Source organism: Xyrauchen texanus, chromosome 35 (genome assembly GCF_025860055.1).
Source record: "Xyrauchen texanus isolate HMW12.3.18 chromosome 35, RBS_HiC_50CHRs, whole genome shotgun sequence".
Lineage (NCBI taxonomy): Eukaryota > Metazoa > Chordata > Actinopteri > Cypriniformes > Catostomidae > Xyrauchen > Xyrauchen texanus.
The window spans coordinates 33,330,429-33,474,607 of NC_068310.1; the positions used below are offsets into that span (position 1 = coordinate 33,330,429).

The window sequence follows — 144,179 nt, forward strand, 5'->3', positions numbered from 1 at the left end:
AATGTGTCTGGTATTTCGCACCACACTTTGCAGGGCTTTGGTTTTAATGGAGCAAAGGGTGATTGTCGAGAAATAAGAGAGACTATTAGTGGTAGAACATTTGTATGCTGGTGTCAACAGACTTCTAAACTAGTTGAACCAATAGGATGTTCTTGGGCTACTGGGTTCATCAGAAAGACCATGCTAGTCGACTAGCTTTACTGAGGTGTGCTATTCTCAATAAGCAGATTTAAGATTTTTGTCTTACAGACGGAATGAAAAAAAAAATATATAAAATCCCATGGAAGGACACAAGCCATATCTAGAGATCAGCAGCAGCCGGATTCACAAAACTTTAAAAATGTTTAACTTATCCTCTAACTTAAGACAAAAGTAAAAAATATTTTGTGTTCCTGAAAAGACTTCTTAAGAATGATCTCACAAAATCTCACATTCCGCTTCGGATTAAAGGTCAGGTATGGTGAACTCTGACCTGCGAATTTGGATGATGAGAAGATGTGTGACCAATAGATCGAAAGTTCACACACACTGTCTTCTTGGCTCAATACAAATACATTTTTCAAATCTGTGTTTTTACTGTTGCAGGAAAGTGGATGGTATATTTAAAAAAAATCTAATATCATTTTATTTGTTATTTGAGATACTTTATGACTGTGGCATTGTGGCTTGTCAATTCTGTGCCCTAAATAATTATTTTTACAAGCAAGCAACCTCTCATAACACACTACCAACCACATAGCAACACTCTATAAACAACTTATAACATCTTAGCAACAACCATATAATAATGCCCTAGCAACCGCCCATATCACCCTAACATTTTGGTGACAAGTTTTGTGTTGGCACACATCAATCACATTTTCTTCTGAAAATTTTTACACTCGTTCAGTTGTATTTATACAACATTTCTTTCATGAGAAATTAGGGCTAGGTGATGAAACGATATCTATCTATCTATCTATCTATCTATCTATCTATCTATCTATCTATCTATCTATCTATCTATCTATCTATCTATCTATCTATCTATCTATCTATCTATCTATCTATCTATCTATCCAACCGGCCCTGCTCGCCCGGCTCTGAACGGGACTCAAACCGGTGGCTCCAGCGTGGGAGGCGGGGTCGCTAACAAGGAGGCTAAAGGCTACAGCCTCTAGCGTCAGTCACTAGTTCACCTCTTGAGGTCAGGAGAGTGAGGTTCACACATTGCACAGCTCTCTACCAGTTGGTTCCTGTTACATTCTATATATATATATATACATATATATAAATCCTCGATATCGATGATACACTTTAGAGTAATTTACTAATTTAGCCTATGTTCTACATCTAAATTATCGGATCAGGCGCGTCACAAAAAACACAAGCAGTTCGGCAAAGTGCACCCAACTAGTTAATTGAATCCCATTCATGAAATCAACTGGTTAGGAAGTGGTGCTGCCATATGGTAGTCACTAGCTAGCCATCCAGCTAATATAATGTCATTGTGCACCAAACAAAACAGCCCAGAAAATACAACACAGCTATCGACTGGACACAACAGTAATTCCAACATCAACACTGCTGTTTAGTTATGTACTATTAAATGAACCGTTTCTTCATGATCCAAAGAGCTGTAACACCCGCTAACCATTTGACACAGGCAAGAAAGTATTTATTTTTCTTGTGATGTATATTGGTGGTTGGAAAACAGTTTATAGTGCATTACCACCACCCACTGAGATGTAGTGTAGAGCAGGGGCAGACTGGTCATTGAGAGCACCAGGCATTTTCCTGGTGGGACGCTGGATAATTTGGGCCGACCAGTTGTTGCGCAAGTACCTGCCCACCCTACAGGCCATATAGGTGGAAGCCCTGAGTTTCAACATGCACCCGCAAATCCCATTTCAGAGTGATTCTTCAAAACATTCTGTAAAATAACATCAATACATTGACTATTATTTTGAAAAACTGAAGTGAATTTTATTTTGTTTGTGTTTAATACATAACTCACGTGGACCTCATCATTTGACATACAAATCACAAAAATGGTGACAATCAAATTCAACAATTTAAGTATAAAATTAGCTCTAAATAATCACAAAATGACAATTAACTGCAATTTACAACAAATTCAATAACAGCAGCGTATATAAAATCTGAAAACAGTAAATCTATGAGCAGTACATAGTCATTTGCATAATTGATTCATACCAAAAAGAAGTTCTGGGTCTCAAGTGTGGCTTGCTCACGCCTGATAAAAATGCAGAAAATAAGTCATGAAAAATATGACTTTGTGGCTAATTGAGTCTTTGTATAAAGGACAGCAGAAACAGCGATTGTCAAAGCATTGGGTTTTTCACATTTTCATTTACATGGCAGTCAACTAATAATACCAATTGACATTTTAAAAACACATCCATGCACGAAAGCCAGAACCAATGATTTAAATTTTGCTTGCAATAAGTTGTTTCGTCATGGTACACGGTTACTTTTCAAAACTTGATCCGAAACTGAATGCCCAAGCAGCCTAATTTACACCTGCCATGACAATACAAAAATAACTTACCAATTTGCTTTGAGTGAAAATCAGCTCTCATTTCCTGTTTAGTTAATCAATCACACGACCATGCAGAACATATCAGGTTTTTAAATCATTTTGGATCTCTTTCTCAATGGCAATAACAGCAGTGATGACAGCTGAGTCACGGGCACCAATGGTCGAGCCGGTGACTTGAGGGGAACCGGCTGATCAGAGGAGGAAGGAGTGGGAAGATGGGTGGGAACGGCAGAGATGAGGAGACTTGGAAACTGGATGGGATCAGTGGTGACTGGAGACTCATGGGACAGATTATTTCTAAAACAGCAGAAAGACACATGGTGAAAACAGCAGAAAGATAAGGTAAATGGTCTGCAGTTATATAGCACCTTTTTTAATCTTAGAGGTTACCAAAGCACTTTACACTGTGTCCCAATCACCCATTCACACACCAATGCAAGGCGCTAGCCTGCCATTGGGAGCAACTTGGGGTTCAGTGTCTTGCCCAAGGACACTTCGGCATGTGGAGTCGTGTGGGTCAGGAATCGAACCACCAACTCTGCGATTAGCGGCCAACCCGCTCTACCACCTAAGTATGTGGGAGGACAATTGTAAGCACTCCCTCTATCTGTCTGTATAACTTATACGTAACCTATAGATTTTCATGTAATATGTTGTTTCAGGATGCAAAAGTTTATTTATTCATGTATTTTTAATTGATTTTATTCATAACATAACCTTTTTGAATATTGCAAGCTATACTGTAGTCTGTGTCCCTACTGTTAAAATACTTAATCCTGCATAGCTGTTTATTTGAATAAACAAATACTAAAAATATACATAAACCATAGAAACAATGGAGTTTTTCCAAGAAGCTCACAATTTATTGCTTTGTAGGCAATCTAAGTGCTCCCTACTTTCAATAAAATGCCCATCATACTGCAGCGAAATGCTTCATTGGATGAATTTGTCTTCTGAATGCTCAAAATAATCAGTGACTCATCTGTAAAAGGAAAATTAGACTATTCCCACCTTGTATTCTGCAGCAGTTTACAACAAATATCATGAACAATAGACACATATGTGTTTGGGCAACACATGAATTCAGAAAAGAGACAGGAACAGAAAATCTATGTCTGAAATATTCCTTTGATTCAGCCAATCTTTGTAAGTCCTAGAACAACATTTATCATTGAAAATGTTGGTCATTATTTACTCACCCTCATGTAATTGTAAACCAGTATGACTTGCTTTCTTCTGTGGAACACAAAAGTAGATGTTTGGCAGAATGGTAAAGACATAATGTCACCATTCACTGTCATTGTATATTTTTTCCATTCAAAACTTTGGTTTCAGTTTAACATCTGGTGTGTTCAAGAGTCGTACATAGTCAGCACTTTGAGAAAATTGTGATTTAGCACATTTCTTTGCAAAGTTTGTGTATCAAGTTACTTTAATGAAAATTCTCCTCTTTCTTTTGAATTTATCAGTCAATTTTGAAAGCAATTTTTTACAATTCTAAATAAAACTTTACAGATTACCTTTACTTAAACATAAGTATAATTACACCTCGGACCTGAAGCCTTTTCCTAATCCTAATTCTAAAATCATATCCTACTTGGGACAGTATCATAGAGACAAAGGAGCAAAATCTGAACAAAAATTTCAGCAAACCTTTTTCAATGTCATAAAAACCAATTGTAAGAGGTGATAAAAACAGAAGAAAGTGAGATCTTATCTCTTGTGTCAAATTCACATGGTGATCCATCATTGGAGAAAAACGGACAGAAGTTCTTTGGCAGGTGGACACTTTATTTAAAAGGAGTTGGGAAAAGGACTGTCCTCACAGGTTTGGAGACTACGCTTCTGATTGCTCTGCTGTTTTTCTACAAACGATCGACGTGTAACAGGCCGATATCACTCTGTCCCTGTCTTCGGTTCATGGTTTGGAAACTATGCAACTGTTTTTTCTACCGTTCCTGTCAAGATCTGCGGTGAAGGACGCGCACAAGGGTGATACCACCTGATTCCTGTCTTTTGTTTATCCATCCATGGTAGGATTGAGCGTCTTCTAACTCTGGATTATAAGTGGAAGCTGATAATGCTATCCTTGTTAACTCTCTTGGTTTGTTTGACTCTCCCTGCTAATCAATGTCAACTTCAATCGTATCATTCCTTCGATATGGCTTTATACTATTCATCATCTGACTTGCTACGTTTAAAATCCTCGCCTCGCTTGCCAGCCGGAGTTTATAATCGATGTGCTGCCCTGGGAATTACGCGCCGACCACGGTATGTGCATCGTGGATCACGCCGCTGTTATAGCAGTTTTCAGATGGCTTCCTCTGACAGTCATATTCCAGTCATTTGGTCTTCTCACCGCCATCAACTGAATGATCGAAATGACGAAAAACGGGGAGTTAATGTAAACAATCTTAGCGTGTTAAAATATACTGCCAGCGTCCCGTTGGAAAAGACAGAAATCACCTCCATAAAAATGGGTCTTTTACATGCACGTTCTGTATCAAACAAGGCTTTTGTTTTGAATGATTTTATAATGTCACGTTCGTTGGACTTTCTGTTTATTACTGAGACCTGGTTGAATCCTGGCGATCAGATGGCTCTGGGTGAGCTGACACCACCAGGCTGTGACTTTTTGAACTCTCCGCGGACCTCAGGACGAGGCGGTGGGCTTGCCACTGTTTTCCGAGACACTTTTACATGCAGACTACTATCCACACAAACATATCCGAGTTTCGAGGCACAGTTACTGAAGATTGATACTGTGGATTCATTTTTCTGTGCTTTGGTATATAGACCTCCCAAACTAAATAAGGATTTCATCCAGCAATTCTCTGATTTTCTCTCTGGTTTGGTGTCTCGCTGTGATAAACTTCTGGTCCTTGGGGATTTTAATATTCATTTATGCTGCCCGTCAAAGCCATTGGTTAATGAATTTCTTTCTATTATTGAATCTTTTAATTTCATACAACATGTTACTGGTCCTACTCATAAGAAAGGTCATACATTAGATCTTGTGTTATCATTTGGTATTTCTGTATCAAACCTGGAAGTTTCAGATGTGGGCATTTCTGACCATTATTCAGTGGTATTTGATGCTGTTTGTTCCTATATCCATCCAATCTCTTCTCAGCCTTTACACTATGCTAGGTCCATTAATTCTATAACTGCAAATCTTTTTTCAGAATTGTATTTATTGCATGTTACAGACAAAGCCTTTGGAGAGGATACTGAAGTGCAGGTTGAGGGTTTTACAAAGTCATGTACTTCTATTTTAGATTGTGTTGCCCCTCTTAAACTAAAGAAACACAAGGGAACCTCTCAACCTTGGCTAAATAATGTAACTCGCACTCTTAGACAAGAATGTAGAAAAGCTGAACGGAAGTGGAAGAAAGATAAACTTCAAGTCTCCTCTGAGATATTAAAAAATGCTTTGGCTAACTATCAGAAAGTAGTAAAAGAGGAAAAAATTAAATTTTACTCTAAGGTAATTTCAGATAATGCAAATCGGCCAAAAGTACTATTTGACACAATTGATTCTATTTTAAACCCCTCAAGGAATGTTATGAGAGATGCCACACAAGAGACCTGTGAAGATTTTTTATTGTTTTTTACTCAAAAAATTGAGAAGATCAGAAGTGAAATAGTACCTGTACATTCCTGCTCATTAATTAATCCTGCACTGTCTAATATTTTTTCTAACTTTGAACCAGTTTCACCAGCGCAGTTGGCAGATATTGTCTCTAAAATGAACGGAGGTAGCTGCAGACTGGATGTTCTACCTACCCATCTTTTTAAAGATGTTTTTCCTACTGTGAGTTCTAGCCTAACAGCTATAATTAACAGTTCTCTAATGAACGGAGTGGTACCTAATAGTTTTAAACATGCAATTCTTCATCCCTTGTTAAAAAACCTAACTTGGATCATACAGTATATCACAACTATAGGCCAATTTCTAAATTGTCTTTTATTTCGAAAATTTTAGAGAAAGTGGTCTATTCACAGTTATATTCACATCTGAATACTTATAATATTTTAGATATATTCCAGTCAGGCTTTAGGACCTGTCATAGTACAGAATCGGCACTGCTCAAGGTCACTAATGATGTATTATTATCGTTGGATTCTGGATCACATGTTGTTCTGGTTTTATTGGATCTGAGCTGCCTTCGATACAATAGATCATGAAATTCTTCTCAGTCGTCTGGAGTGTTGGGTTGGTGTGCAGGGTATAGCTCTTCAGTGGTTTGCTTCGTACTTAAAAGGCAGGACAGTTGCTGTGAATCTGGGAGACTTCTCTTCCACATTGGCCCCTTTAGTTTGTGGTGTCCCTCAGGGGTCGATTTTGGGACCGTTGCTGTTTTCGCTCTACATGCTTCCTTTAAGCAGTGTTTTTCGAAAGTATAGCATTTCATATCATTGCTATGCAGACGATCTCCAATTTTACTTTCCTGTGAGGCTAGATAATACCTGTTCGTTGGACAAAGTACAGGAATGTTACAGTGACATTAAACTCTGGCTATCCAGCAGCTTTCTCCAATTGAATGAGAGTAAAACTGAGGTTTTGATTGTAGGCTCTCCGTCTTATCTTGCTTTCCTGATCATTTGGGATCTTTATCCCTAAAGACTGAGAATCATGTAAAGAGTTTAGGGGTAATCATGGACTCATCACTTAACTTTAAGAAACAGATTGGTGCTGTTGTCAAAGGAAGCTTTTTAACCTGAGATCAATTGCTAAAGTAAAGCATTTTTTATCTAGTGAGGATTTAGAAATTGTAGTTCATTCTTTTATTACATCTAAGCTTGACTACTGCAATTCTTTATATATCGGTCTCCCCAGACTCTGCTTGTCCACCTACAGTTAGTGCAGAATGCAGCGGCAAGGCTTTTAACGGGGTCGCGAAAGAGAACATATTACTCGGTACTGCAATCCCTACATTGGCTTCGGTCAAATTTAGGATTGATTTTAAAATTCTCTTGTTTGTTTACAAGGCATTGTCAGGCCTTGCCCCCAGTACATCAGAGATCTTATAGTTCCTTACTCTCCTTTTAGAGTTCTCAGGTCCTCCGATCAACGACTTTTAAAGGTACCTCGTTGTAATTTAAAATCAAAAGGAGATCGTGCTTTTTCCGTGGTAGGTCCCAAACTTTGGAATGGTCTCCCATTCCATGTGAGATCAGCTCCATCGATTACAACTTTTAAGTCTTATTTAAAAACGTATTTATTTTCTTTAGCTTTTGAATAATGTATGTCTGTTTTTGTTGTATGACTTTCATGTTATTATTCTGTAAAGCACTTTGGGGCAACGTCTATTGTTTAAAAATGTGCTATATAAATAAATTTGCTTGCTTTATATGTTGCTCTTTAATGATCTTTAATGACTTTTATGCCCCATTCAGGGACAAATGTCCATAACGTTTTACTCTTTTGGGACACGTTTGGGAAAGTGAGAGAATGAAAATGTGCCAGTTCAAGCATGCTGGAACAGAAGAGATGCAAACAAAAAGCAGACATTTGTGTGTCCTCTGACCTTTAGCATTGATGTGATGGCCACATGGTAAAAAACATGAAGTAATATTACTAATATTAAATCAGAATATCGGAAACATAAAGATACACCAGATTCATTCATGTATATTTCTGGAGGAACTTTTATTTTGACACCGTAATGCATCCTAAAGATTTGGCTGACGATTATAGAATTTTGGTCAAATACATGCTATTTTCTCTGTGTTAAATACAGATAAGCATCAAATAGTTTCTGATATAAGGGTGGCTGTGGCCACTAATCGCAGGATTGGTGGTTCGAATCCTGGCCCACAGGACTCCACATGCCGAAGTGTCCTTGGGCAAGATACTGAACCCCAAGTTGCTCCCAATGGCAGGCTAGCGTCTAGCATTGCAGATCTGCTGCCATTGGTGTGTGAATGGGTGATTGTGTCACAGTGTAAAGCGCTTTGAATACCGTTAAAGTTAAAAAAGCGCTATATAAGTGCAGACCATTTACCATATATGTACATTTGTTTAACTGAAAAGGCAAGCGATAATGTGGTAGCTGCATTAAGAATATTTCATAAAACCATCATTCACCATTGAAACTGTACTCTCGTCCACCATGTTGAATGTTTATGTCTTCTCCCACTTGAGGGGCTGTTCATGTATAATGTCCGATTAGGAATCACGTATTTACTTCCGATAACACATGAAGGCAGTGTAACGAGCATATAATTAAATAGTATGACTTAGTGATTCCACTTGTCATGACCATATATAGACTTCCTCTTATTCTGTGGAGTCTACGTAGACTAAGAGGAGTCTGCGCACTCTGCTGCTTCCCAGTTTGCGTGAACTCTCACAGAGAGAGTGATGTATGTGCTGCAGAGGTGCTCAAAGATTGTTCATGTGTTTGAACAGGCATTAAAAGAAGACAAAAGACAACAATTTCTGAGTCTGAAGTTTATTTTATATAACAACAAAACAATGCAGATTAAACACCGCTACAGCAGCATACGTTTTTTAAGAAATTATACGAAAATGTTAAACCAACATACTCAATTTTATCCTGGAAAATACTAATTCTTTTTGAGACTTTGGTTTTTAGACTTTTCTTCATTCTCATGAGGTTTATTCAAGTCATTGTCTGTATGATAAATTGCATTTGTATGTGTTTTTGAACAAATTAATATCATGTCATTGGCCCTTGTAAGAGCGAAATTGGGACTTAGCTGTTTTCTTTAAACCTGTTATTCTTTCAAAAGGAAACAAAAATTACAAAATGGAGAAAAGAAATCACCAACAATCCCAAAAAAGAAAAATGACTATGGAAGAGCAAACAAACATAAATAAAGGTTTAAATTTGACATCCTTTGACCTGCGGCAAAGTATTTTATATATATTAATTTCTCTTTCTTTCATACATATCATCCAACCAATAATGAGGAGAAAAAGCATCCCTTGCAATCCAGGGCAACAGTATCAAGGTGATAAGTGATACAGTAAATACAGTGATACAGTACAGCCTTGCTCTGTTGCCCCTGAAAATCGCTGAGGTATTAGTTTGGAATGGGACAGATTTACTACAGTAGGTCGGAATTCTGTCGGACAGTAAACCTCACCCTTATCTTAATGTCTAAATCTTAAAGACTTTTTCCACAGACAAAGTGTAACCTCAAAACAAAACAATATAATAAATAAGTGTATATGAGTACAGTCAATTACATATAGTGTCCATGTAGCTGATTATAATCATTATGAATGGACAGGGTTGGGGAGTAACGGAAAACATGTAACGGGATTACGTATATATACAATACAAAATATAAGTAACTGGATTCCTCTACAGTTACAAATTAAATAATTGGTAATTAGAATACAGTTACATTCAAAAAGTATTTTGATTACTCAAGAGATTACTTTGCATTTTATTGTCATTTGTTTCATTTTATATTTAGTCCTTTCAGATGGAAAACATTTATACATATAAATGATGCGATCCAAAGTGCATTTGAACAGCGGTGAAACACTATCTTATGATGCATTACTGACCTTTAGTAATCTAAATGAATATGTTACAAATTACATTTTACAGCATGTATTCTGTAATCTGTAGAGGAATACATTTGAAAAGTAACCCTCCCAACACTGTTAATGGATTAGCAATGTGGTGCATGTCTATGGCTATGTTTGGAATGAAATACAAGCTTACTACATATTACTTAATAATTACTAGCACTGTAATTATTATAAAAATATAGTAAATGAAACAATAGGCACAATAAACATTTCAAATCATAATATGCTTCATTGTTGTCACTTAACCTTATGATGTTTCACATTTTTAATCCAATTCTGTGTAAAAATATCTTAGTGCTTGCCAATCTGATCAAATAATTAATCAAATGGATTAAAAAAAAGATGTAAAAAAATTATCTAACTGTAATTAGCAGTTAATTTGAGTACAATAAAATTGATAGGAATTGAGCAACTCAAACTTAAGTTAAACTTAAGATGTAGCCAACTGGAGAAATTTAATGTAATCTAACTCTAGTCATAAACCGGATGTGGCCCTTTTAAGACGAGAGATTTGCGACACCGGAGTTTTGCAGTACCCACTTTCCGGCACTCTCTCGTGTTAGAGATGTGAAAACAAACATTGTGCAAGACAGCTCCCAGTTTTGTTCATCGTTTGAGATTTCTTTGGGTAAATATAGTATTTCACACAAAATGCTTATCAATGGCATTAAATATGTGTAGAGCAGTTGTATGTTAAAACTGAGTGTTTGTTATGGATCATTTTTGAAGTATGCATGTGGATTGCATGTGTGGAGTTTGACCACGTTTTGGTGCACATGAGACGACACTGGATGTGTTTTCCAGTTTAGTGAATAAATGTAATGAGCGTTATTGTTAAATTGCAATACATATCCTTAAAGCCTGGTTAAAAATGCATAAAATGCTTTGAGTGATTTAAGCATGTGTTAAATGCATTAAATGCTCTGAGTGATTTAAGCATGTGTTAAATGCATAAAATGCTTTGAGTGATTTAAGCATGTGTTAAATGCATAAAATGCATTGAGTGATTCAAGCACGTGTTAAATGTATAAAATGCTTTGAATGATTTAAGCATGTGTTAAATCACTTAAATGCATAAAATGCTTTGAGTGATTTAAGCATGTGTTAAATGCATAAAATGCTTTGAGTGATTTAAGCATGTGTTAAATGCATAAAATGCATTGAGTGATTAAAGCACGTGTTAAATGTATAAAATGCTTTGAGTGATTTAAGCATGTGTTAAATCACTTAAATGCATAAAATGCTTTGAGTGATTAAAGCACGTGTTAAATGCATAAAATGCTTTGAGTGATTTAAGCATGTGTTAAATGCATAAAATTCTTTGAGTGATTAAAGCACGTGTTAAATGCATAAAATGCTTTGAGTGATTTAAGCATGTGTTAAATGCATAAAATGCTTTGAGTGATTAAAGCACGTGTTAAATGCATAAAATGCTTTGAGTGATTAAAGCACGTGTTAAATCACTTAAATGCATAAAATGCTTTGAGTGATTTAAGCATGTGTTAAATCACTTAAATGCATAAAATGCTTTGAGTGATTAAAGCACGTGTTAAATGCATAAAATACTTTGAGTGATTTAAGCATGTGTTAAATGCATAAAATGCTTTGAGTGATTAAAGCACGTGTTAAATGCATAAAATGCTTTGAGTGATTAAAGCATGTGTTAAATGCATAAAATGCTTTGAGTGATTTAAGCATGTGTTAAATGTATAAAATGCTTTGAGTAATTAAAGCACGTGTTAAAAGCATAAAATGCTTTAAATAAAATATCTATAGTAGATATTGTGTAATTTGTCATGATTACATTCTGCATTCATGGCACTAATGCGCTATCTTGCAGCCATAAAACGTTAATGGGCAGAAAACAGTCAAAAGAATGATAATAAGAGAGGTATATCTTACTTTGGGCAGATGTGTGAAGGGCTTTTGTCTCCAGAAGGCGCATGAGTGATGCAGCATATTAAACAAGAAAGTGAATAAGCACTTATAGTACATTTGAGTAGATTTGATTCCTTTTGCAGACTAATTAAAAAAAAATGCATGACATGTTTTTGGAAAATTTATCATCATTCAGATGAAGGTAAGTTTGCACCAGCTTGCTAGTACGCTGGTGTGTTGATGACAAATGACAAATTATCAATTGCATATACAGTAAATTCATTTAAATAATTATCGAGTAGTTATAACAGCATCTAATGTATCTATAAACACTGATTATGAAGAGATGATAATTAGCATGTGATTAAATTATCCATAAAATTATTGGCAGAGAGCTGTCATACAGCATGTGGGGAAAAGGCATTTAGTGTAACCTGTTAAGTGTAGAAAAACAGTTATCAAGTTTTCAAATTGAGAGCAAGCAGTGAAAGCATGAGCTGCACTTCAGATCAGCATTTGCAGATGTTTAACCAAGCTCAAAACTGAGATCTCACATAGCCTTATTTAGAGCTTATTTAATTCTAGGAGAGTTAACACTGGCCTTGTTATGTGAGGAAAAATTAAGCTGAAGTCAAATCTGAAGTGTCCCTAAGGCTAAGCTGTCTGTGAGTGCATACCATCATGTTGAGAGAGAGGTTTTTATTTTTAAAGAACTGTATCTTGTAATATAAGCATTGTCAAATTATATTAGAGCAGTGTCAATTGAAATACACACGTCAGATGTGCACTCTTACATTATATGGTGAATAATCAGTGTACAAATAATGATTTATGAGCATATAATTAATTTCAAGAGCTGTGGAAAGAAAATTTTACTCTGAATGTCGTATTTCTAAACTAAAATGTTCAAACATTTTTGACTTAAGTTTGGAATTTTCTTTCTTTCTTTCTTTCTTAGTATGATTCAGTTGACTAAACTGTAATGTAGAACAGTCTTGCAATTAAATTCAGATGTTATTGACTTTTTCCCATTGAAATTATGAACAACTTGCTCAAGTGATTCCTGCAGGGTAAATCTCTGGAAGAGGCTACATTTTTTCATACATGCTGTGATATTGAAATGAAATACATGTTCATTAATTTGATTGCTGGTTTACTACTGTTAGAATTTCAAGAAACAAACTCCTGAAAACTTTCCTTATGATAGAACTATGAGAAAGCATAAAAATAACACAGTGGGGTCCAAAAGTCTGAGATGACTTGTGAAAATTGCATTCTTTTGAAAAGTAAAATCAATAATTTTATCAACAATTTGGGTGAAAAATGAAAATGGAAAAAAAGAAAAGATAAGTAAAATTGGTCAGTGTAACACTTAACAAAAAAATAGTGCATAATCTTATATATTTCTTCTTTGCTCTGCACACCCGGCAGGGGTGGGTTAATGACTGAGGAGGAGGTCGCGTGTAGGTGTTCCTCGGACTCGTCAGAACCGGCCGGCCGGGGGGCAGCCGTCGTGGGTCCGGAGGCGGGCGGCCTGCGTCCGGGGTGCCAGGACTGCTGAAGTGTGGCACCATGCTGCCATGAGGACGGCATTGGCAGGCCAGGTGACCCAGGGAGAGAGGAAATTGCTCTATTATTGAGAATGTTGGAACCGCAGCCTGAAGGGGGTGCGGAAAAGAAAATACCTTTAACTGAAGGCTCTCCTCCCGGCCCTCTACCGCGGGACGGAGTGGTCTGCTTACCAGCTCCAGAGCAGAAGTCTAGTTCCCTGGGTCGTCCGTCTCAGGAACGCATGGGAGCCTTCTGGGTCCTCGAGGATGTTCGGGAGACGGGGGGAGTGCGCTTCCTGCAGGGCACTCAACGTCGGGGCTGAGAGCTGGTCCCAGGTTGAAGCGGAGCTGCCTGAAGTTCGCAAGCCGCAGGGGGATGCCCTCGGCGAGCAGACAGGGCATGGCCCGCGCTGGTACAGTGGTGGGGCATGATATGACCCGCTGAGAACAACTGGGTGAAGTCGTCAATGGTGTCGGCGAATAGACCGAGCTGGGAGACTGGGGTGTTGAGAAAGTATACTTTGTCTACCTCCCGTATCTCAACCAGATCCAACCATAGATGACGCTCCTGGACCACGAGGGTGGCCATCGCCCATCCGAGTGCCGGCGCTGTGAGCCTCGTGGCTCAGGGGGGCACGATCCAGGGAGCCCTGACCCAGGGAACCAAACGTCTAGCCATTACGGCGGTCCGGGCAAGCATAGCGGACATCTGCACGTCAGGCTCAGACTGGACGAGCCTGGGGATTTACCCAGTGAAACCGAGCACACTGTACGCCCCAAATCTCCTTCATCGCCAGCCGCACCGGCCCCAATCCCGTAGGAAGGAGGCGCGCGGTGGGGAGTGGCTGAAGTGGCTTTCTCTCGTGAAGAAAGAAAGCCGTGACTGCAACGTTGCCATGGCTATGTTCTCGCACATTCATAAAACGCTGCCTGCGTGTGATCGCAGCCCAGGCACACAAAGCAGCTCTTATGTTCGTCAGAAGTGGAGAGAAATTTGACTGCATCCAGGAACTACACAGCGTCGGAAAGACATCTTTAAATAGACGCATCCTGAAAAGGACGTTCAACGCCAGCTGTGTATTGCTCTTTTAGAGAAAATAAGCTCTTTTAGAAGTGCTGTCGAAGCACCCAGGGGCAAAGCTGCACTGTTGTGCAGAGGAGAAAACTGCTGATATGCACCGTAGATCCAACAGCATACGCTCTGTAGAGATGAAGTGAACTATCAGTGAATACAGCTGATCACACAACCGCTCGGCTCCGAAGGAAAAATCTGAATGGACAGATATATTTCCCTCCCTTTATACCCGTATGTCCGGGGACAGGACATGCAAATTTTGTCTGCCAATTTCTCATTGGCCTTTTCTCAAGTTTAGAGATGTGCGAGGCTCTCAAGAGAGACCCCTAGTGTCACTTCTTTGACACAACGTTGAAGTGAGCGACAGACGGGGAACAGCTAATTTTTCTAAAGGTGTGCCGTAAGTCCTGTTGTACCCTAACTCATTTTTAAACGTTATCACAAAAGTAAATGCATCTCTGCCTCTTTCATGTTGTTACATTATGGATAATAACTTCTACAGTGCAAAAACCTACAAGATATTTAGACTTTGCTGAATTTTTTGTGATAATACTGTGATAATCTTCTCAGTGCTTTGATATTTTTTTAAATATGAAAATATTTCAAACTGATATCATCCACGTTTCCACTTTTCATGAGTCAGCGTAAAATGCGGTTTTGTGATAATTTCCTCTCTAATTGTGCAGAGCTCTCTCCACAAACCAGCGAACAGAGCAATTATTTATTTCAGATTTTTATTTGATTATTGTAATCAGCTCAATCAGTTCAAGTACGTAGACTTTACTGAGAAGAAGCCCTTCAGCACACTCCATTGACACTCAACTAATGAAGGCCCTGCTCTCTTGAGTTCTCACCTCTGGGACACTCACGACTCTTAGCCTCTGCTCGTGTTAGGCTTTGTTTGAAATGCATAGAAATAAGTTCAGAGTTCAGAGTTGGATAGTAACACGCTGGACGTCACAGAGCTTTCATTCGGCACACATATACAATGAATTGTGATGGTTTATGGAGGACAGTTTAAAATAGAAGTTTAAAAAGAGGTCATATATATTTTGTATTATTTATTTTTTCCAAAAGGTTTTGGTCAGGTCATATAACCTGTCATAATTAAGTTTTTAATGACCATATTCCACTCTCTTTCTGACCATTTGAATGAAACAGAGTGTTTTTGTGCATGATGTGCTGTTTAGACTTCAATATAAATGCCTCTTTGTATGTAAAATAAGAAACAGTCCTGTGTTGCAGTTTTACTTACACGCTGCAGGTTTGTTCTTGAGTCCAATATAATTTTTACCTCCTCATCCTTCAAGAAGCCTCTTTGCAATGTCTGCATTACGCTGAGACAAGTTCACAAGACTATCCGCACAGAAATGTGCCACTCAAATAGTTCATATTAGACTGAAGTGATCAGGGAGCTTGATACAAATTTACTTTAGTCACTAGTTTCTAATGTTGGGATCAGGGGCAGAACTTGCCTTTTAGTATGTAGGTACAAATGAGACAAGTTCTAGAAACCAATACAGCATTTTCAAAAAGTCTGCTCAGTTGGCTGTGGGTACGCAGCATGGAATATTATTTATTTTGGGGCTTAAGTAACGGAAATCTTCTAAGGAAAGCAATTTAGAAAGTTCTTGGGATAAATCATGAGAATTTTGTAAGAAGGTATCTAGCAAACAATCTCCAATACACAGTTGGTTCTGGTCAGTTGAAACCAGAGTGTACTCGATCACAAAAACTCTAAAATTACACTTTCACTCCATGCACTGACACTTAAGTTTAGGGTTTGGGTTTGGGTTAAGGCATATAGTTTATAAAATATTCATCCCTTTTGACCGGATTACATAATTTACAACTAAAAAATACAACTTGCTTTTGGTGCCACCCTGTGGACATTTCACCTCAACAACACTTCCAGTTTCTGCCACTGGGGGCAGTGGTTCGAATTTCGGTAAGCACAGGCCAATTTAAGCAGCAAAACTTTCAACCTCCTGTCGCAGAATTCACAGTGTGATCAGTCTGAGCTATAAACATTGGCAGTTTAGGAAAAAACTAAAAGAACAATCTCAAGAAGTCTTTTCAGGAATACAAAAAATATTTTTTCTGCATTCAAAAATTTGAAGAATTTTAATCTTAATGTTTCATGAATCCAGCCTCTGGTGTTTAGGAATAATACTTTCAGAACTTAAAACTCTCTTCTCAGTGACACACTACACTGCAAAAACAGCATCTATCATGCTTTCTCTTTATTACCTTGCCATGACTGAATGGACCAAGTGTATGAATCCTGAATAGGCACTGTTGGCATGTAAATGTGGGATGTTATGTTCGCAAATGTATTAATCTGTCTGACATTAAAAGTTGTATGGAAAAGTATGTAACAAGCTGTTTTTGCAGTGTAGTGTGTCACTGAGAAGAGAGTTTTAAGTTCTGAAAGTTTTTGTGGTACAATGAACTCTTTTCTCTCTATAGATCAAGGAATATTTCAGATTTCCTTTAAGGTTCTCTTAGGGAGAACAGCAACAGGATGACATATTTACATAAGTGCCAGTGAAAGGACAAGACAAAGTCCTAAGACAGTATAACCATTGAAAGGGCATAATGCACGTTCACATGCATGTCTACAACAGTGCTTTTGGTCATCATACAATAGACATTACCTGAAATAAAAATAAATAAATAAATGCCACTACCATCTAACTCTATATACTGTATATTACCAGAAGGATTCTGCTCTTTTCCCTCAGATATCGCAAGATTGTTTGACATTAAGAGCATTATTGAAATGTTACTTCATCTTAAGATCTCTATCTGTCATTCTCTGTTATGTCACTGAGTTAATTCAGAAAGAACAAACTGTCTTCCCTCAGTTCTTTATTAAAGCAGTCAAGCAGATGAAATATTTAATGAAGAGAAACATATCTGGTTGATAAAGACATATTTTCGTCTTTACTAAGGTACAGCAGTTCTGTAAGGTGTCATAAAACATAAAATCAGAGAACTGCTGACTCATTCAGCCCAAAATAACGGTGAAGGTCAGTGTCAGATGCTCTTCAAATATGTCAAAACAGTGACAAGTGATGGAATATATTATCAGACAGCTGAAGAGTATGAGGTCAGCATTTTCGAAAGACTTTCCACTCACATACGGATTTGCAATTTGTATTATGTGTGTTATATACTATTCTTAGCATTAAAATGGTCATGACATGCCTTTTTTATTTAATGTGTTCCTTGAGATTCATTTATGATATTAGTAAAGTTTGTTATTTTTTGCAAAAAACTCATATATATTTGTAAAACGTGATAATTTTCCACCCTCATTCTGACCCTCTGACAGAAATGCTCAGTTTTGGTGCTGCTTCTCCTTTAAGATTTGACAGTAAACGTCCACAGTTCTGATTGGCTCTCTGCTCTTGTCTGACCTGCTCTCTCCTCTTGCCTTCTCACTGCTCACCGTTACTGTGTGGGGTTACTGAAGTGAAAAGGTAAAGTAGGCGTTGATTAATTGTTGTGGAGGCGGTCAGATGCAAATGTCTGCCACAGTGTGACATCACAATGTGGAGGAAGTAGAGAACGAGTTGTTTTGGCAGCTTGGTTTCCACAAATGCTCTTTTTGCTGTGAGAAGGAAGTTTTGAGTTCTGAAACTTACAGCATGTTTTTATAGTTCAATGACCTCTTATGTCAAAAAATCAAGAAAAATGTTATTCCTCAAGTCATGACCCCTTTAAGTGAATGCATATAATTTAACTTGCATTCATTTCATTGTCCAAACAACAAACAAAATATGTCTACACGGGCAACAAATTTACACTCGTCAAGCCATTACAGGTTGCATTTGATTTTGGTTTATGAATTTAGCAAAAGCCATTATGAAGACCTGTGTCCAGGGCTGGACTGGGAAGAGAAATCGGCCTGGGATTTTACATGGCAGCTGGCTCAAACGTTGTTGAGGGTGGGTGTTCGCTGTCCTTTTCTTCATATCGTGGTGCCGTTTTGTGGTCCGTTCTGCATAATGCGCCGGCTCATTTTAGCTTATCGCGGCCCATTCGGCACGTTTCGCGGCTGACCCACCAGCCCGCTAGGTTCTCCCGATGGCCAGTCCGCCCCTGATCGGCCCCAAAGTGCGTCAGCCCACCGGGAAAATGCCCGGTATGCCAGATTACCAGTCCAGCCCTGCCTGTGTCTGTCATTTACTGAAAATTCAGAATCCAGCTGAGCTATGATATTGTGTGTCAAATAAGGGAAATCATTTAACTGCATTCAATAAAACCAATTTTGACAAACACATTGAATTAGTTTCATAAATTAATGTGTTATCTCTGGTAGCCCTAATAATATTTTAAGAAATAAGTAGAAGAATTAGCTTTTGCAACATGTGACAAATGTATTCCCTAAGTCTCAGAGTTTTAAGTTTTCATTGTAATGACTCTCTAAATTGTCTGAATTTTCATGCTTGGCAAGCAGCTGTCCAAGACTGCTGTTTGCGTTTGTGTTTCTGGGCCAAACAAAGACAAATTGCTGCTTGGCATGGCTCGTGCATCTGTGATTCGGAACAGGTGTTAACAAACCTGAAGGTGCATTTTTATTCAACATCAATGGCACAAAAACAGACTGTGCAGGGTTTCTGCTGCCGACTAATGTAAATTAATGACCATGTGGTGTGGAAATTATTCTCATTCCATTTTTCATAAAGCATTAGTTTAAATACACAAGGTGTGATGTTAACTATATTTTTACATCTACATTCTGAAACACATCAACTAGTCTTTCAAGATCAGTCAGGAGGTGTCATTTGAGTCTCAAAAAACATGTCAGTGTCACTTTCCAATCCGAAAATCAAAATTAATATATAAAGAAATATATTATGCTCATAGAAAATGAAGCCTAAAGCCAATTTTCAGGCTAATAACATTTTAATTGTCATTAAATTAATGTTACAATGCAAAAATCACAATAGTCCTGAAATTGTCTTTGCAATGGTCTTTATTTTTTTATGGAAAATCATAATGATGACTTGGGGGATGTGTGCTTATTTGTAATATAATTATATATAACACACACACACACACACACACTATAAATTACATTTAAATCAGCATAAATTAAACTATGTACAACAAATACTACAATGAGGTTTAAACAACCTTGTCACATTACAGTAATGCTTTTTTTCTTGCATTAGTGTAATGAGAACTAGGAGGTAATATGCTTAATTTTCTTAAAATAAGCCTTGTTTAATTTATGCACTTGCCAAACCCTCAGATGCATGAGACTAGAGCGGTTGTCATAATAAAAAAAAGATTGTGTTGCTATGCCTTGAGGATCCCAGCTCAATATTAGTCAGTATTTACATTTCATTTCCATGTTCTTACATTTTGAGTGCAGGGCCAGGTTAATCCCACTGAGTATTTGGGAATGATCCTCAAACAAGAAACCGGGTAGTGTGAAAGGTACACTATACATTTTTTTTTTAAAAATCCTGTTGCTTTAAAAAAACTGGCAGCTGTGGTTGCCAGAATAATTAATGTTAAAAATGTTAACAACTTTACAGAACAACCTGTGCATTTTACAGTTACAATTTACAGTAAAAAAAAACATCATAAACTATTAAACTTTCTGAAACTGTAAAAATCTGCTTTTTACTTTATAAGGTATAAGTAGAGCACATGATGACATGAAGATCATCAATAGTGGCTCTTACAGGTGTAATGACCAATAAACATGTAGAGACAACGCTCAGTTGCACTCACACAACAAACAATAAACAACATTAGGGTAACACATGCGAAATGTAAATAATGCAGTAAACATGAACATAACATAGAAAACAGAACACCCTAATATTCGTAACTGATATTAAAAATAAGAGGCAACATAACTATTCCCATAAAATATAATGAAATATGATGGGCCATGCAAGGAATTGTGGGTATGATTGTTTTGTTTTTTGCTGTAATTTAAACAATAATTTACTGTAAAAAGTACATGTACTCTCTTGTTAAACATAATGTCAATGTTTTACCATTAATTATACAGGAAACTCGTACTTTTTACATCTAAAAAAATACAATGTTTACAACATTTTATTGTAAAAACTATGTATTGTCTTACTGCATATTTTCTAGTTGATATTCGTTAATCAATTAACTTTTATTTCTGTAGAAGTTTTACTGACTTTTACCATTAAAATTACAGACATTTCTTACAGTGTAAGGAGAGTGTTTTTCCCTGGCCAGGATAGTTTTTTGCCCTCCAAAATCTCTCATTGCAATGAGCACTCCTTCCAGACGCAGGTCCCTGTGGAGCCCAAGCTACGTTGCTGAGGAAGGCTAAGACAGAGAGATAGAGGGACTGAGCAGAAAACTAATAATATACTGAGGCTTAGTTCACCTACGCCGAGACACAAGGCACTTTTCCTGCCTGGGCAAATGAGCTTTCCATTTCCCTTTCAGAAATCACTGCTCGTCATGCTGCCGGTGAATGTACTGCATGCTAAACTGCCTCCTGATGTCTCACTCTGCCACCACTCAAACATACTGTCGCTTTCAGACTTAGCATTTAATAACGCTTGTGTGCTGGCATAAAGCAATGTTGGCATGAGTAGTGCAGTATAATCTTTATTAATATTTCTTAAACAGATAAAGAGTTGAACAATTTAGTTTTAAAATATTGCTTGGATTTGAAAACCATTGGTCCACCAAATCAAAGTAATTTGGTGTAACCAACATGTAGGCTGTTATTCACAAAAAAAAAAAAAAAAGGCACATTTTGTTCAGGTCATATAGAAGTTTATACCCTCGATTCAAAAAAATCATTAAATTGATAAAAATATTTTTACCTTGAAAAATGCGTTTGAAAATGATTGGCATTAATGATTAATGAAAGATAACATAGGCTACACCAATTTTTCAAAGTGCAAGGAACATATTTTAATGCCTTTCAATTGATGGTTACACCACTTAACATTTATAAAGTCATTAAATAATAATTTTGTTTTTTGGTAGAAAATGCTATAAAAGCTTTTCAAAAATGTATGAAACTAAGTAGACCAAAAGATAAAAATTCTACAAACTAGACACGTGTTTTAAACTAGATTTTTTTTTAAAGATTTCATATGATTATACATTTAACATATATGCATTTGGCAGACACTTTTATCCAAAGAGACTTACAGTGCATTTATTACAGGGACAATCCCTCTTGAGCAACCTGGAGTTAAGTGCCTTGCTCAAGGACACAATGGTGGTTGCTGTGGGAATCGAACCAGCAACCTTCTGCTTACCATTCCACTACGCCACCACCACTCCATATTTACCACCACAGAGAACCTTATTTGTCAATGATGAATACATCAGAAATTGTACGAGTTGTAGAGTGTATTCATCACATTAGCTGAAAGTCATTTCATAGGTGGAGCAAATAAATTCATTTTGATAAAGTTAACAAAAAAAAGTTTTTTTTCTATGGAATGATGCACTAACTAATTATGCATAATAAAAATTTACTTTTAGATAGTAAATAAGGTTAATTTTGATTTCATGTTGACTTTAAGCTTGCAGTTTAAATAAATGAAATGTCTATTTGCCCCTCTGAGTAAATAGTATCTGCCACACAGTGCAGCTATTTGCACCCCAATATTCTGTTGGAACCACAGAAATATGTGACACACTGAACAATAGATGTTGCTGCTGTGGTGCGGGGTGTAAAGATGGTGTGTCAATGTGTAATGTTGTCCTAGTGACCACGGTTCGTATCTGTGTTATGTCCCACTCTTTTTCCCATCCGCTTTCTTGTTTTCACTCTTAATATTTCCTTTAATACTACTTAAAATAATGGATAAAAATGTATCTAAATGTTGATTTCATCACTGATCCGGAGGTGGAGTCTGTCGATACAGACAGATACTTGAGCGTACATTGCATCACTGTATTACTAATGAAGTAACCATGTTTTTTGGCAGAAACCATAGATTTAATGCAATAAACAATGGTGTTAGTACAGTTATATGGTGGTAATATAGTAACCATGTGTAACATTGAGGCAGGCAAAAGACAGGAATTGCAGACGATAGTGACTGCTTTATAAAGCTTCGAAACCTTTACGAATCAATTGTTTCGAACCAATGCTTTGGAGTGTGGCAGAGGGAGGAATTATGCCCAAGACAAAAAAATGACCAAAACACCAATTGCGAATGGGGTGGCCAAATTTCGGTCCATGGAGGTCATAGCTACCTCCTACCTCCGCCACAGCCAGTGAAGTGTTGCAGGACGAGTAACGTTAAAAGTCTGTAAACACTCGTTTTCAAAATATTGACTGAGTACAATGACTCTCGCGAGCCGTCAGACTTTCGTGATCTTACAACAGAAAAATCTTGAGGAAAAACAAAATGATAAATGACCTCCGTCTGCCACCGTAGTACCGATTTCTTGCTGTGACAGCTTTACCTGGTTGATACACTGAGTGCTTCTGAAGATCTAGTCATTGGATTTGTTAGAGTTTTCCAGGGTAGTGGCAACAAATCTTTAAAAGATACACAGAATTAAGTTTGTGGCCCTTATTAGCAAGTTTTTAGCAGTGGCGAGTCTGGCTTACTTGGTGCCCTAGGCGAGATCTGATATAGCGCCACTCTTAATATCAACAACAACATAAGGAGCAGATCAATATTTAAGTCTTTTAAATACTCTAAATCTCCACTTTCACATCTGAAAGTCACATTTGATGCCTGTTTTGTTTCACTTTCACGTCTGAAAGTTTAAGCGGAGATTTAGAGTAAAAAGGGACTTAAATATGAATCTGTTTCTCACTCACATCAATCATGTCGCTTCTGAATTCATAGATTTAACCACTGGAGACTTATGGATTACTTTTAAGCTGCCTTTATGTGCTTTTTGGAGTTTCAAAGTTCTAGCCAACATTCACTTGCATTTTATGGACCTAGAGAGCGCAAATATTCTTCTAAAAATATTCATTTGAATTCTTCAAAAGAAAGAAAGCCATGTTTTTGGAACACACACACACACACACACACACACACACATATATGTATATAATACTGTTGATCATGATTATGTTATGTTTTTTCAGAAAGTAAGAATACATTATGAACGTTCATAATTTTTAACCATATAGAGCCTTTAAGGCTGAGTAACTTGTCAGGAACAACTCGGGGCACCAGTCCCCATCGTGATCTTGCGAGCTCTCTGTGGGGGAGGGGTGGCTCGATTTGGGGCACCTTTCTCACATCGCAAGCCAGGGGCGGGCGGCACAGTTCGAGGTACCCTTTCGTGCCACCCCAGAGAGCGTTACCGCTCTAGGCAGCTGCCTATTTTGCCTTTGCCGGGATCCACTACTGGTTAAAAGGATAGTTCACCCATAAATTATTGAAAATTCATAAAAAAATGATGATGAAATGTACTAACATTTTTGTTCTGCTAACATGTTCGTCTGGTGATGTTTCACGTGTTTGCGCATATCCCTGAAATTCTTGTTCAAGGAAAACTTGGCTAGTCAAGTAGGTATAGCTGCAGGCCGGAGACCTCCAAATGGGGTCGGAATCTCCAAAAGAGGGCGAAGTTAGACCAAAAGGGGGCGTGGATACTTCAAAAGGGGGTTGCACCAACTCCAAAAGGGTTGTCAATTCCAGTCATGGATAAGAGTAGGGAAAGGGTTAGGTAAGGGGCTCCCAATATCCCCAATATATTGGTGGTTTGGAGCGACTGCCCCTTTTTGGAGCAATACCTGCAGCTACAGTATACCTGTCTCTGGCTAGTCTCTAAACTAAGTGTAGTTCTCCTGTTCCACACCTCTAAGACAACTGCGGCATAATAATTTGTATGTTGTTAGCAGGAAACTGTTCTTATACACTGTGAACATTTGAGAATAAACTATGGCTCACCCTAGGTGACATATTAGCCAGTTGCCAAGATCCAAGACATCATTAGAGCCTTGAGGTTCTGCTTAGTACATAATCTCAAGTAGCTCCATCATGCTAGCATTATTTGCACAGATCCACACAACCTGAATACACAACTACCAGAGGTAAGGGTTCATAGAAACTTGCCTGTGGAAGCACTTCAGCGACTGCAGCCCGAGCACCTGATACCATGACAACAGCTGCTGTCGGGCAGAGTCTCGAAAGTTGTCACACATCCATGGTGAATTAAGAGCCCTCCTGCCCCGTGAAGTGTTCGGCATGTCTCTCAGGGTGGATGACGTGCTACGTGACTCTGGTTTCAAGTGGATTTTCAAAGAGAATAAAAACAGGTTCACTTTTAATGGGTGAAATGACTCACACTGAGTTCAAAATATAAGACTTTGCATTTGCATTACCTTGCCACTTCATGTCCAGTTTTAGTTTTTTCTCCCATCCAAAAAATCGAGAGTTGGCATAAATTTCCTGCAAACTTGTTACAAATTCGCACATTTTCATATGCAAATGAGCATTGCAGCAAATTCTTGGCAAACATTTGCTGCGCATAGCATGTTCAGTTGCATGTGAAATTAATGAGTGGTGAATTTGTCTGCAGCAATTTTACCAGAACTCTAGATTTGCAATAAAAAATATATTTACAATCTGCACATGCAAGCGTTAACCATAATGAAGATTGTTTTTATTGATGGCAAATAATGGAATTGGTTTGTAGGTTTGATTTCAGTTGATTGTATGCTACTCTAAATATTAAATTAATTCAGTGTTCTTTTTGTTCTCCATTTTCTTCAGAATGAACCGTAAACTGCTTAGACCATTTTGAGAGAGCTAACTCTTTTGACTGATAAGCTGGAAAGAAACTGATTAAAAAAAGTGTATTCATTTACACAATTACTTTGCTGAAATATTGCCATGAAAAATGTATAGTCAATGATACCATGCTACAGAAACAACAAACAAACAAACAAACAAAAAACATCTTAAACCAACCTAAGATAATTTGCTGGTCTTATCTGGTTTAAAATGGTTTTAGCTGGTTTAAGCCTGTCTTCCAGCCTGGCCAAACTGGTGCTCAGCTGGTTTAGATAGTATGGCTAGCTTGTCTCCCAGGATGACCAGCTGAAAAGTAACCAAATCATGATAAAACCACTCAACAGACCAACTGATCAGGTCGAGACAACAGCTAAAGTACAGACTGCTCACATTGCTATTGAGAATTGTAGCTAAATTATCTTAATTACTTATAGCAACGCTACTAACTAACACTGCAGGTAGGGGGTTTGAGTGGGTAAAAGATTAGTATTAACACCCCAAAGAGCTACATTCTACTTAGAAGTGACTTGTGAATTCTTAAAACCTCCCAAGTCTCAATCTAAGCTAAGAAAAGAAAGCATTCATATGCTGTGCTAAATTTGTTAAGCATCCTTTAAACACCTTGATCTGATTCATCTCAAGGGTATGTCAAAAATGCAAACTGGATTATTGTTAATAATAATTAGTGTCATTCGTTCAATAAATAGAGGACATTTTGTTCTTAGTAATCGCCATATGCACAGCTCCTGTCAAGGGAAGGAATGTCAATATAGCAATGTAATGGAGCGTTATTGTCACCATGAAAAATTCCTTGTGTGTGTAAGCATACTTGGTAATAAAGCTCATTCTGATTCTGATTGTTAGATTAAATCATTTAGTATTTCCTCAAAGAAATTAATCTGATAAATTAAACATTCTTTCACATTGCTCTATGTTCTCTGACAAAGTGCCTTAGAGCATTAACTCAAATGAATGCAATATATAATTGAATGTAATACAGCTGAAAACTGCCCAAATGAGAAAGTATTGTGCTTAACAAAAAAGCCTGTTAGCATTCAACTCATACTCGAAAGATATGTAAAATGTGGTATATGTACATGATGTGCTAAGAATAGTTTCCATCATGCATGTGTGTTTCTTCCACTTTTGGCACTTTGAGCACTGTGGATTTCTAGAAAGTAAAGTCTAATATTTATACATACATTGTTAGTAGACAAAAAATACATAATATATATATATATATATATATATATATATATATATATATATATATATATATATATATATATATAATTTTTTTTTTCATTTGTCTACTAACAATGTCCAACAGCCATTTACATGCATCACAGGACATTTATGTCTTTATAAATTTAATATAGATACAGTATACCATCAGTACTCGGACGCTTAACTGTGTGTGTATCACTCAGCTTGTGTTCATGCTGTTCTAAACTAAAGTGTAAGAGTAGTGCATATGTGTTAAGAGTTACTGTATAAGTGTCTCTTACATGTATTTTTTATTAATTTTTTTGACATTACATATGTTAGCCAGCAGGTGGTGGCAAAAGATTGTTTTGTGTGTAATATGAGCCAGTTGGTGATGTGAAGTGAATCCGTCAATCATTGTTTATATATAACAGCGCTCCAGGCTCGCTCGTATTACTACTACTACACAACTACAGCTAGAAAATAGCTTTAAATGACTTCAGCATTACGGGTCATCAAAGCTGAGACACACACACAAATTAATTACACAACTCATTACTTACCTCCTACTGGAGTTTCCACATAGGAGAAAAAGTACTGTTCAAAATGGCGGAGGACATTGCAATAACTATAGTGAAAGACTCTTTCACCGGATAAGGCGAAATAGGGAGAAATACCCCCGCTTGGACGGCTATTTTTCCACTGAGAAAACTGATCTCCAGAAAGCTGACAGCATCTCTGCTTGGCTGTGGCAACAGGTGCTCTCACACACACACTCTCTCTCTCTCTCTCTCTCACACACACACACACACACTCATATCTATCCTTGTTTATCCAATAACATGTTCGAAACAGCACAAGCTGTGATACTATTTCTGAAGTAACATTTTTGAATCAATAACGGAGGCTTGAACGCATCAAATCTGCATATGTAAAAGGCATGTGAGAAGTACCAAAAATAAATGATTAAGGCCAAGTAAAAACTTTCCAACGCAGTTTAATGAAATATAATGAAAAAGTTGAAATCTAGTAGTTTTAATAAAAATCAACCCCTGGGACATGAAGGTGCCCTAAGTTGAAGAAACACCTGCAAATGGCAGACATTTTTATACAAAGCGACTTGCAGTGCATAGGCCTACATTTAAGTATACATTTACAACACAAGACATAAGAATTCATAGCGCCATGCTTTATAAGCAACAGGAATTAGCTACAGGTTTTCAGTATGCAAGTGTCTCTGCTAAATTTCCAAAATGTTCAACAAAAGTTCAGGTACATCCCATAATGCAATATTTTATATTATGCATTATAGTATATTTTAGTTATAAAAATAAAAACAAAATGGTGGACATCCTGGCCAACAAGAGCTGCAATACAGTTAGCAAGCTAGTCATTCAGATTCCAATGGATAAATCTTACAAAGTGACAATTGATAGCCTTGAAGGTGGAGTCCTGTTGTTTCTACTTTCTACAAGATTCTACTTTCGTTTTTGCTCAAGTGACATTGCCCGTGGCTAATACGCTAAACAAATGTAAATGAATGCTTTTTAGCAGAGAATGCACTCTGGTGTCAAGGATTTTGAATCTTGCTGAGCAGATAATTGTCTGCATACAAGCAACAAATCGTATAAACAATAGGGGAAAAACACCTATGTTCCAGCTGCGAGGGAGAATATGCTAGATATTTCTTAAATCATCTGTTTTCTGAAATGTCAGTCATGTCAAAGTTTCTCAATGTTTACATCTGTCTTGGGTGATCCAATCACAAGTACTAAAAATTCTAACTAATAAAGCTATAAAATTAATGTAGATAGCATAGCCAGATAATTTAGTCTTGGAAGAATTTGACGAGAAATATTTATTCCATATTGAAAGCACAGACTTCTTGGGAAATCTACGCACAATTGGAGACATTGGGTGCTTCTCATTTTCAAAATTGTACATCCTTGTTTCTTCGTTCCTCCATCCTCGAGTCTGTGAACCTGGAAACCAATCAAAGTCTGCCATTTATTAATGATGTTTAGATTCTGTAAATTCTCTAAATGTACCGCAAGGACCAAGAACGGAGAAAGCTTGCCGAGGACACTTGAGCAAGGAAGCACGGTAGCACCCTATGCAGACAACTACGTATTTTGGTTATTCACTTGACGCATGCATAATTCTCCTCCCCCTTCACATATTACACAACAGTTCTCTTACGAGAGGTTCTCTCGTATTGCGTAAGCTATCTTACGCTACAGGAAAGATTAATCTTTTCTGAGATATGGAAGCCAAAAAATTATCCTTAATTTTGTATCATTTGTCAACGCAGTGCAGCAACTGCAGACCTTGAGCGGGCTAGCTAGCGAGCTCATTGGTTGCTCTGCGGCAACTGCTGCAGCCTATAGACGAACTTGGGCGAACTCGCGTCCAATGAGAGGTGTCTGCGCGCTTACTGCATCAAAGCCCGCCAAAATGGGCGTGGCTAGAGTGCATATAAGCGTAGTTCGTAGGCTGGAACCCTGATTTTCATCTCTTCCAAGAAGCTCTTCGCATCTCTGAACTGGAAGCCGCGTTGCTGTTCGAGGGGCATCTAGCAAGCTTGGACAGCGCTCGAAGAAGCCGGCCGTCTCCGCCAACTTCAGCCATCCTGCGAGCTACGCCATCCGGTGACGTATCCTTTTTTAGAGCAAGCTAGTTCTTAACGAACTTCACAAAAGAGTAACAAGCGTCTTTTTTAAGATGCCTCGCACCACTTGCGCTTCATGCCGCGCCCCTCTCAGCGCCGGAGACCGCCACATCATCTGCGCTCTCTGCCTGGGACTGGGGCATGCAGAGCTCGCCCTCGCTGAAGGCGGATGCGACCTCTGCGAGGAGCTTCCGATGTCGACCCTGCGGGCTCGACTCGAAGAGCTCAGAACCGAAGCTGCCGCGCCGCATGCCGTTCCGCCGCGCAGGAAAAAGCGCCGCTCCCAAAGGCTGCCAGAACTGGTGATAGAAGCGACTGCCTCGCCGGAGCCTCTCCCTCGAGCATCGCTCTCACCTCCCCGCCCCCCTGGGACGCGCAGTTGCCGCCCAGCGGCCGCACTGCGGCCATCTCGGAGGACGAGGCGGAGGATAAGGGCTGTTTCATCATGGCTTGGAGTGGTCAGGCTCCCACGCCTCCTCCACGGCCCAGGAATCCAGCAGGACCCACGCCGGAGTCGAAGGGGAACTAACACGCCTCCTCACACAGGCCGTCGACCGCCTCGGGCTCGAGTGGTCACCGCCCCTGAGCAGGCTCCCAACAGACTCGACGGCTGCTTTCTTCAGAGCCGTCGCCAGCGCAACACCAGCGGCCGGGCCGCTCCCTTCCTGCCGGAACTCCACACTGAGCTTGGAAAGTGCGTGGAACGTGCCTTTCTTGGCCAGGATCCGTTCCCACGTCTCCACCCCTCTCGCTTCGGTGGACGGCGCCACTGAGAAGGGCTACTCCTCCATCCCCCCGGTCGAGGATTCGGTAGCAGCACACCTTTGCCCGCCCTCCGCGAGATGGCGGTCTAAGCCAGTGCTCCCGTCTAAGGCCTGCAGAGCGGCTTCCGCCTATGTTGGCCGCGCCTATTCTGCCACCGGCCAAGCCGCATCTGCTTTGCACTCCATGGCCATCTTACAGATCCTCCAAGTGGACCTTCTTCGGGAGTGGGATGAGAAAGGCAGGCACCCAGAGGCTGTTACAGATCTAAGAAGCGCGACGGACCTCGCCCTTCATGCCACCAAAGCTGCAGCCCAAGCTCTAGGGAAGTGCATGGCCTCGCTGACTGTGACCGAGAGACACCTGTGGCTAACGCTAGCTGACATGGGAGAAGCAGAGCGCTCCACGTTCCTCAACGCACTGCTCTCTCCGACCAGTCTCTTCGGCTCCGCGGTGAGTGGCATTGTTGACCGCTTTTCAGAAGTCCAGAAAGCCACCCAAGCCATGAACCTCTTCCTGCCGCGTCACGCTAGCTTCTCTGCAGGCTGCCCACGTGACCAGCCTCCTGCACGAGTCTCTTCACAGCGCCCAGCTCAACAAAGTCAGACTTCTCAGCGTCGACAGGGCGGCCGCCCTCGATCGCGCTCAGACAGCCGCCGCAGACCGCCGCCCCCCTGCGGGCCTCGGTCTAAGGTTGCGCTGAAACCTGAGCAACCGAAGTCCTCCTAGCCTTGTTGAAAAACGACTGCTCAGTCCCACCGTCAAAGCTTCGCCCCCTGTCAGTCCCCCTCTCTCAGGCTACTACAGTGGTGGATTCAGCAGCCAACAAGCCGGTGATACTGCCCGCTTGCCTGCACTCAAACGCCGTTTTCACGGCAACCCAAATAAATCTTGTAAAGAGCAAACATGCCTTATGTGTAGAAAATGTGCCCACAATCCAGTGTTCACCCCTACACACAAGCATTACACTTCCCGTGTTCCTATCAGAGCCCACTCACAGAAAGTGGGCACAGCCCGCTCGAGTGTTAGAGTCAATAAACGCGCCCACGAATCTGTGCGCGCGCCCCTTCTCTGGCCGCTCTGTCACACGACCAGCCTTATGTGTAGAAAATGTGCCCACAATCCAGTGTTCACCTCTACACACAAGCATTACACTTCCCGTGTCCCGATCAGAGCCCACTCACATAAAGCGGACACAGCCCGCTCGAGTGTTAGAGTCAGTAAACGCGCTCACGAATACGTGCGCGTGCCCATTCTCTGCCCGCTCTGTCACACGGCCAGCAAACACTTCTCTGTATGTAAGTCCCGTGCCCGTGACTATGCTCGTGCATCACTTAACAGATGTGACTCTTTCCCCATTCACCTCAATCGGGAAGTCACTCACAGAACAGCCTGTCTCTGCTGTCTGCGAGCAGTCATGCATAAGCACAGTATGCGCGCTCACACATTCTGTTCAGCGCGCTGTGTGCAGCAATCAGGGTGATTTGGCCATTCACCCTCTAGTGTTACACTTCAAAGCGTGGGAAGCTATCCCAGGGATATCCAAATGGGTGTTAAGTACAATAAAACAGGGCTATTTGCTACAGTTCGATCGCCGCCCTCCCCGCTTCAGAGCGCAGCTCGAAACTATTGTGAACACGGAAGCAGCCTGCATGCTTCGTTCAGAAATAGCAAACCTTCTGTGCAAAAGGGCCATAGAGAAAGTGCCGCCTTCGCTGAGCGAGTCAGGGTTTTACAGCCATTATTTTCTTGTTCCCAAGAAAGACGGCGGCCTCAGACCAATATTAGATCTCAGGGGTTTGAACAAGGTGCTTGCAAAAAGACCGTTCAAAATGCTTACAATCAGGAAACTCCTCGCGCATACGCGCCAGAGGGACTGGTTTATCTCTCTCGATCTGAAAGATGCCTACTTTCAGATTCAGATAAATCCCCGTCACAGGCCATTCTTGAGATTCGCCTTCAACGGCCAGGTTTATCAATACACCGTCTTTCCGTTCGGCCTGTCTTTAGCACCCCATACTTTCACGAAGTTGCATGGATGCGGCGCTCGCACCCCTGCGGAGTCAGGGCTTGCGAATTCTGAACGATTTGGACGACTGGCTGATTATGGCACAGTCACATACGGAGCTTCTGTGTCACAGAACAGTTCTCCTCAGCCATCTGAACAGTTTGGGTCTTGCAGTCAATTGGACCAAGAGCTCACTACAGCCCAGTCAGGCAATTTCCTTCCTTGGAATAGAACTAGACTCCGTGGCAATGACGGCTCGCTTATCTACACAGCGCGCGCGCCGTGTTCAGCGACTAGCCGCATCTTTTCAGATGAACAGCTCACGCCTCTGAAAAAATTTCAGAGAGTGCTAGGTTACATGGCCTCAGCCGCAGCAGCACTTCACCTGGGTTTACTGCGCATGTGCCCGATTCAGCATTGGCTAAACACTCACACGTCTCGCCGGGCTTGGGCCACAGGCCGCCAGCCGATCAAGGTGACTCAGACCTGTATTTCAGCTCTGCAGCCCTGGACAGTGGCCGAATGGTATCAGCGGGGAGTGACGATGGGAGCTGTATCTCGCCGAAAAGTCATCTCGACAGACGCGTCCAACACGGGTTGGGGCGCGGTCTGCCGAGGGTTCTCGGGTTTTGGCCTATGGTCAGTTCAGGAAAAGCTCCTTCACATAAATTGTCTGGAAATGATAGCGGTCGAGTGCGCGCATGCGCTTTCTCCCGGTCATTCAGGGTCACCACGTCCTGGTCCGTTCGGACAACAGATCTGTGGTATCCTACCTAAACCGTCAGGGCGGTGTCAGATCCAGGAACCTCTTCCATCTGACCGAAATGCATACTGAGTTGGTCCCAGTGCCACCTGCGCTCACTGAGGGCGATGCACGTGCCAGGCCACCTGAACGACGGCCCAGACAGACTGTCCAGAGACAATATTCCTCCAGGGGAATGGTCCCTGCACGCTCAAACAGTCCAGAAGTTATGGCGCATATTCGGCAGAGCAGAGATAGACCTCTTTAGCGTCAGAAGAGAACTCTCACTGCCCAATATTTTTCTCGAAAAGCGAGGACGCGCTGGCCCAGGACTGGCCCAACCGCCCACTTTACGCCTTCCCTCCCGTCTCGCTATTGCCACAGGTAATGCAGACGATCAGGGAAACGCGTCACTCGGTGCTCCTCATAGCATATTTTCTGACTGCCCTGTCATCAGTCAAACGTGTGGGAGACCTTCACGCGCTGTCTGTCAGCGCTGCGTGTCTTGAGTTCAGACCAAGTGACTCCAAGGTCATTTTAAAGCCTAGACACGGCTATGTTCCCAAGGTGATCGGTACTCCTTTCAGAGCACAGGTCATTTCCCTATCGGCGCTGCCAGCATCCGATATTCGAAAGCGATGCCAATCTCCTTTGCCCAGTCAGAGCACTGAGATTGTATACTGCCCGCTCCGCCTCTTTCAGACGCTCTGAGCAGTTTTCGTTTCGTTTGGAGGTGCACCAAAGGTCTCGCCGCCTCGAAACAGACACTGTCTAGATGGATAGTGGACGCTATTGCTGCCGCATACGCGTAAAAAGACCTGCCATGCCCGTTGGGCATTAGGGCTCACTCCACTAGAGGCATGGCCTCATCGTGGGCATGGTCCAGCGGGATTTCCATTCACGACATATGTGTGGCAGCGGGCTGGGCTTCCCCCTCCACCTTTGTCAGATTTTACAATCTGAAACTACTAGCGGTTTAATACGCTACAGCTCCCCTGGTGAGCTGCACTGATGGGACTCATTCCACACAGACCGGCACCGCCGCTCTGTCGTTCCCTTCCCACTATGTGCTTATGTATCACACACACACTGGCCCGCACTCTTGCCGGCCAAATATTATTTCCCCACTCACAAGGGCTCCCCCGGGTCCCCCCACCCCCGGGGCTCATGCAGTGGATGCTTGAGCGCGACGGCGTTAACAATGGATTCCTGTAGCGTAAGCTAGCTTACGTAATACTGAGAGAATCTCTCGTAAGAGAACGAATCGGTTACCTAACGTAACCTCGGTTCTCTCTAGATGAGGGAACGAGTATTGCGTAGCCGGCCGTGCTCGCGCCACGCGGCGACTTTCGCTTCATTCAATGAAAACCAGGGTTCCAGCCTCACGAACTACGCTTATATGCACTCTAGCCACGGCCATTTTGGCAGGCTTTGATGCAGTAAGCGCGCGGATGCCTCTCATTGGACGCGAGTTCGCCCAAGTTCGTCTATAGGCTGCAGCAGTTGCCGCAGAGCAACCAATGAGCTCGCTAGCTATCCCGCTCAAGGTCTGCAGTTGCTGCACTGCGTTGACAAATGATACAAAATTAAGGATAATTTTTTGGCTTCAATATCTCAGAAAAGATGAATCTTTCCCGTAGCGTAAGCTAGCTTACGCAATACTCGTTCCCTCATCTAGAGAGAACCGAGGTTACGTTAGGTAACCGATTCGTTTTAATTCACGTTTCAACTTGGTGGTTTAAATCAACCATATTTATTGTTTAATAAACCAAAATAGTTTTATTATGGAAAGGCAATTGAGCCAAGGCAATGTTTGAAGTGACACTTGAGGACACAGGGCTCATTTTGCAAATCTGCCTTGCTTCGATTCTTCCATCCTATGCGCTTTTCCAAATTTTCAATCAAGTTCAAAATCAAAACTTTTGATAGCAAGTTCCTAGTTCAGCTACTCAACCATTTGACAGCATGATAAGCCACACCACATGACTCTACATTCACATAAGCTTGGAAATGAATTCCAGAATCTGTGTATGGCTGAGCTGTAAGCTGTGCTTATTTGTTGGTTTCAACTCAACCATGAATGTTATCTGATCCATTTTGAACACTAATCACAGTATCACATTTTTAAGTTGTCTGGATTCTTCTCTATGAGGCACATGTGTCAAATGTCATTGTTTTATATCAGATTTGAAAATGCCTCTGAGGCAATGCCTCTTAAATTATTTCAACTAGTGACCTGAATGTGACTTTGTAGTGTCTTCGAAGCTGTTCTGCTGACTGCGGACATGCTATTTAATTTTTTCTTCTGAAATCGCAAACTATAGCGATCCTTATATTATGATTACAGTTTTCTGTGGAATATTTGTTTCCACATAAATTCTGATGTGATAACTGGTAAAATACTCAAAACTGGAAGTGACACTAGATAACAGGAACACAAAAACTGCACATAGTTGACATACTTTGTCGAAAAGTTTACATGTTCTGTGGTGTGACATGCTATACTCAATCATCGAAAGCTATTTTAAACAGAATTCTGCTAAACACTTCATAATTGTATAACATGCAGCTTTTATGACCATATATTGTAATACTAGAGGAGCACCAAAGGAGCATTTAAAATGAATTAGTGAAAGCAAAATGGTGAAGAAAAAAATGCCACTCAGTTACAAACTAACATATGCAGCAAATCAATAATTTTCTAAATCCAGATGTTTGCCTTGTTTCCAGTAAACATATCTAAAACTCTTTAAAACAAGAGATATGTACTTGTTTTCAAAGAATATATCTTGAATTAAATGTGGAGTGCTGGTGGCGTAGTGGCTAAAGCACAGGGCTGTTAATCAGAGGGTCCCTGGTTCGAACCCCACTGCCACCACCATTGTGCCCTTGAGCAAGGCACTTAACTCCAGGTTGTTCCGGGGGGATTGTCCCTGTAATAATTGCACTGTAAGTCGCTTTGGATAAAAGCGTCTGCCAAATGCATAAATGTAAATGTAAATAAATGTAAATGCATTTTCCTACCTTCCTGGCTATTAATTGTTCTTGTTTTAAGCATAAATCTGATTCTTTTTTTTTTTTTTTTTTTGAGGTTTAAACATACAAGACAAAAAATTTTTTAACTGTGCATTTTCTCTTAAACATTTCAAATAGGCCTACATATAAATATTAAACTGAAGTCTTGGTGTTGATAAAAAATAAAATAAAAAGTCCACGGACATATTATGCTACGAACGTGCACTATATGAAAAATCTGATCTAGGCTAAGTACACTGCAATATGCTCCTGGTGTGTACTGATAGCTTTAATGAGATTTAAACATTTTAATATATACTTTATCCAGAGAAAACAACACTAGCCAATGTATTCTCATTTCATGACACTGATATTGCATTCAGCTTGCAACCCTCAAATTCACATTGAATGTGAGCAGAACTTTGAAAATTATTTGGCATTCCTTACCTGCCTTGCACTCAGCTGTGTGTGTGTGTGTGTGTGTGTGTGTGTGTGTGTGTGTGTGTGTGTGTGCATACTTGTGTGTGTGTGTGTGTGTGTGTGTGAGTGTACATGTTTATACTACATTGTGGGAACCAAATATCCCCACAAGGATAGTAAAACCTGCGATCACCCACCTTGTGGGGCCCATCCAGCGGTCCCCATGAGGGAAATGGCTTATTAAACATACTAAAACATGTTTTTTGGAAAATGTTAAAAAGCAAAAAGGTTTCTGTGAGGGTTAGGTTTAGAGGTAGGGTTAGTGGATAGAAAGTATATCTGTATAAAATCCATAAAATGCTTGGAAGTCAATGGAGAGTCCCCACAATTATATAAAAACTAGTGTGTGTGTATGTGTTGATTTCTGTGTTCCCCCTCAAACCCCTGGGGTGTGATCATTAAAAAGAACTGCACTTTCACCATCTCTCATTTTCCCTTTATCTCTTTGCTTTAATGTCTGCTAAAAGATTATATATATATATATATATATATATATATATATATATATATATATATATATATATATATATATATATAAAGTGGCCTATTTATAATAAGTCCTTTTTATATATATACCGATACTGTCAAGTAAATGTATTATTAGATTCATTTTATTCAATGTTTGAATTAAGAATTCGCATTGATGTATTTACACACTGTAAACTGATAAATAACCTTGCTGGTTTTCAAGTGTAGAGGAACTTAACTGATTAATTAAATATGTATGTTTCAAAATGATATCAAGTCTCTGTAGAATCTTCTTAATAGCTACCACTCTATAAAATGCATAGTCACACATCTTATTACCTGCCAATTATTCAGCATTAACACTGTGATGTTATCAGCCCTGACATTGTTGTGTCCCTTCCTCATATGTGCATATGCATGATTTGAAGTCATAATGTGCAATTTAGACAATAGATTTAAAAGCCATCCTAATGCATGGTGTCAATAATAATACTAAAGGCTAATACCCATCAGAGTGGTTAAAAGTGGGCTCGGTGGCATTATGAGGCATAAGGCAGAGATGTCATTAGGGGATTCATCACCTTCTGGACTGAATTTCTGATGAGATCTGAGCGGGTGGCTGATGTCTGGGCTCTGTCTAGTTGTGCATCTCCATCCACACTGAAAACTCTAATAAGTGGACTACTCTATTGATTGAGGAAACTAATTCCCTCAATTTAACTGACTAATGGCATCTCCAAAACTTGTGATAAGTTCACTTAACTTGATGATCATAAAGAACTGACTTCTATGAATTATAAATATTAATTGACTCTATCATTTAACTTACTTTTTAATCTCAAATATATACAGGTGCATCACAAAAAAATTGAAAATCGTAGAAAAGTTAAATGTGGCGTGGCATGGAGGCAATCAGCCTGTGGCACTGCTGAGGTGTTATGGAAGCCCGGGTTGCTTTGTTAGTGGCCTTCGGCTTATCTGTATTGTTGGGTCTGGTGTCTCTCATTTTCCTCTTGACAATACCCAAACGATTCTCTATGGGGTTCAGGTCAGGCGAGTTGGCTGGCAAAATTAAGCACAGTAATACCATGGTCAGCAAACTGTTATAAGTAGTTTTGGCACTGTTGGCAGGTACCAAGTCCTGCTGGAAAAGGAAATCATCATCTCCATAAAGCTTGTCAGCAGAAGCATGCTCTAAAATCTCCTGGTTGAGGGCTGCATTGACTCTCGACTTGAGAAAACCAAAACCAGCAGATGACATGGCACCCCAAATCATCACTGACTGTGGTAACTTCACACTGGAATTCAAGCAACTTGGATTCTGTGCCTCTCCACTCTTCCTCCAGACAGTGGGACCTTGATTTGAGTACAGGTGAACTAGCTTGAATTCCCGTGAAGCAATGGGTTTAAAATTTTCAATAAAATGTAAAAGTAGCTTAAAGTTTGCATAATGCTTTTACACCTCAATGTCTATTCACATTACTATTCAGTTTTTAGATTTCAGATTAGACAACTCTGCGCCAGGCGTGCGTCATCACGGCCTGGCCACGCCCTCCTCCTCATCACACCAATTGCCTATGATGGTGATCCCAGAGCAAGCATGCAGACGTGATTTTTGGAGTGAGTTTGCAGTCTTGATAGTGTAGGGATGGATTTAGTTTAAATTTGGCTTTGTTCAGACATGCAGCAAATACCTGAAATTTTTGTAGCACCAAAAACAATCCATATGTGATATGAAATCTGATTAAAATCAGATTTGTTTTGTAGTGCATCTTAGTCTGAATGGTTAGATAAGATATCACTTTGTTTTTTTTTTTGTAATTTAGATTTGTGTGCAGTGTGAATAAAGTCAGTGACATATACTATATGTTTCTGTATTGTTGCAAAGTTATTAAAAAGTTAACATTGTTAACACATTTTAGAGATGCTTTTCCATTCGTATTACATTGATCCTGGCCAGTTTAGAAACCAAGGTAACAGAGGGTGTTTCATTATGGACTGCAGTTACAGTAAAGCCCAGTTTGTAGAACAGCGAATTAGCTGTGCTCTGCGGAGAGCTGGTTTCTACGACCACACTTGAAAGGCCCTGCTCTTTACAAAACTCTATGGCTGTCTCTGCCAGTTGGGTTCCCAGACCTTTGCGCCTATGGGAAAAGGGCACAATTAATTGAAACACCTCCTCCGCACTCTCCTCTAGAGATGCCACATCCTCTGTGGCAGCAATATATCCATCACTCCTGTCGCTCTGTACTATGCCCACGATGCCAACTATAGCCAGGAGCCCGGCTAACTTTGACTTCCCATTCACCTCCATCTCAGCCACCCAGAAATTATTCATCGGGTTATCCAGGAAGTTGGCCTGAATGTCAGCCATTTCCACATCCAGCTTTCTTTTGAGGTAGCCGTCATAAATTTCATGGCAGCAATAGTAAACCAAACTGGCCCATGCTCCTCCGAAGAGCAAGGCCTGGAAGTAGGAGCTTCCTCAGAGCACGTAGCCAGCCACAGAAATGCTGAGGGTCACGCCGATGTGGTCTGGGTGGCTCATGGCTTTGAAAAAGGCTGGGTAGACATTTTCCAGAATCCCAGTGCGGAAGAGAGAGATGACTGCAGCCTTATCTGTGGGGTTGTATGGCCTGATTACACACTGCACTATAAGAGAGATGGGAGAGAACGAAAATCAGTTCAATATTGACATAATATGTTGAGTTTAGAAAATCCTGTAGAACTGGTTTTAGAAGGAACGAAATGTGGAGGGAAGGGAGGAAGTGCAGAAGGAAGGAATAAAATGAAGGATGGAAGATGCATGGCAGGAAGGAAGGAAAGAAGGGAGGAAAAAGGTCAAGCAGAAGGAAGAAAATGTTGAAGGAATGAAGGTTAGAAGGAAGGAAGAAAGGAAGGGCAGAAAACAGGAAGTGCTAAAGGAAGACAGAAAGGATGGATGAAAAGAATGAAGGAAAGGTGGAAGAAAGGATGTGCGGCAGGGAGGAAGGGTGGAGAAAGGAAAGAAGTGTGGACAGAGGGAATTGTGGGAGGAAGTGCAGAAGGAAGACAGAAAGAAAGGATGCAAATAATGAAAGAAGCGTAGAAAGAAGGATGTGCTGCAGGAAGAAAAGGAAGGGAGTAGAAAAGAGGAAGGAACTTAGGTTGACATCATGAAGGGTGGATGGAAGAAAGAAAGTACGTTTAGAAGGAGGGAAGAAACGGATTGAGGAAACGTGTGGAAGGGCAGAAGGAAAAAAGAAAGAAAGAAAATATGAAAAGAATGAAGGAAGGGTGGAAGAGAGAATGTAAGTTTAGAGGGAAGGAAGAAGGAAGTGTGGAAGGAAGGAAGGGCAGAAGGAAGAAAGTGCAAAATGAAGAGAGAAAGAAAAGAATGAAGGAATGGTGAAAGAAAGGATGTGCGGTATGAAGGAAGGAATGGCAGAAAAAGAGGATGAAAGGATATGTTGGAGTTATGTTGGGTGGAAGGAAAGAAGTTTTAAAGAAAGGAAATGTGGTAGGAAGGAATGAAGTTCAGAAGAAGAGAAGACAGGGAACATTACAAAAAAACAGAATCGTATGTGTGCATGTGGAAGCATGATAGATTCATGCATGTTCATTATGTTTAAAGACATTATCAAATAAACATATGTGAAACATTGGGTGCCCATGTGCCCTTTTTCATAAAAGTATCAGAAATAAAGCTATCTCCATTGAAAACATGCCATTTCATCTCACTACAACACAACTAATTGGATTAAATGAATTGAAATTTTGTAAACATGACATTCAGTTTGAACCCAAGAAAACCTTACAATAAAGTTGCTAATTAACCATAACTATCAGTACATGTATAATATACACAAACAATTAGAAAATTACATATTGTGCCAAAATGAACAGCATTTTTAGCAATTTACTAAAGCACAAGCTATTCCATTCCATGCATGCTAATTTCATTAGCAGCAACACACACCTGGCACATTGAGACACCTTCCTCAACACATTTCCACAGAGAAAATGTTGACTTACAGTTACTTTTCCCTGCCATCGCTGCCTTTTCCTTCTTTATAACTAGATGCGCTCTCCCTCTCCTTACCTTCACTCTCTGGGAACTTTAGCCACAGTGTGGGACAAATACCCTCACACAGAGCCGCTTATTTAAAGTAATGGGGCATACACACACACGTTCAAGGTCTCATCTGTATTTCATCAAATCAGCTCTAATCTTTGACTGACTGTGTAATGAGGTCTTCATATGCATTGCTTGATCGACATGGGCCAGCATATCTCAATGACTATAGGGCTGGACTTGTTTGCCATTTGCGAATGTGACCTGGGTTGCAATTTTGAGATATGAGATTGGTGTAACTGTGTCATTTCATTGATATGAGGTTTATCACTGCCAGGTCTACATGCTAAAACTGCTAACTGCAAACACCTTTTAATAGTTGGCCAAACTATTCATGTAACAACTGATTGATTGTTTGAAAGACGCTTAAAGTTTAAAGTTTGACTTTTTGTCAACATTTATGAGCTCTACATGGCCTCAAAGCTAACAGTCTAACTCCAGTTTTGATTTCATTGGCTCTTTAAGTCATGTTAAATACTAAAATGTAAGCGTCCCACTTTACCTGGATTCACACTGTAGCATGTCACACCACAGGGCATGTCAACTTTCCTTATTTTTTGTGCATGACGGCAGTAAAACACATTGTTCTGGCATATGTCAATCTAACACAAACCTCTTCTTCACAAACCTAATGGGTCTTTGATTAGCTCTCTGTTTGAAATCCCACTTTTATAAGATTCATTTAATGTGTTCTCACACCTGGGAGGTGTAATACCTGCACAGTAAATATTAGCTCAATTTCTATTGTTCCTTAGATACTATACAGTGGGCCTGCCCACCCCAGTGCTAAAAGATCTTACACGACATTTTACCATAAAATGCTCTCAGATCTCAAAATCCTGCTGGAATAAATACAAGCAAATGCTATTAAGTGCTGATGGCATTTCACAAACCCACATGTTTTTTGACAGTATATTTAAGTCCAGAATTATGATGTCTTATTTATAAGGACACACAATTTAAAGCAGAACAAGCCCAGAGTTTCAAACACAAGAACAATGTTGTTATTCACAGTCTGCTGCAGTTGTAGCTCCTCATTTATGGTACGGATGCACAGTACTGATACACAGTAGGTGAATCATTTAGATTGCATCGTATTTTATCCCTGGTCTTTAAAGGGATAGTTGACAACAAAATGACATTTCTGTCAACACTGAATCACCCTCGTGTTGTTCCAAACCTGAATGACTTTCTTCTGTGGAACACAAAAGGAGATTTTCAGTCACCATTCACTTGGATCTCCCATTCTTTTTTCTGTTCTTGACACTTGAATGAAGTTCTGATCAAAAAGCAAACAAACCCTAAATGCATCCTTTTCCCTCTGTGTCTCCTTTTCTTTGAGTCTAGCAAGAAAAATTAAAAGCAACTGCTGTACTAATTAATAGCTGTCTTTTCCTGAAATGCACTGAAATGTAACTCATTAATAAAAAAATATATATATCCAGAGTATTATATAAATCTTTCTTATAAAGCCCAAAAGGGCTTTATTTATCCCATTGCCATGTAGTAGTAAGTATTATAGTATTATACATGCAGATGAATTGCAACAACATGATTTGAATCTGGGATTTACCCAATCTTAATTCTGGAATTCCACAACATCATAAATGGAAAGATGTTGGTGCCAGTGAGTCGCACATCTGGCCAATAATGCTAACATAGAGCCTTGTCTAGATCCCATATGACTTGAAAACCTCTGCAAAGAAGCCCCAAGTTCAAAGGTTGAAGCAATAAAAGACAGAACACACACTCTTGGAGTTCCCGATAGACTCGGGACACACAAGATTCTGTCCTCCGATATAAACCAGTTTGCTACACTTACTCATCAGATCACCACATCGTGATCATTGTTCAGCAAACAGCATCTTAAAAAGGGCATTTCATCTTAATCCAGGAACATTTTACACAAAGTCACAGTCCTTTACCGACTTAACCTTCTAAAATATACAGAATGCGTTTAAATCCATGATTTATACAATACCTAGGCTCGCTAGGTAATGCTGAAAATTGCTTTGAACTGTGGTAACTTGTATAACTGACAAATTAATGATTATAGCCTGATGTACCTCTTTAAAATGTGTGTAATGTTTTATCCATGTTGTATAACCAAGTAATTAACCAGTATGATTTGTATCCAGGGATTTTCATGTTTTGTTACATACACGTACAAATATTAATGAAAGAATGTCTTATTGGACATTCATTAAAGCTACTTCCTTACAGTAGAAATTGTGAGTGGATACAACGAAACGTTGTTTCACGATTTTAATGGTGGAGAATTTATTCAGACAAATAATCTAGATGTTTGTCATTTATCTAATTTATAATGGTTGTCGAACGCGACTAATTCCACTATACATTTCATTACCGAATAATGTACAATAAGGACAGTTTAATTTAGTCCATAGTTCACATATTTAAGACCCTAAATTCCCTTCTAAATTCATCACTACCAAATATCCTTACATATAATGGTGTGAGAATGAGGGCACTTTAGTGGTATCTTTCTGAGTGTTCAAATGAAATCAAATGAAACAGAAGTCCTGCTTTAGTGCAGTAATATATATAGCATATACTGTATATGACTTGATGAGGACTTGAAGTAATTTGTAAGTGCTTACATACCTTTTGGGCCCACTTTAGCTACCAAATGTACAATGAAGTTCTTATATTTGTATTCGGATGGTATAAGACAAAGGAATGTAGAATTATGTCATTTGTTTTGATATGTGAACTGCAAGGGTTGTTGTGACAATGTCTGAAGCAATAAATCCGTGGATGTCAGACCAGATTCAATATTACTCTGACTGTGAAACATATGTGTTATTTTTATGTTTTAATATATTTCATATTTTTTGATTATAACTTGTACTTGCCATGATATAGCCCTTGTTGCTGATATGGCAATAAATACCAACAACAACAGACAAGATTCAATTTCCTCTGCAGTGAAACTGCTCCTTACAGCCGCTTAAATGAATAAAAGCCCCTCATGTATCGCAGAGGAAGGTGAGGGTCAAGGGGACTCTTTAAGTTTCCAGAGTAATTTAATGCATGTCTGTGAATTTAGAATATCACACCGGTGACCCACTTTATCCTGGTAACCTTTAATCAGATCATGACCAAATCAAATTGGTTGTGTTTGTGTGAGGGTTGTGGTAGCTTCCTATTTGATTAAAGAAGACCTGGATTAACCCACTGGAGTTGTATGGATTACTTTTATACTGCCTTTATGTGGTTTTTAAAGCTTCAAAATGTTGTTCACCATTCACTTGCATGGATCTACAGAGCTGAAATATTCTTCTTAAAATCTTATTTTGTGTTCTGCAGAAGAATGAAAGACAAACACATCTGGGATGGCATAAGGGTGAGTAAATGATGAGAGGATTTGTATTTATTTAGTTTTTTTTTTTTATATAGTAAATATTTAGTAAATAACTTTTAGGAACAAATTTGATGCAATCCTTGCAAATAAATAAATAAATTCAGGCTAGAGCATATAATCGAATCCTTGAAAATGCATTATTATTAAAATGTAATCTCTCTTTCCCAACGCAAACTTGTTATTGAGCAAAACGGCAAAGTTATTATAAATTATTCAGAAAACTACCTTTAATAACTGCATTATACAGTACATTGGCCATTAGTTCTGGTCATGTCACGGTCTCATTTCATTTGGAAAAAATACTCACTTCTGCCTTCTGAGTTAAAGTCAAATCACAATACAGTGAGATATTGAAAAAATCAGACTTATATAATTGTAAGTTTCCATATACGTATTACACCACAAAGCAGTAACAAAGTTTTCAAGTCAGCTATAAGTTTGCCACCATGAATTTGATTTCCAAGAAAAGTGTAAGTACTGTGTCTCTGTGGTTATATCAAACATTCCTGTTTGTTTGTCCATCCATCCAGCCCATCAAAGCAACATTGGCTCGACCAGTGGTGTGAATTTGAGGCAGGACTATCTGCTGTATCATGTTGTATTCGGGGAAAAGCGGTTGGAAAACATGGTTTATTTTTGCAATTTTTGCAACCTTAGTGGTTCAGAAATTTCACATTTCAGCTGTAACAAAGAATCATGGTGTTAAATAGTAAAAGGTATTAAAATACTTTCCTTGCACCTTGTGTACACAACTTTATCATAAAAGGAATATTCAGCATTTGTGGCATAATGTTGACTTCCACAAAAATTGATCAAATCTTTTACTAACCTTTTCTATGTAAAGTTATATGCAAATGTACAACTTAGCTGCCATGACAACGTAACGCTGTAAACATTAAAACCCTGAAACAACCATAAAGATGACAATTTAAAACATTTTAAAGCTCAAATAATGCACATGTTTTAAAAGAAGAATTAATGTACAGTTAGTGCATTTTCTGAAATTATAAGCTTCATTTCTGCCTTTAAACCATCCAAAAATTGGCTCCATTCACTTCCATTGTAAGTGCCTTACTTTTTAAAGAAAAGAGATAAGTTGAAAATATTTTTTATGGAAATCAACAGTATGCCACAAATGCTGTCGATTGAGCTTAACTTAAACTGAACCCTGGATATTCCTTACAATTTCAAAAAATTATTTCAAAAAGATTTATTTGTATTTATATATATACGTATATATTCATATTTTTTTCTATTTTTTTTTTCTTACATATCATTCATTTTTGAGTCTGGAATATTAATAACTTTCACAGGGTTCAATTTACCTTTTCATAAAATTGTCCCAAAAAAAATAAAACTGATTTTTTTTTTTTTACACATTTTTTGGAATTTTATTCATAAGGTTTTTCAAATCTTAATAATATTGTAAAAAATAATTGTTTCGCTGCTTATTTTTAATAAATAATAATAAAAGATTATTCTGCCCTACTCATTAAATTATTCCTTTTATTTCAAGAATTGCAGCTTTTAAAGAGACTTTTATTTATTTTATTTTATTTGTCCCTGTCTCTGAAATTTAAACCTCATGACATTTTTTTATGTATTTTTTTAATAACTTAATAGATCCGCCCTGACAAAAAACTAAATTGCTTCACAATTGACACTTATATGCCCTTAAGAGGTCTCAAGTAGACCTCAACCATAAGATCAAGACTCCGACTCGATTGGGTACATCGCAAATGTTTTCTATTTAATCCAGCCAAACTAAAACTTGCGCAAATTAGTGCCATGCTATCCATTGAAGCAGCGTAGAAAGTGCAGGTAGCATATTACTGAGAACATGTCTCATTTAGTTGAGTAACGCTGAGTAAAGCAAACAAATAATAGAGAAATGCTGCTTTTCCGAAAGCATTCTTCTTCAATAATGGCTAGAATCAAGGCCATTGGGTGGAAAACCAATAAAAGTGTGACAAAATTCAGTCGCCGTAGATTGAGGGGAAACAAAAGGTAGCTGTAAGCTCTGTTTTGAAATTCGATGCTGGTCTCTTCCTCTTTGGGAGAATAGGGACACGATACGGGCAGGCAAGCAGGTCTACACCACACTCTATCTATCACACTTAAAGTAAAGCCACGCACCTATGCCTGCTCAACAACATGCAGGGATATTCGGAGGTTTACGGAGATGGACACAAAGGGCCAAACCTGTCAGCACTACAGCAATCTTTCTGATGGAGAGTGTGCAAGTGCAGTACCATTTGCCCAGTTTTCATTAGGAGGAGACTGTTGTGTAAGTGTAATTGTCGACCGGGGGACGCTGATTTGGTGTGCTGGTTTTGTGCACAGAGACCTCAGGTGCTGCTGTATTAATAAATGATGGTGGAGAAAGTGCACTCTGTGGTTCACAGAAGATTGTGTGTTCCACCACAGAGTTGGAGTGGATGTTTCTCTGTAAAACAACAAACCCGATGTTAAGCTAATGAATTAGGCTCTCTTCATACTGTATATGTCTTAAAACAGATTTATTAAAAGTATGTAATCAATGAGTAAGCAATCACTGAGATTACTTAAATGTTCAGTGGCATCACATTTATTCAACTCAATTAAAACATTTACCTAATTTAACATAACAGTTTTAGTGTCATTACTCAGCTCATTTCAAAGGATTCCATCACATTAAACAACCAAGGCTTAACTTAAAAATGTTGAAATGAATACAATACTGTAATCGTTTAGTCATTACTTAAGAATTTTTATTTTGTTCGCCATGGGACATAAAAAGTCATCCATTTTATATGTGTAAAAAATACATATGCATACAGTATGTATTTATTTATATATATATAAGAGTGTGAGATCTTGCTGATAAGTCGGCTGTCATCACTGCCTCATCACCATTGAGAAAGAGATCCTTATGGATTTGAAAACCTGAGGTGTCCTGCATGATCATGCGACTGATTATTTAAACAGGAAAGGAGAACTGATTTTCACTTCAAGGTGCTTTTTGCATTGTTGTAACAACATCAGGAGTTTTCTAGGTGTAAATTAGGCTGCTGGAGCATTCAGTGTCAGATCAAGTTTTGAAAAGTAACCGTGTACCCTGACGAAACAAAATTTATTGCAAGCAAAAATTAAATCGCAAATATTATCAGAAAGCTTTTTCTTGGTTTTAGACCTCCTTGGTTCTGGCTTTCGAGTGTGGACGTGTTTTTAAAATGTCAATTGGTATTATTAGTTGACTGCCACATAATGTATGATACATACGGTGTCTTATTCGTTGTGAAACTGTGTTTTCTTAATGGCATGAATTGCCCTGAATGCCTAGACTTAAAATGCATGGGCCATGGCTCCCTTCATTCAGACCCTTCATTATAACACTTGAAATTTAGCTCAGGTGCATCCCAGTTCTCTGGATCATCTTTGAGATGTTTCTAGACTTTGATTGGAGTCCACCAGTGGAAATTGGACATGATTTGGAAAGGCTATTTAAGGTCTCACATCTGAAAATGCATATCAGAGCAAAAACTAAGCGATGAGGTCAAAGAAACTGCCTGCAGAGCTCAGAGAAAGGATTGTGTCGAGTCACAGATCTGGGGAAGGCTAAAAAAACTTTTAGCTGCATTGGAGGTTCCCAAGAGCACAGTGGCCTCCATAATTCTTAAATGGAAGAAGTTTGGAACAACTAGGACTCTTCCTAGAGCTGGCTGCCTGGCCAAACTGAGCAATCAGGAAGAAGGGCCTAAGAGAGGTGGCCAAGAACCTGATGGTCACTCTGTTTGATCTCCAGAGATCATGTGTGGAGATGTGAAAAACTTGCAGAAGGACAACTAGCACTGCAACACTCCACCGATCTGGACATTATGGCAGAGTGGCCAGACGGAAGCCTCTCCTCAGTGCAAGAAACAAAAAAAGGAACTAAAGGACTCTCAGACTGTGAGAAACAAGATTCTCTGGTCTGATAAACCAGAGAAAACCAGGCACAAGCCCCAATGGTGAAGTTTGGTGGTAGATTTCAACCCAATCGAACATCTGCTGAAGAGACCTGAAAATGGTCGACCGACAGTGCCCATCCAACCAAACAGAGCTTGAGAGGATCTGCAGAGATGAATGGCAGAAAATCCCCAAATCCAGGTGTGCAAAATTTGTCACATCATTCCCAAAACGACTTGAGGCTGTAATCGCTGCCAAAGGTGCTTCAACTAAGAACTGAGTTAAGGGTCTGATTACTTATGTCAATGTTATATTTCAGTTATTTTATTTGTAATAAATTTGCAAGTTATCAAAAAAGGTTTTTTTGCTTTGTCATTATGGGGTATAGAGTGTAGATTGATGTGAAAAAAATACAGTATATATAATTACATTTATGCATTTGGCGGACGGTTTTATCCAAAGTGATTTACAGTGTACTTATTACAGGGACAATCTCCCCGGAGCAACCTGGAGTTAAGTGCCTTGCTCAAGGACACAATGGTGGTGGCTGTGGGGATCAAACCGGCAACCTTCTGATTAACAGTTATGTGCTTTATTCCACTACACCACCACCACTCCATATATATATATGGTCACACGTCACTGTTCTCAAAACAATTAACACAGACATCTGAACACTTAGTAATTGTCCTAAACAAACTGTACATTTTGGTTGATTTTCAATCTCAACAAAAAAGAAGAGGGAGAAATGGCATTGGTCTGCACGCCAAAATCAGTGGAGGAGTGGTGGTGGCGTAGTGGGCTAAAGCACATAACTGTTAATCAGAAGGTCGCTGGTAAAAGTGTCTGCCAAATGCATAAATGTAAATGTAAAATCAATTTCCACAATTACAGAACAGCACCATAATCTTTTTGAAAATGTAAAAATGCAGAAAGTTTTATGTGAGGTTTAGGTTTAGGGGATAGAATCTATAGTTTGTACAGTATAAAAATCATTATATCTATGGAGAGTACTCATAAGGACAGCCGCACTAACATGTAAGTGTGTGTGTGTGTGTACATGTTTATACAACATTGTGGGAACCAAATGTCCCCACAAGGATAGTAAAACCTGAGATCACCTACCTTGGGGCCCAGCCAGCAGTCCCCACGAGGGAAATGGCTTATTAACCATACTAAATGATGTTTTTTGAAAATGTTAAAATGCAAAAAGGTTTCTGTGAGGGTTAGGTTTAGAGGTAGGTTTAGGGGATAGAAATTATCATTAGATCTGTATAAAATTCATAAAACGCATGGAAGTCTATGGAGAGTCCCCACAATGATAAAAAAAACAAGTTTGTGTGTGTGTATGTGTGCGTGTGGAGGCACTGAGTTTGTAAATAGTGTGTTTGAAGGTTATTAAATGATATCTATTCTTTTTATACGCAATGTGCACACCAATGCAAAATCATCCCAACCAACCCCACTCACAGTCTTTTTGTAAATGTTTGCCAGCTAGCAGCTTATTACAGGCTTGCAACATCCATCCATCCATCCATCTTCAACCGCTTATCCGAAGTCGGGTCGCAGGGGCAGCTGCTCCAGCAGAGGGCCCCAAACTTCCCTATCCTGAGCCACATTAACCAACTCTGACTGGGGGACCCCGAGGCGTTCCCAGGCCAGTGTGGAGATGTAATCTCTCCACCTAGTCCTGGGTCTTCCCCGAGGCCTCCTCCCAGCTGGACGTGCCTGAAACACCTCCCTAGGGAGGCGGCCAGGGGGCATCCTTACCAGATGCCCAAACCACCTCAACTGACTCCTTTCAACGCAAAGGAGCAGCGGCTCTACTCCGAGCTCCTCACGGATGACTGAGCTCCTCATCCTATCTCTAAGGGAGAAGCCCGCCACCCTTCTGAGGAAGCCCATTACGGCCGCTTGTACTCGTGACCTAGTTCTTTCGGTCATGACCCAACCTTCATGACCATAGGTGAGGGTAGGAACAAAAATTGACCGGTAGATCGAGAGCTTTGCCTTTCGGCTCAGCTCTCTTTTCGTGACAACGGTGCGATAGAGCGAGTGCAATACCGCCCCCGCTGCCCCGATTCTCCGGCCAATCTCCCGCTCCATTGTTTCCTCACTCGTGAACAAGACCCCGATGTACTTGAACTCCTTCACTTGGGGCAAAACCTCATTCCCTACCTGGAGTACGCACTCCATCGGTTTCCTGCTGAGAACCATGGCCTCATGATTCAGCAGGAAACCGATGGCTTGCAACATTTATATCAAAATATAACTAATGCCCATCAATATGAACTAAAATGGATATATTTAAAAAATATATATATTTTTTAATATTCTATTACATTTAAAAAATGGTAGATTCCAAAATGAACAGAAATGTACTCTGTGCCAACCAATCCCAGTCTGCCGTATAATTGTGTATTGAACAGCCTGATCTCATGAACATGACTTAAGCGTTTTTAAGCCCGAAGTGTCTAAGGGATTCATAAATATTTGTACATTTCTAAAGCTGTAAATATGTATTTATTGATTTATTTATGTACTGTAAAAGAATGTGGGTTATTATGACCTGTGATTATGTACTTTGAAGATTTTAAGGAGAGAAAATTATGATTTTTGCCTTGGAAAAGGAGTAGCATTCAGTATAGTATAGTATATAAGTATAGTAATAAAGTTAAATTACTCATAGTTCATATTTATGCATGTGACAGATGTTTTTATCAAAAGTGACTTACAGTGCATTTAAGCTATACATTTTATCAGTACATGTATTACCTGGGAATCAAACATAAGACCTTGCCCTTGCTAGTACCATGCTTTACCAACTGAGAAATGGGAACACTATGTGCTTAATGCCTATTTGTAAAGATCTCTTTTTCAGTTTGTGTAGATAAATGTGACCTCTGTACATGTCACGAACCCCGCTCCTCTGCCCCATCCCCGCTTCGTCGCACACACACTCACTCCCTCGACCTCACTCCCTCACTCCGCCCCCTCGAGCTTTTCACGCTCATTTTGCTCGCTCGAGCCCTCACGCCCACTTTGCTCCTACTCGCTCACATGCTCGTAGGTTATCTCCCGTCCTCTAGTTTCTCACGCGTTTCCAATCCCCCAGAACATTATGACCACCTGCACTCGCGTCATCTGCACTCCTGCACATTAGTTTCACCTGCACTCGTCTCATCACCTGTCATGGTTTACACCTGCACCTTCCCCTATATATATCACTACCCTTTCATCTCACAGTGGTTGGTTATTGTATTTAGTTTCCCGTGTCCTTGCCCCCCGCTAGTCTCGCCTAGTTCTGATACTCCTCTTGTTACCCCTTAGCTTGCCAGCTCCCCTTGTTCCCCTGTCGTTGATCCCGCTAGTCCCGTCTTGTTCTATGCCATAGTTTTTAACTGTTTTCCCGGCTTCGACCTCCCGCTCTCGTTGACCTCTCTCTCCCGGATTTGCCCCTTCCTTCCTCTTGATTCCCTGGCTCCGACATGACGCTCCCCTTTGACGCCTCTTCACTGGATTTGCCCTTTTTTGTACTTTGCACGCTTTGTGTTTAATAAAGCTGTTTTGTATTCGACATTGTGACTGTCTCTTCTTGTGCGGGTTACAGTACACTATGCCCTGTTTTCCCATATTACCTGTACATACACAATCTTGATTACGTATGAAGTATATTATGGTCAAATTTAATTTTGAGTTCTGACGTCTTTAAAAATAACACTGGCAGTGAACCTCTTTGGATGCTAATCTACAAATGTCCGATCTCTGCAGCCCTTGAAATTGTCGAAATAATTTCCTAGATTCATAATTTTTTCTGTTCCCTAATAACCCAGAACAGGTATATACTGAAAATGAATAATCACTACAAACTAGCAATCATTTGAGTAAAAAAACAACAAAACAAAGCAATTGCATTTTTGAATGAATGAATTATGAACGTGTTTTCTAGGGGAATAAGGCTCAAAATGTTTAGTTCTATCCGTGTTTAGCAAATGCTTTGCTCAAAGTACCTTCTTATGTTAACGCACTCAATGGGAGGTCTGTGAACAAGAGAGAGATGCTATGTTGACAAGAGCTCTAACATTAAAAACAAAAAACTAACATTACCACCCACAACTAATGGCAGACAGGTCTGGGTGTGAGGCATAGAGACTTACAAAGAGGTCAAACCTGAGAGCCTGTTCATATGCTTGCTTTATTTTCAATTGCTTTGTTTCTAAATAGCACAGAATGCTTTTAAAGCCCTGAGAGCTGAAACACATTAATTTAAACAAAAGCAATTTGTAATTTGCATTCCTTGAACACAGACCACCCATATAATATGGTTTAGATTTGCTTTTTAGGGATATATCAGTGGTTAAAGTATTCTGGTATTTGTTTTAGCCTAGTCCTATATATGTATAAAATTGTAAACAAAAAGGAGTGATTTGTAAATTATATTCACCCTTTGCTATATTGAAAGCACTACAAGTAATCATTATGTATTTCCCTTGTGGATTTCATTTCATATTTTTTTAAATGTCCAGTCATTTCAAATCAGGTGATTGTAACACTCCAAAAAAGTTGAGACAGGGGCAATTTAAGACAAATAACAAGTTTATGAGTGTGATGTGAAACATGAGATGTTAAACAGGTGAGGCAATCATGTCATAGTATAAAAGGAGCCTCCAAAAACAACCTAGTCCTTCAAGAGCAAGGCTCATTCAAGACTTGTCAATTTGCAGCAGATGCTTCAGAAAATAATCCAGCACATTGAGAACAATGTTCCCCAAAGAGAAATTGGATGGACTTGGGGTATTTCACCCTCTACAATGCACAATATATTTAAAAGATTCATGGAATCTGGTCAAATCTTGGTGCGTAAAGGGCAAGACGAAAACCACTTCTGAATGCGCGTGATCTCTGATCCCTCAGACGTCACTGTCTTAAAAGGAATGTCATTCGTCTGCAAAGGATATCATGAACATGGGCTTGGGATTACTTTAGTAAACCTCTCTTAGTTAACACCACTCGCCGCTGCATCCACAGATGCAAGTTAAGACTTTACTATGCAAAGGAGAAGCCGTACATCAACACTGTCCAGAAGCGCTGCTGACTTCTCTGGGCTCTGTCTCATCTTAGATGGAAAGTAGAACAGTGGAACTGTGTTTTTTGGTCTGAAGAGTCCACATTTCAAATAGTTTTTCAGAAAGACAGCCATTGTATTCTCCGGGCCAAAGAGGAAAAGGACCATTCAAGCTGTTATTAGCCAAAGCAAAAACTGGCCAGTGTCCGTATGGGCCCGGGGTGTGTCAGTGCCCATGGCATGGGTAACAAGCACATCTGTGAGGGCAACATTAATGCAGACAGATATGTAAAAATTTTGTATTAACTTGATGGAGTGGTGGTGGTGTAGTGGTCTAAAGCACATAACTGGTAAACTGGTAATCAGAAAGTTGCTGGTTTGATCCCCAGCAAGGCACTTAACTCCAGGTTGCTCTGGGGGGATTGTCCCTGTAATAAGGGCTCTGTAAGTCGCTTTGGATAAAAGTGTCTGCCAAATGCATAAATGTAAATGTAAACTACTGCCATCCAGCACTGTCATTTCCAAGGACGTTCTGGCATTTCCCTGGAAGACAACTTCAAACCACATGCTGGCCGAACAAGCAGAGAGTGCGGGTGCAAAATTGGCCTGCCTGCTGTCCTGACCATCTCTAATTGAGAATATGTGGTGCATTATGAAGCGCACAATACGGCAACAAAGACCCCATACAATTACGCAGTTGAAGACCAACATAAATTAATACATTTGTTTTAAATTAATAAACTTGTGTCTTCATTGCTCAAATGCTTAATAATTGATATTAGAAGAAATGGTGATGCTGTGTGGTGGTGGTGGTGGGCTAAAGCACATAATTGTTAATCAGAAGGTCGCTGGTTCGATCCCCACGGACACCACCATTGTGTCCTTGAGCAAGGCACTTAACTCCAGGTTGCTCCGGGGGGGATTGTCCCTGTAATAAGTGCACTGTAAGTCGCTTTGGATAAAAACGTCTGCCAAATCCGTAAATGTAAATGTTTCATAGTGGTAAACACTGGACTGTCCAAACTTTTCTGGAATGAGTTGCAATCATCTGATTTGAAATTACTGTACCTTTTTCTTTGAAGGTAAAGCATCATACAATGTTTAGTTGTATGTAGTGCTTTCAATATAGCAAAGGGTGAATATAATTCCCAAATCACTTCTTTTTGTTTTTATTAGAATTTTTCATACTGTCCCAACTTTTTCGGAATTAGTGGTTGTATTCTCTTATCAACTAAATCAACAAAAATGAAAGAAATTCCAAGCTTTTACATCTAATCAAGTTGGAAATGTATTACCTGTGGAGATTTTAAGGGAGAAGTAGACTTTTCTCTGCATGCAAGTCATTTGTTTTTCCATTAAGAGTCTGCAGTCCATGCAGAAGAAAAGAAAGTGGCGTTTTAAATGGATTCTCTTAAATGCACAGCACCATTTGTTGGAAAGGATTCAATCAGTTCTGTCATAAATGTCTTTGGGTGGGCAATATTTAAAGGAACAGTTCACCCCAAAATGAAAATTTTGGTGGTAGAGCGAGTCGGCTGCCAATCGCAGGGTTGGCGGTTCAATTCCCAGCCCACATGACTCCACATGTCTAAGTGTCCTTGGGCAAGACACTAAACCCCAAGTTGCTCCCAATGGCAGGTTAGCACCTTGCATGGCAGCTCTGCCGCCAGTGGTATATGAGTGTGTGTGTGTGAATGTGTGTGTAAATGGGTGATTGAGACACAGTGTAAAGTGCTTTGGTAACCTCTAAGGTTAAAAAAAGCACTATATAAGTGCAGACCATTTTCCATTTGATTTCACGCCACTGGCTACCTGTAGCTGCATCAAATTGTGTCTCATTTGTGAGTCGCTTTGGATAAAAGCATCTGCTAAATGACTAAATGTAAATGTTCTCTCTTCCTTGGAACACAAAAGGAAAATTATGAATAATTTTCCATGCAATTACAAAATATGGGGACTAAGGCTAGTTTAAAACTTAAAAAGATGCAAAAGCACTACAAGAAGATCATAAAAGTGGTCCGTATGACTCGTGCCCACTATTCCAAGTATTCTGAAGCCCTACAATTGCTTTGTGTAAAGAATGGACCAAAATTTATATAATTATTCAATGAAAATATTGACATCCTTCGTAGCTGTCTGTGACGTTCAGTAGAGAAATTGTGTTGTCTGATTCGTAAACAAAATGTTCTTTTAAGTAAAACCTTTTAATTAATTGGTTTGTGTAGTTCACAAAACTGATGTAAATGATTTCGTTTAGCTTCTTTGAAATGAGGCTTCAGCGATGTGTGGGGGTGGACATGTAAGTGCTGTCGATTGATGGCTCATGCCTAGAGTCTGGTCCAGATCTGTCAAAAGCCACCATTTAACCTAGAAAAGGCAACGTGCCTAAGGTTTTATCAATGCCCGGTGGTGTTCCCCCACCGGTGAGGGTATTGCATACCTATGTTGAGTGCACCTATCAGTTTAGGCAGACGGATCAGCTCTTTATTTGTTATGGAGAATGCACAAAATGAATGTCCGTCTCCAAACAAAGGCTCTCCCACTGGACCGTTGATGCGATCGCTCTCGCTTATGAATCACAGGTCACGAACTGCACTATTGCTGTCAAAGCGCATTCAACCAGAGTCATGGCCTAATCATGGGTGTGGATAAACGGTGTGTCCTTACAGGACATATGTTTGGCAGCAGGATGGTCCTCACAAAACACGTCTTCTCCTCACAAGTCCTCACTGTATAGAGTGCTTCTTACATTCAAGCGGGTGAGCCCAAGCTCTTATTACGGGTGGGCTACCGACTATAATCAACACAGCCACCTAATTATATGCTGTTGAGTACTCCAATAAGAAACAAAACCTACTTTTCCAACCATGTTGTGAGAGGGTTAATAAACCATACTGTGTACTGTATGTCTATATGGTTCATATAGATCCCAGACTACATTAATTTCATCTGGCGTCTGCCATATGGGACTATACATATACACTTTAATATGACATAAGTCATCGGCCTGTGACTCCTTATGAAAATCTCTGTTTAGTGTTATAACTCTGGGAGTGTAATGTCACATAGTGCGGTGTGAGGGGATATAGTTTCCCATAGTGCTTACAGCAATGTCAAGTGAACTGAATTGAAAGGGAACGTCTCCGGTTACACATGTAACCTCAGTTCCCTGAGATGAAGGCCAACTGCGTGCCTGAGGGGCGGGGCTCAGACACCATTGCCAATCAGAGGATTGCCGTGATTGTATAAGGGCTTCAACAAGGTCATCTAAGAATGACTCCCCATAGTGTTACAGCAATGTCTCATTCCCTTCATCTCAGGGAACCGAGGTTATATGTGTAAACGGAGACGTTTACCAATTTTCAAGTTCCAAACAATTCTTACAGCTTCTGGATTCAGTGTTTCTGTAAATGGGAGCTAAACTTTTGATGCAATCACAAAGAAAATATACCACTCTATATATGGCTATGTCTGTTGTTGAGAAATGCAGAGGAAGTATGAAGTTTTACTGTTGTAGGTTTGATGTGGCAAGACTGGATAAGTTTGCAGAATGGAAGTCTGCAAACTTAATAAGTTTATGCAAGGAGAATGACAAAGTGAAATGCCATGCAGAATCATAATTATCTGTGACTGCAATCAGAACATCTTGGATATCTGCCCTTTGAGGAAAGAGAGGGGGATAATGGAGCTTGCAAATGGAAACTGGAAACACCTAAAACAATGCTGATAATAATGTGGACTGTAGACTCAGTGATGAGGAAAGACAAAGCCGCTATAATATAACAGAAACATAAAATACATAAATTGTCGGTTTTATACTAGTTTTAGATTGATTGGTATGCCAGCAGTCTGTTCACTGACCATCTGATGTACATTTAAAAAATAATTGCTGTATTTACAAGGTACCGGGTTGATAACAATTATTGATTTTGAGTGAGAACTACCTGCATTTTCCAAAGTTTGCCAGGTTAGTGACATAAAATCTTTGAAAATACAATTTAGTAGGTAAAAAAAGGTGTGAGTAAAATTGATATTTTACAGTATTAAAATCAAAACATTCTTAAAACAAGATAATGTTACTTGAGAAGATGGAAAACAAAATGGTTATTGTTGTTTTCATAGAAATGTAGCTAAATGTAGTGAGGTTTATGCTTAAAACAAGAAAAATAAATAAAACAATTATATATATATATATATATATATATATATATATATATATATATATATATATATATATATATATATATATATATATATATATATATATATATATATATATATATATATATATATATATATCACCTAATTTTAAGCATAAACACCACTAAGTTTTGTTTGATTTTTATAAAGACGAGACAGAATTTTCTTTAGGAGATAACTACATTCAGAATTATGAACTAAACATTAAATACATTTTCTGATTTTTTTCTTCTTCTTAACAGAGACTACAGCACCTTTATTTCAATTCACTTTTACTTCACCTGTCTATTAATAGGTATCATTTATTTCAGATAAATCACCTTTAAACAGCATGCCAAATAAAACAAACTGTTGTTTTATTTGGCAATACAATAGAAAACCTCATAGAAATTCTAATGGTTTTCATAGCTGCAAAGGGATTTGTATTGGACTTAATAAAGTTATCTCTACTGTTAATGTGTTGGATTCTATTGGTGGCATGTTATGTCAATTGGATACCATTATGGACCAGTACATACAGTACAGTGTTTGTAATGGAAAGGAACACAAATAATGGCATCTTAACTGAACATGGCCCAAAAAACACTTTTTCAAATTTCTATTGATTTTTGTTTGTTTTTTGTTTTTTTTGTTTTTGTTTATTTTAGCAGGGATCTTGCTCAAACTCTCTAAGTGGTCGGTTCTTGGCCAGTTTGCAGGTTACAAAGTGGACCAGACATCATAATATGAGATAAAAGTCTGGCTGTGCAAGACTTCACATTAAAACTAACCTCCCTTTCCTAAAGGCAATGACAGACTAGTGATAATGACAGGTATTGCCTACTAATACTCCTACTATGCACTGAAATGCAGACTGTTTCAAAGACTTTGTTCCCTGCAAAGTTCAAACATAAATTAATATGACTTCATTCAGCAAGCCCTCAGTATCCTAGCAGTGTATCCCGAGCTGCAGTGATTGAAATGCAATTATTGCCAAATTAATTCATCTCAGAGTGCCTGCCAGTGATTGCTTCCTCATTGCAAGTCCATCTGGGCCAACGAAAACTCTATTCACGCTGAATCCTCAATGAGTTCCCGTACACAGCCCACGCCACATGTCATATCATGCACCCATGAGCTCTTTTCCATGCCACTTCCAGCAGTGGGTGTTTTCGGGCAAGGATTATAATCTGCCACAAATCCCCAAGTGTTACTGTACACGCCTGGCTGTCATAATCTCTTCTACATGAGCTGTCAAGTGAAGGGTCTTGTTCCCCATCCAGTGCACAGGGACTGTTAGATTTGGTGCTTTGCAGTCTGTGTTGCAGTCAGTTTAAATATGCAACATATCAAACATTCATTGAAAAGCCTTCTTTGCACAGCGAAAGAGACTTTCATTCCTGCTGTGTATTTTTTTTTTTTACCAATTGCTTTGGCTATTTGGCTACATTTGTTTTAAAAAAGCTAGTTTTATACACGCATTTAAAAATGTCAAGTGGTGTAACCTTCAATTAAATGCTATTAAAATACTTTTCTTGCTCCTTGAATACACGTAAGTGTACACTTAAAAATTTACTTTACTCAATTGATTGAGTAATCGTGTCTCCAAAACTCCAAAGTTAAGTTCACTTAACTTGGTGTTCATATAAAATGAAATTAACTATTCAAATTAAACTAACTAGATGCTAGTAGCATTAACTCAGATTTGCTATTTGAACATGGTTTCTAATTACTAATTTTAGATGAGTTGACTAAAATTTATAACATACAATAACAGCGTAAATATTAAAGATGAGTACTGATGGCAGGTCAGTCATTAAATACATTTAATTATCCAAAGAAATGCATATATATGTATATATTTGTAGTTTTATTTGTATGACCTGAAATGGAACAGGGTCCAACTTGACCCTGGTGACACAGAACACCCAAATGGTGACATCACACAAAACAACTATTTGCATAAATAAACAACAACATAATTAAAACTACAAAAGTGCTAAAACCTCCATGAATTCTTAGTAACAACTATTTAAATGCCTCCATATGTTTCCTTTGACCAAGGAAACATAATTAAATAATCAAGTGAAAGGGGTTATGGGTATTCCACATAGCCTTTCTTTCTCCATCAAAACTGAATTTAAGATTTTTAGGATTTCATTTCAGGCCTCCTCCTTTAAACAATGGAAGTGAATGTACTCCATTTTTGATGGTCTAAAATGCATATTTAGGGTGCATAAAAATAATCCACATAGTCAACATAATCCAGTTGACAAATAAAGTTCTTCTGAACCCAAACGATTGATTATTTTTAGAAACAAAACAATACTTATATACCTTTTACTACAAATGTAAATTTCTTCTTGGATGGTAAATTATCAGCAAATATTCATTTTTGAGTTATGAGTCCAAAACTTTTGACATTTCATGTCATGTTTAATTTGGAAAACTTGACGGCCCGGGGAGGTCCTGGGCTTTAAGGTTGCACAATCCAGTTTGGCGATCACCCCCGCTTGAAAACCCATCAACAGTGAAAACGAAATGGGGTCCAGTATCACCTATGGTAGGCTGTCATCCGCACAACCTTATGGCGCAACCGAAGCAAAGCGGGCGTGTTTATTCGTGCGATTCACCGAAAGTGAAGCGCTGCCTGAATTGTGTGGCTTGCACACACTGCGTAGTCTCATCACACTTTAAATTTTTGTTTAGCTTAACATACTGCTCAACAAAACGCAGCGAGGGACTTTATACACATCAAATAGTCTACTCATCTCTTGCTGTTGCTTGCATGCCTGTTATTACCCCTAGGCCTACGCATGCCAATGTTGGTACGCTTGCCGTAGGTTGACGACCCCTGAATTAGACTGTCTTGAAATAGTCTGTCTTTAAAGGTGATGTAAGGGATTTGAGCCATTCTGGAACTTCCACCATTTACATTTACATTTATGCATTTGGCAGACGCTTTTATCCAAAGCGACATACAGTGAACTTATTACAGGGACAATCCCCCCGTAGCAACTCTGGCAAGAACGGAGAGTAAAATGCGATTATTTTGTCAATCTGAAACAAGATGCAGTTTTGGTGAAAAGAAAGTTGAGGCAGCATTTTCCTAGCATCTTTCTTCTCTCTGCTGGTTATGTAAAGTTTGTGGAGGCGTTTCAGATGGCGGCCAGGACTGTCCATGTCAGCGCCTGATTTCATTCATTCTGCCAGTGCAACAGTGTGTGATTAAACGATGGCATAATGCGATAAACGGTAAAACTATATGCAATCAAAACTAATGAATTTATGAAAATCGTAATTAATGATTAGGCCTATATGTCGACATTTATTGCCAGCCTGTAATATAAGCAGCATAATATGGTATTTTTGCATAGCTAAAATAGCTGGAAGTGATCCACATTCAGTTTTTCTAATGGCAGCACCCTTGTTTTGCTGAAAAATAAGGTGGATATGGCTAGAGATTATGATATGGCATGTCGAAAACAGTCACGAGACACTTAAGAGCAAATGAGCATTCACATCAATGCTGTATAACCACTGGACGTGATGCTTGAGGCGGCCATTTTTTAATTTTGAAAACAAACCTAACGCGGGTTAACGGTTACAGCGGGCGCGACGGTGCTGCGACTAATGAAGACGGAGATAGTTTAATAAAAGTTTGCATTTGGGTCTGTTCTTCACAGAAAACGGTCTGAAGATTTGGATTAAAGCTAACGAATGTATGGATTCATTTTATAATTTTTTTGTGGTTGTTTTTTTTTTGCCAAATTCTGTAAACTGCTTTTGTGTCCCATGGCAAACAGAAATAAATGTACCTCCTTAATAAACGATTACAGAGTTTTTATTCATTTAAACATTTTAAAGTTTAGTCTTGGTTAAAGTGATATAATCCTTTAAAACATTGTATAGAGCAGCAGAAATCACACAGAACTGAATTAAACCATTAAAATGTCATATTATTATGTAATATGACATCGCATTAAACAAGATGGGCTATTTGCACTTAGTGTAAATAGAAACTCTGTTAAATAAATGTGATGGAATTTAACTAATCTCATTGAATATAAATTAAATGTAATTAACTGATTAATTCTATTTATTCAATGTTAATCATTTCAAACAGTACAAGTAAACATTAGTTCATTTCTATAGGTGTTAATACGTAAAATGATGATGTTTAGATTCTGTCAATATTGTACGTTTAGGTGTTTATGCAAATGCAAAAGAAAGTATGTTTGCTAAAACCAAACTTTACAGAACACGAATCCTCATGAGATCACATTGGCGAAACAGTGCGGATTCCAAAAATTCCAAAGACACTGGGATGAATCAAAATCCCCACCACTCATGCACTCCCCAGAGGAAGAGAGAATAAAGAGAATCAGACCTTCTACCATGGTTGACACAATGTTCTATGCATGTGGTCTACCATCTGTTTTGTAAGCTCTGCACCGTGATCATAAATGTATAAACATGACACGTGTTTTTTTTTTTTATCAGTTTGTTAGTGTGAGATTCAATCAGAAATCTTGATTTGGTGGCAGTGACCTTCGATGCGCTGTCTGATTATCAGGAGTTTAAAAGCGATGTTGTGTCTGGAAAGGAATTGCTTGAGAGACACCTAGTGGAGAGATTGTAGAAGGGTATTGCTAACCAACACATTTACCCCAATGGCTCTCTTACTTTTTCAGCAGAATGTCTAATATACAAAAGTTTAGTTCAGCTCTGTGCATTAGTTTCAAATACTGCCCCATTAACAGTTAAGATTTTGCACAAAGTAAAAGCATTTTAAGTGGTGGTCTCAGACATTTGTGCATTTTAGATAAGAATACATAAAAAAATTAAAGAGAAATAAAAAAATAATAATCTTTAACATAAATAGAAATTCATGTCAATTTTATTTTACACTGAAATTATTAAGATGATAATATAATTTGTAATAAAGCATAACATTTGTAATGAATGCAAAGTAAAAAGAAAGAGCATTTTCACATGTGGTCTCAAACAAACAGAAAGAGACAAGAAGCAAGAAAGAAATAAAGAGACAAAAAGAGAGAGGGATAAAGAAAGAAAGAGACAAAGAATGTAAGAAAGAGACAAGATGGAAGAAAAAACAAGGAAGAATGAAATAAAGAAAGAGACAAAAAGAATGAAAGAAAGAGACTACAAGGAAGAAATAAAGAGACAAGAAGAAATTAGATGAGAAAGATGACGAGAAGGAAGAAAGAAAGGAATAAAAGAGAAAAAAGAAAGAAAGGGACCAGATGGAAGAAAAAACAAGGAAGAAAGAAATAAAGAGACAAAAAGAATGAAAGAAAGAGACTAGAAGGAAGAAATAAAAAGACAAGAAAGAGAGAATGAAAGGTGACGATAAGGAAGAAAGAATGAAAGCGACAAGATGGAAGAAATAAAGAAAGGAGATGAGAAGAAAGAAAGACAAAAAGAGAGACAATATGGAAGAAATAAAGATACAAGGAAAAAAGAAAGAGAAAGAAAGGTGACGAGAAGGAAGAAAGAGACAAGATGGAAGAAACAAGAAGGAAGAAAGAAAGAGAGAAAGACAGAGACAAAAAGAAAGAGAGAAAGAAAGGTGACGAGAAGGAAGAAAGAGACAAGATGGAAGAAATACAGATACAAGAAAGAAGAAACAAGAAGGAAGAAAGAGAGAAAGACAGAGACAAAAAGAAAGAGAGAAAGAAAGGTGATGAGAAGGAAGAAAGAGACAAGATGGAAGAAACAAGAAGGAAGAAAGAGAGAAAGACAGAGACAAAAAGAAAGAGAGAAAGAAAGGTGATGAGAAGGAAGAAAGAGACAATATGGAAGAAACAAAAGAAAGAAAGAAAGAAACAAAAAGAAAGAGAGAAAGGAGATGAGAAGGAAGAAAGAAAGAGACAAAGACAGAAAGAAAGAGACAAAAAGAAAGAGAGAAAGAAAGGTGACGAGAAGGAAGAAAGAGACAAGATGGAAGAAACAAGAAGGAAGAAAGAGAGAAAGACAGAAAGACAGACAAAAAGAAAGAGAAAGAAAGGTGACGAGAAGGAAGAAAGAGACAAGATGGAAGAAACAAGAAGCAAGAAAGAAAGAGAGAAAGACAGACAAAAAGAAAGAGAGAAAGGAGACGAGAAGGAAGATACAAAAAGAAAAAAAGAGACAAAGACAGAAATAAAGAGACAAAAAGAAAGGAAGAGACGAGGAAGAAATAAAGAGAAAGATACAAAAAAGAAAATAAGACAAATAAACAAGAGAAAATAAAATATAAAGAAAAAGGAAGTGTGGGGAAATGAGAGCTCTCATGTCCCAGTGCTCCTTAAGAGTCAGACAGAATATAAACTAGAATGAGAGTGGGTGGAGCAGCTCTTCGTGCAGAGAAAGGATGCCCATGGGTTGGAAGAACTTGTTAACTGAGATCTTGTTCCTCCAGAGGTCGCCCACCAGAGCCTGTAACTCTATTTATTTATCTGATATTTTATTAGCTGCAACAGACCACACTCACAGACTTTAATTAGGCCAGTACACTCGTTCGCAGTCAGTGGGGACAAGACAGATGCTTGGATGATACAGATTCAGAAATCACAACAGCTTGAATGTAACATTTCACTTCTATAGACCAATTAGCACATTGTGGAGCTCTTTCACAATGTTTCAATGTTATTTAATAATGATGCAATTAGTGAGGATAACTGTACTATATACGTACTATATGAACTACATATAAGTTATAATTATATATTATTATTATATTTAATAATAACCCCCAAACATAGCTTGATAGCCCATGGTCCCCATCCACTTTCATTGTGTGCAAAAGAGCAGTTTGAACATTCTTTAAAACTTCTCCGTACCAGATAAGTAGGTAATATGGGTTTGAAACAACATGCGGTGAGTACATAATGACCGAATTTTCATTTTTGGGTAAACTATGACTTTAAAAGTCTTGACAAAAAGGCACAATGTTAATAGTCTATATGTGAAAGTTAATCATTTTAACTAGTCCCATGAAGTCATGCCAATGAGATCAACTCAAAACTGAATATAAATGTAAAATATGAAACTGAAGGAAACAATGTAACCGTTTTGTATTTTATTTATTCATCAGTGCCTCTCGTCGTCTTTCCTAGCGTTTCATCTACCTGGCCCAACGCCACTTGCATACAACAGCTTGGAAAATTCACTAAACAAAATGATATGTACAATGGAAAACAAAACCAGTAGAGTAAACAAGTCAAAAACTGGTTGTTAGTATAGAAATGTCCTGTTGCAGTCTGTCAGGGGTCCACATGCTTGAGGTTTCAGCTCTCCTCTGTCTCTAGATTGATGTTGTTTCCAAACTTGGCATATAATTGAACCTTCAGATCTCCAAGAACTTCCTGTATGAATGAGACACTGTTCTCCCGAGCCTTGATCTCCTCCTGCAGAGCTTCCTGTGAATGCCAGAAGATCAGTAGGCAGATACTGAGTACAACACTATTTAAATAGTGACATGATTTGCATATGAATCATGCATTTGAATATTAATAAAAGAATAATGACTTATTACTGTTGATGGCATTATATTTATGCAAGTTATTTTTCCATTTAATGGTAACAAATGGATTTTTAAACCATGTCAAACTGCTATGCGTTCACATTTGAACAATGATGAATGAACTGAAAAAATGAAGATGATCTCACCATTTATTTACTCATGCCTTCCTCAGATGCGTATGACGTTCTTTCTTCTGCTGAACACAAATTACGATTCAGCTCTGTTGGTCCATACAATGCAAGTGAATCAGAACTTTGAAGCTCCAAAAAGCACATAAGTAATCCATAAGACTCCAGTGGTTAAATCCACGTCTTCAGAAGCAATATGATAGGTGTGTGGACCTAAAGAGCTGAGATGTTGTTTTTTTTAATCTTTGTTTCAGCTCTGCTGAATAAAGAAAGTCAAACATCTGAGATGGCATGAGGATGAGTAAATAAGAGCGGTTTAATTTGTTTGATGAAAAGAGTGAACAATTGTAAAAACTAAACTTTTTGTTCAGGGTTAGAGTAAGGATCAGGCTGCCGGCTATGTCACCTTTGCTGCCTCCAGCATTTCCTGTGTTTCTTCTTGAGAGTGACTGATGAAGACTTCTCCGATCTGATACGGCATAAGCATAGCATCATCCTCACACATCATGATGTCATCGCTGGCATCCTCTAGATTCTGTAAGGATTTCTGAACAAGAAAAAGGTTTGATCAGCGATGACCTGAGAAAGAACGCAGCTGAGTTTATATACCAGACACACATTTCTGTTCACCTTTTTGGCCTCAATTTCATCCTTTATTTCAGACATCCGATTTGTATTTCTCGCAAACCTATTGATCTTCTGCTGGTCCTCAAATGTTACATTGACATCTTCAGCTGCCTGTCAGGATTGAGAAGATACTTTTTAGTTAAAACTATGAATTAAAAAAACATTTATTGCAGTATAAAAAGGTCACTTTCCAACCTACCCATCACACCTTTCCTTTCTATCTATCTCGCCTTTCTATCTACCTTTCACTCCTTTTCTTATTATCTATCTATCTATCTATCACTCCCTTTCTTTCTATCTATCTTCCCTTTCCATCTACCTATCACTCCTTTTCTACCTATCTACCTGTCACTCCTTTCTTTTCTATCTATCCACCTGTCACTCCCTTCTTTTCTATCTATCCACCTGTCACTCCCTTCTTTTCTATCTATCCACCTGTCACTCCCATCTTTTCTATCTATCCTTCACTCCCTTCTTTCTATCTATCTATCTATCTATCTACCCTTCACTCCCTTCTTTCTTTCTATCTATCTACCCTTCACTCCCTTCTTTTCTTTCTATCTATCTATCTACCCTTCACTCCCTTCTTTTCTATCTACCCTTCACTCCCTTCTTTTCTATCTACCCTTCACTCCCTTCTTTTCTATCTATACTTCACTCCCTTCTTTTCTTTCTATCTATCTATCTACCCTTCACTCCCTTCTTTTCTATCTACCCTTCACTCCCTTCTTTTCTATCTACCCTTCACTCCCTTCTTTTCTTTCCATCTATCCCTTCTATCGACCCGCCACTCCCTTCTATCCACCCGTCACTCCTTTCTATCTATCTACCTGTCACTCCTTTCTATCTATCCCTTCTACCTGTCACTCCCTTATTTCTATCTATCCCTTCTACCTGTCACTCCCTTATTTCTATCTATCCCTTCTACCTGTCACTCCCTTATTTCTATCTATCCCTTCTACCTGTCACTCCCTTATTTCTATCTATCCCTTCTACCTGTCACTCCCTTATTTCTATCTATCCCTTCTACCTGTCACTCCCTTATTTCTATCTATCCCTTCTACCTGTCACTCCCTTATTTCTATCTATCCCTTCTACCTGTCACTCCCTTCTTTTCTATCTATCCGTCCATCTACCTTTCACTCCCTTCTTTTCTATCTATCCATCCATCTACCTTTCACTCCCTTCTTTTCTATCTATCCATCCATCTACCTTTCACTCCCTTCTTTTCTATCTATCCATCCATCTACCTTTCACTCCCTTCTTTTCTATCTATCCATCCATCTACCTTTCACTCCCTTCTTTTCTATCTATCCATCCATCTACCTTTCACTCCCTTCTTTTCTATCTATCCATCCATCTACCTTTCACTCCCTTCTTTTCTATCTATCCATTTACCTTTCACTCCCTTCTTTTCTATCTATCCATCCATTTACCTTTCACTCCCTTCTTTTCTATCTATCTATATAATCTGAGTCAGTGGCGCTTATATGGATAGACTTGCAGGCACATGAGCTTGAGCAAAATGGCATCAGTTAATTTAATTAGAATGACAAGAGTAACAGTAAATTACACAAAGCACAATTGTCTTTAATAATGCGACATTAGACAGTTTTTCTAGCTGCCTTCTCAGCACGAAAATAAATAATCTCCAAGGTTCTCTCGTCATCAGCTCTAGCAGTGTGTAAGATATTTCGACAACGTTAAATTGCGCGCAGCACAATCAAGTATGTGCGTTAAATCTCGATAGAATAGCGTTCATGTGAAAACATACCACTCCTTTCTTCATGGTGGCCGCCATGTTGAACCAGAGACTGCGTGCACGCGCGTGAACTGCGAGAGGTCGGAGCACGTGCGTATCGATGATGTATGTCGCGTGTTTTTGATGCCATTTTAAAAAAATATGATTTTAAGAATGGAAATCAAATGTAATTTTGTACAGTAATAAGTGACTCAAGTAATCGTTTGAATAAAATAATTATTTCATTTTATTATTATTATTATTATTATTATTATTATTATTATTATTATTATTATTATTTGTATTTAATTTTTTTGCAAGTTTCCACATTTGTCTATGTGGTAGTGATTTTCAGGGCGATTACTGCCATCTGCTGGGCATGAGTACAAATAAATAATACGAGACAATAAAATAAAATACATTGGAAAACAATCACCAAAATATATTTTTTTTACATTTTGTAACATAATAGGCATGGTATACCTTTATGTTGTATTTCTACAACATTATTGAAAAGTATTGTGAAAATGTATAGGCAACATATTCAATATTTTCAACTCAATAAGGACAGATTCCTATAAGAATCAGACTTTTTAAATGCTAACATATTAATTGATGTTGTTGTGGGGATTTTTGTGGGTTGTATTTTGAGTAATTGTAAAATGGGTGACTTCAAATGTATTGATTTATTTTGTGATAACCTAACTGATGAACACTCGAGGGTGAGTAAATGAGAGAATTTTCCGCTTTGGGCGAACTATACCTTTAATCTTTTCTGCTATATTTGCTTCAGCACAATTTTCTTTTCTTCTGCAGTTTCTTCATCAATTCAATCTTGTATTGCAAAGAATCAAAAGTAAACTCAAATGTTCAATGTTCTTCTAAAGCCCCGGGACCCAGCTGTTAGTTTACATAATGATATTGGACACAACCTGACTACACAAACTCGATGTGGTTGCTAATGCTTGAGGTACTTAAACATCCTCTTTGTAAACAGAGCAACACCCAAAGACAAATATTAAGCTGTGCTAATGTTTTCCCTTAATTTTTCACTAAATCACTAAAATTATTATTACATGAATAGCCTTCACATCACATTGCTCAAGGGAATTGTTAACGGCTGCTTAGTATACCACAATACTCCAGTCTCTGAATGAAACATACCAAATATGCTATCAAATAGCTTTCAATATTATTCATATGTGTACATTTATATTGATCAGACCTATAGTATACAAAATAAATTATTATAATTTCAACATACAAAACACATTTTGTTAATCATACCACATTTGGAGAATTCAACAGTTTTATGGAATGCTTTCAAGGCTGTCTGAGGTTTTTCACTGCCCCTTTTATGTCAGCAGCTATCAAGTTCACAGTGACCACAGAGGAATTCTCTTTTCGCCCCTAGTGTGTACATTTACAATGTGACTCTGTATCCATGAACAGTGCTAACATGACAAAATCTCACCGTGCTCATCTGTTATCTAAGGATTCATAGGTTCCTGTCATCGTGCTTTCTGTCGAAGGCAGTGTTCTGTTTGAGGTTTAATTTAATTCAAAATATATTAAAAAGTTTACAGTACACTTTGGCAAGCAAGTGGATTCCTCAGATCAAACAACTGTGAACTCATCCATTTGTGAATCAGATAGTTGCATTTACTCCCAGAGGACGGCCGGACATTAGGGAATGGTTTGAATTCCCTGCCTGGGCATGTGGGAAACCAAACTTAGAATAATTATTGGATTTATCCTATGGAATGACCTGTTTTATGCCGACACAATTATTATTGTTAATTCTGCAAAGATTTCACATTAAAAATGTGCAGTAAAATATGAAGGTAGCTATTTTGGAAATAATTTTACATGGTCTTTTACTTCCAGAAGAGCATGGAAACTTTCATCAGATGGCATTATGAGATTAAATAGTTGCTAAACAAAAATGTAATTAGAAACAGGAAGGCAAAAGGGTTCATATAAGAGGTCTTGGGGCCCCTCATAGTCACAGGGCCCTGTCAAGGGGGCCTTGAATAAGCTGTGGGACCCACATATTTAAGCATATACAAACAATAGTTTTCAAAGTTGATGGGTCACAAGACCTTGCAGGGATTGTCACGCTATCCAAAAAATGCAACAAAAATACATTGTATAAAATGATGATCTGAAATTGATCAGTTTAACAGACTGTAGACAACAGATGATCCAATCAACGATCCTAAATATTCTGAAATTAAGAAGACAGCCCACATTCTCTAGCTTAAAGACTGAACCACAATGTAAGCCACATTCATTGTATGGGGAAAAACAAAACAAAACAAAACAAAAAAACATGATATACAAGTTCTGATAGATTTTTCATTGTTGGATGAGCTATGCCTTTAAATGCATTTCCTGTTCCTTCCCATGTTTTCAGCTAGTGAGGAACCATTAAATAAATAAAGACTTAGGTTGGTATCATGTACCTGGATGAGAGTCATAAAGAGCAAATAAACTTTGAGAAATGAATATCCTTTACACACATCCTGTTTGGGTCCAACCACACCTACAAAACAGAGTGGCCCTTGAGAGCTGTTCTCAGAGCAGTTTGGCACTTTCCCTGGTTCAGTGATAGTTTTATGCCATTTTCACAAAGTTATGCTAGCTGTGTGTGATCAAATGTAAGAAAGCTCGTCACTTTGTACATAGAATAGCTCATCAGTGAAAAAACAATTGAACTTGATCAAGAGCACATCATTAACACATTGTCTCATGTAACTAATAACGATAACTAATAACTAATTTGGAGCCCCACCCACTCTGAGGACAGGTATATGTGTACACATATACCTGTCCTCAGAGTGGGTGGGTATATGTGTACACATGGGCTTGACAGATGGCAGAGCGCTGGTGATTACTTTAATCGAGGTTGGGAAACTACTCGGATTCTAATCAAATTGCCTGTTTGGGGCACAACATACTGGGAAGGTAATACAAATATTGTTAAGTGTTTATAAGCTGTATAATTACCAGAAGAGATATTTAAAGGGGTAGTTTACTCAAAAATGAAAATTCTGTCATCATTTAATTATCCTTAAGTTGTTTCAAACCTGTTTGACTTTCTTTAATCTGTGGAACACAAAAGGAGATGTTACACAGAATGTTAGCCTCAGTCACCATTCACTTTCATGGAAAAAGATACAATGGAATTGAATGGTGACTGAAGCTAACGGTCTGCTTAGCATCATTTTTATTAAAATTTTTGGTAAACTGTCCTCTTAACATTTAATCATTTGTCTGCCATGATTGGGGTCCAAACCAACAACCTTTACAGCAACTAACCTATGGGGGACTCCACTATGCAATACATTTTAATGTTTTGGGTTGAATCTGTAATTTAATTATTTGGTTGATTTCAACTCTTGTAATAGACTTTGGAACAATTATTTTGAGGGGTCTAAAATACATAAAGTGTAGATGTCACTCATAGATGTCACTTGTAATAGATGCTTTTTTTGAGTGTGTGTGTGTGTGTGTGTGTGTGTGTTTTTATTGTGTGAGTGTGTGTGTTTATATGTGTGTGTGTGTGTGTGTGTGTGTGTGTGTGTGTGTGTGTGTGTGTTTTTATTGTGTGAGTGTGTGTGTTTATATGTGTGTGTGTGTGTGTGTGTGTGTGTGTGTGTGTGTGTGTGTGTGTGTGTGTGTGAGTGTGTGTGTGTGTGTGTTTTTGCATGAGAGAGTGATGTTTTTGAAAGTAAAAAAAAAACAGATTTTGGAGTACTCTTTGCAGTACAAATTGCAGGAAGGGCCTTGTTTTATTGTTTGAGTGTTGTACACTCAAAAAATTATTTAGCAAATAGTTTTGCAAAATGTTTAGAACAAAATTCATCAAATTCAATGTGTATATTAAAACAAATATTGATTTGAATATTTTATTTTGTTAAAGAGTATGATTTTTTTTATGAAATTTAAGTTCGAAAATGCGTTAGAAATTTAAGTGTGTGTGTGTGTGTGCACCAAAAGAAGAGTTTTTTTTTTTTATATTCATTGACTGTTCTTAAATTCGTTTCCAATTTCAATGAAGATTTTCAGTTGCTGACCTGAAGTCAAGATGGGAAACGAGCAGTCAACTGAGAAGAAACTGCAAAAGGTGAAATGTTGAAAGATTCCAAAAAGTTATATTTGAGTTACTGCGAATTTTATTAGCAAATCATGTGAAAAAATCAAACCAAAGGCAATCATGTGAAAGTGTTATGTTTATGCAGACATCAAAGAAAATATTAACACAGCTACCATGCCAAATTATCTCCAATAACAATGTTAAAACATAACATGAAACTAACCAAAATCATTTACCAGGCAAATGCTGTTGAGAAAAAGATCCAAAATGGAGAAATGAATGGACATGCAGTCCCACCTCCAGACTTACCTGGTATGTACATGATATGCTATGCATTTACTCTATTATGTTGTTTACTTGCATACAAGTATTATTTTTTAGCATCATAATCTTAAAATAAGGAAACTGCAGGGAAAACATCAGGGAAAACATCAGGCTAAACTCTCTTGCTGGAATGCACATTGTATGGATTAAGTGAGCAAGTAAACCAACAATCGAGAACATGACTCAAAGCTCTATATAAACTTTGGGTGTTGTAGCTGGGCACATGGTGGATAAAGTGGTTTTTCATTTGTGTATACACTACCAGTCAAAGCTATGGATACACTTGATTGAATAAGTTTTTCATGATCTTTAAAACCTTTTGATCTAAAGTGTGCTTGGATTTAGTTGACCATAAATATGGCCAAATATATATAATTTTTTTATATATATAATCTTACTTACATATGCCGCATGAAGCACATTGTTTTTCACTTACACAGTCTAATATACTGTATGTCGCATATGTTTAAAATTGCTACCAAAAATTTAAGTTTTCATAAATTCAGCATATTAATTGTAAAGTTACGCACAAATATAATAAAGTTACAATGACGAGCAGAACTATAATTCCCATTTCAGCACTGTCGCGTGGACAGCGACTCTCTATTGTAGCACATAAAGCGCATCCTTGCACGTTCATGTTAAGTACAGTTTTGGGAAACATTTTTAAAATCGCTTAAGTAAAATGCTCTTAGCCGCTAAGATAGATCGTTATCGGGAAACCAGGCCCTGGCCATTCTCCATTGACCTCTCATTTCAACAATGTGTGTCTGTCCGCAGAACTGCCGCTCACTGGATGTTTTTTTTTTGTTTTTGGAATAATCACGCCACAGTCAAAATCACTGAGATCACATACTTTTCCCCATTCCGATGGTCGATTTGAACATTAACTGAAGCTGCTTCCCCGTATCTGCATGATTTTAAGCACTGCACTGCTGCCACACGATTGGCTGATTAGATAATCACATGAATAATTAGGTGTAGAGTTAATAAAGTGCTCGGTGAGTGTATATACAAATATGTGACATTTCTTTCAGGGATAACATACATGAACAAACATACTGAATATGTATTTTATATGTATTTCCATAAATCATATTTCCATATGAGATCTCTTTACATGGACGATTTGTTGTATTTTCTTTTGTCCAGTGGTTAGCAAAGAAGTTGTGCAAATAAAGTGTGAAATCCCTCCAGTGACTGACATAAAAGACCCAAAACCATCACAAGGTAAAATGGAGGTGGACAGTAATAAAGCCAATGGAGCTGCACATGTGGTAAATACCCCTGAAAAGGAAACAGTTGCCGCAACTGGTGCAGAACCCAAAAAAGAGGCACCAAAGTCCACAGAAAAAGAGGTGACCAACATCTTCGGTAAAATGTTAAAAAAGAAGAGTGAGCCGGAGAAACCTGCTGCTGCACAGAGCAACGATGCAGTTGATGGACAGGTCACAGTGGGGGATTTGAAAATTGACCTGCAGCCTGTGAGTAGAAGTTGCTAAACTTATAAATGATTTAACAGTTTTGTTACAATTCTTTCCCTTTTTACCTTTCAGAAATGATTCAGATTCTGACTTGTAAAAGTATTCAGCTCTTCAAGTTGTGTTCAAGTTGTAAACTCTGAATTCCATGAATGCACAGACTTGACTGAGACTGTTTTAGAGTAATGCACGTTGCCATGGAAACAAACAGTTTCTCAGTCCGAGGACACGAAGAGTTCAGAGTAAAATCGACGAGTTTTATCTCGTAATGACAGTAATTCTGACATGACGTCAAAGCACCATAATGCCATCGTTTTTCAAAGTATGCGGTACTAAAAGGGTTTTCAAAAGTCTGTTTTTGGTGTTGGAAAAAGGCATTCTAGTGTGTACAAGAGGTGTAAATCTAGCAAAATCAAGCTAGTGTGGACATGGCCTGAGTTTGTAAATCAGTGTTGTGCTGGTAGCCCCACCCACTGTGTAGTCATTGGTCCAAAAATCCTGATCCACGTGACTGTATATTAAATATAAAATATGTTTTGATTGGCTGTGATTTTGTCGTGTTGTGCAGCCCTTTCGTTTTCAGTATGGAGAGAAAAATAGCTTCACATTTGAATCTTGGCACGTAATGCCTAGTTAGGACACAGTGTCCGACTTTATTCCCCATTATATATTTGTAGCATACAGTATCTGGAAGCACATTCACCACAAAAACAATGCTTTAGTGTGTTAAACGTTGCATGTATCAAATGTTGCTATCAAATTTAGCTTAAGCTGGTTAGTTTTGTCAACCCGTTCAAATGCAAGACACCTGAAATGTTCTCCCAAGCATCTTCGAGGTAACAGCACATCCTTTGAATTGATATATATGCATTGCAACCTGAGCCTACATTAATAGAGTACAAGAGGAGATTCTTGAGAAAGTTTTGGAGAAGTTCAAATTGCAATCGACTAAATCCATCCAAGATGAATCCATATCCGAAGAGCAAACAGATTCAAGCTTGTTGACCAAAAACATCTCTCTGGAGTTATCAAGCACTGATGCTGAAGCTGTAACCTGCTTTAAGGTCCTCCCAGTTGGGTACGATAAACAGGAACCAGTAGCTGTTGCTGAAGAGCCACCGACATTATTTGAGGAATCTGCTGTTGTATCTGAAGTGACAGTGATTGAACTGAAGAATCTGAGATGCATGTATGTAGAACATCAAAAGGCTGTAGAAGAAGAATCAGCAGTTGAAGCTAAGGTGCCCGTATCATTTAAATATGAAGAACCCAAGGCTACCGATGCTGAACAAACCTTGATCTAAGATAAGGAACTGATAAAAATGTTTTAAGTTATCATAGCAGACACAGAGCAACTATTGACAACTGAGAATGTGTCTGAATCAGCTCCATTGATTTCAATGGGACGGAGTCTCTTACCAGTGAAGCTGTTTCTGAAAAATTTATGAAAGTAACTGATGAAATAGATAGTGTTACTGTACATGTCATACTATCTTCAGATTCAGCAGTTGATATTGTAGAGGTCTTGTCTCATGTTGAGGAACCAGTCCTTGGAAATGAGGAGCCACTGCTAGTCGCTGATTAAATCTTGCAGATTACCGAGTACCAAATTTTAGGTGTTGAAGCATCAGAAACTGGGATGGAAGAACTTGGTATGATCACTCAAGTGCAATTAAATATTCTTGAAGAAACAATGGGGCAAATAAATGAAGCAAAGGAACCGGCACTGATTGTTGAAGAACAAATTATTCCTGTTGCTGTCCGATCCATCTCACTTGCTAATGGAACAGCAGCTGTAGATGAAGAAAGTTGGGTGATTATCGATGCTGATGTCAGGGTGATCCCGGGTGTATAAAAGAACCTAAGCCTTCACAGACAGAAAATGATTTAGCAGAACCTAAAAAATTGCTTTCTCAACTGAGATCTGTGGCCACTAAGGCTTTAGAAGATGCTTCATACAAGCAGGTCAGTGTAGATATCTGTGCTTTTGAATGTACCATCCATATCACAACTGAGGTTTGCCTGACTGATAAGGATGAGTTCAGATGTGCAAATAAGGTCAGTGACAACAGTGATGTTGTTACAGAAGAGGAGAATGATTTTGATTTTACCCATAAGATCCAAGAGGACTTTTTCCCCTGCAGTAATATACATTTTTGTGTGACTCATCACTTTAATTTCTCTAAACCCTATTGCCCAAACAGAAAAAAATAGCAAAATATAACAAACAAACCACATATGGTACATATTATAATATAAATATAACACATTTTTTAGCAAAAGCACGCACAGACTTTAAGTCCAGCACATTGCTGAATATCAATGAGTGAGAGGGGTACACAGGCGTTAATAAAAGAATGATTGTTGCTGCTGGTCTGAGTAGGCAGAGGCAAGGATGGAATTGTGCCCGTATGTGAATGCAGCTATTGCACATCAGCTGTAGTGTTGAAACACTAATTCTCTGGATTTGTCTTTAGAAAACAGTGGACATTAAGACAAGCACAGAGCCTGAGCCAGAGGATAAAGCTCTCGAATCCATTCTTGTGGAAGTTGCCGAAGACATTTTACCATCAGAGGACGTTAAAGAAGCAGAAAAAACAGTTATGAACTTTTTCAAAACACTTGTAAGTACAATTTGCCATTATTTTAATTTGCCATTAAAAGCCTTGCATGATTTGGAGGCATAAGTGTTAACTTATTCTCTTTGAGGCAACATTTACACTTTACAGTGCCATTCATTTCATCAGTTTATGTTGAAATATATGAAACTGAAAATCGCATGAAGAAAATAGTACTTGTAAAATTTGTGTTAGAGCAACATGAAATGAAGTGTGCAGTGATTATGGAATATAACCTAGAGAGAATAACAGGGAGTATTTTTGTATATTTGACTAAAATATAAACAGTTGAAATTTCTGCACCAGCAAGTAGTATTTGTTAAACTGGTATCTGCTCAACTATCCCTGGCACACTGCTAAATCATATGTCTTTGGACATGTCAGAATGTGGCAGCCTTTTGTTTGCTGCATAATGTGATCTTACAAGGGAGGACTGTGCATTTGGAGTTGTGATGTGCTTTGATAAAGCATGGGTAGGCCTACGCCATCTCCAGAGGACAATGGCTGACTCAATACGAGAAACATGTTCAGAACGGTCCCTGCTAGGAACCCCTTTGTGTGCCTGTGGTAAAGCGAGTCAGTCAAAACTGCATCTCAGTTTGACAGGCATTATCTTCACAAGAGATATGTTCTTGGTGTCTCCATCTTGATACCTTCACCTCCATGCAGCTATCTAACATGGAGTACCTGAAGGAGCAATATACACTTCAACATGCCACTCTGATGCTTTTTCACAGTCACTGTAATGTTTCCGTGTCTCCATTCTCTTTTCTGCATGTGAAGGTCACTCCGACCAAAACAAGCAAAGAAGGCAAAGCTACTCCTGATGCTTCAAAAGACCAGGTAATACAACTAGACACTCACAAAACTATTTATATGATATGATACAATACATACTATATCATACTATATTACATTATATTATAAAGATCTCACTTTCTGTTTAAGAGATTTATTACTACATAAGACTGTTATGCATACTCTTTATAGGGATGACAAAAGTTAAAAAAAAGGCTCTAAATACTGCTAATCAGACCCATTTTCATTAGTCTTCAGGTCTGCTGCATGCAATGACATACTGTTATAAAATTACTCAGTCATCAGAGCTCTTATACTAAAGATCTCCAGGCAAGGCAAAAAAGTCTGAACAGTCAATCCTGGCACTGACTGTCATAATAATTTTTTTGTTTTGTTTGTGTGTTTTGTCTCTTTAATTGTGCAGTCACAGAAGGAGACACCTCCAGCACCATCAATAAATGTGAGCACATCCTTTCATTTTAGACATTTTATTCCTCTTGGATGAATTCACGGGTCAGTTTGACCCGTTTGAACTTTTAACACTTTTAACTTCATTACATCCTCCACAGAGGTGATATGACCCTGGCAATGTCATTTTTAATTTTGTATACATTTTTATTTATAAACAAAGCTGTAGAAAAACTACTTTACTTGATCATGAAGACCATCCAAATAGGGACATGCACAGGGGGGTGCCTACAGTGGCCATTTGCCCTCCTATATATATATATATATATATATATATATATATATATATATATATATATATATATATATATAGTTTATGGATTAAATGGATACCGTCATTTTGTGCTTGAAATTAAAAATACACTGTTTTATAAGGTACAGGAAGCTCCCAAGGCACCTACTCCACCTCCCCCAGCACCACCTAAGATGGAAAGTAAAGCGGTGAAGAAAGAGGAAATGCCTGCAGCATCTTCAACAAAAGCAGCAGACAGCTCGACCAAGACCAAACCCAAAGACAGTACTTTCAGCAAACTCTTTCGTCCAAAGGTAAAAATACACCTGCTGCCACAATGGTAGGAGTACCTGCAGGTTACTACAAACCACATAAACTGTCCCCCCAAAGTATCTGGACACTTAAGCTACGCTTATAAAGTAAAACATTTATTTGTATTATATAACAATATATCAAACCAAGTATTTGCCATTTATTTCTGGCACCCCTCCTTTTTAGCATTTACCAGAAAATGACATACTTTTTAATTGCCTGTAATTCTTGAACGCTTGATATTACAGACCTCATTTTGGTCTCTTTTTAAAGAAAGTGAAAACAGTTATTTATGTTTATAAATAAAAGTTATAGAAGTTTAAGTTTGTTGCAATTAAAATGCAGTGCACTAAACTTGTATTTCCTTAATAAAAAATATATGTGGCAACCAAAAAAATTATGGAAAATTAAAGCCACTTGTCAAACCAAGTGTGTCCCAAATTAGAAGTAAATAAATTATCAAATGGCATATCAGAAATAGACTAGGTGCAGTACCAAATGTGGCCACAAGATGACATCAAAGTTCCATTGTTGCCAGAGTGACATACTCAAGTTAAATGCCTGTAATTCCTGAATGCATGGAACTATATACATCATTTTAGGACTCTTTTATATTTTATATTAATATTATTTCTGCCATAAAATTATAATAGATTGTTTTTACCACTAAATAGAATCATAAATGCTCCAATGAGCCCATTCATTGACATGGATGAGTGCCTGTGCTTGTAGCTTTAGTCAATAGCTGCTCTCAGTCCCAGCACCGAACATCCAAATGATAATGTTTTTGCATAGCTCCATTGATAGAAGCAGCAAAAGGTCATATTTCGGCTCCTATCGGTCATCAGAAATAGCAGAAAGTGCAGAGCCATAATGGTAGCCTTTGGTTCTGTCTTTAAACGAACACTAGGGTGATAACACTGTTTTGGAATGAACAAGGTCAAGCCCAGTAACCATAGAAATGGCATACCAACGGCTACATGACCTGTCAATCAAATCTTGACTAGCGATCCACTGGCTGGATCCTTACACTGAAACAGCCAATGCGCATTTTGGAGAGGCCATGGACCTTTTGATCTGGTTTGATTGACAGCTCAAGGCTCGTGGGTGGGGCCAACTACTCAGACTTTTCACCAGAATAACAGAGAACTCGATGCTGATTGATAAAATAAGCTTTAAAATCCATATTTTATTGATAAGAGATATTATATATTACATGGCAAAGCAAAGGAGGATCAGTAATGTTTTTCCTAATTTTTCGCTAAATATTTTTGCTGTGTTTTCGATAAAATGGCAGTCTATTTTCAGTAGTGGACACTTACCATGGATGGTATGCTGGAATTGTCTGCCATCATCCGATCAGTCAAAACCAGAAGATTTAAAAGATGAGTAACACCGATCACATGTCACATGCTTTAAAATCCACTCTTTCAGTATTTTAACACATTACTGTAATGACGTAATTCAGATCGCAACGCAGTGGGCATATTTCTAATATATATCGAACTTGTAGCTTTAAAACCATATAAGGTTTGTCAAAACTAAAGTTGGGTTTGAAAGTAATTAATTAATAAAGTACAATAAACATAAAAAAATGCATAAAAGCAGGAAAATGTCCCAAATATTGGACGGTGCCAGTTAAGGGAACGTTCACCCAAAAATGATAATTCTCTCATCATTTACTCACCCTCGTGCCATCCCAGATGTGTATGATTTGCTTTCTTCTGCAGAACACAAACAATTCTGCACAAACAATATTACAGCTGTGTAGGTCCTCACAATGAAAGTGAATGGTGAAAAAGAATTTGAAGCTCCAAAAATGCATAACAGCAGCATAAAAGTAATCCATAAGACTCCAGTGTTTTAATCCATACCATCACAAGTGATATGATAGGTGTGGGTGAGAAACAGGTCAATATAAAAAGTCCTTTTTTACTATAAATTCTCCTTCCTGCCCAGTAGGTTGCGATATGCATGAAGAATGCCAATTGCCAAAAACAAAAGAAGAAGAATGTGAAAGTGAAAATGGAGATTTACAGAAAAAAGGACTTAGATGTTGATAGATTACTTTTAAGCTCCCTTTCTGTGCTTTTTGGAGCTGAAAAGTTTTGTTCACCATTCACTTGCATTGGATGCACCTACAGAGATGTAGAGATAAACTGATACTTTTCTAAAAATCTTTGTTTGTGTTGAGCAGAAAATAAAATCATAGGCTATATATCTGAGATGGCATGAGGGTGAGTAAATGATGAGAGAAGTTACATTTTTGGGTGAACTATCCCTTTAAGGCATTTATTTGAAAGAAATATAGCTCTAATAATCGTTTCAAGCAAAAACAACCATATATATATATATATATATATATATATATATATATATATATATATATATATATATTTCTTTTTTATTTTTATTTTCTTAATTTTTTTTTGGCTTAGAATTATAAATGAACCTAAATACAGTATATCGGTGAGAAGAACAACACCTGTGGTACTCTGCTTGGACACATGTGTGAACTTGAGGGTCACTGACTTCATACATCCCCAAAAAATCTCCATTGGCCAGTTGGTTAAATGTCAAACAAGTCCTGAGAAAAGGTCGATCATCAATTGTTTGCAGGTACCCCTTTGTGTGATATTTTGTAATCTAATGTAATCCATTCATTCATTTTAAGTTTCCAAAAGTGTCCAAATACTTTTTATCCTTTGTAAATAAAGCTGTTTCTACTGTAACAGTTTTTCAATAATATACTTCTCAAGAGCTTTGATTCTCATTATATACTGTATGTAGCGTATGTGGCACACCATAACAGTGTAATGTGAATTTAAGGTGTTGCTAGGCAAGGCTGTGTCAAAAGTTCAGCTGGCAACAACCCGTGGCTCCAGAGCTAAGACATCAAATGTGGTAAATGAAAGCAAAGGCTATTTCTAAACTGACAGAACTCATCCCATTATTGTTTCTTATAACTCAAGACATGCTAAATTCATTTAATCCAACACTACTGTTATTTTGCCCATTGTGTGAGAGAGCTGATTGTATTGAATATTCTAGTATTAAAAAAGCAACACTAGAAACTGTGTTTGGGAGGTTTTTACATGCATACAATCAGCAAGAAATAATAAGAACTGAATGTCTGCTATGGTGATATCATGTTTACAGCAGCCATTACCTCATGTCACAACAGTCGGCCAACTAAACCATGTGCTTTGGGTTCCAGTGCTCTCCATTCAACCACTTCATAACTTACATCAGATTTATTCAGTGACTGCAGGCTTTGTGTAAGCAGTGACTCAGTATCAAGAACGAGTGCAAAGAGCCATAGTTTATTGCTAAATTAATGCCCAATATTTGCTTACCTGCAGCCTGTTTTGATGGAAGAGAAAAAGCCTACTGAGGTGCAGCAGGTAAATTAATTCAGCTGATCGACTGTTTCTTCGTGGGCTGCATGCTGGTGGGACAGTTTTCCTGAAGAACATCATGCATTTTTCTACCTCCATCTTGTACTTGGCACTTTCCATGAATAGGAAACAAATCAATGTTTTACATAATCTCTAATCTGTCGAATTGATTTACAATCCATTGCCAAAAATGGATATAATAGGTTGATTATATTTTATTATATTATTTATTATCTATTTTTTATCATATTAATTTATTATATATATAAAAAAAATTATCATATAAAATAATAATAAATATTTTATAATAACTTAATAAATTATTTAGCGTGTCCTCCTGAGCTTTCCCTTTGTTGAAAATGAACAAAACTTTAACTAGGAGTCCTATTTTGTACCCTATTCATGGAAAGTGGCACTTCATGCACATGCACAGTTATAAGGGCCCCTGGAACATTTGCTTCTCCGTTCATAAATGAAATGCAATCTGTTTCAAGCTCTCTGCTGATTATTCTTTCACACCCTGCCTTGCAATCCTTCCACTATCTTCTTGAAGTCTCACTCAGTTCTTTTAACTTCTGTTATAAGAACAGCCTTTTTCTTATCTTTCTCAAACACAGCAGGTAGACGCATCTAAGACCAGCACCCTTGAGGCATCCGCCAAACCCGAAGAACCTCCAGCGCCCAAACCAGAGGAGAAGAAACAAGAGAAAAAGTCGACTTTTGGAATGTTCAAACCTAAGGTAAACCGATGTCAGATTAATAACCATCATACTTTTGATATAGAGAACTGCATGCAATAACAGTTTGTGTGAATTTGAGGTACTGCTAGGCCAAATGAGCACTAGGATCCAGGCAGCTGCGTCCAGCGTTGCCGCCAGAGTCCAAATTGCTGCTGGATCGGTAAATGGCAATATACAATGGCCATTTTCCCATTAACCAAACTGATTGATTTTTGTTGCACTGCTGAGCTTTGCATCTGACATACTTATTTGTGTTGTCCAATATCTGCTCCCTGACACTCCAGTTTTTATTGATTTTAAAAGGCTTCATATTAGTGACACAGTTATTAAGCAAGTTAACATTTGACATACACTACCATTCTAAATTTTGGACACACATATTCATTTTTTATTATTAGGCCTACTATTTTCCACATTTAAGAGTAATAGTAAAATCTTCAAAACAATGGAACAAATAATATAAGAATTATGTTGTGTCTAAAAATGCAAAGAGCATCTTTGTTTATATTAAGTAAAAAATATAACAATCAAATTTAAACATATATTATAAACAATACAATTAAATATATAATAATCAAATTAAGTGTATTAAATTAAATATAATATATTAATTAATTTTATTAATAATCAAATGTACTGTATATATATACTGTTCATTTGATTATTAATATATTAATATTATTATATATATATTATTTTATCATATTAATATATTATAAAACATAAATTATTTTAAGTATGTGCAAACATTTTACTGGTAGTGTATGTACAGTGTATATGGCTCTATTTTTATTAACTTGAAAGTTAATGTAATTCTTGCTAAATACCTGTACTGCCATATGTTTGATTATTTTTATTTATTTTTTAATCACAATGCATTTATCCAAAGTGACTTCTAAATATTTGTATAATTTCTTAATTATATTAATAATATATCATTAAATATATATATATATATATGTATTTTATATATATATATATATATATATATATATATATATATATATATATATATATATATATATATATATATATATATATATATATTTAATACAATAATATTTTTAATAAATGTATTATTTAGTGATTATATAATATATGATTATATATTTAAATGTTATTTAATATTCTGTTCTAATATATTATATTATTTATATAGACAGATATGTCTTCCAAATATAGATATATTTTGTGAAATTTTGGAATTCCTTAATATACAGTATATAATGAATACACACCATACGTGTATCATTTTATAATTAGAGATTATTATATATTTAAATGTTATTTTATTATTCTGTTTTGATATATTATAATATTTAGGTATGTAATTATATATAGCATATCAGGTTGTATTATTTAGATTTTATTGAAAATAAAAATGCAGTTCAATAATCAACCTTAATTTATATTAACTCAAGGCTGCAGAGCCCAAGAAGGAGACTCCAGCTGCACCCACCGTGTCAGACGTTGCTCCAGCCGGGAAGACCAAAGAGGAGCCAAAACCTGCCACCCCGACACCAGCCCCGGACAACAAATCAGTGGCAAGTACAGATAACGCCTCGCCCAGCATCCCTCCCAAACTAGAGAAGAGGAACTCCCTGCAGCTGTTCTTCAAAAACATGGTTAAGTAGAAATCCAGAGATTAGACAAGAATTCACAGAGGAAAAATTTGTGAGCATTTGCAGTCTGTGTAGTTTGCCAGTTAGATGCTGTCATTGAAAAACTTTTTGTAATATGATATCTAACCATCCTGATTATTTTCATACTGTTGGCTGGCTATTAATCTTAAAACATGCCTTGAATGATCTTCGAGGTCATCAAAGTAATAAATGAGGTCAAATAATAAAAATAAAGCACAACCCTGATCATGTCCACTAGGTGGCCTCATTTATCAAAATCTACATCTATTATATACAGACAAGAACTATTTCTGTGCTTTAATAATGTATGTTGAATGCAGTTACACCATTTAAATAAAATAATAATCAAACTGGACACAAAAATATCACACTTAATTTATATTATTGTATGAAATTTTATATTACATGAAATCTTCTAATGTGAAATGTAACTTTTATCTATGTTTCAATATTTTTGAAAACTTCCTCCTAATAAAAAAATATCTTGTGTTATAAAATAGATATACAATGGAGAACAAAATTCTGAGACCAAATGTGAAAATGCTTCTATTTTGAATTTTTCTCATTTAATACAGTTATTTTTCTTATACAAATTATATTATCAGCAAAACAGTTTGGGTGAAATGAAGTCTGGACTTTTGTAAAAAGGAGTTAACATGCTGAATTTCACAAATTAGCATATTTAATTAGTCTCCAAGAAATAGTGCAGAATCTTAAATACTGCTTAGTCATGTTACATCATGTTTCTTTATTTTATATGTTTCGAAATTAAAATAAATCCACTATGTGTATAAATATTTACTGTAAACTGATGAGCCACAACATTAAAACCACCTGCCTAATATCGTGTAGGTCCCCCTCATGTTACCAAAACAGCTTTGACCCATCAAGGCATGGACTCCACAAGACCTCTGAAGGTGTCCTGTGGTATCTGCGAGGTGGGGCCTCCATGGATCGGTCTTGTTGGTACAGCACATCCCATAGATGCTCAATCGGATTGAGATCTGGAGAATTTGGAAGCCAAGTCAACAACTTGAGCTCTTTGTCATGTTCCTCAAACCATTCCTGAACAACTTTTGCAGTGTGGCAGGGCGCATTATCCTGTTGAAAGAGGCCACTGCCAAATGAAGGGGTGTGTGCGTGGTCTGCAACAATCTTTAGGTAGGGGGTACGTGTCAAAGTAACATCCACATGAATGCCAGGACCCAAGGTTTCCCAGCAGAACACTGCCCAGAGCATCACACTGCCTCCACCGGTCTGCCTTCTTCCCATAGTGCATCCTGATGCCATCTCTTCCCCAGGTAAAGGACACACATGCGCCCGGCCGTCCACATGATCTAAAAGAAAACATGATTCATCAGACCAGGCCACCTTCTTCCATTGTTCCATGGTCCAGTTCTGACGCTCACGTGCCCATTGTAGGCGCTTTCGGGAGTGGACAGGGGTTAGCATGGGTACTCTGACTGGCCTGCAGCTACGCAGCCCCATACGCAGCAAGCTGCAATTGACTGTGTGTTCTAACACCTTTCTATCATGGCCAGAATTACGTTTTTTAGCAATTTGTGCTGCACAAGCTCTTCTGTGGGATCGGACCAGACGGGCTAGCCTGCGCTTCCAACGCGCATCGATGTGCCAATGGTGCCTATGACCCTGTCGACGGTTCACCGGTTGTCCTTCCTTGGACCACTTTTGGTAGGTACTAACCATTGCATACTGGGAACACCCCACAAGACCTGCCGTTTTGGAGATGCTCTGACCCAGTAGACTAGCCATCTCAATTTGGCCCTTGTCAAAGTCGCTCAGATCCTTACGCTTGCCCATTTTTTCTGCTTCTAACACATGAAATTCAAGAACTGACTCCTCACTTAATGCCTAATATATTGCCTTGACAGGTGCCATTGCAACAAGATAATCAATGTTATTCACTTCACCTTTCAGTGGCTTTAATGATGTGGCTGATCGGTGTATTTGTACACAATTATGGCAACTTTAAGTGAGACGATCCTTGCATGTCATTCATGAAACAAAGGTGTCATGAAAACTAAATAATCACAACACACAAAGATGCAAACACAAAAACAGCACACAAATACTGTTAAGCATCCACTTTCCCAAAACTGGTCTTAAATAGGACATGTTGATGCAAGATCCATTGTTAACACTTAAGTAAATAAAGGACCAGTTGTCAGACAGGTTGCGAAGGGTTGTGCTTCAGGCACCTTTACAAACAAGTAAATAAATAAACACTTCCTTGCTAGTTAGGCTGACTAATATTGCGTTATGCATTGGTATGTCTCGCAGGGCCAAAAACGCCATTCTGATGCCGGAGTGCAAACGGATCCTGTGGCACCCGAGAAGGCCAAATAAAACCCAGTCTTTGTTTTGATCGGTCATCTTTGCCACAAACATTGACAACCACGTGAATAGGAATACATATTTGAATGTTATAACCAGTTGAGTGGGACTATTAAAGGTGAAGTGTGTCATCTCTTCGCCTTTAGTGGCATCATATGGAATAATGAATGTTTTCAAACAGCTTTGCCAAACACATCTTCTACTGGTCGTCAAACAGATAGTGCCGCCCCAAACTGTCGCCATTGACCCTGATTCTCAATCAAACAGAGAAGTGTTTTAAAGCACCAAAGAGCTGTAGTAGTTACACTTTAGGCGAAATCATCCAACCAATGGATTGCTTACAGTTGTCTCTGCATATTAAACTGGGGATAGGAGGAAGTATTTTAATATTGACAAAAGTACACCCTTCACCTTTAACTTGTGCTGACACCGTAGACCCACGTTTAAGTAATTATCGCCCTTGGTTTAACTCCCATTTCCAATGTGGTTATGAGGTTGGCCTTAAAGTTAATACTGTAATTCTAAAGAAACTATGCCATGAAACATGGTCGAATTCCCATGTTTGTATTTAGTGAGAGCAGAAGTAAGTGTAAAGATATTCACTGTTTAGCAAGTGTTATGTGTTCTTGATGGGAGGGAAGAAGTTGTTTTGTTTTTCCAAAGAAGTAAAACGTGTTGGAGTTGTATGATGAGGCATAAGATAGAAAAATGAAAGTGAACATGTAATTCTATTTACAAAGATGAACTGCATTTTCTTTATTTTCTGTGCATGTTAAAACTAACACTATTTATCGACATAAAAAGCAAACATGGTGTATGTTATTTGCATATGCAAAAATGATTTATGTGATCATAAACGATCTCATTGTACAAACAATCTGATTCTATGGACAGAAACCTTCTCAATGACCCATTGTGTGCTAAATTCAATCAACTCATTTCAATCTCACTGGAACCTACAATGGCCATTTGAATTCCATCCTGGTTGTCTGACACAAAGTAATCACAATTTTAGGTTCCTCTCTGAGCTAAAATAATTTAAAAAGTTCTAAATCGCTGTTTTAGTCTCACATATTTATTTAAACTGGCTTAATTATCCTAAAATGTCATCATATCTAATACTAGCATGCTTGGTTATTTATATTTGATCCAGTTTTCACAACAGTCACAAATATTTTGTTTTCATTTCCACTCTAAATATCTAACTGAACATTTATTCATTCTAACCTGCGTTAAGTCACATTTGCAAATTATTCTTTTATTGGCTTGGTCGTCCATTTATGAACCTGGAGATTGAAAAGAAATTTGGACTCATTCATCTCTGCTATTTAAAGGTTATTTCCTATTTTTCCTATTTTTTGAATGCATCACTTGCTATTAGATTATACATAATATGTTATACATTTATGCAATATACAACACAAATCATATGTGTTTCAGATGTCCTGCTACACATCATTTGTCATATGTTTTAAGATTTTCCCAATTTTTCCCAATTCTTGTCTTTATTTGTAAAGAGTAGAGAGACTTAATTCAGATATCAAATTTGATCAATGAATCTTTGACATTCTCTGTCTCTTTTGTTGTATTTTTGTCTATTTAACAAATTTTAAAAATAAAAGAATAATTTTTCTCTCAAAACGGACTCTTTCTTTAAACAGACAACGAAGGGACATGAAACAATAAACTACATGTTTAGATTTTAGATAACAAAATGTAAGTGGGAAAAATGTACCTTCATAATACTTGGGTGTTCTGGAGTTTTGCTAGTGTATTGCAGCAGTACATGGTTGCCAGGGTGTTCTCAGTGGTTGCTAGGTGGCTGTTTATTGGCTAAAAGCCAGTAGGAGAACCGGCTCCCCCAGCTGAGTCTGGTTTCTCCCAACTTTCGCCTTTGGCTTGCTCACTGGGGGCCTAAAGATAAAAACATTGAAGGGAGAGTTCACCCAAAAATAAAAAGATTCTCATCATTTACTCAACCTCATGCCATCCCAGATGTCTCTGACTTTTTTTCTTCTGCAGAACACAAATGAAGATTTCTAGAAGAATATTTCAGCTCTGAAGGTCCATACAATGTAAATAATGGTGGCCAGAACTTTGAAGCTCCAAAAATCACATTGCGGCAGCAGAAAAGTAAATCCATTGGTTAAATCCATACTGTATCTTCAGAAGCGCTATTATAGGTTTGGGTGAGAAACAGATAAATATTGAAGTCCTTTTTTACTATAAATCTCCACTTTAGCTTTCCTTTTCACATTCTTCTTCTTTTGTTTTTTTTTGGCGATTCACCTTCTTCGTGCATATAGCTATCTACTGTTTGAGGCTGGTCAAAGGTGGAGATTTATAGTAAAAAGGAGTTAATATTGCCATAGAAAACACGAGTAATAATGATTTCTTAGAAGAGAGTTTTAGAGTTTTGGCAGCCTGTGTCATGACCGCCTACATGGAAAAAAAAATTTGGAAAACAATTAGCATGTGACTAAAGATGTATGGCATTCTCAGTATTTATTGTAGGTCCAGTGTGCTGATGCATGCTTCTGTTGTCCCACGAACTGTCCCAACTGTGTGTGGGATCACAGCCCAAGGGAGGGGCTATGAGGCCGTTGTCAGCACTAATGTGTGTCAAAGATGATAGGAGGGAGAGACTGCATGGATTCTTAGACCCTCAGGGGGCCAAAGACGTTCCCTAACGACACTGTTAATTCTTTCCAAACTATAATTACCCTTCCGAAATCCTCTATATGAGCAAAGTCAAAGTTGGCAAATAACCAAATGAAGAAGCAATTGCAGATTATACTAATACATTAAACACAGTTGACATAAAAGCCAGATTCAAATAGTTTAAGACATTGTGATAAATGTATCAAAGAACAGTAAGTTTTGCTTCATTGATCACAAATGCAGTAACCACTTTCTATTCATTTAAAGCAATCATGTTTACTTGTATTACTTGAGGAGGGTTTGTGAAGGTGTGGTACCTTCAAGTATTTATATATTTAAAAGAGAGTTGATATTTTATGCTGACAGAGTGTTTGCTGTGGGAGAATGAACAGTGCTGACGTTGTACTGCAGACTCATGACTGCGTTCATAACTGTCATGAACTCCTCCTTTACAGAGATTGAGACATTGACACAAACCTTACACAAAGGAAGTTCAGGCTGGGTGACCAATAACTTCTCATTTTCTCATCTTAAAACTTGCTTCAAAGAGTTGTCATAAAAAAAACCCTCAATGTGCAGCAATGACAGCTTTGCAGATTCTTGGCATTCTAGCTGTCAGTTTGTCCAGATGTGAGGTGACATTTAACCCCACACTTCCTGTAGCACTTGGTATAGAAGTGGCTATTCTTCACACGCACCTTACAGTCTAGCTGATCCCACGAAAGCTCAATGGGGTTAAGATCCATAACACTCTTTTCCAATTATCTGTTGTCCAATGTCTGTGTTTCTTTGCCCACTCTGACCTTTTCTTTTTGTTTTCTGTTTCAAACATGGCTTTTTCTTTGCAATTCTTCCCATAAGTCCTGCACCTTGAGTCTTCTCTTTACTGTTGTACATGAAACTGGTGTTTAGCGGGTAGAATTCAATGAAGCTGTCAGCTGAGGACATGTGAGGCGTCTATTTCTCAAACTAGAGACTATGATGTACTTATCCTCTTGTTTAGTTGCACATCTGGTCTTCCACATCTCTTTCTGTCCTTGTTAGAGACAGTTGTCCTTTGTCTTTGAAGACTGAAGTGTGCAACTTTGTATGAAATCTTCAGTTTTTTGGCAATTTCAATATAGCCTTCATTCCTCAAAACAATGTGTGACTGACGAGTTTCTAGAGAAGTTTGTTTCTTTTTTTGCCATTTTTTACCTAATATTGACCTTAAGACATGCCAGTCTATTGCATAATGTGGCAACTCAAAAACAAACACAAAGACAATGTTAAGCTTCATTTTATGAATCTAATAGCTTTCAACTGTGTTTGATATAATTGCAAGTGATTTTCTAGTGCCAAATTAGCAGTTTAGCATGATTACTCAAGGATAAGATGTTGGAGTGATGGGGTCTGTCTAGATTTGATAAAACATGACTTTTTTCAAATAGTGATGGTGTTGTTTTTTACATCAGTAATGTCCTGACTATACTTTGTGTTCAGTTGAATGCCACTTTGGTGAATTAAAGTACCAATTCCCTTCCGAACCAGCAAAATCTGTACATTATTCAAAACTTTTGGCTGCCAGTATGCATATACATATATAATGTATGTTAAAGTTCATTAACATACTCAAGTAATGTTAATATATAATTATACATTTAGAAAATATATTTTTTATTTTATAGACATTTCATATATAGAAATATAATAATGTATTATGTTTATTGAAATAAAAAATAAATAAATAAATACTATACATACAATAAATATTTAATATTTATAAAATACAATGATATACAACTATATAAATTGTACAATCATTTATTAAGTAAATATGTTGATGTAAAATATAAATAATACATTTATTTATGATAAATATTTTCATTCAGGAGAAAGTTTCTCATAATTACTATTTCAATTTAATATTTTTATGCCGTAACATTATAATATTCCTTTATTTTAAATGTTTCAAAATAAAAGTAAATCCCCTACTATATGTTTGGACACAGTTATAGCAACTTCAAATGAGGTTATCCTTGCATGTCATTCATTTGAAGGTGTAAGGACACCAAAATAATCACAGCATAAAAAGATAACAATGCACACAAATATCATAAGCATTCATTTCACTATCTTAAATAGCACAAGTTGCAGTGGATTTACAAATAAGATTTTTACAAGAATATCTGTAGGTTTACTAAAACTCTGTATCTCTAAAAATCACATATTGGCAGCATAAAAGTGACCCATAAGACTCCAGTGGATAAATCCATTTCTTCTGAAGAAATATGATGAATGAAAACAGATCATAGTCCTTTTACTATAAATCTCCACTTTCACTATCACATTCTTCTTCTTTGGGTTTTTGACTATTTGCCAAAAAACTAAAGAATAAATAAGTTTCTTGTTCCTAAATTGCTGTTTAAATTTTACAAATGGCTAAACAAACTAGTTTATGCATAATGTGACCATCTTGGTTACTGTCGAAACCTCCATTCCCTGATGGAGGGAACGAGACATTGTGTCGATGTAGTGACAATAGGGGTCGCTCTTGGGAGCCCCAAACACCTCTGATCTTTTGAGAAAAGGCCAATGGGAATTGGCAAGTTGAATTTGCCTGCCACTCCCCCGGACATACGAGCATAAAAGGAGATGGCTTGCAACCACTCGTTCATGTTTTGCGCTCAGGAGCCGAGACAAGGTCCACTCCAGCTTGACACTCGCGGCAGCCCGGGCAAGCATGGCGGTCAGCTCCGCGTCGGCCTCAGACTGGGCGGCCACACCCGAAGTTGGAACCCCAGTCGAGTCCCCAGCATCCGACTGCACCAACCCGCTCTCCGATGCTGTGATCGAGAGCTCTTTCTTCTCACAAGCTCCGAAAGAGACATCAAGCTCGCCCTGAGGCAAGCAGCCTGTCTCATCCCAGAACTCGACCAGGGAAATCGAGTGTGCTGGGGAATGGGAGGTCCGTGGGGGATTACCCAGCGGAACCACTCCAATTGGAGTCCCCGAATCGCCCTCAGTGATAACAACCTGGCCTCATACCCATAGGTAGAAGGCCCGGGGTGGGGAGTGGATGGAGTGGCTTTCACCCCAGAAGAAGGAAAGCCATGACAGCAACGTTGCCTTGGCCACTCCTTGAGTGACTACTCAAAGTGACTACGGTCCAGACACGTAAGGCAAAAAAACGTATTTAAAAAGATGCTGTCCATCAGTGCGAACTCTTTTAGTGGAAATATACTCTTTTTTTTAATGCAAGAATATATACTCTCTTAGCTGTCGATTCGCCTCGGGCGTAATCTGCATCAATCGCTCAGAGGATAAGAAAGCCAATGAAATGCGCTGTTTATCCAACAGCATAAGCTTCTCAATGAGGTGAATGGAATGGCAGTGGAACTTGCTGCTCAACACTACACTGCGCCGAAGAAAAATCTGAATGAGTGGTTGTGAGCCAGCTCCTTTTATACCCATATGTCCAGGGGAGTGGCATGCAAATTCCACTCTCCAATTCCCATTGGCATTTTCTCAAAAGATCAAAGGTGTTTGGGGCTCCTAAGAGCATCCCCTAGTGTCACTACATCGACACAACGTTGAGTGAGTGACAGATAGGGAACATGTAATTTTTTTTAAATAACATTAAGGTTTTAGGGTACAATTTATATGACCGTAAAAGGAAAGTAAATTTTTTTGGCCCTGTAACTGGACACCCCTTTTTATGTGTTTTTAAGTTTTGCCTTTATTAGTACATTTTTAATGGTCCTTCTCATGATAAATAATTTCTTTAAAGTGAAATATTCCCTGTAGTCTCTCAAGTTTATTTTTGTGTGGGTGTGATTTTCCTTCAATATAAGGTCATAGAAGCTGCATGCATAATAATGATATAAGAATGAGAAAAAAATATGTTTAAAAAAGCTTTAGATGGAGTATAGCAGCTCGACCTGCAGGGCATGTCAAATTTCCTGAAGTGTTTTACCCCAACTCCCTACAATCATGTTGAACACTCATTGGTGAAGTTCTTTGCTCCACCACAAGGTGTCTCTTAACACCTTGTAAAATCCTGTGTAATTGCTTTCTAGTTCAACAGGCAGATCATTTATGCTGGAACTTGGAAGACATACTGTATTTTTAATGTTTTAATGTCAATAAATTAGGAATTAATAGTAAAGTCTCCCATTGAGCATACAGGAAGTTAAATAAACTACTTGCAAAGGTGTTTCCCCCACATTTAACCTGTTGATTTCGATTGAATCTTCCTCAACGACACTTTTAAAGAAGTCAGCAAGATAGGTGTTAATCTTAAGTGAGCATGTGCAAAGTTAGGATGACAGCCCAATCACACTCTGTTTATCCTGCTAGCTGTGTCACATCACGTCAAGCCAAACAGTTTCCATTTCAAAAGCTCTACGTTTTTCACCCCCAGTAGTGGATTTGCAGGACAAAAGATCCCTAAAGTGGCCCTAAAACACAGCTTTAGGTTTTAAACATTCAGCTCATTCTGACTTGTTTATTGGTAAATTACTAAAAGTAGAGGACAAAAGATTAGCTTGACTTGATGAACGGAAACAAAAGTAATGCTTGTCTTACATAAACTGGTTTATAGTGAGATTAGATTTGTTGGCAAATGTGGTCTGACAGCCTGGTGGCTCTTTTTTCTTTATGGAGAACTACTGTAGCAGCGAGCTCCCAGCAACTAATAACTAACTAAGCAACCAATCAAAAAATCCACCAACCAAAAAATTAAATAAATACAACTTTTTTACTAACTTCCTTCGCAATTTAATTTGGGAGTAGAAGTGAGCCCTTTTTTCATTAACGTTATTACGGTCTTTATATAATCCCCTGTGCTGTTTGAGAATTAAGACTTAGACTAAATTATACTGAAATGTAAATTATCTGCTATTTGCCATTTAGACACACTTATTGTGCAGTCAAGTCAATGAAATACACGTAAACCAATAATAATACACCAAACAGATATATATTTTTAAGAAAACAGCCATGCAATTAAAAATATGAATTTAAATATAATAAATAATGAAAATAAATTGTAATAAATAGTAATAACAAATACAATTTTCTGAATGAAAGAAAGGTCTGAGAAAGTTGAAAAAAAGGTTTGGGTGTTGTGAGTGGTTGCTTGGGCATTGCTAAGTGGTTGCCAGGGTGTTCTCATGGATTGCTGGGTATTCTGGGTGGTTGCTAGGGCATTGCTAGGGTGGCCTGGGTGGTTGCTATGGTATTTGCTCTGTTTCCTAGTGTGTTCTTGATGGTTGCTAAGGCATTACTGTGTGGTTGCTAGGGTTTTTTGGATGGTTGCTAGGACATTACTAGGTGGTTGCTACGGTCCTTCCTTCTATAGAAGTTTATGGAATTTGTTTTGCTCGTATTATCATCTGCCAGGCGAAAATGTGAATCTGATTGTTTTGTAAAGTAATAGTACACATCTCCTCCATAAACCTCAGTGTTTGAGGCTGAACATACTCTATGCTTAGTGATTAGCGTAAGGGGTTTGTTCAAATATCTAAATCTTAATATAAGTAATAGTTAACAAACAGCACTATCAAACATCTTTTAATGGGAGTAACGCATTTTTGCATACTTTTCTATGACATACTGCTCAATCCACACAGAACAATGCAGTCAGCTGCTCATGACAAATCAAGACAAAACCAATCACCAGCAAACTTCACAAGCCACTAAGAGCACAGCTATCACACACACGTGTGCCGTCTGCTCAATACACACTCATGCAGACACACACATTAACAGATTTTAATTAACTCACAATGCAAAACTTGCTTTACGAAATTTGAAAATACAGTATCATCACTCATAAGGCAAATAATTATATTGTGCACTGTAAACAAATGTTATTATTATACTGTATTATAAGAACAGCTTTGCTGTCATCTATTTAACGTGTCACAATCATTTCTGTCATTTCAACTCAATTTTATGAGTTTTCAGAGTTTAATCTCAATTTTCTTAAATGGGGTTGAATTGAAAGGGGTTGAAAATGTGCAATGCACTTACAGATGGTTGTAACTTGTCAATTTCAGTGTATCTTTTTTTCTATGGAATGCAAGAGAACATGGAAGTCAGCGCACACCACGGAATAAAAAAAGAGGTAATTTTGACTTTATACCTCACAATTTTGACTTTATTTCTCACAGCTGTGACTGTATAACTTGCTATTGTGAAATAAATAAATGCAGTTGTTTATAGCATTCAATTGTAATATCTTTAAATTTGTACGTTATAAGATTGCAATTGTGAGAAATATAGTCAGAATTGTGAGGTATAAAGTCAGAATAAACAAAAACTATTATTCAAAGGCAAGATCAAAGCACCATAGCAAAGTGAGTATGACCAACAGTCTGCCTATCATCTCTTTTTATTAAATTGTTATATTTTTTACTATATCTTGTGTCTTTAGTGGAGTTAATTTTTTACAGTGTGTATTTACCATTGTCATTCTTTTTATACATCTTTTTTATTTTGCTTTTGTAGTACGAATGGGGAAAGAAGATTGTTTAAACTTACTTTTGTTGTATATATTTTGCTTAATCAGTTTTGTGAGTAGTGTTTCATTGTCATAATGATGCCTTCTGTCCTACTTTTCTTTGCCATTATTGGCTGACCAGCCATTTGGCTTGATGTTATCCTCAGGGGAATCCACCCCCTCTCCGCAAACGTTGAGGACACTGCACTATGCAGGGCATATATTTTGGCTTTCAGTTTCCTAACAAACATATTAGAAAGTTTCCTAACAAACATAATAGAAAGTGGAACCATCAGAGAATGATGGTGAACTAGTTGGACTACAGATGACCAAGATTATTTGGTTAAAACATTGTAGATCAATAGAGTATTGTATATTTAGGTGAGCTTTGTAAACTCTGAGTAAACAAAGACACCTCACTAAGGCGATGACTTACTGTAATTGTATCAGAACTGTTGTAGAACTAGATTCAGGTCTTGATTTGTCACATTGCAACATCTATTATTCAGACTAAATTAGATGTATGTAAAAACATTAAGTTAAAATATTATATATTGACAAAGTATATGTTGTGTTATACGTTTAGCAAATCCACCTTCAGTCTGGGTCTACAGAGGGCCTTTTCCAGAGTTTCATCGTCCCAGACATAATGCAATTCCTGATTACTGGCTGCCCCCACAGCCTTTGTAATGTCAGAACAATGGGAAATGAGCGGGAGGCCTCTTTGTGTCACATGTGGTGCCTTTGATTAACATTCTAGACTGGTTTGTGTGACAGAGAGACTCAGGATGGAGCAAGAATAATCCAGGTGAAAGGCAATTCAGCACAGTTTGTTCAATATCTTCTCTTTACAACTGTAAATAAAGGAATGCGGTGTATACATGGCTGTAAGAGGGGAGTTATCATGAAATAGGTTTGGGAAAATGAAAAGTGAAATATGCTTGACATGTCCTATGGTATAACATGATGTACTGCATCTAAAACATATTAAACAGTATTTTTCTTTTCTTTTAGAATTATATTAAGCATGCAATTGTTATGACCTATAATATGTTTAATTGAGAGACTACATGGAATATTTGTACTGCTAAATGCATTTATTACACAGCTCTCTGGAGTACTCGATTCTGATTGTCAATGGCGCCATCTAGCTGTCTACTTTTTCTCAGAAACAACTGCACATCCACGTATCAGACTGCTCATCCGGTATTGCAAACCATATATCCTGCTTCTAAAGCTAATAAGAAGCTAATAAAATAATTTAAACTCAAATCAATGCTTCATGCGCATTTATTTAAGTAGTCTTGTAATACGATGCATAAAAAAGCAGGGCCAGGAGCATTTAAAATGAACTAGCGAATCGAAAAAGGTGAATTAAAAGAGTGGAACAACTTGTAAGAAATGGTACAGTTACAGTACCTAACATTTATACTTTCCCTTATAGAGTTATATAAATTATAACCTAAAATCTTGCCACCTTTTGTTTATGTTGTGCTGGCAGTCCTCTTGGACTTATACTGACACTAGCGGCTTGAATGCAGCATCATGTTACAGCAATCATTTTTTATTACCGATGCCATTCAAGAAATGAGCTGTTCGCAGTGAGTCATAATTATTTTATTCCATGAGCAAAAGTGTTCAATAACTTGGGGGTCACTGAGAAAAAGTGAGCAGTTTTCAGCTGGTCATGTGATCTCAACATGGCGGCCTCCATGATGCAGCTTAGCTCCATGTAAAATGAAACAGCTTTTATAAGCATAAAACGGGATTCTTAAACTCATGTGGGTGTGAAAGTACATTATTTTAAGCATATTTTTCATAAGTGCTACTCATTGACTATGAGGTCAAATTTGTCTGTTTTTAATTAGGGGGGAAATACATTTAAAGCTGGCCTATGTGAACCCAAATACATGTCATTTGAACTAAGATATATAGCTTATTAACATGTCCCCTGTGGTAACATATGTTGCCAGTGAAAATTTGAAACACCCATTTTCATTCTATATTATTACTATTTCCTACGTTTTAGATTGAGTTTATGTTGCTACAATTTCTATTAATCTACAAAATGTATTTCAGGCATTGACGCTTAATCCTTTAGATCAAGGTATGAAATACAAAACAATCTGTCAGTTTGTCAAAACATTTTTACTGGTAGTGCAACTGTCTTATAATGTTCAATGATGATAAGAATAGATGAGTCAACCTCTTATTTTGGATCAAGATGGCAGAGTAGCACTGACTCATGGTTTAAAATTGTAGGTCTATCTGGCTCGTCTGTCAATATTTACACTTGATAAACATGTTCCACAAGAGACACTGAAATGATGGAATACATTTTAATAAGTATCTTTCAAATTATGACATCACATCTCCTCCCTTCCAATGTCTGACTTCACTTGTGTAATCAATGCACAGATTATGTAAGGGATCACAGAGATAATATACAGTACATTCAGCTGGTTACTATCACAAAATAAGGTGATCAGGGGCAAGACTGATGAAACGTTCTTAAGAAGAAAATTCTTCGTAACTACCTTTTTCTTTTTAATATATAATTTAAGAAAAGAGTTAAGAATATTGGACTCTGGGAAGAAAAAAAAACATATTAAGAAGTTTGTTCTAAAAATGTATCTTTAAATTGATCTACCTTTTTAAGTAGCTAGCACCTTGAAATCATTATTATATTTCTATGGCCACTAAAGATCTATCTTTAGTGTCCATAAAAGCATAGTAATGATTGCGATGTGTTTGCTACTTAACAAAGGTCAATAGATAGATACATTTATCGTTACGACTTACCTGTGTTGAAGTATTGAATTTTTTTGTATTGGACAAGGCAAACTAATGTGCAGGCTAGTATAATTAGACAATGTCAAAGCCTGTAATTTTCCCATCATTTACTCATCCTCATGCCATCTCAGATGTGTATGACTTCCTTTCCTCTGCTGAACACATATTAAGATTTTTAAAAGAATATCTCTGCCCTGCGGGTCCTCACGATGCAAGTAAATGGTGGCCAGAACCATGGTGGTGGTGGTGTAGTGGTAATCAGAAGGATGCTGGTTCAAGCCCCACAGCCACCATCATTGTGTCCTTGAGCAAGGCACTTAACTCCAGGTTGCTCTGTGGGGATTGTCCCTGTAATAAGTGCACTGTAAGTCACTTTGGATAAAAGCGTCTGCCAAATGCATAAATGCAAATGCAGAACGCTGAAGCTCCAAAAAGCACATAAAGGCAGCCTAAACGTAATCCATGTGACTCCAGTGGTTAAATCCATGTTTTTCAGAAGCAGTATGACAGGTGTGTCTGTGAAACAGATAAAAATTGAAGGCCTTTTTTCCCTATAAATTTCCACTTTCACCATGTGAAAAGTGCGTTCACAAGAGGACTTAGTTCTTCTGTTTTTTTTAGCAATTTGCATTCTTTGTGCATTTTGCCACCTACTGGGCAGGCAGGGGGAAGAAAAAAAAAGCAGTGATAAAACATAGTCATAAATCATATTTACACAACAGCCCAGTAGGTGGCAATATGCACGAAGAATGCAAATTTGCAAAAAACAGTAGAAGAAAACTCTCACAAATGTGCATAGGAGGGCTGTTTGTAAGCACTTAGTAACATTCTTATGAACTTCTTATATAATTTACATTGAAAGTGAATGAAGACTGAGGCTAACATTCAACCTAACAACTCCCTTTGTGTTCCACAGAAGAATGAAAGTCATACAGGTTTGAAACAGCATGAGGGTGATTAAAGGATGATTGAATTTACATTTTTGGAAGTACTAACCCTTTAACTACTTGGTTCGGCATGCAATGACATCACTAAGTGTATAATGAACGTTTAATCAAAAGGAGCTTCTTGAGATGTTTGGACAGTTACTGCCCCAAACAGAGGCTGATGTGGACTTGTTAACTGTGTCACCATGCTGACAGCTGTGGGCAGCAACTGAGAGCCCCTCTAACATAAATGATTGCAATAGAGCATTGGTCTGTAAGCCAGCATTCAAAGCAGTGATGAATGGGAACTATACAACACAGCACTGCCTGGACACTCTTCAATGAAATTACTGTAGCTACAAAAGAATGGGAGGTTTGACATTGGATACAAAAAAATATTAGCTCCTGCCAAAGAAATCATTTTTGACAGTATATAGGTTTGTAGCAATAATCAATGAGTGATTATAATGAGCCCAAAACTAAGATAGATAGATAGACAGACAGACAGACAGACAGACAGACAGACAGAGAGACAGAGAGATGCATGACAATGCTTGAATAGTGATGTTTGTCTAAACTGATAAGGGTCTCATTTAGTTCTCTGGGTAAAAATGATAAAATAGCATGGCAATTAAATCAACAACAATGCCAAAGCAAAAGGTCTAAGAGAAATGTTCAAGGGTTGCATCTTCCTTTCCAGGAGATCTGGGTGTGGAAACGGGGGATGGGGAAGTTGAAGCCTCATTCACATGCATGCATAATATCAAACTTAAAGGGAAGACAAGTTTGACTGCTGCAGAAGAACTTCTACTGTTAAATGTGCTGAATATATATATAAGACTTGTATTATGCTCTTTTCATGCTTCCATTTCTTAAGTTCCTATTTGTGAACCAAACATGTAAAAACAAACCAATGCTATAACACATGCATTGAAACGACTAACAGATCTTTATATTTGGGACTTAAACACAGATTTTTGATACATGCACATGCACAAAGTAGAGCCATAAATCCATGCATACAGGTCTTGATTGACTAATTTCAATAACAAAGTTTTCTCAACTGAAAGAGTGCACAACTTAACAGTTCTGTGTCCTTTGCATTGGGAACTTCTCAGATCTGATGAAGTACTACTTCCAGCATTTGCTCATGTGCCCATTACAATTTCAAATATTACATATGTCTTATGTCTTAGTAAACATTTCCTTTGTACAAAGGAATAGCAGTCATAATCCTGCATGTTTTCAACACAGATATAAAAAGTGAACTATGAGAATGATTATTAAATTAAATGAGATTGATTATTCTGCAAAAATCTAATGCACTACTTAATGTCAAATTAATGTTTTTCACTAGTTTGAACCAAGATCATTGTAATACTGTGCTTTTCTTCCATATATGAAGTGTTTCTTGTGATGAATCGAAGAGATCTTTGCTTCCAAATATATAATGTTGACTTTTAACCAATCAAGTAATGTTAAGATCTATAGCTTTAACATTATGTGTTATCTTGTGTGTGTGTGTGTGTGTGTGTGTGTGTCTCCTCTACCCCTCCCCCCACCCCACATGGTGAGTGTTTGTGTGTGAGTTCAGGGAAGCAGTGCAGAGGACGTGATAGGTATCTGCTCTTTCAAATAACAGCCAAATTTCCTGCTGTTGCAGAATAGTGACGATTCAAAGTTTATCGGGGTTTGCCAAAATAGTAAAATATGAATAGAAACATTGAGGAAGTTATATCCACCTCTGTATTTTGTACAGTTAATTATTACATGCGGTCAAAATAGCATGTTACATCTTTAAATGTTGTTTTCGTCATTTGTCATGATACCCCCATGAGGTGAGGCTACATGTTCCAGCTAGTGCATGTCATAGTTTTAAAGTTCAATAAATTTGTCAAATTATTGACAAATTATTGGCATTGACATATTGAAAAAGTTAGTCCGTGGTGATCAAAATAAGAAATCTTAACGTTAAATAAAAAGTGGTGTTACCATCAAGTAAAAGTATAAATTAAATATAATTTGTAATATATATATATATATATATATATATATATATATATATATATATATATATAATTACACTTAAATGATTAACTTCCGTATCAACACACTGCTAACGAAAAGCATGAGGATCCTTGCACAACAACAACAATAGCGAAGCACAATTCTATTCTAACAATCAAGATAAACTAGATGAAGAATGGTTGAGTGGTCACGTGATCAGAGGTGCGCGCGTCGCTACTTTCCATACAACGCTACTGTGTGAGTGTTGCGTGAACGCGCCAGCCTGTCCCACGGGAGCGCGCTTCTCCCTCTCCTCTCTGAACTCAACAGCTGCATAGTGAGTGATTTGCAAACTCTGAAACAAGGCATTTCGTCCGGCAAACAATTGGCTAACTCAACTCGTCAGATTTGCAGAAAGAAAAGACATTATTAGTTCATATAGCGACCGTTTCAGAACAGAATAACAGTACCTGACGAAGTCTGAACACAATGGTAGGTATGGAGGGTGAGTTCCTTATTTTCTGTATTACTCATCGCTAGCGTGTCGTTAGCCACATTTATATTATCTACACGAGCATATGTTGATCCAACCTCACCAAAGTTAACAAACTGGGCCGTTTGCTATACTTGTTTTAGAAATCGATATTATTTTGTATGAGATCAAATGAAAGAGGGTGATAGAAGTTGGTGTCTCTGTTTTTGTAATGCAGGAACTGCTTTAAGTTCTTTTGATGTTCCTCCTTAACTCTAACGGGGAAAGAATAGAAAACAACTTGACAAAAGCCTTAGCCATCCTCAACGAAACAAAGTTGTAAAGTCGTATTTCGCAATTCTCCCAGGTATGATGCACTAATAATAGACTTTATGTTAGGCGAATAAGGTTTATGATGCACCATTGCAAAGCAAGTTATTCTAAAAGCCACAAAGAAGAATGCACCTTTATGCCTGGACGTTCGTGGGTGTTTTGTGTTACAACAACATTTTGTTATGTTTATTTTTGGATTATCTATTCTAGCATGTATCTGGTTTCCATGTTCTTTCCATCAGACTACATATTAGATAAGTTATTTATTACTTATCTAAGTTATTTATTACTGTTCATTACTATAGGCCATATAGTGATATCAGCTTTCAGTTGTCACAACAGCTTATTCGAATTAACTGTAGTCAGGGAGCATTATTGCATCACATTCCAAAAAGGGCAGAAAAAGAAACCAGGTATGTTGGAGAGGTGTGTAGAAGAATAAAGAGTTGTCTCAAGTGTTGCTGATCGAGTTAGATATGATCACGTGTCAGGAAATTACGGCCACATTAAAGACACGCTTCCACACGTGTGTTATTTTTAATTCTATACGCTGTTATTATATAATACACACCGCTTTAGTTTTAACGGTTATGTTGTTTCTCATGTTTTTGGAAGAAGAAAAAAAATTGGTCGCTCAATGACGTCAATAACCATAACCGTCATTTTAATCACCATCCATCGTTGCGTCTCTAGTGAGCCTCACACATTTGAGCTCGAACGTTTGAAAAGTTTGAATACCTCAGAATATTATATATATATATGATTAAATTACAGTTACATATTTTTAATGACACCATTTCTGTCAGAGATCATTATAGTACGTTTACGCAAAAAAAAAAAAAAAAATACAGTTACGTACTTTTAACGACATTATTTCTGTCAGAGAGAATTACTAGGCAACGGCTGAACAATCAAAGAGGACGACTCAAATGATCTTAGGATTCATATCCTGTTTTTCATGTATTTGCATGGGCCCGTCGTACCAGTTATTGTTCTAAACACTACGTGCAGCTGACACCTCGTCTTTTTAAGAACTTAAGATAAACTTTTAGTTAAGAAATTGGATGATTTTAAGGGCTAGCACGACGTTCTCGTGAACAGGTTGCATGGCAGAGCCCAAACAAAAGAGTTGGATAAACACCAGCTGGCCTCTTTTGCCCGTCAATTAACCGCGGGTTTGGCCAATGATAATGATATAAGTAGAGGTGGAGCTATTATTTTTAAATTTTGCGGTATCTTGGTAAAGCAAACGTAACTGCTTGCGTTTTTGCATTGGAGTTAAAGGTAAATAACGTGTGCAATTTAAATACAAATCACGTGGCCTGTTTCTATGTAAATAATTTTGGCAAGGAAATGGTGATTGTTTGAATCAGCATGCCAAGGCTTGTCATTAGCACATTTCAGGACAGTAATATGATGGTGTAATTTACAGTGTCAAAGAATCCATCACAGATTGATGTGTGCATTTCCTTTTTTTAACAGTGGTTATTTGGTAGAAAGCTGAAATGTTGAAGCTTCCTTTTCAGTCTGTTTCTCTTTTTCTCCACCCAACATTAGCAGAGCTTTCCTCTTTGTTGGTTTCCCCTAAAAGTGATTTGAAATAGTAGTTTGTTTATTTGCATGAGATCCTAAATTAGAATGTTGACCATAGTTATTATTCCATTATGAAAGTGACTGATACAGGGCATGATCCCTCCATTCTTTTTATGTAATGTAGTTATAGTTTATGCTTTATGACTGAATATTTTTCAGGACAGTTGGCATGATGACAAACTTTCTATTTAGGCTAGAATAAGTGTTGTACATTGATCTTTGGTTTAAAAGAAAGATGAATGTGGGCCCTCTTGTCTATTGGTGTTTTATTTTTTTTTTAGCAATAGTTGCAGAACAATGCTGTGGTTCCACCTTGGGCCTCACAAGTTCCTGCATTTTGTCAGTTTTGTCCCTCAAAAACTTTCAGAAATAATTGAAATTGACCTAAAATGAGGTTTCCCCTTATACAAAAATACAGAATGTAGTTGAGGCAAGTTAAAACCTTTTTTTTTTTTACCTTTTTTAAATTTTTTTATAAACATGACTCTTCATTGTTTTTGCCAGTATTGCATTATGCAAATCTTTAGTTGCTGGTTCACTCCCAATTGAGGTACTTTGGGATGTACCTCTGGATGGCAGCCCATATCTTTAATCTCTAGTTTAAAGATATGAATTTTACTCTTGATATGTTGCCTTTTGTTTTAAACAATGTGCCTAGATTATAATTTGCACTGCATTCTATACACTTTGTCACTTTTAATATGTTGCGTTTACTGACACATTGCAATTAAGAAAACATTTTTCTGTTCTTCAGGTTGGTGTACATTGGAAAATTAAGCTAAAAATCCAACTTGAAGCATTATGTGGTTGCTAGTTTTTTGTTTTAACTATCCACGTGACACTTGTTTCATCTCAAGTAACAGTATACCGGCATTGAGCATTTATTTTACTTGTAATTTAATCAATTGTATTTGTTAGTGTTGTTTTGAGCAGATTGCATTCCACAGAGGTGGCCACACCTGACTTTCTTTTTTTTTTTTTTTTTTTCATTTCAGGTTTTGCCTGTCAGGAAAATTAGTCATTGTGAATCACAAGAAATCAACTCATAGAGTTTTCATCCCAGCACCTGGCAGTGACTGGCAAGCTCTGTCTGCTTCTATGGTACAGAATGGATCATAGGGGCTTACTTAAACTTTATGCAAAAAAACTTATCTGAAGCTCAAGAAAACCATTTGGAGAGTTCCATGGAAGGGTTCAGAGTATTTGGGATTTTTTAATCTCTCGAATATGTCCTTCGTTAGTGACTCTTATGTTATAAGTCTCCTAAAAACATATTGTTAACTTGTCCAACAACTGAAACAAAATTAGAAAAATATATCTAAATATATTTCAAGCACTGTTAACATGCCTACCCACACATTGATCCCATATGTGGAAAGTCCTGATGGACTAGGCCATGACATCTTTAACTACAGTAGTGCAAGTATGCCTGGTACTGGTTCTAGCATGACACCTCACACCAGCTCAGTGGAAAAACGGGACTCTCTAACAGAAAGTAGCCTACCTCTAGACTGCATGTTTTGTGAGGAGACTTTCCTACATCATGAAGACCTGGGACCACACCTTCTCTCCCAGCATCCCACAACATTCCATGCACCTGCTGTGTTGCGTGTTGAAGCAGAGTTCTTGACTCCTAGTGAGAGGGCACGTTCTAAGATCTGCCAAGTTGTGGAAAAGAATGATGAGCTGGGTTGCGTTGTGTGTGGTCAGGCCATAGCAGATGCAACCGAGTTGGAACCCCATATGCGAAAGCACAAAGACTCTTTCACCTATAGCTGTAGCCTGTGTGGACGGCGTTTCAAAGAGCCTTGGTTCCTCAAGAACCACATGAGAACCCATGGTGGAAAGGCAGGGTCTAAAAACAAAAACCAGGACCTGGAGACCCCAGCCACCATCAATGACATTGTCCAAGACCAGCCCCCATCACCTGTTATCACACCTTACAAAATGTGCATGGTTTGTGGCTTTTTCTTCCTCAACAAAGAAGTATTGGCTGAGCACAGCAAAGTTCACAATCGAGAACCAGAAGTGGTTGAGAACACCCCTGTCGACTGCCAACTTGCTGAGGAGGATCCTGTATCTCAGAAGGCTTTTTTGCAGACCCTAAGGTTGCATGCTTCTGGAGACAAAGCCAAAGAGAACCATCTATCAGGACGCTGGATATCTCAGCTTGACCCTTTCAACACCTACCAGGCTTGGCAGTTGGCCACCAGGGGCAAGATAGCAGCAGGTCCAAACTTGGCCAAGGAGCTCAATGCAGACTCCAACTCTGACAACGAGGACTCTGGTTCTGACAAAGATGAACTTGGTGCCATCTGGGCTTCAAATGGTGATGATAAGCCAAGGCGAGGCCTGAGGAGTGAAATCAAGCCGACAACCGAGACCCCTTCGCCATCACCTGAGCAAAACGGGCTGCTTCGTAAAGACAAGCCAACAAGCTGTGAAGATTGCGGAAAGATCTTCAGGACTTACCATCAGCTGGTACTCCACTCTAGAATCCACAAGAAGGAGAGGGGGGGAGCAGAAAGCCCCACCACATCTGTAGAGGGGAGGGCCCAAAGTGTGGGCTCATGTAGCAATTCGTCTCTAGACCGAGCGGAGGAGTATTCTGAGGATGGATCTGAAGAGGGAGTGCCAGTCGACTCGTTTAATCCAGGTATTATCGTGTTTTTGGTACTGTATTTGTTTCATTTTTAATTGCTTCATAAAAACAAAGAAATTCCTTCATCTGTCAACAGTTGGTCCTAAAGGCCAAAGTATACTTTAGTTTTCCATGTACAGCTATGTGTCTCCTGGACAGTCCACTTCTTGGTGCGTCATCTGCACATGCACCTAGTGTTGAGTATACTAAAGAGTGTTGCATTGCAAAGCAGTTGTAAGTGCTCTCAAATGACTAGAGCAGAACGTAACGGCAGGCACAAAACAAAGTCTACCTACCTTAGCCTTAAAGGTGCACTCAGTAATTATTTTCTCATTAAAAAGTTTAGCTTTTAAAGACATGAATTTTAATTTAGCAATTTATGTAGGAAATCATGACCTCTCACATTAAAATAAAGACTAATCAATCTAATCAGTAACCTTATGAAAGCTGTTTTATTCTATATGGAGAGGGTCCACACATGGGGCTGCCATGTTGGAATCACGACCTGCCGAATATTGCTCTCTTAATCTCAGTAACCGTCCTGTTATTTTACACTTTCACTCATTGATTTAAGTAATAATGGCTGACTGTGAATAATAAATTTCTACAATGGCATCTGAAAATGAAAACTAATGATTTTAAATGATGCTGCGTCCTTTTGTTCAAAGACAAAAGAGTGCACTTTTAAGTTAGCTCACAGTACTCATTATTCGAAGAGCAAGTGAAATTATCTGGTGAAAATTCTAGCTGGTGAAATTATGTACCTTGTAATTATAATTGGAATATGTTATTGTGTCTTGCAAAGATAAAGCTAATTTACCTCTTTGCCACAGAAAAAAAGCAATTTCTGTCTTAGTTAAGTTCAACTGTACCTTCTTGCAGACATTTTTGCTTGTGCAGATAGTAGATCTTAGAGCTCCCTCTGCTGACCAGTGAAAACATTACTCTTGTGTAGTACTAGACTGTTGATAAGTTCCCATTGGGTTCTTTCATGAAACACAATTAGAAAAAAATTCTGCAAAAACCTTTCTTGGTTGTTGCATTCAATTTAATTCTGAGGTTTACGTAAGAAACTAGTGATTTTAAATATGATTTTGTTTTTGTATTCCTATAATGAGGTTCATTGGGCCTTATTTATGAAATATGGGCAGAACAAATGTTTGTGGTAAATTGTACATAAAACCATTCTTTTGTAAATTGTCACATTCAATTCAATGGGAAAACTGAAGAATTGACTGATTGATTTCTAAACTATTTACACTGATTTGTTCTGCTCCTGCTTTGCGGATAAGACTCATTGTAAGTTCAGCTTACATTTTTTTTTCTGTTGCATGTTTTAAGCAGTATATGAGCTCATATGTTATGTCTATGCTGAACTTGTCACATTTTTTTTCTCCTACAGATAAAAGTGAGGATGGTTTGAGTAAAATGAAGCTCAAAATTCTTGCACCAAGAAAATGCAGTTACTGTGGGAAGACTTTCCGCTCTAACTATTACCTCAATATTCATCTCAGGACACATACTGGTTCGTAAAATATTTCAAACTTATTTTTTCTTTTTCCCCTCTTATGTTTCAGTCTTTTGCTTGTTACATCTCCCTTTGCATGTATTCTAAGATGCAAGTAGTTTTTCTTACAAAAAAGTTTGCTTACTTTGTATTGTTTGTCTAATTATTGATGTCTCAACATTTTTCACAGGTGAAAAACCATATAAATGTGAATATTGTGACTATGCTGCAGCACAGAAAACGTCTTTGAGATACCATCTAGACAGACGTCACAAGGACAAGCCTTTCACTGAGATCCCAAACATTCCTGCCAGAAACAATATCAAGGCCATTGAATCCCCTAAGAATGTAGATGACAAACAGGCCTTTAAACCTGCCAAGCAATGGCTTATTCCTAAACCTATCCCTGCTATTGTTAAACATGAACCTGGCTTGAGCCAGCCAAACATTAACAGCACCGGTCCTTCTGTTGAATTTAAGCAAGAGTATATAAGTTCTCCTGTGATTGCTCCATATACCCCTGCAAGTGAGGTAAAAAAAAAGTGCCCCTTACCGGTAAATCTAACGATGGAGGAGAAAGAGGCTTCCGAGGCACCATTGAATTTGTCACTCAAAGCGTCGCTCTCTGTATCTGCTACCTCTGTGCCGAGGAATTTGTTACTGACCAACACATGTACCTCTTGTTCTTATGAAACCCTCTACCCTGAAGTTCTTCTGATGCATAAGAAGCTCATCCACAAGGAGAAGTTTGACGTTAAGAAGAATGGATACAGGGGACCTCTAAAGCAAAAACGATACACTGGTTGCCCCCCAGCTCTCGAGGGCAAAGATGTCACTCCTTTGCCCCAAATCAACAGGAAGCATCCTCGCCGGACCAAATCCCCACCATGCCAGCCAGATAAACCTGGGGAGAAACATCCCAAACATCCTCAAAAATCTAAGATTTCACCCGCCAAAGAGCACTGGAGAGATCAGTACCAAGAGATTCATAGAGGCAGGGAATCAGGTGTACCTACCAGCTCGCTATCCAGAATCCCAGAACGTGCTGTGGAATCGAGCAGTAAATCAAATGCACCAATGGTAATCGATCGAGAGATGTTCAAGCAGAGACCTGGCATTGATCATCAGAGGGCAAGCATGGGCAAAAACGGAATGGTTTGGCCCACAGATCCAGGCCAACTTTGCCTGTCAGACCGTTTCAGAAATCTGACGGAAATGGACATCGGTGAACCCTCTAGTAAAAGACCGAAGTCCTTCAAGCCTCCACATGCTGCATCTGGTCGGCATGGGGAGGACTTCAGCAGGCCAGTGCCTTCTGGAAGAAATATGAAAATATCACTGCAGACAAATTCCCCCGTGGCTCCTGTTAAGGTTGCTCCAGCAGCGTCTAACAGCAGCATGCAGGCCGACTGGAAAGTCATCGACTTGCTTCGCACCTACACGCCCAACAGCTTGGCCTCGCTTTACCATTCCACCAATGCAAGTTCCAGCCATGGTGTCATGGCATCACCTGTGACAGGTAAATGTGTATAGAGTTTTTATTAGTTAATACTCATCAGCTACATCAGGTTACATTTGAAGATGATTTGTCTCACTGTTGACATAAATATGAAACAGCCTTACAAAGATATAAGGTAAGCATCAAGGTGTTTCATACATCACTTACCTACTTATTTACTTAAGTATGGGATAATTGATCTTATTTACCAATTTTTTAAGTGGCCTAAATAAATGTCATAAATCTGTCAGTTTACACCTGGTATTAAGATACTTCTTGGGTGATCCAATCACAAATGATCGGCAACTCAAAAACTTATTGTAAGATTTATGTATTTCAGTGTCATTACAAAGTTCCATTAAATTGAATTGAGTAATCTTTATTATTATTATAAAAGTTAATTAGTTTTATTTAAATGTGATGAATTTTATTTTTAAATCAAAATGCGTAAATCTTAAAAATAGGTTTTAAATACTGTATGTTTTTAAATGAATCTATTACTCCTGGTCTCTCAAACGCGTCTGTTGTGACCATTTGTCTTTGGATATTGAGGGTAGGGTCTCTAAATTCATGACAAAATACATCAATCACTACTGAATATTTCAGTCACTACATCAGTGCTTTACTGTATTATAATAAAGCGCAAAACACAAAGTACAAAAAGTACAAGCGTGACATTTTACCATGGAACACAGTGAAGACAGTCGTCATCATCAAGTGGAGGAAATATGGCACAACAGAGACATTACCAAGAACTGGACGTCCCTCCAAAATTGATGGAAAGACGAGAAGAAAACTGGTCAGGGAGGCTTCCAAGAGGCCTATAGCAACATTAAAGGAACTGCAGGAATTTCTGTCGAGTACTGGCTGTGTGCTACATGTGACAACAATCTCCCGTATTCTTCATATGAATGGGCTATGGGGTAGGCTGGCAAGACGGAAGCCTTTTCTTACAAAGAAAAACATCCAAGCCCAGCTGAAGTTTGCAAAAACAAACATCAAGTCTCCCAAAAGCACGTGGGAAAATTTGTTATAGTCTGATGAAACCAAGGTTGAACTTTTTGGCTATAATTCCAAAAGTTATGTTTGGTGCAAAAACAACACCAAAGCGAAGCACGCTGGCTGTGCACAGGAGATGTCCTCGCAATCTTACAGATTTGGAGCGCTTTTGCAAAGAAGAGTGGCAAATATTGCCATGTCAAGATGTGCCATGCTAATAGACTCCTACCCAAAAAGACTGAGTGCTGTAATTAAAACCAAAAGGTGCTTCAACAAAGTATTAGTTTAAGGGCGTGCACACTTATGCAACCAGGTTATTGTGAGTTCCCCCCCCCCCCTCAAAGATTTCAATTGAATTGTTCACGTTATAGGTCACATTAAAGGTTGAAAAAGTTCTGACATGATTTATCTTTGTCTCATTCTCTTACATCACAAGAACCTGGCATTTTAACAGGGGTGTGTAGACGTTTTATATCTACTGGATGCGCTTTTTAAAAATTTCCGATTGGGCGTTTATTTCCCTTTAAAGCCGCTACCCATCCCACCAATTCTCGTTACCATTGCTTTAATCTGTAAATTCGGATTTCCGTGTGCCGCTATATCTCACGCACCGTGCGTGTGACGCTCAGTATGTGTGGATTGCACACGTACAGCCTAGTTTCTTTAGAAATGGACATTATGCATCATTGCACGTCGCCAGGGCATGCACCTGCAGTTGACTATGCTAAAAGAGTATCACAAACCGTACGTATGGATTCCCGGTCAAAAGAGTATACTTTGAAAGGCTGAGTGCTCGACGTATGCAAGACGAAATGGCATAATGGTATAATGAAGTATACCTTTAGCTAAGTTAGTCAGGACATGGCCCGGTATCATAACCCAACACTACCACGTATGCTCCTCTCTTTAGGAAGTAGGTCCATGATCTTCCCTCATTACTCCACTAGCATGAGAATCCAAACTAGCCCTCGGAGTAACAAACGCTGTGGACCTTCAGATAAGCGCTCTTAGAAATTTCCAGGGTAAAATGTCTTTAGTGAACCTTTCTCTCATTTCAAAGATATTGTGTTTTGATTGACGTCACTAATCATTTAAATCGCTTCTCCTCCACAGCTTTGAAATACATGGAGAAAACGTTGATGCCCTCACCAAAGTTGGGGACCTCAGGAGGGAGGAAAGTTTAAATGACTTGATGTCGCTCTGGGTGTTCTTCTGATACTACCGCTACAGCGTTTGGAGTGTTGGAAAGATGTACTGTGAGATCTGGGGCCTTGGACTGACTGCAGCCTTGAACAGTGTAGTTTTGATTCAATTTGCGTTCCATTATGGCAATAGATTTATCTGCAGCGCACTTAACACAAAGGCGAATGTCAGACGCACTCCTGTTTACCATGCTTAACAGTTGATTTGTTAATCTGTGTTGGGTCGGTGATTTATTTTATTTATTTTTTTTTTTGATTGCCTAAATACTAATGAAACCACAAACCCAACCAAGTGCCTCCATTTACATTTATTAAAAGCCTGAGCTCTTTATACAAGTGGACGGCACTGACCAAATAAACGGAGGAGTGATGTTTTTGATTGTTTGTATTGTTAATGTTTAACACCTCTTCTTTACAGGTCTACTTTATGCTATGCAGACCATGGAAATTTGTGTTGATTTCCTCAAGTTAGAAACTTTCTCGTTTGTACAAATTGAGCTGCTGTGTTACCGTCTCGGATTTGAGACTTGTGAAGCAATGGTGACGTACTATGTACTTTGCTGTAGGTACGTTTAACAAAATAAAAGAAATGCAGGGACTGCATGGAACCTTTTTCACTGTGACATACATTCCGGATTGACAAAGTACATAACTGTGATCTCGCCACTGCCGAGCAGTTGTGTCAAATGTGTGGTGAGCGTTTTTTTTTCTTTTTGTTGTTTTTTGGTCCATTGTTACTTTTTTTTTTTCATACACCTGAATGTTTTTATTCTTGTGTTTTTGTTTTTTTTTACTTCATAATCAAGGATGTGTATTTATTTTCAGGTAAACATGTTGCTTCATTAGATTATCATTGTGTTTATGTGTGGATATGTTGTTCAATTTTGTCTCAACCCATGGTGGCTAAAGCATGTCATGGCTTCTGTTACGGCCCATGTTCAAGATACTAACCAATTTTTAGCCACCAGAGAGGTAACTTATTTTGTCAGATTTAAGGGGTTTTCATGAGTTGAAGCAAATGCTTCATATTCTTTTGATAATGAACTTGAAACTTTTTTTTTTTTTTTTGTCTTTTGCTTCTCTTTATTACTGGAAAACAGTGAGAAAATGCCCCTTTTATTTTTTTTTTGTTCTGTTTGCAAGACTAGTTAGGCTGAGTGATGGCTGTTGCTTGTGTGTTCTGATAATGGTATTATTTCCAGCTCAAGTCGAAAACCAATGCTGCTTTATGCTGGGTCTCATCAACAGCTTATCAAATGCAAGTTTTTGTTTCTTCTCGTCCCCTCGGTATTTCGTGAAATGTTTTAAACACTGAATTGGGTTGGCGTAGGAGGTTTGGTTTACAATAAGTGACAGCCATGTGTAAATATTTGTTTGTAGTTGTGCAAAAAAAATAAATCCTTTCACTTTTTTAATTATTATTTTCTTTCGCACTTTCACTAATTCTGTTGTTCTTTTTCATTGTAGGGTTCTGTCTTTCACAGGCATGCAAAAATAATTAAGCCAAGATGCTTTGTCCCCCTGTTGTCCATGTTCGATCAAACATGCTGTTATTTTGGTCTTCAGTGGAATGTGTAATTTGACTTTCCAACCTTGTAACCACCTTGTTATTGAGCCAGGTGTATTCCAGGGCTCTATCCCTTTCTAGTGGCTGAATAAAGCAGTTGTGTAAATTGGAAAAAAATGTCAATTGTCTGATTTCATTTTCATCTGATGTCCTTCGATCCTGTGGATTGAACATGCAAGTAAAAGGTAAATCATGTATTCTTGGTGGTGGAGGAAGTTGGAGCCATGTTTTCACATACTGTACTTTTTAGGAAGCGGTGTTGTCAACTGATGAAGAGCCATTGAATTTATAGTCAGTAGTCTTTTTTTAGAAAGTTCTTACGATTGAGAAAAATGTTCTAATGTTCAGCCAGCTATACTTGGTCTCATGATGTTTAGATGCTCTTTGACATCCCATCGGGACCTTTCAAAAGGTAAAGTGCATTTGCTTGCTTGTGTAATTCTGTTTAACTGCTAATAACAAATTATCCAAAATCATTTTGAATAGTTAAATTCTTTGTACTTGGAGCACAGATTTATTTTCATTCAATTTGAAATAATTTTCACTTATTTTTGTAATGATAAACCAGTTTAACACCCAGGCCCATTGGCTAATATTTGGTCATTTTGGGGTCTTTGGCATGAGCCGATAACTTTGCCAAAATGGCTGATTAACAGAAGTGGCTATTCTGCCTAGTGTCTTTATTATTGTGACCTGTATACTGGTAGCACTGTCAATTGATAGAACACATTTGATTTATTCAAATCACCTTTTAGTGACTTGAATAACCATAGTGTAAAAAGTGTTTTAAATGATTAATAAAGTACATCCTATTTGCTATATTATAAAGCTTAGATACACTTGTCTGAAATGTGTTTTTATAATAGTCAGTGGATTATTTTAGTGAGTGTAAAAAATAATTTAAAAAAAAAACAACTTTTACTGAAAATGACATTCCAATGAATCTTATCTTTATAAATATTACAAATACATTTCAATTAATGTTTCGGTAACTTCACAAAAGGTTTTGTTTGTTGACATGAATAACAGTGTACACTTCTTTAACAGCATTTGTTAATAACAGAAAATATTTTTCAGATATAGGCTAATTTTAATCTTTTTTTTTTTTTTCCAAGTACATGAAGAAAAGGAAAAGGATTTTTATTTTTATGTGCCAAACACTTTTTTTAAGCAGTATGTTTATTTTTATTTTTTTATTTCCATTTGTGCATTTTCATGATTGTAAATGACTAATTATTGTTCTAATAAATGGAAAACAATAGAAATAACAACGAATTGGCAGGTGTCTTCACATTTAACTGGTTGTAAATATTGGCATTTTATAAGCCATTGGCTACCCTGCTCTAGATGTATTGGCCATTAAACCACCTATATTGGTAAGCCACTATTTTAAAGATAGGATTGTGTGGAGCAAAGAGAAAGAATGTGACTACACTCATAGCACACTAGAGGGTAGTATTTACAAACATGAGAACTAGGTTGGGAATCAATGTGCTCATTTCCATTATTTGACAATAGAGCCCTCACCACACTATGAACTATATCCACACAAAGAGTTACTGGGTTTTGCAGTGTTAAATAATCACAAGTCAATGTCATTAATATAAAATGAGTGCATGCATTAAATAAATCCATTGCACATTCCATTTTAAAGGAATAAGTACTGTAATAGAACTTTAGTGCACTGGTAATCGATGATTTGCATTTGCCTTTACCCACTGTAGTACACACTGTAACAAGAATGAATGACATTGTTTTGAACCTTGTGTAAAACATAGCAATGCTAAAGTCTACAATGACAAATTATAAAGGACAGTCTACAGCACATTAAACAGTCTTTCTCTCTCCCCCCTCCTTTTTCTTTTTGAGTATAGCACATCTGTTTGCTGTCTGCTCCCCAGGGCCAGTGCTGTGTAATCTATTGCATTAGCTCACATTAGTGCATATCGCCCATGGGTCTCAATAATCACAAACGCAAAATGAGCATTTCACTTAGTATCATCCTCACACAGCCCTCAAATGGAGGCCAAAATGAGCATTTGGATATCAGAGGGAAGGAAACGCAACCTCAGTTCATGATACGCTTCCTGTCCTGCCAGATCCCTCATCTCCAATATGATGCTCTTGCACAGTTTTACACTCCTTGAGTACTGCTTAAAGGAATAGTTAACCACACAGTTCAAATTCTCTCATAATTTACTCATCCACATGACATAGATGTACGGTATATGACTTTCTTCTGCTGAACACAAAGTCAGATTGTTAGAAGAATATCTCCGCTCTATAGGTCCATACAATGAAAGTGAACGGTGACTGAAACGTTAAAGGTACATAAAAGCAGCATGAAGTAATACATATGACTCCAGTGGTTAAATCCATGTCTTTAGAAGCGATATGATGGGTGTGGGTGACAAAACTGATCAATATTTAAGTCCTTTTTTTTTTAAAGTCCTTTGTTCAGCCCTAACCAGCAGATGGCGATATGCAAGAAGAACGTAAATAGCCAAACCTAATATATCATTTCTGAAGACACATATTTAACCACTGGAGTCTTATTGATTACTTTTATACAGTCTTTATATGCTTTTTGGAGCTTGAAACGTCTGGCCAACATTTACTTTAATTTTGTGGACCTACAGAGCTGAGATATTCTTCTAAAAATCTTCATTTGTGTTTTGCAGAAGAAAGAATGTCATAAACATCTGGGGTGGCCTGTGGGTCAGTAAGGAATTTTCATATGTGGGTGAACAATTCCTTTAAGGGTTTAATGTCAAGACTAGGAGTGCCATCCATTATAATATGGGATCTTGTTAAACATCAATATGCACACGTTAACTCGCAGCCAGCAACCATTTCTCGCCTGCAAAACTCAGCGGTTAATTTAACATGGTGATACCCTTGATTTATTTATGACAAAACCGAGTGTCCAGGAAGGTTAGAGAGATAAAGTAAAAAGTATTTGGCTGGTTGTGTTATCTCAAGATTCCTGCTACCACATGGACCACCACCCTTTTATATAATAAATCCACTTTTTTCTAGACTAATTTCTTTTAGTGTAAAATATGTACAGTGCACAGTTAAACATTCTCTTTACTAGCATTGTATAATGCATGCATGCATGCAATTTAGAGCAACTCTTACAGCTATTGCCATCATCCCCTGCTGTTACAGCACAATAGCTAATTCCTGTTTTCATCCTGCTTTGTTTTCTGTGAAGGTGTGGGCCCTTGTGTGCCTGGGGTCACACCCTGCTGAAGAGAGTTTTATTTCCACTGGACTCTGCTTTCCTCACCACAGGAGGTTTTGCTGACATCGGGATCTGGCACTCAGCACGCCAGGCCCCACGCAATACTGTTTGCAGCAGGTAATGCACAGAAACAACACTAAGATGTTCATTAGAGTTATGTGCAACAAGGGACTGCAGTGTCGCGTGCAGTTACCCCTATTGCCTCCCACAGTATTTGTTAGACCATTTGTGGCAAAAGCAACGCAGGCAATATTCCCTGTAGACTGGGCTACTATGTCGGCTGTAGGCCTATACATATTTTATTAGGGCTGTTTCCCCTCCTGTCAGGAGAATTATTTGTCCAATCTAAAAATGTTTGACTGTCTGCTTTAAGTATCATTTAAAATTGATGCTTTGGTTAATTAATCACAATCACTTTAATTGAGGCCATTTTTGCAGGTTGTTCGATATCTTTAGCATAATGTTGGCAGCATTTGTGTCCCTTGTTTATTAAAAAGGGGGTTACTGTAATTTTAAAATACACATTGTTTCAAAAGTATAGCAACAAGACATTAACATCATACATGTTTACATGATTTTAGTGTCATAAAATTGCTTACAAATATTATCTGTGTGAAGTTATCTTAAATGGTACAACACTGTTGTCATGACAACAACAACACCGGTAAAGCATGTAATCTGGTAAATGCTGTAATACTGGTAAATCCCTTACTTTATTGCATTAAAATCTTGTTAAGTATTACATTTACATTTTATGGCTATACTTTTGAAACAGTGTGTATTTTAACATTATGTACTGGAACCATTCAGTTACATTGAAAGTGCCTTAGCGAACAGCGATTTCTGCATACAAATAAATAAATAAATGACTTGAAATAATTTTTTTGTGGTAATCAAACATAATGCACAAATGCTGTCAATCGAGCCAAACTTGTATTGAACCTGGAACATTACATATACAACATATTTACATTGTAAATATACCGGATCTCCTCATAATTCTCTGAATTTCCCATGCTCCTTTGTTGCAAAATCTGTCTCTCCTAGTCCTTACCGTGGCCAAAAACTCTGACACATAAAAGCTTTCATGAACTTCAGTTTTGTGGCCTCTTCATTGGCAGTTGCCGCTTACAGATTGTGTGAGCAATTAGCTAATTAGCAACTGGGCCAGCAGAGTGTGGTCAGAAGGAAGGAATCCGTTTGTTTTTGGGACGTAAAAAGTCAGCATTCATTGTGATTTGCTCATCATCTTGGTGGATCCCTCAGAGAAAGATGGGAGATATAATGGCTCATGGAAAAACAGCCGCTGGCCTCAGGAAAGGGATTTGGGTGTCTGGAGACAAGCAGGGCCATATGGAGTGGGCTAAGATAGCAAGGCACACATTCAGAATAATGGATGATGTGTCATGTTCATGATGCTAAGAAGCCATCAAGAGACCAGGTTGGGGGAAATCAGAAGACGTTCATACAGTAAAAGTGACTGTTGTGCCGTTTAAAGATTTCGCTGCTTCCATCAGCCCACATTGCTCAAGGTTTGGCTGAGCCCATTAATGGGATGAGGATTTTCAAGAAGTAACACTGACGTCATGGATCAGTGAAAATGGGGCAAAAAACAAACTACTTGACTACACAGACTTCTACAAAAATAAAGTAGGCTCATCTGTTGAATAGTCCACTCGGTGAAGCACTGGCAGTCTTCAAAGGAATACTTCATCCAAAAAAGGAAAATACTGTCATTTAATCAACCTCATTTTAATTCCGTAGCTCTTAAAAAATAACCTTAAAACACCATAAAATAGTCCACATGACTTGCGAGCTATATTCCAAGTCTTCTGATCTCATTCGGTAGTTTTGTGTGAGGAACAGTCATTATTCACTGGTAATCTTCCCCTCTAACAAAGCTTTGAAATCTCATTCTCAGCCAAGTTTAGAATCAGATGATAAAAACACACCAGATTTGACATTGTTGATACAAAAACACAATTGGTTTTATTGTGTTTGTTAACGAACGTAATGCACCATTTAAAAATCACAACGAATATTTGAGAGCTGCAGCACAGGGGAAGATTTTCAGCGAATAAATACATAATAAATGAATGAAAATGTATATGGTATATAATACAAATAAAATAGATAAAATATATATGTAAGGCTTCTCACAGGAAGGAGGACAGGAAACAGGTCTTCAGTACAAGGTAAGCTTTTAATTCCCTTTGTTTTTACAACACAATATACACACAATATAATACAAGCGCACTGAGTTGGCTTGTCGTGTCTCTCGGACTGGAGGCTCTGTGTCTGCTTTTATGCTGCTCTCCTCGTGCTCACTGGAATTAGAGACAGGCATAATTTAGCTCAGGTGTAAGCGCCCTTACCGCTTTCCTCTCCCGGACGGGCGTTTGACCACGCCCCCGCTGCCACATACCCCCACCGCCCGACTCAGGCCGGGGCACCATCCGGCCTGTCTACCACTCCCCCCCATTTCTGGAGAGAAAGTCAGCGACAGCCATCTGCACCCCCGGTCTGTGGACCACCTTGAATTTAAAGGGCTGGAGAGCCAGGTACCAACGGGTGATCCGGGCGTTAGTATCTTTCATGCGGTGGAGCCACTGGAGTGGGGCGTGATCCGAGCAGAGGGTGAAGGCCCGCCCCAGCAGGTAATACCGGAGGGTGAGGACTGCCCACTTGATGGCCAAACACTCCTTCTCCACGGTGCTGTACTTAGTCTCCCTCAAAGAGAGCTTCCGGCTAATGTACAGCACTGGGCTCCTCCCCTCCACCACCTGCAGAGTACGGCCCCCAGCCCTCTGTCTGAAGCGTCCGTCTGCAAAATAAAAGGGAGAGAGAAGTCAGGTGCATGAAGAAGCGGCCCCCACAAAGTCGCGACTTTAATCTGCATAAGCGCCTGTTGACACTGCTCCGACCATTGAACCGGATCTGGAGCCCCTTTTAGTGAGGTCAGTCAGCGGGCTGGTGGCGTCCGAATAATTAGGCACAAACCTTCTATAATAGCCAGCCAGCCCCAGGAACTGCCTCACCCCCTTTTTGGTCTTAGGTCTAGGGCAAGTCGCATGTCGCTGCAGTCTTATCAATTTGGGGACGCACCTGGCCATGACCCAAGTGGAACACCAGATACCGTACCTCCACACGCCCAATCGCACACTTCTTAGGGTTTGCTGTGAGCCCGCCACGCGCAGCGATCTCAGGACGGCCCTCAGATGTTGCATGTGCCGCTGCCAATCATTGCTATAAATGATAATATCATCTAAATAGGCAGCGGCGACGCGGTGTGAGGTCTGAGGATCCGATCCATGAGTGGCTGAAAGCGTGGCGGAGCCCCAAACAAACCGAAAGGAAGCGTCACAAATTGGTGTAATCCAAGCGGCGTCGTGAAGGCTGTTTTCTCACGGGACATTGGTGTCAAGGGGATCTGCCAATAACCCTTTGTTAAATCCAAGGTCGAATAAAATCGAGCAGTACCTAACCGATCGAGCAGTTCATCAACACGGGGCATTGGGTGCGCGTCAAATTTAGACACCGCGTTGACTTTTCTGTAATCCACACAGAATCGAACAGACCTGTCGCTCTTGAACAAGAACAACCGGGCTGGACCAATCACTGTGGGATTCCTCTATTATGCCCATATCAAGCATCGCATCTAATTCCTCGAACTATTTTCTTTTTATGTTCGGATAGCGATAAGGCGACTAAGTACCACCACGCCCGGTTCGGTCTCGATGTGGTGCTGTATGATGTTTGTACGGCCCGGTAGAGGGAAAACACATCTGCAAATTCCATTTGTAGATCGGAAACCTCTGTGAGTTGACGCGGTGAGAGGTGGTCTCCACAAGTAACGGGGTGTTGAGATTGCGAGCTTTGTTTACCTCCAGTCCGAGCTCCGCCCTCTCGGAACTAAGCGTGGCCAGCGTCACAGAGGCGCCTCTTCTCTCCACAATTTCAGGAGGTTGAGATGGTATATTTGCCGCGCCCCTCTATCGGTACGTTTAACTTCATAATCAAGATCCCCACTCGTCGTGTGACCTCAAAGGGTCCTTGCCACTTGGCGAGTAATTTAGAGCTTCGATGTTGGGAGTATCACGAGTACCTTATCTCCCGGTGCAAATTCCCGTAGCCGAGCACCCCTGTCATACAGCCGGCGTTGGCGTTCTTGAGCCTGGAGCAAATTCTCCTGTGTTACTTGCCCCAGTGTGTGGAGTTTTGCTCTAAGATCAAGAACGTACTGAATTTCATTTTTGCTATTAGAAGGTCCCTCCTCCCAAGCTTCGCGGATGGCGTCGAGGACCCCGTGTGGGCGTCGCCCGTACAGCAGCTCAAACGGGGAGAACCCTGTGGAGGCTTGTGGGACCTCTCGTACTGCAAACAACAGGGGGTCCAGCCACTTATCCCAATTTCTAAGCGTCATCGTGTATGCAATTTACTGAATCATGTTCTTGAGCGTCTTATTAAATCGTTCCACTAAGCCATCCGTCTGCGGATGGTACACGCTAGTTCGAATCGACTTAATGCCCAAGAGCTCGTAAAGTTTGCGGAGTGTTCGTGACATAAAAGTCGTGCCTTGATCGGTGAGGATTTCTTTCGGAATCCCCACCCGGGAGATTATCTTGAAGAGTGCCCCTGCAACACTATGTGCGGAGATGTTGCTCAGAGGCACTGCTTCCGGATATCGCGTCGCGTAATCCACTAGGACTAACACGAAGCGATGTCCGCGTGCCGTCCATTCTAATGGCCCGACGAGGTCCATCCCAATTCTTTCGAAGGGGACCTCGATCAATGGTAGAGGGCGCAACGGCGCTTTTGGGGTGGCCGGTGGGTTTACCAGCTGACATTCACGGCACGCCGCACACCACCTGCGGACGTCACCGCCAAAGCCCGGCCAATAGAAACGGGCTATTAGACGGAGAAATGTTTAAGGGTTTAGTCCCGCGACTGCTCTAGAGGGAAGTCCCCCTCAGGGAATTCCCTGAGAGGAGGGGTGGCCACCTCGCCCCTTCCCTTGTCATTCAGAGCAGCCGAGGACGGCCCCGGCTCCACCTCTCCTGCCAAAGCATCGCACACTGCACACCTCTTCATGCAGGACCCATCCGCGCAAATACCCTCTAAAATATCTTTAAAGCTCGGCCAATCAGTACCCAAGATTAGCGGATGAGTGAGGCGGGAACTAACCGCGGCCTCCACACTATGGTTTCTTCCCCTGAATTTAATCGCCAAAGTCACCAGGGGATATTTGTGAACATCCCCATGCACACACCTCACCCTCACCAGTTTAGCTAAACCCAAAGCCCCGGGTTGAACCAAGCGTTGGTGGATGGTGGTCTGATTGCAGCCGGTATCCAGCAAAGCTTGGTAAATACCCCCTGATCCTTACCGAATCCGCTATGCTCCAGCCCGATAGGGGGCAGCCTGCGGGACGTCGGAGACCCGCACCACCGTCCCCACCTCCATCAGCGGACACTGATCCCGGAAGTGGTCCGGGTCTCCGCACCTCCAACAGGCCGGCACAGGCGTTGCGGCCGCACTTGTGCTGGTGGGCGCCCCCACCTGAGGAGGAGAGCGGCTGAATGACGGGAAATGGGAGGGTACATTCTCCCAAGGCCGGGAAGCTGGTCTCTGGAACCCTCCACGCCTGCGCGGGGCAGGAACGGGCACTGGGGAGAAAACAGAAGGAGAGAACATAGGGGAGGGGACGAGGGCAGGGGCAGACACAAGGGAAGGGGAAAGAGAGAGAGACAAAGAAGAAGAGGGCTCGTCCGCCCTCGAGATCACCGCCAAGTGGTCCTCCGCCAGCCGAACAGCTTCCTCCAGCGATGCCGGAAGATGGCACTGGACCCACCCCGCCTTCTTCCGAGGCAGCCGTTGAACGAACTGTTCCAGTACCACCTGGTCGATTACTCCCTCGACGTCGCGGTCCCCCGCGAGCAGCCACCTCCGACAGGCATCCCGGAGCCGTTGAGCGAACGCGAACGGGCGATCAGACATCCCTAGTTTCATGCCCCGGAAGAGCTGGCGATTCTCTTCCGGGCTCCGACCGACCCGCTGCAGAATAGACCTCTTCAGATCGGTGTAGGCCAGGAGGTTCGACGCCGGCAGCTGCTGTGCCGCAAGTTGAGCTTCCACGGACAGGAGGGGAATCAGGCGGGCTGCCCACTGTTCGCGGGGCCAGCCCCAGATTTCTGCTGAGCGCTCAAACAAATCGAGGAAGGCCTCAGGATCATCTGCTGTCCCCATCTTCTGTAGCATGGGGGGGGGGCAGCGTAGCGTGGGTGTCCGGGGTCGCGGTTGTGGGCGACGCCTCCTCCTGGCTGAGGAGGCTCGGATGGCGAGCCGGTCCTCTGCCTGAGCCCGCGATGATTTCAAAAAACCGGCGATCCTGGTCCTGCCGGAGCTCAAGCAGGGATTGCTGGTGGCCTTGATGCAGCGTCACGAGGGACTGGAGGACTTCTGCCAGCTGGGAGGACTCTATGGGGCGACCACTTCCATGCTTCCTTTAAAGTCCCGGGTTTCGGCACCAGTGTAAGGCTTCTCACAGGAAGGAGGACAGGAAACAGGTCTTCAGTACAAGGTAAGCTTTTAATTCCCTTTGTTTTTACAACACAATATACACACAATATAATACAAGCGCACTGAGTTGGCTTGTCGTCTCTCTCGGACTGGAGGCTCTGTGTCTGCTTTTATGCCGCTCTCCTCGTGCTCACTGGAATTAGAGACAGGTGTTAGGCATAATTTAGCTCAGGTGTAAGCGCCCTTACCGCTTTCCTCTCCCGGACGGGCGCTTGACCACGCCCCTGCTGCCACAATATAATAAATATATAATTTTCTGTCTGGTCATCACTGTAAGGCAGGAGACAAAGGTGACGATGTGAACCCAAGTGCAGTTTCATATACAAAGTAAATTCAAAACCATGAAAATTGCAACCAAAAAGCAAAACAAAACATAAACCTGAACTACTATGATTATGAACAAGAAACCATGACAAAGGCAAACCATGAAACAACATTACATTATCATTATCAGTACCTGATAACGACACAAGAGGGCTTGAATACAAAAACAAGCGAAACCAAACCAGATAACAAAACAAGAACCAATCAAAAGACAAGACTATTAAACATGATAACAAGATAATGAACCAAAACCAATCAAAAGACAAGACTAATAAACACATAATGGAACGTGAAGGTCACATGACAGGACAAGGAGTATCACATGACAAGACAGAAACTAGAACTAGAAACTAAATTTCAAAAAGAAAAAACAACAACACATAAACACATGACACTCACATAAAGCTATTGTATGGCTTCAATAGGCTTATCATTAGGTGCACCAGTCATATGGACAACTTTTATTGCACTTTTATGTTTTTTTAAATTTTGGAACTTGATAGGCCCTGGTCACTATATGCTTTCCTTGTATGGAAAAGAGCAGCTTAGACAGTCTGCAAAATATCTCCTTTTGTGTTCAATGTTTAATACAAGTTAAGATCTGTCAACAGAAATTTTTGCATAATATTGATTACCAAAAAAAGTCCCTTGCTTCAAAGAAAAAGAAGCAGCAAAAATGTGGGTTACAGTAATGCACCTTCAATGGAACTGAATAGGGCCAGCCAGTTCATAAGCATTAAAATACATTCTGTTTCAAAACTATAGCCACAAGACGTAAGTATTATTCATGTTAACGTGTTTAGTGTGAAAAAAAAAAATCTGGGGATTACTACCTTAGCTTTAACTTTACATAGATAAGGATAGTAAACGTTTTAGGTGTAAAATCATATAACACTTACTGTATTACATGTAATGTTTACATCTGGGTACACTTTTGAAACAGTGATTATTTTAAAGTTTATGGACTGGCCTCGTTTACTTCCATTGTAAGTGTCTTTTAGTAACTATGATTTTTTCTTCTTTTTTTTTCTTTAAAGAAACATTATTATGCCAAAAATTCTATTGATTGAGCTAAATTTGTATTGCACAAGGAGCATTGCTTTGAGGTTTGGAATGACAGAAGGGTGTGTAAATAATTACTTTTCCTTTAACATGAGCACAAAAGAGGCTTAAATAACATATTTGTAAATGGCCTCTTGCGATTGGTCCCAAAACCGATTATTGCTTTGGAAAACAGTTGTTTTATCACTTAAACAAAAACTGGAATCTGTCTTCCACAGATGTTGCAATCGCATATCTGCAACCAAACCACAGAGGGAGATACAGGACCGAGGTCATGACCCAGCGACTATTTACATCTAACATCCGCCTGTCCGAGCCTGCTTCTCTTTCTGTCATCAAGCCATAAATACTACAATGGTCTAAACATCACAATCTTGCATGCTCTCAAAACACCAGTCTGAAGTGATAGATGGGAATGTGAACGATGGATGGAAGACTTTCTCTTTCTTTCTCTTTTTCTGCCTCAAGCTCTCTACCTGCATGCGGAATGCTTCTGCATACCCCTAACCTCGCTTTTTCCTGCGGTGTCAGAGGCACCCTTAAGTGCTGTTGCCGATACCCATGAGTAAGCCCCATAAAAGCCGCGCCATTGCCGCAGCCGTTATTGTTTCTCGCGGATGATTGATTGATGGATGAGGGCTGACACTTCAATGAAGCCATTTCCACTGGCATCTCTATCCGATGATGTGCAGCGTATATTTTCTATCTACGCCTCATTGCCTGCCTGTGTCATTCCTGGAAGTTCATTTACACTATGTTCCCTGAAGGACCTTTTTTCTGCCCATCTCCTTCTCTCTCTCTCTCTCTCTCTCTCTCTCTCTCTCTCTCTCTCTCTCTCTCTCTCTTTTTCTCTCTTTTGTTTTCACTCTCTCTCTCTCTTGCTGGTGTCATAAAATAATGCTTTTTCTTGTCGGCTCTGTAGGGGCCGGGATAATTTGCACCGAGTGACAAAACTCAAGGCACGGAGAGGTTACTTACAGGAGGAGTATGTCTAACAGTACCAGTATGTCTGCTTAGAATTAAATGCATTGTTTGAATAAAGCAGGGTATTTCCTGCTAAGCAATATATTAGATAAAAAATGAAACTACTTTTGTGTTACACTGAAAAATAACCATATGCAGGTTATATAATAATAATAATTATGATTGTTGTTGTTATTAATATTTTTTTTTTTCATATGAATTCGTTTGTCTTGGTAATATAGTTTTACTTGGTTATCTTGGTTTCGTTGTCCTCAATTTCACATTCCATAATTTAGGAATGATGAGGAATGTTCTGGGCTCAACACAAGTTAAGCTCAGTTACCTGGCTTGGGTAGCTCAGCAAGTAAAGATGCTGACTACCACACCTGGAGTCGCAAGTTCGAATCCAGTCAGGCTTCCTAACACAACCAACTGGCCAAGATGGTAGAGTCACGCTGGGTTAAACTCCTGGAGGTCGCTATAATGTGGTTCTGGGGTGCGTGGTTGGGTTGCTCGTGGATGCTGCGGAGAATAGTGTGAGCCTCCACATGCACTAGGTCTCCGCGGTAACACACTCAACATGCCGCGTGATTAGATGCACGGATTGACGCTCTCAGACGCGGAGGCAACTGAGATTCATCCTCCGCCACCCGGATTGAGACGAGTCACTGTGCCACCATGAGGACCTAGAGCGCATTGGGAATTAGGCATACTGAAAAGGGGAGAAAATAAATGTAATTTCCACTCGTCCCTCCCTTTTTTTTCTAAACTGAAGAAATCTGGTTTAGAGTTAGGCGCTGTAACACTGTTAAAGGATGGGCAAGCAGGAGGCGAGAACCAGCTTGTCAATATAAATACTATTTAATTAAACTCAAACCAAAAGCACAAACATAAACAAACACACACGACGGACATGCCCGTAATTCTCTCTCTCTCAAACTATCGTCACCGGCCGCCTTTATCCCTCGCACGCCTCATCAAGGCCGATTGGGGACCGGGTGCGCGATATTCCGACCCAGCCCCGCCCTCCGCTCCACAGGCACTTTCAGTTAAAGTACAGTAAATGGGGACAATTGGTCCCTTTAGTTTTTTTTTTTTTCAAGAAAAATAATTACGAACGTTTTTGTGGAAACAATATTATGTCACAAACATTATCCTTTAACTTATTCCGTTACCTAACAAAAGCCATCTCTTCAACGACGTCATCATCCTCCAGGAAGTGACATCATTTTGGAGGGAAAACAACAGCACAAACATCATTAAGTATTAGCAATGGATTTTATGAATTCAGTCATGTTTTGAGATATTATTTGCTTTGCCTCATTGTGAAACACTCAATCCTGTTTAAGAAAGTACAGAAAACTGTATGATTTTATTACAATTTCTTTTAAAATTTCCAAATTAACTTTGTTTACACCCACATGTAAGATAAATATCAATCCCTCAAGCTAATTGCTAAACAATGACCAAGTTTAGCATTTTACTTCCATGATATGTTCCCTACTGTTCACTTTATTGCCATTATATAAATAATAAAGTTACAATTAGTAATGTTTATTAGTAATTTAAGACACTAGACTGGTGTACATTTCCTTAAACTACAACAAAAATAGATACATTTTTAAAAGTAACCGAAAGCTAGTATGACACAGCAACTCTGTTAGCATTCTAGCTGTTTAGCTGCTATGTTGGTCAACTTCAGTAGCTAATGGTGTGGCTTTCTTTGTCTTAGCTTCCAGAATATTGCCATGGATTTTTCAGTGAGTTGAAGAAGCAAAAAAGATGACTTTTCGAAGACAATTCCTCATTTTGATCTCATATGGAGAGCAGATGGCAGGCCCGCATCAGTGCAGGAGGCTTTCTGGGATGACAGCCATGAGATTCCCCCTCAGGTGCCATTGGAGCCCTCATGTGCCACGAGTTTGATGGTTGGGACATGGCACCTCCTCGGGAAAGAACGGCTCTCTTTTCGCCTCCCTTTCTCACTTGGTAATGGTGCTTGCTAACAACCTAATATTTCAAATGCATGTGTGCAAGCATAGTGGTACAAACAGTATGAAACAGTATTTCTTTGGGAGTGTGTATAAAAACAAGTCCTTTGTGTTGAGGAGTTCGTTTCAAGATCAAAGAACAGTAGAATGTTCTTGAAATTATATTCTGGGTTATTTACAACAGTCGATTACCACAGACAATAATTACAACTGGTCTCTCAATGTGAATAAACAAATAGTAAATGCGTTCACACTAATGGTCTTACAATGGAACCCCATGAGGCAAGTGTACTGAAATTCCTGTTTGTGGAGTTTGCCGAACTCAGCTCAACTCTTGCATTAAAACAGTGAATAACTGATAGTGCTATCGGGAAGACACACAGGCTTGAGTGAAGTTTGAGATGCCATTTATTTGATAGATGTAAAACGGGAGGTAATGTCTCTCTCTTTGGCGTAGGCCCCGTCCGGCGGTCCGAGGGAGTTGTACCCGGAACCGTCATGTCCTGCCGGAGATAGGAGGCAGGGGCGAGGAGCCTACCCCAGCGGGACAGAGCTCAACTGGTGGTGGTGGGGTGGTGGAGGTTGCAGTGTTAGCACACCGAAACATGAATGTGATAGATTGTGAGCGGACTTATAAAGCAATGGCTTACGTGCGAGTGGCTAGGAATTACCCAGCTAATGATGTGATGATGTACACCTGCTGGTCTTCCCGCTAGAACTACGCTCTGCTACCATTTATGTAACAATCTTTCCATGTCCTTTTTACGAATCCTATTGTAGATATTAACTGAAAGTAACCAGGTTTACTTTTTAGCTGGTCATGGCTTGAGTCAGACAATTGGATAGAAGCTTGCACATACAGGGTTGGAAAGCTCAATCACACAAGTATTGTAAGTTTGCTAATGTAAATGCATCGTGCATTCTTTTTTACAAATTTAGGGAAATCAAGATATTAATTTTTCTGTAGTAATCAACAGCATGCCACAAATGCTATCTATAGACATTACATTTTATTTAACCTTGAATATTCAATTATTGATAGTCCATAGTCCATTTTTTTCGTGATTTATTAAAGTATTCAAAAATACATAAAAAATGCAACTCACACAAAATAATAACTTCAATTAAAACTCTTCAATGATGAACATGTTTTTAATTACTGAGTTTAAAGGGGACCTATTATGCAAAATTCACTTTTACATGGTGTTTGTCCTAGGGTTGTTAATTTAACGCTTTAATTCAGTGCGATTAATTTGACTAAAATTAGCTACAATGCGCGCAATGATATGGAAGATTCCTGAGAAATGCAAGCTTGTAGTACCACCTGTTTACTCCAGAGGGCAGTAAGTGAAACTTCAGCTGTGTGGCAACGCATAGTTTATACAGTGAAGAAAATCACCCTTCAGCAGCAGAACAACACAGACATTCGTTACGTTCTTGCGTTGAAAACTCTTGATTGAGCGCAAATCCGAACTACGAGATCTCAAGATGTGTTCTAAGTATTAAACTATATTTAACTTGAAACAGTGACCTAAAGATTTTATGTTTATGACGCAACGCGACGCACCCGAGACGCTACACAAGCATCCGTCTGACGCAGATGTTCATTGACGGGCCCTTAAACAAGCCCTCATAATAAATCTCCAACTGATTGACAAATTCACTTGTGAAATGGATTGCTGTGAACTGTATGCCAATGATTGACTCAATAATATGATAGTAAACAATACGTTGTATTCTAAAGCAGCAGCTCATTTGCATTTAAAGAGACACACAAAAACAGCGTGTTTTTGATTCCAGCCTAATAGAGGCATTTATAACATGGTATAATCAATTATCCATGGGGTATTTTGAGCTGAAACTTCACAGACACATTATGAGGACACTTGAGACTTATATAACATCTTGTAAAAAGGGGCATAATAGGTCTCTATGAAGTTTTTTTTTTTTTTCTGGGGCTAAAATTAAAAAATGTCATATGGTGTAAGTTAAAATGAGTAGTGCAGGATAATATTTTAATATAAAAAATAAGTGGTTATACTATTATATTAATAATATTTAAAAAAAAACGTTGTAAACCAAAACAAAGTCAAGTGGGTATAACCAGCATGTAGGTTGTCATTTTGCTGTCATGTGACAAAAAACAACATATTCACTCAGAGGACACCTTCACACCATAATGTGTTTTTTTTTACCATCAAAAGTATGTTTGAAAACTGTTTTGAAATGAATGATTAAGTTGTGTACACTTTCAGGTATTCAAGGTGCAAGGAAAGTAAAATACCTTTTACTTGACATGACATATTTAAAGTCATTAAATCCATTTTCTTGAAGTAAAAATTATTATAACAGCATAGATGCAAAGATTACCTTTCTTCTGTAATTCCTGTTTTCACCTCAGGCAACCTTATTTGTCAATTACACAGAAGTCTGGACTACTTAATTGTGGCTTTTTGGGGTAACCGTGTAAAAAGTGTAATACTATTCAGTCAGCTGATCATAATTACAATCAACCCTGACAGGAAAGCTACAGAACAATGGACATTGACTAGACAAAGACAGTCTTTGACTTTGTATGTATAGAATAATATGCATTTTTTTTGCACTTGTTTTTTGGGACATCGACCTTTTACATTTGTGCTGTATGAAGACATAATCAGAATAGAATGTGTTAAACTTGTAGGGGTCCCATCTGGACCATTTCTTATATGTGGCTTTCACGGTCTTTGTGTCACAGGCCATTTTACTGACAGAGAGTATCTTACAGATAAAATACAATATGTTCGAAAATCCTCAATGCAGTATTACAGAGAATGTGAGAAGACACTTTGAAAAGCCTCCTGCATTTTTGATGACTCGACCTTCTGTCCTCTTTCTAAGATGAAGTGCCTCATAAGTAGAGGTGAGTGTTCTTTCTGCCTGTATTTATACATTACACATATAGGCATCCCCAATGAGAGAGAAGTAGAGAGGCGATTGGACTCCAGTATTTCCCCCGTGTCTTGGTCCGTATGTCATTCTTTACCAGTAATCACCTTAGAGGGCAACGTGGCACTCGTTTGTGAGACACTGACCTCCCTTGAACTGAAGCAGTAGACAGTGAGGCCATCCATAACGCCACGATGCATTACCAGCGGTAATATGTGGCGTAGTCGCCCCTTTCTGGCACTCTTGCAAGATCTGGGGAAAAAACACCTCTTGGGAGCCATCAAACTCACACCATTTTTTTGTGTTGTTTGTACTGTTTTCATTAACCTGCAGAAATGGAGACAAATGAAAGCTGCTAAGCTAGGCTAATATAAATTGTGACTGCCTATCATGTTGAGAAGGCCAACTTAGACATGGATTTCCATGTTAGTCCAGATTGGTTTGTGCTTGTTTAGTGGTGATTTTGCTTATGGTCCAGCATAGCCTAGTTTCAGCCTTGCAACCTGTCAACACCGGACTCGAGCTATGTCGTGCTCCAATGGCTTGAGGATGTCTACACTGGATGTGGCAAAACAAATGTTCTAAACACTGTATTAAACCGACTTAAGCATCCAGTGTAAATAGCATCATTGTTTATAATGGGAGTGATTTGCTTTTGTCAATCTTTGAGCTATACTCAAGAGTTATGCTTGAGACCTTTGGGCCACAATCACACTAACCCGTTTTTGTTTTGTTTTCTATCAGTGTATTCTGTACACCAAATTGTGGACCGCAAATGCTTTGTAATTTTTTCAAAATTATGTTTTTCTATGCCGGCTTATTCTTTTGGTATCAACCATTTCAGATAACCCTGCCCCTAAATGGCTTATCAAAACAAAACATTTTTTTTTTATATATATATATATATATACATTTGGTACATTTTGTCCAGACAGTCTCATCCTGTCTATTTGTGTGGCTCTTGGCCAGAATACACGACAATGTGTGGCATAAAATCTGGTCCACATTGCAGTCTTGTTATGTGAGACTGAAGGCTAGGGTATACTTCGCTTTTCTGTGTGTTGCTCCGTCACACCCACGGTTGATAGCTCAGCCTTTGAAAATATACTCTTGACCACAAGCCCCTATGGATGTGTTTGATACATGGACACTTCAACTGTTTTATGTTAATGTGGCAGGGCGGAGGGCGGGGCCGGGTCGTGATCCTACGCACCCGGTCCAGTATTAGGCTAATCAAGCCTCCGAGGTATAAAGGTCGACTGCAGGGTGTCGTGCGGGAGAGAGAGGTCGTTAGCGGACATGTCCGTCATGTGTGTGTTTGTGTCTTCTTTTAAGTTTACTATTAAACTATTATTTACATCGTCAAGCCGGTTCTCGCCTCCTCCTTTCCATTGATACCTTTACACTCTTTCCCGCACGACACCCTGCAGTCGACCTTTATACCTCGGAGGCTTGATTAGCCTAATACGGGACCGGGTGCATAGGATCACGACCCGGCCCGCCCTCCGCCCTGCCACAGTTACTATTTTGGTAGCGTCTACACCAGGTGTCTAAAAAAACTAGGCTGTATATTAGATTTCCCGATTAGATTTCTTGCGGCACAGGATTAAATTATCAAGTTGAAAGCAGGAGCGGACGGTACTTCCATGAGATGTGGATGGGAGCGGGCGGTCAGAGAATAGCCTGAAAAATCTGATGTGGCTCTCTTTTTTAATTGATCAATGAATTAATGCAAAAAATAAAATAAAAATGTATCACCAAAATTAAATGTGCGCACAGCTTGTGCGTTGAGTAATCCAATATTTAGAGCAGGCAGGGAGTCAACGGGTCTTTAGAAGAATGGCAGAACAAAGCGCACACTGTGTCATCAAAGGATGTGACTAGAAAATGGTCAATTTAGTGTTAAGAAACCAACTTCAGGCAAGTCAAATTGTTGTCATTTTTGCACTTCATCTGATATTAGCAATAACAGAAAAATAAACGTTTCTTTGTGAACACTTGTTGTCTATTTGTATGGCTTTTGCTCTATGTGGAAAACAAATGTGGGATTGCGGGAATGGGAGCAGTCAGGAAGGAGATCAGCGTGGGCAGAATGCGGGTGAACATAGTGTAAAATTCAGCTGTGCAGACCTCTACTGCCTCCTGTCCTGATGATGAAATTTGCATCACACACACTGTGTGTGATGGTTACTAGCATGGTCTTTCTGGAGATATTGGTTGACCAAGAAAGTCTTGCAGTGAACAGACAGAGCCAAGAGGTGTCGTTTACTCAAGCTGAGGTGGCACGTCTTGCTTCTGGACACATCTCATGCACCCAAGTGCCCGTATGTCTCAATCTTAAAGAAGATCCAGCCACACCCATCCGGCAAAGCAATACACTCGATCGGCTAATGCGCTGACACTGAATACTACACCCACTGAAATGAGGAGCCACAAATTGGGTTATTTATCTTCACCTGGCGGTAATCTAGTTGATAAGCACTATGCACGTAGATCACAGGGGGTAGAGTGAATGTGATTACTGAGAGCAGAGCCCGTGATGCTTGAGTCGCAGTGAAAGGGCCTCTAGAGCACAGAGGTATGGGCTTCTAACAAACACATTTTGAAGAAGACAAAGAAAACATGTAGCTTTCAATTCTTGCCCATGTAATGCCTTGTAGCGCTGTTAGCAGTTTGCATTAGTAGATGGAAAGGAGAAATAAATGAGCTTGTTTTACTGACTAAGGGGTGAGTGAGACATTTTCTATTTCTGCTTCAGAATTACTTGGTCTTTATTTTTTCCTCTTGTCATACCTCGATTGTTTTTCCCAGAGAATAGTGTGCATTCACCTGTGAAATCGGGCCAGCGTGAAGTGCAGACTGACTGTTGTAAATAAAGAACAAAGGCTAAGGAGATTCAGCTGTCCATCAGTCGCGGCAGGATACAACATTATCTCACGGCAGACCGGCTGGAAGTTAGATCTCATGTCCAAGGAATGTTTTTTTCTGTTTGATTCTTTATTCAGTTGTAAGAAAGCACAGATACACATATCTGAAACCACAAATTGGTCCAGTAGCTTAAATGTAGCTTTAACTGGTAAATCATGGCACTAGCAACACCAAGGTAGTTGGTTTGATTTTGAGACTATACAGTATAAAATATTAATTGTATAACTTTTGTTGGCACATTTGTTGTTGTTGTTGTTATAGATAGTATTATTCATTGATTTATTAAACATTGATTTCTTATTGCTGTTGCTGCCATTCTATAAAACTTGAGGCCTAGTCATGTTCCATCCAAGTAACAAATTTAGGTTGCACGATTGAGCTTAACTTGCATTGAACCCCGGAAAGGGCTATTCGTTTAAGAAAAAAAAATCGTCACTTATGGAGAAATTGGCACAGAATAGGAATAGAAAAGGAAGTTGAAGCCAACTCTTTTATTAAATGTAATTAATTATTTAGGGTTAACAGCAAACAGACAAAACACTCTGATGAACTTAGTAGATGGACGTCTTTGACCGTTGCGTCACACCTTGCTGTTTTTACAGCATCTTGCACAAGAGCAAGATTGAAAAGAACTTAAACTTTTAAAAATCCTCTTTATACCTGAATTCTGCTCTATTTTTTTGTGCTAATTCTAGCTTTTTTAGCACAAGAGCGCATTGGCCTGAATGACCTCTAATGCAATGCCTGAAAATGTTCATTCATCAAAATATGATCAGAGCTTCGACTGCATCGTTGTGCTTTGGAAATGTTTACATTATGTTAAATCATGATGAGACGTCAGCACTTTGAATTATATTACCAATGTAAACACAGCACGGTTGAAGTGAGTCCACCTTCTGCGGATTTCGAAAAGAGCAGGGGCCTTTGTTGCTTTCTCTAAGAGGTGAATTATTTCCGCTCCTTCAGGAGGTTGGTTTGACCAAGACGTAGCATCATCTCATGATTTATGCATGTCATAGACCTCCTAATGGCCAGATAGCTCAAGTGGCTGGGAGCTGTTGTTGTATTTGCCGACATGCTGCATAGATCCCCAGTGGCCACGTAAAACCATCCAGACCAGGTGCAACACTAATATCCCAGCCCTATCCAAACATTTCCTTTCAAAGTAACCAGCACACAGGGCCCCATAAATTAGAGCCAAAATGTCGAGCTTCCAATAAGTCCCTACCCTGAGCAATAAACTTTGACATTGGTGTGTGAAAAACGGTGGCCCTTTTTCATTGTCAAGTGTTACAAATTGATGAAATGAGTTCATCGATGTTCCCTGGTCATTATCCCTCTAGTGGCACTTTGTTTTACAGACAGCGAAGAAAGGGGACGAAGCAGATTAGGGGCCCCAGACACAGTTTATCAAACCAAATCTAATATCATCCATAAGAGGGGAATCTGGAAATCAATACTTCATTACTAAATTGTTACTGGGGATGAAGAGTGATTGTGAGGGTTCAGAGATGTGTCTCGGCGGCCAGGGCACGGGAAGTTCAATGTCATCAGAGAAGTGATAAGTAAAGGCTTTGATGGGAAGAAACATTTCAGTAATGGGGGGCACTGTTGAAGGGGGGCCGGAGGGGTGTTGGTAAGAACAGATAATAGAAAGTGAGTTTGCCTTTGATTGGGCCTCGCAATGAGAGAGAGGTTAGGTTGGAGGGGAGAAGAAAGAAAAGGGAATCTCTCTTTGTTGACCAATATCTCTAACATCTGTGTATGTGGCCCATTAAAGTGGACATACCAGGTCTTCTGCAAGCAAACTCTCATTACAAAAGATTGATTTACACAATAATAAACTCTTTATTGCCCTTAATATAGATCTTTGTTTATTTGCACACATTGTTCTGTTTACAGAACGTAGGATAGTATAAGCTTTGTTGTTACTAGTCTCGAAGAGCCAGATTTTTAACCATAGAGCGCAACACTGTGGTTCCATCCAGAATTAACAATCAACATTTTTTCCATGTGGGGAATTGATTAATAATGATAACTTTAAAATTATAAAATTAATAAAGACAGGCTTACCATGTTTTGTATAAATACAGGCAACACTCTAAAGGTTGTAAATCGATGGTATATGCTTCTGTTGAAGCCATCAGTCCATATTATTTTAACTTAAAAATGTTTAAAAGCAGAATTCATGAGCAAGAACTGCACTACCCTTGATCCTAAATGGAAACGATCAACCAAACTATGGCAAAAAAGCTCTGCAGTGACTGCTCACTCCCAAGCAACAAGATCACATGGGAAGTCAAGTGTTGTTTAGAGAGTTCCCTTGAATCGGCCATCTGATGGCGACTCCACGACAAGTGCCATCTCCTATAAGACATTTTTGCATCAGCTCAAGTGTTTTTACATTTCCCTGTGGTGCGACCAGAAATTAATTTAATCAGCAGCATGGGAGACCCACGTTTGTATACCATATTGAAACTAGGAAGAAATTTGCAAGTTCCATTTTTCCTTCTTTCATTGCATCTTTACTCTTCTGAGAGTTAGATTTAGGTTTGGGGTTTGAGGGTACAGTCTATAAAACATGCATTCCTCTTCAATATATTACATCCTGTACAGCTGAAAACAACTAACCTTTGGCGCCTCCCTGTATAGACATTGCACCTGGAAAATGGAGCTCACATGTGCTCATTCAACCAACAACATTGACCACTTTGGCCACTGGGGGCAGTGTTTTGCAATTTGGCTTGCAAAGGCCGATTTTAGCTAAAAAGAAAACTGTTTCTGATTTCACTTTGAGGTCAGGCTTTACCATGACGCACTGTGAATGACACAATCAAGTTGGTCTCCCTACACGCTCAAACTTTTGCTTAATGGTATATATTTTTTTATACCTGCACATTTTTCAACTTTTTAATATATTGTTTTATATATGTCCATTGATTAACATTATTTGCAATGCTTTATGGGATTATGGTTTCCTCATGAAAGATGGTAAGTAAACAGTCTTTTACCTCGTTGTCTTTTTGTCAAATTTTCAAACTCTGCTTCAAATCAAAGTTTGTAGTGTTGTGATGCACATTGCAGCTGATTGGTTCGGTTCACGGCATAGAGCTCTATTATGATGGACTGTGAAAAGAGTGGGCATGCTACCAGGCACGTGTATATTCTTTTTGTCAAGAAAATTCACGTTGGATCATAATTACTTTTTCCAAGTAAGACCTTTGATATTATGGCAAAAAACTTATTCTTGATAATATATTTGTATTGTTAATTGAGGGACTTAATGTCTTCAATGTCATGCACTGCATAAAGTAGTTTGAAGCTCCTAGATCACATCTAATTTTCCACAACTCATGTTTTTTGTCATCTGAAAAAAAAAAAAAAAAATCTTCATTGTTTTGTCCAAAACACTTTAAACAACACTGCAACCCAATTAAGAAACCATTAGTCTATCCATTATTGTCCCGTTATCATTCCTGTAAAAAATGAAGATGGTGTTACTGTGAATAAGGGCCTGAGAACTCGTAACACAACTTGGTTTCCCAATGGGCTAGGAAAACCTGTGCAAACCGGAATTGCATGAGCTAGCCAATCAGTTTGAAATCAAGATTTCAGCCAACTCTTGCCATTTTTGGTGCAATATGCATCAGGCAGCCATTGAACATATGTGGGTGTCTGGTCTGGGAGTATGTTGTTGTCCGACAAAGTGGGCAAGTACCGACCAGATGCACTCTACAAAGAAGCTATGAACCTTTGAACCAAAAGACTCTGGACCTTGTGATAGAATCTCAAATTGTTTGAAAACACCAAGCTGTACTCTGGTACTTCAAAAAAAGAAAAGAGAAAGAACAAAAGATATCCAAGCTAATTATTTTTATAAGCAGTGTTACGCTGCATTGCTAACTCCACAGTACGTCTCTAATTGGAAGACCATTGTCTAAGCCATTACAACTGAAGTGTCTAGCACATTCTCTCAAGTTAACCTGTGCCGTGGGTACATTGTGAGGTTTTCTAGAGCCCCTTTCCGCACAGGTGACATAGATAAACAATTTTTATGACCGAGTTTGACATAGGCGGAGGGAGAAGACTTAGTCCAGTATCAGAGGCCCACGGCTAATGATTTTTAGCAGCTCCCGACTGAGCCTTAAATGTCTTCAATATCCATAAACAACTCTATACTGTCCAATTAGGCAGACAGAGATGTACTGAGCTGTCAGACAGATTTGCATGGCTAAGCACCTGAGCTCCGCAGATGATGGGGGGAGGGTTCGTCAGGCCGTGGAGAGAGAGAGACAAGCACAACGGATGACTTTCATTACTGCATTTTCCTTTTTCCCCACACCCAATTACTGACAGGATTAATTGATTATCTTGCCTTTCCTTTCAAAGCCCAATGCAGAGGTTGCTGTCTCTCCCCCGCTCCATGCACACTTATTTACCACATCCTTTTTTTAGCAAGTGTATTGTTCATGTGTAAAACCTATCAGCTTTTTTCTGTGGGGATTTTTAGTCCATTTGTGCAATTTAAAAGGTACCAAAACACCCCCTGACCTGTTCCCTTAAAAGAGTGGCCATTTGCAGAAGGCGACACTGGGCATATTTGGGATTCATACTCTTGAATACCATCTCTGTTGACCCTGATAGTGTTATTATTTAGAAATTTTCAATTTAATGTAGTTTTTTCATCAACTTTCAGTCCTTGAATCTTAGGTTATGTTTAGTTTTTTCAATGTTTCAGTTTAGTATTCATTGTAAAGCAGTATATTTGCTTTTTATTTGAGTATAATTATACACTATGTTTTAGTATATAATTTAGTTAGTTTTGAGTTATGATAATTCTAACAATGCTGGCAATGACAGACAGACGAGGATGATGTGAAGAACCCAAGTGAAGTGTTTATTTACATCAACGTGAAATCCAGAAACCATGAACAGAAAAAATAAACATGAACTAAATGGCGCGCCTGGACCATGGAGCGGAGGCGGGCCTGAACCATGGAGCGGAAGCAGGCCTGCACCATGGAGCGGAAGTGGTTCTGGACCATGGAGCGGAGGCGGGTCTGGACCATGGTGCTGAGGCGGGCCTGGACCATGGTGCTGAGGCGGGCCTGGACCATGGAGCGGAGGCGGGCCTGGACCATGGAGCGGAAGCGGGTCTGGACCATGGAGGGGAGGCGGGCCTGGACCATGGAGGGGAGGCGGGCCTGGACCATGGAGCGGAAGCGGGCATGGACCATGGAGTGGAGGTGGGCTTGGACCATGGAGTGGAAGCGTACCTGGACCATGGAGCGGAAGCGAGCCTGGACCATGGAGCGGAAGCGGGCCTGGACCATGGAGCGGAAGCGGGTCTGGACCATGGAGCGGAGGCAGGCCTGGACAATGGAGCTGAGGCGGGCCTGGACCATGGAGCGGAGGCGGGCCTGGACCATGGAGCGGCGGCAGGTCTGGACCATGGAGCGAAAGTGGGCCTGGACCGTGGAACGGAGGCTTGGATCTGCTGGCATATTTTAGGTGAGTTGAAAAAGTCTTAGGTAATTAAGTTAAGGTAATTTTTATCTTTTTGAGTTTTGAAAAGGTATTTGAGGTTAGTTTCAGTTTTATTTTAGGCCCACCGTAATCTGTGTTTGTTTGAAAGCTCTGTTTTCAGTTTTCTAACGTCACCGTTCTCCAAAGTAGGTTATGCAGTTATGGGGAGCAAAGAAAATTGCTGTTCCAGTGTGGATGATAGGGGTAAACATAGTAAAACGGTTTTTGATGGTTTTTCAAATAAAATGTACTGGTGTGGTCTTCGCATTACTTACGTCACTGGTTTGAGGAATTTAAAGATAAAACCCCCCCACTGGGCCTTTTCTCTCCTGTCCATCCAGCCTTGGGAGTGAGACGTGTGAGGGAGTATTAAAGGACAGACAGCGTACATATTTCACGATATGTGTGTGGTTCTGCACCGTGGACCGGCTGAGATGCTTGGCTTCCTGTCAGTGCCTGTTTTGTTGTACATGCTGGCCAGACAACAAACTCAAAATGGCATTTGTGTCTTTCTACGGAAGAACATCAAAGTCACATCAGGACCTCCATAATTTAGCGCTTAAGCTGATTATATTACCACTTGGTTTGAGTGGAAAACAATGGCAGTCATGTTTAAAAGTGGATTAAGTGTTTAAATACTTTCTGGTGCCACTGTATATTATTGGATGACGTATCTTATTTTATATTCCAGAATAAAATGAGACAAAATGTTATGGTAACATGTTATAACCTAAATGACTAAAAATGAAATTTTTTGGCATGTACGATTTAGAGCTCGCGACTGTGTTTGAAGCACATTATTTTGATCTCAGACATTGGCGCTGTTGACACCTCAGTACTTGACTATCCTTCAAGCTTCTCCATCTCCCCTGCACTGCACTTCCAATGGAACTAATTAATAAAAGTGTTTAAATCGCAGCCCCCCCCCCTCCTGTAATAATTAACAGCAACATCTGTTAAAATTTCACTCTGTCTAGAAATAGCAGCCCCTCTGCAAGCTCACAGGGAGAAATGCAAAATGCGCAGAGGATCCATTTAATCGTTTAGACAACAAATATGTGACTTCAGTGGACAGGCTCGTTAGAAAATGAGAGTCGTATCAATACGTTAAGCCGATTGATTCCATCCTGTTTTATTTTCTCATCCATGTGCTCGTTGCCGAGCAATCTTGTGTGGATTACAACATCTGATGCAAAGAGATCGATTTTGAAAGCTTTTGATTGTGTCTGTATTATGAAAAAGACATATGGACGAATCAATGCAGAGGTTAAGTTAGGTCAGAGCAGAAAGCCCCAAAGTAGTAGCAATCCCGCCAATACTGACAGGACGCAAATTGATTTAGTGGAGGTACTTTATGTATTTTCATGTAAAATCAACTTAGAACCGGTGGTGAAAACTGCAGTCCATAGTTCAAAATGGTCAAGGTGATTTCAGATGGTAAACTGACTGATAATCAGTGTTGGGTGTAATTAATTCATTATTGTAATTAAATTACTTTTTCCTTGAAAAAAGATCCAAAAAGATTTCCATGGTGTAGACTATAGAACAATTCTATACAGAACAATAGTGAATTTAAAATCAAAATGTAACTTTTGATGTTAAAATGTATGTTTTGTAATTCAACGCTGCCACCTTAAATTCTTTGGCCTGTTCAAGAATAATTTAGGTGATTTTATATGATTTATTTGAAATAATTAAAAGAACATTTTCATGTCTGTCCTTGAATTGTTCATCTGGTTAAAGTTGATATGGGTTTTAAAAAGTAATTAGTAATTAGTAATAAGTAATGCGATTCCTTTTCTGACAGAGTAATTAGTACAGTATGTAATCTAATTACACTGTAGAGGATGTAATTATTAGTTAGTAATTAATTACTTTACTTAAATCGCTTACTGTGCAAAGTTATATCCAATTTTACAACGTTGTTGCCATGACAACAAATGGCCGTAAACTCTAAAACCCTAAAACGACTTTAAAAACGATTATTTAATACAGCTGAAATACATGAGTTTTAATTGAATAATTAATGTAAGTGCTTATATAAAATTATAAGCGTCACATTTCTGCCTTTTAAACCCTCCAAAAATTGGCCCCCATTCACTTCCTTTGTAAGTCCCTCAGTGTAACCTACATTTTTGCTTTTGTTTTTTAGAATAGGAGGAACAAGTCTAAATAAATGTTTTGTGGTAATCAATTTTATGACACAAATGCTGTTGATTGAGCTTAACTTGTATTGAACCCGGAATATTCCTTAAATGAAAATATTTTCATAACCTGAAATTGTTTTTTTTAATAAAAATTTTAACATAACTGTAAAAACTGAAACTATATTAAAATACATTATCAAGACTGCAAAACTAAATTAACAACTTGATTAATATTTACCTTAAATTAATTGTTTTTGATGTACACAGTGTATAATAGAAACTAAAGTACAGTATACAGTATACTAAAACATAGTAAATACCAATACTAATACTAAAATAAAAACAAATATAAAGTCGTGGACTGAAAGTCAATGAAAAACTAAACAAAACTGATAATAAAACATACTTAAAAATTGAAATTAAAAATAAATATTTATAATAACTGCAGGGGAAACAGAGATGGTAAGCAAGAGAGAATACATTTATACAATTTTAAATTTATCCCATTTATGCCCCTATTTATCACCTATTGCAAAATAATTTTTAATGGTAACCAATATTGTCACAAACGCTGTCGGTTAAGCTTAACTTTTATTGAACCAGGAATATTCCTTAAATGTTTCATCTAAATCAATTACTGAGAATGACATTTATTTGCATAGATTTGGAAAAATATCACCTGCTCTATTGCTGTTCTTAGAATAATTATGTTGTTGTTTACTCACAAGTTGCTCTAAATTTGCTTTGTGCCAGGTTCGACTCTGACTGCATTACAGAGACATCACAGTCGTCAGGCATCGGAAGCACCGTCAGAATTCCTGGTGCTGTTTTGACTCCTTTACACATTTTATTAGCTCTTTGTTTGTTCTCAGCTAGTAAAAATACCACCATATACACATATATAAATCTAACGAGCGCATTTCGCCCAGCATTGTTTTGGATATTTGGCAAGTTCTGTTGCAAAATACACATTATAAAAGCTGTCCAATCAGGTTGTGACTTTTTCCTGATGCCTTTTGTTTTGTATCTAAAGGTTCGGTGTTACAAATGAGTGTGAACGCTAAGTGAACCAGGATTAAATGCATAATTTTCTTTTTTGGTCCAGACCAAGAGAACCGAACTACAAGTGCATGCACCAACATTGTTTTTGTGCTAGTTGCTGATGCTAATTGTGCTAGTTATTGATGCTAATTGTGCTAGTTGCTGATGCTAATTGTACTAGTTGCTGATGCTAATTGTACTAGTTGCTGATGCTAATTGTGCTAGTTATTGATGCTAATTGTGCTAGTTATTGATGCTAATTGTGCTAGTTGCTGATGATTTGAAATATAGGCTTCTATTATGAAACCTATGGTTAATTCTGATTGGTTGGTCAGTACCCACAGTAAGGGCAATTGTTTTAATTAAGTTTAATTAAGAACTTACAAACCTCAGATGGAAATTTTGAGAGGAAAGTGAGACTTGCAACACTGGCATTAATAAACTGTACGAAGCTCACGAGCCATGGGTTGAGTACCGAGGCCCTACACTAAATCAGTTGCTGAGATTAGACAGGAGGTATCCCATGAATCAGGTTGCAGCTGCTGATAACCACTTTTGTGTGACAAAAAACTAATTGAACTCAAGCTGTTTTGTGTACATGAGTATGACAACAGCTAATGGGATAATTTGAAATACAAACTGGTCCTCATTTTTCCATCATTAATTACTACTAATTATTTGAGCACACGCGCACTCTCTTTGAGGCACCTTTTACGGGATACTTGAACGATGTATATCACAATCAGAATGTCAATGCTGTCTTAATTGTCTTAGTTTCTTCTCTGTCATATCCAGACGTCTTCGCTGATTACAGTATATGACAGCTGCAGGTATGAACTGCAATCTGCGCAGCTATATTTGTATATCATGTTGAGAAACATAATCATAACTCAGATATCCTCAGATCAAGACCAGACCTCCAATATTATGAAGTATTATAATAATGTGTCAAGGAGCAAATTTGAGATAGGAGGAACGAGTCAAGATTAATTTTTGTGGTAATCAACATTATGCCACAAATGCTTTCGATTTAGTTTAACATGTAATGAACCCGGAATATTCCTTTGAGCTGAAAGTTTTTTAGCATTTGAGAAGAACCAAAGGAATGAATCGCGCACACAAATAATACACATGTCTGATGAAGGTTGCATGACCGAAACTTTGCATTAATACATTTATAAACAGATTGCAGGCAACAGCAGTGTGTGGGATTCATTCCTTTGGTTATGCTCTTGTTCAGTTTTTCCTATGCACCTGCTCGCAGGATTTATCAGGTGTTTGAGAAGAAAAAGTCCAGAATGAGACAAGAGACATGAAACTAGCACAGATTTGTAAGAAATTGGTTCCCTGGGACAACAGTCAATTATGGGTGTTTTATCAACTTCAGGCACTTTCATGTCCCAGGGGTTGATTTTTTTATCAAAATGAACAGATCTTTATATATTATGTTTTTGTTTTATGAAGGACTCATTAAAAATGGCATGGAAAGTTTTTACCAGGACTTCATTTATTTATTTGGTATTTTTAAAATGCCTTTTATGTATGTAATTTTACTGTTTTAGCCTCGCCCCAGGCTTTCAGTATTAAACTATGAAAATCCATTATAAAACAAAGCTTTAAATAAGAGTGAAGTAAACATCAACCATTTGAATATTTATTGTCAAAATAATTTCTATAATTATAACCCCCCGAGCAGGGTTTAACCTGGAGTTAAGTGCTTTGCTCAAGGACACAATGGTGGTGGCTGTGGCAAACCAGCAACCTTCTGATTAACAGCCACCACTCTAAACTCAAAGAGAATGCTGCAATTGACCAATCAGAATCAAGTATTCCAGAGAGCAGTGTAATAAGTGATTTTAACATGTACCAATATTTACTTTAAAAAATATAAACTATCCAATTCACCACAAGTTATTACTGATAATGTTCCCTGATTTCAAGATTAACCTAAAACGAATCTTAATATTTAATTCAATAATTCCCAGCTCATAATATTTTCATAGAATTGGCAACCGACAATAACTCAGTCCCATTAACAAAGCACATCTAAAATGCACTCTGCGTTATATCCGTCAGAATGAACTGGCTGCATCACCTTGGCTCATTTCTGCATATTTAATTGTTGTATTTTTTTTTGACCCAGAGCTCTCCTTGGGGAAGCAGCTCAGTCAATCTGAAAGGTTAGCGGTCCCTGATGCAACAACACTGTAGGATTTCATATAATGTCATGTCTTTGTTAGCAATTTCACTGTTAATAATGTAGTCACCTGACATCAGCCAGGCACACCAGGGGCACCGTTATGCAGTTGCAGTAAATGCGATCTCGTCTCAAAAACAATTAGCGTTGAAAAGCACAGGTTTTTTTTCAAACGGTAGTTTTTAAGCCTTCATTGAGAGATTCATCAGTAATCAAGGGTTAATTTCACACTTCAATGAATGGCCTGTTTTAATCCCTATTCAAAGTAATTAAATCTGTCTAATAAAGCGAGCACTTTTCGTTTTTGTTCGCACCTTCGTTTTTTTTATTGTTTTACACCCTTCACGTCTCATCTCCTGCGCAACACGTCATCTCGCCTACGTGACAGGCAGAATACATCCCTAAAATTAAAACATTCCTGACATATCTAAGATGACACAGAGAGAAAGCGATAGAGTTAGAAAAAGAGGAAGAAAAAAGGGAAAAGGATGAGAGAAAATGAAATAGAAGCCTCACAAAGCTCATCAGGGGTGTGAAGAATAGCTGACATTCGTTTTTTTTCTCTTTTCTCTTTCTCTGGCGTGCACACTTCCATTTCAGACGAGTGGAATGTGAAGATTTGACCCTGTCAATCAGGACCACTGACAAGTTTAATCATGGAGCGCCCTCCACAAAATCATGGCTAAATAGGA

General features: G+C 38.6%; 3 protein-coding genes and 1 pseudogene across 6 annotated transcripts; 2 read left to right on the forward strand and 2 right to left on the reverse strand.

Moving 5' to 3' along the window:
• Positions 1 to 38,627: 38,627 nt before the first annotated feature.
• On the reverse strand, positions 38,628 to 41,362 carry LOC127628583 (N-acetyltransferase 8-like; annotated as a pseudogene).
• Positions 41,363 to 63,817: 22,455 nt separating this feature from the next.
• Positions 63,818 to 67,485, reverse strand: LOC127629136 (prefoldin subunit 4-like). The gene is made up of 4 exons (XM_052106217.1): positions 67,437 to 67,485; positions 65,666 to 65,773; positions 65,442 to 65,582; positions 63,818 to 64,803 (listed from the first exon to the last, which is right to left on the reverse strand). Exons 1-4 carry the CDS (start codon positions 67,461 to 67,463, stop codon positions 64,672 to 64,674), a joined length of 408 nt encoding a protein of 135 aa, XP_051962177.1. The 5' UTR covers positions 67,464 to 67,485; the 3' UTR covers positions 63,818 to 64,671.
• Positions 67,486 to 70,245: 2,760 nt separating this feature from the next.
• Positions 70,246 to 87,402, forward strand: LOC127628381 (uncharacterized). 3 transcript variants are annotated; one of them, XM_052105094.1, is made up of 13 exons: positions 70,246 to 70,370; positions 71,467 to 71,532; positions 71,742 to 71,814; positions 72,979 to 73,310; positions 75,785 to 75,931; positions 76,709 to 76,768; positions 77,148 to 77,183; positions 77,567 to 77,737; positions 81,098 to 81,139; positions 81,751 to 81,873; positions 81,953 to 82,033; positions 83,295 to 83,498; positions 85,818 to 87,402. In XM_052105094.1, the coding sequence occupies exons 2-13, from the start codon at positions 71,494 to 71,496 to the stop codon at positions 85,881 to 85,883; spliced, it is 1,374 nt and encodes a 457-aa protein (XP_051961054.1). In that variant the 5' UTR covers positions 70,246 to 70,370; positions 71,467 to 71,493; the 3' UTR covers positions 85,884 to 87,402. The 3 variants fall into 3 exon arrangements, with proteins under 3 accessions (XP_051961054.1, XP_051961058.1, XP_051961055.1); XM_052105098.1 differs by lacking the exon at positions 81,953 to 82,033; XM_052105095.1 differs by lacking the exon at positions 81,098 to 81,139.
• A 13,637-nt stretch (positions 87,403 to 101,039) lies between these two features.
• On the forward strand, positions 101,040 to 112,661 carry LOC127628377 (zinc finger protein 217-like). 2 transcript variants are annotated; one of them, XM_052105090.1, is made up of 6 exons: positions 101,040 to 101,234; positions 104,136 to 105,796; positions 107,184 to 107,306; positions 107,479 to 108,807; positions 110,696 to 110,807; positions 110,899 to 112,661. In XM_052105090.1, exons 2-5 carry the CDS (start codon positions 104,485 to 104,487, stop codon positions 110,794 to 110,796), a joined length of 2,865 nt encoding a protein of 954 aa, XP_051961050.1. In that variant the 5' UTR covers positions 101,040 to 101,234; positions 104,136 to 104,484; the 3' UTR covers positions 110,797 to 110,807; positions 110,899 to 112,661. The 2 variants fall into 2 exon arrangements, with proteins under 2 accessions (XP_051961050.1, XP_051961051.1); XM_052105091.1 differs by lacking the exon at positions 110,696 to 110,807.
• Positions 112,662 to 144,179: the final 31,518 nt, after the last annotated feature.

Bases quoted from the DNA above. Each gene is read 5' to 3' on its own strand.
- LOC127628381 (XM_052105094.1), top strand. From the start codon at position 71,494: ATGGGAAACGAGCAGTCAACTGAGAAGAAACTGCAAAAG. The intron at 77,738-81,097 runs GTAAAAATACAC...GCTTACCTGCAG, and splicing joins GCAAACTCTTTCGTCCAAAG to CCTGTTTTGATGGAAGAGAA. The intron at 83,499-85,817 runs GTTAAGTAGAAA...TATGTCTCGCAG, and splicing joins AGCTGTTCTTCAAAAACATG to GGCCAAAAACGCCATTCTGA.
- LOC127628377 (XM_052105090.1), top strand. From the start codon at position 104,485: ATGCCTACCCACACATTGATCCCATATGTGGAAAGTCCTGATGGACTA. The intron at 107,307-107,478 runs GTTCGTAAAATA...CATTTTTCACAG, and splicing joins TCATCTCAGGACACATACTG to GTGAAAAACCATATAAATGT. The intron at 108,808-110,695 runs GTAAATGTGTAT...TCCTCTCTTTAG, and splicing joins CATGGCATCACCTGTGACAG to GAAGTAGGTCCATGATCTTC.
- LOC127629136 (XM_052106217.1), bottom strand. From the start codon at position 67,463: ATGGCGGCCACCATGAAGAAAGGAGTG. The intron at 65,774-67,436 runs GTATGTTTTCAC...CAATCCTGACAG, and splicing joins CCACCATGAAGAAAGGAGTG to GCAGCTGAAGATGTCAATGT. The intron at 64,804-65,441 runs GTGACATAGCCG...TGGCATTCACAG, and splicing joins AAATGCTGGAGGCAGCAAAG to GAAGCTCTGCAGGAGGAGAT.